General features: G+C 44.6%; 2 protein-coding genes across 7 annotated transcripts; one reads left to right on the plus strand and one right to left on the minus strand.

Moving 5' to 3' along the window:
- Window positions 1–13,715: 13,715 nt before the first annotated feature.
- Window positions 13,716–70,443, minus strand: LOC110488840 (protein FAM110B). 6 transcript variants are annotated; one of them, XM_036947382.1, is made up of 2 exons: window positions 70,315–70,443; window positions 13,716–16,634 (listed from the first exon to the last, which is right to left on the minus strand). In XM_036947382.1, the coding sequence occupies exon 2, from the start codon at window positions 15,856–15,858 to the stop codon at window positions 14,473–14,475; it is 1,386 nt and encodes a 461-aa protein (XP_036803277.1). In that variant the 5' UTR covers window positions 15,859–16,634; window positions 70,315–70,443; the 3' UTR covers window positions 13,716–14,472. The 6 variants fall into 6 exon arrangements, with proteins under 6 accessions (XP_036803277.1, XP_036803280.1, XP_036803290.1 ...); XM_036947385.1 differs by lacking the exon at window positions 70,315–70,443 and adding an exon at window positions 37,920–37,980; XM_036947395.1 differs by lacking the exon at window positions 70,315–70,443 and adding an exon at window positions 37,703–37,885.
- Window positions 69,536–119,963, plus strand: LOC110488849 (sodium/hydrogen exchanger 1). The gene is made up of 12 exons (XM_036947374.1): window positions 69,536–70,608; window positions 94,720–95,183; window positions 96,389–96,639; window positions 99,353–99,570; window positions 100,335–100,537; window positions 109,899–109,988; window positions 111,892–111,962; window positions 112,863–113,039; window positions 113,336–113,459; window positions 114,053–114,154; window positions 115,232–115,313; window positions 116,492–119,963. Exons 1-12 carry the CDS (start codon window positions 70,287–70,289, stop codon window positions 116,824–116,826), a joined length of 2,439 nt encoding a protein of 812 aa, XP_036803269.1. The 5' UTR covers window positions 69,536–70,286; the 3' UTR covers window positions 116,827–119,963.
- Window positions 119,964–128,919: the final 8,956 nt, after the last annotated feature.

Below are 128,919 nucleotides of genomic sequence, written 5' to 3' on the forward strand. Positions count from 1 at the left end.
CACACACACACACACACACACACACACACACACACACACACACAAAGCACTTAGGGAAAACAGATGTGAGGAGGACGGGGTATGTTATTGACCTGTTCACCTGGGTCTCCCCTGTGGACGTCTACCTGGCCTGCTGTTCACTCTCAGGGCCAATCAGGGGAATAATCCCATAACAGCTTGGAGAGGACAAAGCACTTCAGTTCACAAGAGGTCACCTTTGAATAGCTTTGCTTTTTCTTTTTAATTGAACTTTTATTAAACATTTACATCTCCAATGGTAACATGCACAGGCCAATCATTGGATTCACTCTTGGATTCACAGGTTTTCCTATTTGACAGTTTATAGTTCTAAAATATGATTGATGTCGTAGTTATTTCAGCTAAGGGGTAGATGACCTGCCAGATGGGCAGAATCAGCTCCTTGACGCTCTTATCAAAGAAAAACAGCATATAGCCAAAGTAGTGTGAGCCAGAACACTCATACTCCCAATCAAAGTGTTCTGCCGAGATACGAGAGAGGGTTTACTTGACTTTCCCTTTTCGTTTTGAGTTCTGGCCTCTGTCTCACTCAGAGGAACCCTGTCACGCACCCATAATCCAGAAGTGATAATGTGTTGATGATGATGTGTGTGTGTGTGTGTGTGTGTGTGTGTGTGTGTGTGTGTGTGTGTGTGTGTGTGTGTGTGTGTGTGTGTGTGTGTGTGTGTGTTAAATAATTGTGCAGTCATATGAAAAAACATAGAGTTGACAGCTATTGCTTTTCCTGTCTTCCTTTTAAACCCAGAGAGCTGATCTGAAATCTGTGGCCTGGCTGAGTGTGAAGAAGTCTCCAAGGTTTTGTCCCGGAAGAGAAAAATAAGGTGGAAAGGAGTTCAATTATTCACACACACCCTCTTCTGTTCCTTCTAACCCATTCTCGTTACCCTGGGATTCTCACCAGAACTGGAGTGGCAGAGTTTTCAGCTCTCAATTCGTAATCTGACAACTCAATCTCAGCCTCTGTAATCCCCCGGGCCTTTAGGGGTGGATTTGGGACACCCCCTACACCCCTTTTCTCTATCTACCCCACTATCTCCATCAGAGGGGTAATCTCGCCATTAAGTTCCCTTCCCCCATCATCTCATACCCCTCAACCCCCCCCAAAACTCCCACAACACACACAAGCCTTTAGACGCCCCCCAGCCTCTCCACCCTTCCGACCACCCCAACCCCCATCACCCACCTCTCTGTCTCTCTCTTTCCTCCTCCACTCTTTCACTGCAGGACATTTTATCCCACCTCCCAAACTTGGGACCGGTGCCTCAGTGCTCTGTAAACCGATTGATTTGTCTGTGGTGACTATTATTGGTCTGTAACAAGGGTCGAGGGGTCGAGGGACTGACTGTTAAATGTCCAGCGAGTCAATAAATTCTCAGTCAATTATGTACATGTTCATCTTTGCCGTCTTGAAGCCTGCTGCCTGCTTAACATGGATATATTGACTGTCCCTCGGCCATGATGTTTTTTTTGCATAAAGAGTTAGAGCAGAAAACTGCTATCCGTTAAGAAAATGAATGTACGGATTATTGCAAACTTGATTTAATCCACAGTGAAACCATCTTTGAACTGCAACTGACATCTTTCTCCGACAATTAATAAGGACGATTCATTTTATTCAATTCAATCATGCAATTAAAACCAAAACAGTGTCATGGTTGTTGTTGGACATACAAAAGTGACGTGAAGTGGTGTTATGAATTTTTGTCTTTGCTTTGTATATTTGGAACATGGTGGCTCTAGAATGCAGGATGAGTTCAAACCCCTCACAAAATCCCTGTCCGTGTCACATTTCTGTTTCTACAGCTGTTTGGGATGTTGCTCTTTGCTCTGCACCCGTGTTGCAGCTAGAACCCCCCCCCCCCCCCCCCCCCCCCCCCTTCCCCCACTCCCTTTCAAACCCAGCCCTCTCCCCTTCCTAAACCCCACAGGGAGAAGGAACCACCACAGCTAATAGAAATATGCTCAGTCCTAGCATAAAGATACGGCAGTATCAAACCAACAAGTCATCATCCTCAACATAGCGAGCCAAGAAGGAAATGTCATGTTAGTCTTCCGAATGGTAGAATCAGATGATAATATTCATACTTCAATATTTCATATCTTGTCTGAGATCAGTGCCTTGGAACAGCCTATGGATGGCGGGGACAGATAGGCCTATATATCCATGGGCTCGTCTTCCACCCCTTCTCCTCCTCACACTCCCCCTTGCTCCTGCGGTAGCCATGAATAACCCCCCGTCCGTCCCGCCTGTCATCAAGTTGTCATTAAAAGCCCTGGTCTGCGTGTCTGCTAGTCGTTCCTCCATGGGCCCTGACAGGAATTCCTCCTCATGCCACCTAGCTCCTCCGCCTCTATGTCGGACTGACCTGGGAACCTGGTGTGTCGCTGGGTATGGGGAGTTGATAGAGGTTGTCAGGAGGCAGAGCTATTGTGGTATAGTGAGGATTGGGGGGTGGGGAAGTGGGGTTTGGGCTATGACCTTGACCTGTATGGACTCTGGCCATAAAATTGAAAATGTAATATGCGACATCCAAAGAGGATTGTCATATCGGAGTTCTCTCTTTGTAGTGTGTATTATCCCGTTTGTGGGGAGGTACAAGAGCTATTGAATCATATTTGTGGTTTATTAGTGTATGAGATGGACCCCGTGGGCGGCAGGTTGCCTAGTGGTTAGAGTGTAGGGCCAGAACCGAAAGGTTGCATGATTGAATTTCCGAGTTGACAAGGTAAAAATCAGTCGTTCTGCCCCTGAACAAGGCAGTTAACCCACTGTTCCCCGGGCGCCAAAGACGTGGATGTTGATTTTGGCAGCCTCCGGCACCTCTCTGATCTCTCTGATTCAAAGGGGTTAGGTTAAATGCGAGAGACACATTTCAGTTGAACACAGTCAGTATCCCCCTTTCCATCATACACTGAACATACAAAACATTAAGAACAATAAAGTCTAAGCCGCAGGGGGGTTCTAAGCTGACATATGGAATTGTTTTAAGATGTTCACACTATGGATCATGATATTTGCTATTTGCTATGGAATTCTACGACCCCTTCAGGTAGACAATACAAATGTTGGGACAAAATATTGATTCAGGCCTTTAGAGAAACACATTGAATAACATATTCAGAAATGTCAAAAAAGACAGAAAAAAATAAATCAAACGGAACAAGGTTTTGAAGTGTTTGTCCTTCATCCTCACATTCATTTTTTGAAAAACAGGGTACCGGCTACCCTCAGATGAGTACCGTTATACTTGTGTGTGTGTGGGGGGGGCGCGGGGGTGGGGCAGAGCAGAACGGATACTACCGCCATTCGTGCTCGCGAGAGTCTCCCCTTTTCAGAGAGGGGAAGTGCGGATGCGGTGGATTGAGATGCCTCCATTGCAAAAAAAGAAAATATGGGGATGTTTGTATTATGTTACTTAGATTAACGCACTGCTCTTTCCATGACCTAGACTGACCAGGTGAATCCTGGTGAAAGCTATGATCCATTATTGATGTCACTTGTTAAATCCACTTCAATCAGTGTAGATGAAGGGGAGGAGACCGGTTAAAGAAGGCATTGAGACATGGATTGTGTATGTGTGCCATTCAGAGGGTGAATGGGCAAGACAAAAAATGTATGTGCCTTTGAACGGGGTATGGTAGTAGGTACCAGGCGCACCGGTTTGTGTCAAGAACTGCTGTATTTTTCACCCTCAACGGTTTCCTGTGTGTTTCAAGCATGGTCCACCAGCCAAAGGACATTCAGCCAACTTGACACAACTGTGGGAAGCAATGGAGTCAACATGGGCCAGCATCCTGTAAAGGCATCTTGTAGAGTTCATGCCCCGACCGACTTGAGGCTGTTCTGAGGGCAAATGAGGGGGTGCAACTCAATATTAGGAAGGTGCTCCAAATTTTTGGGTATTCTCATTGTATATTGTTCTAAACCAGACTTTGAGCCCAGATTGACTGCTCTCAGAGTCAAAAGGCTTGGAGTAGTGCTGTGCAAATCCCTTCAGTCAACATACTAAGGTGACGTCATGCAGGTGACTTGTTTTGAGGAAGGCCTAATTGAGTCACTCAAGAACTTTACACCTGTCTGAGTGACAGGTTAATTAACCAATTAGACACCTGGGTTAAACTCTGGCCCCTCGGGGCGGTCTCTAGCCCAGCCCTCCATGTAATTTGAGGACACCACATGACCACACAGAGCCCAGCCCGTCCGTACTGTGCCTGAGGGTCATTTGCAGAAAGGCATAGACAAAGCCATCTCCTGTCTGTAATTTGAAGAATTAAATGTCCTGTATTCATTTTAGAGGGAGTAATTATCTTTGGGCCACTTTGCACAGTTGTTGTTTGCTCATTTTGGTTTGCCTTGATGCACGAATATCACAGGCAATACGTTACTTTCGATTGAATGAACATTCATTCTCCAGTTCAAATGAGCGAATCTCCTGCAACAGGAATGTTTGTTGTTGTTTCCACGTTAATGAAGGATATTTCTCAGCCAAGCAAGCAAAATTGCTCAGAGCGTTGCATATAAATAGACTTCCCTGCAAAGCATTATGCATCTCTTCTTCCTGTCCTCTCTGTGCTGGTTTCTTCTCGTGAACTGGAGGTTCGGTGTATACAGTTACCCCACAGTGCATGTTCTCCCGCTGATCATTGTATAAGCACTGTATATAAATGTAGAAATAAAAATCATATTTTGTGGTTTACCCTGGAGAACTTGATACATATAGAGCTACCCTCTGTAGGACACCGTAGAGAAGTCTTCACTGGCCATCCAGGTAATTAAAAAGTCAAAGATGACGACTTCTAATCACAGACATACAGTAATTAGAGAGGAGGCTTGACTCCGCTCTATATCAGGGTCCTACTCCTCCCTGTCAGTGCCCGCAGATGTTCAGATTGTGCATCCCTATATATCACTCATTGACACGTCTCTTGGTCATCAGTGACTTATGATGGACAATTGGAGTTTTGCCTGAGAACTGATGACTTCCTACTATGGACGCCATACACTAACTCGAGCTCGTTTTCAACAGTGGACAGAGTGGTGAGCAGATATCCTCTAATATTATGGGGAGGTCCTGAGCAGCATGGCGCCGTGGTGGAGGGCCGTTCCGCTCCGTGCCAACCAGGCGGGCGTTAAATAAGGAACGGCGAAACCCCAGAGCAGTGGGAGACTGTGGGCGAGGTCACATACACACACAAACACTGGTCTGGTCTGGTCGGGTCTGTTTTGATGTTGGTCAGTCGGGGCTGGAGCACAGCAGGCAATCCCACAGGCGCCTAAGGAGAAACCCCATCGGGAGGAGTGACACCACACTCTGCTCTCCGGCTATACGCTCACTCTCTTACCCATGGGGATCGTACGCAGAGCCACCTCCACTACCTGTCTCTAAGTTAAGCTTAGACATCTTATTAAAGGGATACTTCGGGATTTTGGCAATGATGCCCTTTGTCTACCTCCCCAGAGTCGGAGGAGCTCGTGGATACCATTGTTATGCATCTGTGTTCAGTATGAAGGAAGTTAGAGGTCGTTTGGCGAGCCAATGCTAACTAGTTTTAGCGCAATGGCTGGAAGTCTATGGTATCTACTAGCATGCCCTTTAACACATAGCTTAGATTCCGAGGCTTCCTCACGTTCGTTTGCTCCAGAAACGGAGTAATTCACTTAAATTGGACAGTGGACAACAGACCTACTTCCCTGTAAAAAGCCTGGGAGTTTTGTGTTTTAAGTCGCACTCTCTACCCCCTATCCTGGGCCCTAACTTGGCCTAGCTTCCTGATCCGTGGGAATATGTGTCAACTCGTCCCATGCAGATAAACAGTCGGCAATTAGAGGGAGCGAAACAGAAGACAGTAAATTACTACCAAATCCTCCCTGCCGGCCAGTCCTCTAAGTCTGGCTGCTTTCTAATCAGGACATTTCAGAGTGGTTGGCCTCCTTTCTCTCTCACACACACTGCCCCAAGGTCACAGTCTTAAAGGGATATTTCAGGATTTCGGCAATGAGTCCCTTTATCTACTTCCCCAGAGTCAGAGGAACTTGTGGATACCATTTTTATGTCTCTGTGTGCCATTTGAAGGAAGTTGTTAACCAGCAGTAGTGCTAACTAGCATTAGCGCAATGACTGGAAGTCTATGGTATCTGCTAGCATGCATAACAAAACTACCTCTAACTTCCTTCATACTGGACGCAGAGGCATAAAAATAGTATCCACGAGTTAATTTGCCAAAATCCCAAAGTTACCTTGTAAGCCTAGACGGATTCTCCTCATACGAGCAGAAATATTGTTGTCCCCCCCCCCTTTTTTATAGGGAGACTTTATATTACAGTTTCTCAGTCAGACCCGTTTCATCTTTGTACATTTCACAAACAAATTGAACGGCTTGGGTAACACATCAAAGCTCAAACCAAGAAAAGGAGCAAGTCACTCACTAGTTATTGCGGGCCCATATTGTGAACATATGGGGATAAGTGACAGTTTAACCCGGCTCTGAGAAAACATCAAGAACTGGAAGTGAAATAGAGTAAACGAAAACAGCGGGGATATGATAAAATGGGCAATAAGTAAGATTGTATTGTGAGGGTTTTAGTATGAACTTTAAACTCCCTAGGAGTCGAATGTCAAAGCATGAAACATCTAGTTGAATGTTTCTACTAACACATCTACAGCAGCTGTCTGCCTGATGTTTTCTCCACGTTAGTTCCCACATGACTAGGAATAGATCAGAACATGTGATTAGCCAACTCTCCTCACCACAGATCCTGTTTAACGGACTATAGGTTTAAGAATGCTGCTGTATATTTTAGCAATATACTATATAGTAAACCCAAGTTGCAATGATTTTTTTTTGGTCTCGTAAATAAAATGTATATCATGACTGACAATTTAGGAGTGATGTAAGCCAAACATAGCAAGAATTAGTACATTTACATCATATTTTGTTTTCTTTCAGAAAATTCAGTTGTTCGTGTTTCATAAGTGTTGTCACATAAGTCTTAACAGATCCCTTTTGAGTTCACTGCACATTCACAGAGCCGATAAACCCAACACACCCAGGCTAACCCAGGTTAGTTCCACCGTTGGTTCCAGCATTGTGTTTCCCCTCCACTTTCACCCTGTCCTGTCATCAAAGCAGCCTGAACCTCTCAACTCCTGACCACACTGTCTCTCGCTCCTCTCTGCACCACCCGGACAAAACACAAGGGTTCACCGGCACAGTGTTGCTCATTACTTTCTCACCTCTCTCCTTTGGCACTCTATCCTCTGGTACTGTGTCTGGTAATGCCATTAGCGTATTGTGGTAGCTAGCCAGCGTATTACGATGTGGCTAGGGGTATTACACAGTAATAAGGCATTAGCTGGTCACCACCTACGCTTTAACCTCCCATGGTCCTTGGTCTTCTCAGTCACTGTAAAAACATCACTGAATCAACATGGAATTAGATGAAATTAGTCAATATCAGGCCACTTTTATATGACATGTTTTGGATGACTTAGTAAACTGTTTGTATTGTAATTTGCAACTTTGACTCCTGAGGCTTTGCAGCTGTCACTAATGACATGATCACATTTTCACAGCTGATGCAAAGCAGCGAGTGTGAGGGGGTGTTACTGAGTCTGAGTGGGACATTTTGACTAAGCCAACTAAAGTTCCAAAACTCCTGACCGCAACCAAGCCAACCCACCAGCATCTCAATAACCTTTGGTTTCGGTTCAACAAGAACTAGTCAACCTTTGACCTCACAACCACATACAGAAAATAAAACACCTAAAACTCTGCTCTTCCTGCAAGTTTCCCTACGAGCCAAACCCAAACCCCTTCCATCCCCCATCGTCGTTGTCTTTGCTGACGCCAATCCATCTTGTGGAGAGGAGCTAGCTGTGTGTGCTGGTGTCTCCTGGTCAGGTTTCCCACAGGGGCGCACTATACCTCCTCTCCCTGACCCCAGGGAGCGAAGGTCACATGAGAGAGGGGAGTGAAAAGGGCTGTCTTCTGATTTATGACCTGGTGGAGCCATTGGATCCTCCTGTGCTCCAGCATCCCATGTTTTTTGTTAGGGGGGGGGGCACACTGAAGCTGAACCACCACCCACCCCCACTCACACCCCATCTACAGGTTTAGGGTATAAGGTTTCAAACCTCCATATTGGGTATGGGTATGGGGAATGGCAGGGTGGGTGGAAGTGGTAGGTGTGTTCCTTACTCTCTCTGTAGGTAAACAATGTAAGTCATTTGGGGCATTGGAATCAATCTGATCAGGTTTTGGGAACTACATTACTTAACTCCAATATATAACCCTTGGAATATACCGTAGCCTACATCACAGCATGACTCATCAATCACATAAATCCAGATCTTTTCACTTGCTGGCTTGGCCAATGCGCTCATGCCAAAAGCCTCCCACTGGGTACAGACGTCAATCCAACGTCTACTCCACGTTGGCTTAGCGTCATTTCGTTGAAATGACGTGGAAACTACTTTGATTCAACCAGTGTTTGCCCACTGGGCTTTCTCTTTCTTGTAAACAATGTTCGCTCAATACGCCGATTTGGAAGTTTATAAAATATACATATATATATATATTTATTTTTTTACAGCAGACAGATTAGAGTCCTTTCTTTTCAGCAGGATCCATTTGCTTTCCAAACTGTGTTTCCCCTCAATTTTATTTGAAATATTGCGAAAAGCCTGTTTTGTCTCCGTGCTGTTCACTGACAGATATGCAGTGCGTTCCCGACTGGGCTATGACTTGTTATTGGGTTACTCACAATCCACAGCTAGGCAAAAGTATTGGCATCACAAGCCATGCATGTTTGGATACTGGGTATGCAGATTCTCCATACAGGGCAGACTGAGAAAAAGGCACAACCGGGTACACGTGAGCTCTGTACAGGGAAGACAAACGGACACAAACAGAGAGGGTGGGGGTGACGACATCACAACGACTTGGGGGCAGTGGGTTCAGAACAACAACAACAACAAAAACTGTATACACATTTTTTCTTAAATATACCACCACCCGAAAGGGCACTTAGTGACTGGGAGGTCAAAGGGCACGGGTAGATACTTATATGTGCACGTGCCAGCATAAATCACAGATAAATCATATGTTTGAGTCGTTTCTCCCCCTTGTTATGGACTTGTAGTTTTCAGTCGGTCGGAGGTTTGTCTACAGGTTTGTGTCACTGGGTCCTCGGGCCTGAGCTATAACAGACTGTGTGGTCATGTGTCGACCCCTCTGTTCCCAAGCTCTCTGACTGCCAGGACACACAGACACGCACACACCCATAACCATTTGAGGCCTCCAACTAACTTCCCCCATTAGTTTGTTGTTGTCACTGCCTAAGACATCCCTTAGGAAAACGTGCCTCAGGAATGCCTATCGTCTCTGTGCCATGTGCTAGTTCTATCATAGTGATCTTGTGACCCGATGTGTGTGTGTGTTTGTGATTGCATGCTCTGGTGTAAGTGTGTGTGTGTGTGTGTGTGTGTGTGTGTGTGTGTGTGTGTGTGTGTGTGTGTGTGTGTGTGTGTGCACATGCATGTGTGCATGCTCCGGTGTGTGTTCATCCCTCTCTCTCTATATATCTCTCTGTGAGTCATGAATTGGGCTTCTCTCAAGCGTGGACAGTTGCAGCACGCTGGAGCTGCTGGCCTAGAAGAACTAGGCCAGATTTGACACACTTCACAACCCCTGCTAAACCTGACACACATTGCTATTCAGAGTGCAAGGAGGAAAAACACAGAGCCCAAATCACTATCCAACAGTGCAAGAACGCACACTAATAACATCCCCAGCAGTAACATACCGTATGTCCTTCTGAGGGGGACTACTGTGTGATGTAAGCATGTCCGAGAAACATGTGACAATGCCTTGGCGCCCCCTCGGGTTCATGCCGTGGGGGAGATCTTTGTGGGCTACACTCAGCCTTGTCTCAAGGTAGTAAGTTGGTGGTTTGCGAATATCCCTCTAGTGGTGTGGGGGCTGTGCTTTGGCAAAGTGGGTGGGGTAATATCCTGCCTGGTTGGCCCTGTCCGGAGGTATCGTCGGACAGGGCCACAGTGTCTCCCGACCCCTCCTGTCCTCAACCTCCAGTATCTATGCTGCAATAGTTGTGTTGGGGGGCTAGGGTCAGTTTGTTATATCTGGTGTAATTCTCCTGTCTTATCCAGTGTCCTGTGTGAATTTAAGTATGCTCCCTCTAATTATCTCTCTCTCCCTCTCCCTCTCCCTCTCCCTCTCCCTCCCCTCTCCTAGGACCATGCCTCAGTACTACCTGGCCTGACTCCTTGCTGTCCCTAGTCCATCTGTTTGTGCTGCTTGCTACTCCAGTTTCAACTGTTCTGCCTGTGTCTATGGAACCCTGACCTGTTCACCGGACATGCTACCTTGTCCCAGACCTGCTGTTTTTGACTCTCTTTCTCTACCGGTCCTGCTGTCTCGAACTCTGAATGCTCACCTATGAAAAGCCAACTGACATTTACTCCTGAAGTGCTGACCTGTTGCACCCTCTACAATCACTGTGATTATTATTATTTGACCCTGCTGGTCATCTATGAACGTTTGAACATCTTGGCCATGCACTGTTATAATCTCAGAAGAGGACTGGCCACGCCTCATAGCCTGGTTCCTCTCTAGGTTTCTTCCTAGGTTCCTGCCTTTCTATGGAGTTGTTCCTAGCCACCGTGCTTCTACGTCTGCTGTTTGGGGTTTGAGGCTGGGTTTCTGTATAGCACTTTGTGACATCAGCTGATGTAAAAAGGGCTTAAATAATTAATTTGACTAAATTATTGATTAATACGGTGTCCATATTAGGACAGCCTCAGATAGATAGAGACGGGTGCTGGAGACTAGATGTGCATAAGGCTTTCACATTCATAAGGTATGTCTGGAGACTGCCTGTTAGCACATTTTTCGGCGGGTTCAAGAGTTCAGTGTTTCTTATTCTCAGTGATTTCTGATCTAGCCTAGTTCCAGATCTGCTTGTGCCATCTTACCAATTCCTATGGTCATTGGCATGACAATGACCAGAGAAGTTGGCAAGACAGCACAAACAGATCTGGGACCAGGTTACCGCTGAAGCAGTCCTCAAATTAAAATCAGGGCAGCTAACAGAAAGGATATGGTGGTGCTGGCTAAACACATGGTGTCGGAGGTCTGGTTTGGCTCTCTGCAAGGCCCCCTGAAGTTTAACGTTAGGAAAAACCCACATCAGCATCAAAGCCGTGGATGGTAGATCCCTGCCAGGTTATCACCTACTTCCCGCAGGCCAGTCACATTAGAAACCCTTTGATGTCTAACAGGTGGCAAACCTTTTATTTGTAGTATTGTACATTTGGAAAAGCAACATTTGGTGGCAATGCCTTTCCTTCAATGTAACTTGATGCCATCAAATTCAAACGGACTGCTGCAACTAGGTGTTTAGTCTGTTTATCCCAGAAGAACATGTGTTAAAAACCTGGTCCTACGAACCAATAACAGGATGTAACAGCAGGCTCTGTAGTCAGCCCTGACTGACACCAACAGACAGACAGGGTACCTATTGTTCTCCTCAGAGAGAGAGAGAGAGAGTATGTGTTGGATGGGAGAAGGTTTTGGAGGAAAGAGACCGTTTGGAGGAGAGAACCAGGGACCAGACAAAGATAGAAAGGCAGAGAGAAAGATAGTGAGAGGTGGAAGAAAGGTAGAGAGAGAGCGTGCAAGAGAGAGAGAAATAGAGAGAGTTGGATGGGAGAAGGATTTGGAGGAAAGAGAAAGTTTGGAGGAGAGAGCCAGACAAAGAGAGAAATACAGAGAGGGGGAAGAAAAGTAGAGAGAGGGGGAAGAAAGGTAGAGAGAGGGGGAAGAAAAGTAGAGAGAGAGGGAAGAAAGAGAGAGAGAGAGAGATACAGGCAGAGAGAGAGAGAAAAAGAGAGAGACAGAAACAGAGAAAAGGTAGCAGTTGTCCACGGACGTCTCAGCCTGACCACCTAGAAATAGCATCAGGCCACAGTCTCCTTTGTGTTGTCTGTAAACAGGACCTGTTGCAACTCACTCAAGGGTTCTATATGCCCAGAATGCTAAAAGGATTACCACAGGCAGCCTCTTGAGCTAATGTGAAAAATGAGATGTGAGGTGGTGGAAAGAGACAACAAAGATTCAAAGGGCCAGACAACATCAAAACACTGACTCACTCACTCTTTTCCATCAGACATTCCTAAAACAACTTACGCTATTTACAGAGGAGTTTCTTTCTTCTCAAAAGTAGTTATTAGCCTCCTGTAAACAACGGGTTGCCTGTACCCACAAAATGGTTAGACAAGTTTGTAAGACTTAAGACTAAAATTATGATTTGCAATGTTAAAGAGTGGATGAAGTCATCATGTACTGTTTCTGTCAGACAGAGTTTGTCCTGCTTCACTGTGGTGTTGATGTGGTATAAATATGTGCTGCTTCATGGTTTCTGTATACTTGTTTATGTCTACTGGAGCTGGAGCCAAAAAACAATAAAACAATGAAATGTTTTTCTCACACAAATATAACTTTATTCTTAAAAATGTCTGTGTACAACATCATACACACTTCTCTTTGGAGTAAAAACTAAAACCTCTCATATACACGGAAAATAAAACAGATCGAAAAATGTACAGAGACATTTTGTAAACATGCAAGAGAACAGTTTTCTCCGAAGAGTTTGCAACACAAATCCAGTTTAAAGGGGGGGGGGGGGGGGGGGGGGGGGGGGGGGGTCCAGTTGTTTTGGGGCACTATGCTACTTACAGAGAGAAAACACCATGGCTCTAAAAGGGGTTTGGTTGTTGATTTATTACATAGCCTATCATGTGACCCTCCTCAGGTCCTATATTACTCCACCCAATGACTGTCTCTCCGTGTCACATTCTAACCCGTACATACCACCCGCAGAACTTCAGTGAATTTTTCAGAGGTATCCCTGGGAGAACTCTGATCAAGGTGACGTTTTCATTTCGATAAAAAGGGGCATCACTGACAGATTGATGAAGTGAGGCAGGATCTACAGCTATTAAAAAGGTAGAGGGGGGAGAGAGGGAGTTCTCACCCCCTTACCGTCCTCCCCCAGGCCTAGGGTCTCCTGCGGGGGAGAACCAGATGACCATTGGCCCCAGAGGGGAAAGGAACCCCAACCCCCAAACCAGAGGGAGTCTGGGGGACTCTGTAAACGTCAGCTCTGAGAAGGTGACACCCTCAAATATTTGGCAACCTGATAGCTCATGGTCCCTTACACTTTGTAGCACTTTCTACTATGGTGAAATATGTTACATGACAACAGCAACAAAATAAATCTGTGTTTGTGAGGAATTTAAAATGCCCTTTTAAGTTAATATTTTGTGGTAGCGAAGTAAAAAGTCACTTTTTTTCCACAAGGAATTGACCAGTTATCCAGTAAAAATAACTTAGCACACTTTAATTTCTATCCTGCATTGGCAACAAGGTAGCTTACACAGTAGCAACAGATAAAAAGGCAATGCAGAGTTCGCTGCCAGCCAGTTACACAGCTGTAGCTGTCAAAATCAATCACAATTGCGTCACAACTAACGTATCAGTGGTCAGTAGTTGCTGTGTAAGAGTTAGCGCTCTTTGGGGTAAGGTTCAGAGGTGCTGTAGGATCAAAATAACCGACCCTGCATCCCTCCTTGTCTAATACGACTGTCGCGGTAGTACTGTCTCTAGAGTATTATGCTCAGTGTTTAATTGGAGGGGAGTCTCCTATAAAGCTGTTTCTCTTTCTCTCTCTCTCTCACTCGTTTCCTCTCTCTCTCACTCATTTCCTCCCTCTCTCTCTCACTCGTTTCCTCTCTCTCTCTCACTCGTTTCCTCTCTCTCTCTCACTCATTTCCTCCCTCTCTCACTTTTCGTCCAGTTCAGTGCATTAACGACCCCACAGGGGCCCTCGCGTGTTTGTTCCAACGCCCGCGTTTAAGAAAAAAAAAAGAGGCACCACACAAACTAAACTGGCACAGTTCGGAATGAGGTACTCACGGTTCACTCCAGTTTAGAAAAAAACTCTTGTGGTTTTCCATTCTAAATTATGAATTTGTTCGAGAGAAGAGTGTAGGGTTGTAAATACAGCCTCATCTGTGCCTGTTGTTTTCTCACTGATGCGCCTTATTGTGTGTTGTAGAGTCAGAGCGGAGCTTAGGGGAGGCTGTCAGTCACTATAGATCTGACAATACCTATTGGTTAGGATAGGGAGTGGGCGGGACAGCCATATCCAACACAACCGCACACACTCACTGACACTAACATCTTCAGGGGTAAATGATTCCACTCGAAAATAAGGTGTAGCCCATCCACACCCCTCACTTTCCATAGGACCTATAAATACAGCATATCAACCTGGGAGAAGACTAAGGATTACGGCACAATAACAAAGTCTCTGTCCTTCAGGGGAACATGTCTTCTTTTAGAGAAGTGGTGTCAAACAGTGGACTCTTTGGGCCCCTCCTGTGCTGCGTTCTTGCAGCTGTAGAGCCACTTGATGACACGGGCATTCCTCTCGATGATTGACACCCCCGTGGTCAGCTTCTCGGCCACCTCCTCCTGGAAAAGCCCCGCCTCTCCTGAGTGGCGGGAGAACTCGCTGGGCTCCGAGCCACCGCACCCTCCCCCTATGCTCCTCAGCACCAATGAGAGCGTGTCTACGTCGCTGGCCCCACCCAGGAAGTTCTCAGGCCCCAGCCGGTCCACCATGTCCAGGTCCAGCCCGCAGTAGTCAAAGAAATGCTCCTGGTCAGACAACGCCACTGAGCATCGCAGAAGCAGATCTGACTTGGAGCGTTGTAGTCCTGAACGCCGCCGCGGTGGTGGTGGTGGCGGCACCCGCTTCCAGATGTCCGCCGCGTTGTCAGTGTGGTCACTCACGTTGTTGCCCTTGGTGATGCCATTGCCATTTCTGGTACCATTGGTGGTGCCATTGCTAACACAGCTAACACCATTCTTAGTCCGCTCCAGTGTACAGCTGAAGCCAGGGCTGGGCACCGGTGAGCGCTCGTGGTCCGTCTTACTGGATCTCCGGCTACCCGGCCCTCCCTGTCCCCCGTCCACGGTGTCCTTGTCATTGGTCCAGGACATGCGTGAGTCACCATCCCGCGACAGAGCTTTCTCCTCGCTGATCACCATCTTCTGGGTGTCCCCCTCGCCCCCGCCACTCTTCTCCCGCATGGAGCCCTGGAAGAGGCGGCGGACAAAGTTGTACCCCTTTATCTCCATGTTGGAGTTCCCCAGTATGACGCCACCACTAGGCAGGCTTTTACACTCTTTCTTCTGCCGGTAGATGACCAGGGAGTCAGGCCGCAGCATGCGCTTACCGGTGCTCCTCCTCAGGATGGGGGCACTGTGAGGGGCTACCAGGGGTACGGAGGGTGGAGTCCTGGGGGTCCTGGGGCTGGGTGGGGTCACCTTGTTGGCGTTACTCCTGTTCCGTGCTTCCACATCCACCGACGTCCTCCGATTCTCCTTCCTCGAGTCATCATTCTCGTTCTCGTCTCGTACGTTGAGGGGGCCGGTCAGGGTGGGGAAAGGGGCAGAGGAACGGCGGGGTGGCAGCCGTGGGGTGAGACTCCCAGGCACGGTGAGGGGACGACGGTGTGGAGGAGGTGGTGTGCAGGGCACCAGGACGGGCTCCTGTTTGGTGTTAATGACCTGCTGGCTCTTAACGTACTTGGCCTTGTCTGCCTCTAGTCTCTCTACGGCGCTGATCGATCGGCCCTGGCCCCCACCCTCCATCTGCCTACGCAGGTAGTCCGGGCCCTTGTTGAGGAGCCTCAGAGGTGAGGGGGATCCAATGGGTGTTAGCGGTTTCATGGTGCTCCACCCTTTCGGGTAAAGACATCAAAACAGCAGCCCCAAAATGGCTGCCTTCTCCTGCAGCTAGTGGCGAAAGGTGTCCCCCTGGATTTATTGTTGTGCCTTTCAAGTCTAGTGTGAACTTTTTCAGTAAGCTTTCTGCTTCAGAACTAAAGACATAGCAGCTCCCATTCTCACTCACAGTTCCTGAATCTCTCTACTGAGGAAATAAATAGGTAGCAATTCTGTGACCACAGAGGCCAAGTTTGATGTGGAGCTTGCTATAGATAGCTTATAGCTATAGATAGTCTCTTTTTGGGCACTGTTGGAGCCCAGACAAATTGATATCTCTATCTAGTATTTACACAGGCATTTGGATAAATGGGCAGGGTGCAGGGAAATCCTGTTGCCACTGGCCAAAAGCACTCCCAAATGGGACGTTCTCCTGCCCACAGCGCAGCAGAAATAGCAGGCAGAGTTCACTTTGAAAGGGTTACTATTTTCCACCCTCCCCCTTTCTTTCTTTCTTTCTCTCTTTGTCCGTCTCTCTCTGAGCGATCACTCCTTTTCCGTTGATCTTTTCACCGAAGGTTAGCCCTGGGAAATGAGATATAATGGCTTCAAATGTTTGCTTTGCGAAGGCAGGCAGGCTGAGGGACGCTGGGTTCGAGAGACTCCTATTTGTTCGGCCGCCGTCGCGGTTGAGGTGACCTGAGAGTGGGCGGCACCGGGACACTCGGACGTTGACGGACGGATGAAGGACTTGTCCTCACCTCACCTGCACTCACAGTCCCCTGGGAGAAAAAGAAAAAAAAAGAAAAAAAGAGAGAGGTGTTAGCACGGCCTGCTTTTCTCCAGGGCAGCAGAGACAGAGAAACAGAGAGAGACGATATGGCAGAGAGTGACAGTAGTCCCTAAAGCTCACACTGAGCTCATGTCGCACTCTTTAGAGCTGGAATGAGTCCTGTGTCTGTCAGGAAAGAGCTGGGCCAAGCTCCCACGCATGCACTGAGCTGACTGCTATTGGGAATACACAAAACATGCCAATCCAAGTTTTTACGAGGAATTGAATATCTTGGAGGCTACGTTCATTTTAGCAATCATACTTCCGCACTGATATTCCTAACACCCTGTAGCTGTGAGAGAATGTGTCTGTGTGTCTACGTGCAGTAGGGGAAAGGAGCTCAACACATCTCCCTAAACGATTGCTCCTCAACATGCAAGGTTGACAGAAAAGAGGCATCGCACCTAATATACATTTGCATAATCAGCTGTGATGAGTTGAACAAAGCTTCTGCACACCACATTTGTCCTAAACAGCTGCACAGAATACTTCACTAACACAAGACCATCAATATTTAAAAACCCTGCATAAAAACCCTGCTAAGTCAACCAATACACTTCCAACGCAATAACTCTCTCACAGTTGCAGCGGGACAGCTTGCTCTCCAAATTAGCAAGCCCCAATGAAAGATAAGTTCAACTTGAAACCAAAAGTAGCTGGAGTTGTTTGAAAATGGTACATATCTCAATGGCATGTTGCATAGAAAGAGAAGACCGTTTTATTTTTAGGGGCACGCATTGCGCTGACTTGGGAGTAAGGAAGGGAGGGGACGAGGTTGTGTGTTTATAACGGGATAGGGAGCCTAAGCCAAGGCGCAGAGAAAGTATTTATATCTATAGAGAATCCCAACATGATTATCGTGTGTGTATGTGTGTGCTCTTGCATGCATGTGTGTATATATATATATGTATGTGTGTGTCAGCATGTGGCAATAAGGCCCTGCCCAGTAAATTCAGTTGTTTTTCTACAGAGTTGGTTTGCAGATTATCAGGCCTTTTGGAGAGCCCACATTCATTTTTGTTTTACCTTTATTTAAACTAGGCAAGTCAGTTAAGAACAAATTCTTAATTAACAATGATGGCCTACCCCGGCCAAACCCTCCCCGAACCCGTACAACGCTGGGCCAATTGTGTGCCGCCCTATAGGACTCCCAATTACGACCGGTTGTGATACAGCCCGGGATCGAGACCAGGGTCTGTAGTGACACCTCCAGCACTGAGATGCAGTGCCTTAGACCGCTGCGCCACTCTAGAGCCTACATAGGCTTCCATCTGTGGTATAGCAGTAGAAAGACCTTGTCTGTAAACCCCAAAACTGCTACAAAAACCTGAGAGCACAGGTGGTGGCTGTTTTTCATTTACTTTCCTTCCAAAAGTATTTAGAAACTGGCCCAGAAAACCAAATGTGCTCCTTCTGCTGTGTGACTGCTGGAGTGTCAGTGGTATTGTTCTCAGAGTGGCCTTACAAATAAGTCTATCTTGGCTCTTTGTTTTTATGAGGCAAAACAATGAGTGACCTCCTTCTGGCAGGAAAAGGATCTATGTCTGTGGTGTTTTTAAAGGGTTTTGTGTACATATTTCATAACAGTATAAGGTTAGTATGTTGGTACGGTTCAATAACAAAGAAACAGAGGCACTTTGCAAACAGCAAGTACTTTCCATAAGGATCCTAGCCCTAATGATCATGAAACAAACCCCCAAGACTTAACACAAAGTCCTATGAATTGGTGAAAAAGCTAATTACTGGCACCATGACATAAAAAGTGGACCGTTCAACCTCCACACCTCTCTCACATCAACCCCCCCTCTGCCCTGCTGTCAAAAGCCCTAGAAGGCCTACTACTATAAATTCCGTCTAGAGAGGAGGGGGGACGGCTACACTTTCCAGATGTCAAGCAGGCAAGGCCGGGAAAGGTACCCATTGTTTGGAATAAGTTCCGGAACAAAACCCAACAGGTGCCGGAGGAAAGAGCCTAGACAGGGATAAAAACAGGGATAAAAACAGGGATAAAAACAGAGATAAAAACAGGGATAAAAACAGAGATAAAAACAGAGATAAAAACAGGGATAAAAACAGGGATAAAAACAGAGATAAAAACAGGGATAAAAACAGGGATAAAAACAGAGATAAAAACAGGGATAAAAACAGAGATAAAAACAGGGATAAAAACAGAGATAAAAACAGGGATAAAAACAGGGATAAAAACAGGGATAAAAACAGAGATAAAAACAGGGATAAAAACAGAGATAAAAACAGGGATAAAAACAGGGATAAAAACAGGGATAAAAACAGGGATAAAAACAGGGATAAAAACAGGGATAAAAAGAGAGATAAAAACAGGGATAAAAACAGAGATAAAAACAGGGATAAAAACAGAGATAAAAACAGGGATGAAAACAGGGATAAAAACAGAAAGGGTAACACTTTATTTGAATGGTCCATCTGTAGATGCTCTAGATCTACAGACTATCAGTAACATTTCAACCAACAACTGTATCTACTAACCCTTAACCCTAACCTTAACCCTGGTCCTAACTCTAAATGTAACCCTTACCCTAAACCATATTCTAAACCTAACCCTAACCTTAACCCTGGTCCTAACTCTAAATGTAACCCTTACCCTAAACCATATTCTAACCCTTAACCCTAACCTTAACCCTGGTCCTAACTCTAAATGTAACCCTTACCCTAAACCATATTCTAAACTTAACCCTAACCTTAGCAAGCAGTTGCCTAGTTTGTTGATAGTATGACCATCTGCATCTACAGATGGACTATCCAGACCGTCCGATAAAGTGTAACTACAGAAAGAAACTGGGTAATGAAACAGCAGAACTAAGGGTAGCGGTGGTGGAGGTGGTGGGGCATCATATTTACCACACACCGTTCTTTCGGAGGGATATGTGCTCCATCAGACAGTAGGATTGCCGTTTCAAGTGGCAGGATTATGCCACTGGAGCGCAAAGCGAGATTAGTGCCTGCCTATGAAATCAAATATGGGGTACTGATGACAGGCAGCCTCTAACCCTCCATGGATGTGTCAGTTGTTCAATCCAATCTGAATAGGAGTTCTATAGAGTTTGTGGCATAGAGTAGATCCTGGTTTTAGTTCTGACCAATGGAAGACAAAACGGTTAACCGCAGGATGTTGGAGTCAAGTGTTACGCAAATATTAATAGAAACACGGTTTATGACAAAACAAGGGAGAATGTTTAGAATATGAAAGTATAACTCCATAGACCATACATCTTTTGAAAACCACTGCCTTTTTCCACTAAGGCCAAGTTCAAAAAACGTGCTCCCCTCTGAGATTGACTGTGTTCACAAGAATGCCTTTTGTTGTTTGACATGTAAACGTCTTCTGAAGGCATTGTATTCATTGGATGTGACAACGGCCGTTTGAAGAGAGCCAGCCAGTCTCTGATTAGAGGTTCTCTCTTGCTCTGAGCACTGTAAGTACTATCACTGAGAACAATGCATAGATCAGTGTGAATCACAATGCTAGCCGTTGGTTGTTTGGGACACTATTTATTACTTACAAACCAGAGAGTGGCCCAAATTCAAGTTTGCTCATATTTCTTCTGGACACACACGGTGATTGATAACCGAGAGAAGATTTAGAAATAGACAGGTTTCAAGCCACAGGGTAAGAAAACAGGTTGGATCTGAAAACACAGGGTGAGGTCAGTAGACCAGGTTGACGCGTACGTACGTGCACACACACACACACACACACACACACACACACACACACACACACACACACACAGTGAGAGCGAGGGGACCCAACCTGCATTTACACACAGACAACAGCCTCCATTAACTCCATTGACTCTAATGAGACTAATTAGTACCCAGCACCTTCTACTGTGATCCTCTCTCTTTTGAAAAGCGTGTGACAGCCACAGCAGAACGTTTCTCCTAATACACTGCATCGCCACCGCTCCCGCCCTGACTATTCAATTCAATTCAATTCAAGGGGCTTTATTGGCATGGGAAACACGTGTTAACATTGCCAAAGCAAGTGTGGTAGACTACCTCCTTCTCTCACAATGGGTAGTTATTAACCTCTCATCTCCCTGGCTTTTTATGCGTCACTGTCCATCTCTCATCTTTTTCTACCTCCTCTCGCGTTCTCTCTCTCTCTCTCTCTCTCTCTCTCTCTCGCTGTATTTGTCTCTCCCACCCCCCCTCTCTCTCCTGCTTTCTTTCTCTCTGTTTTTCCCGCCCACCCTGTCGTTCTCCCCCCCCACCCTGTCGTTTCCCCCCTCTGTCTGTCCCCTCTCTCTCTCCCTCTCTGTCTGTGAAGCTGCTAGCCCGCCTGCAGGGAAGGCTTAGCCAGGCACTCCACATAGCCCATAAGAAGAAGCAGATGTTTTGTGTCAGGCTACATCAGTACCTCTGGGCCGGACAGACAACTGGGGCCGAGAGAGTAGCGAGGGTCCGACGTTCCGTGGTCACCAGGGTCGCATTGCGATTGTGTGCACAACAAATGGATTCGGCTCACTCAATTTTGCTTTTAATCAATGGTATTATTTGGCCTACTTGGTTAATGAGTATGACCCAGGTTTGATAAACCAAAAGCAAAGGTCATGCCAATATGTTTCCCACTGCACAGCTCAGAGGGCAGGCCTAATTCAAAAACAACTGATTCAATTTATTGTTAACTTTGCTACTGTTTCAAATAGAAATGGTGCTAGAGGTAAGCTACACTGCTCAAAAGAAAATAAACACTAAAATAACACATCCTAGATCTGAATGAATGAAATATTCTTATTAAATACTTTTTTCTTTACATAGTTGAATGTGCTGACAACAAAATCACACAAAAATTATCAATGGAAATCAAATTTATCAACCCATGGAGGTCTGGATTTGGAGTCACACTCAAAATTAAAGTGGAAAACCACAATACGGGCTGATCCAACTTTGATGTAATGTCCTTAAAACAAGTCAAAATGAGGCTCAGTAGTGTGTGTGGCCTCCACGTGCCTGTATGACCTCCCTACAATGCCTGGGCATGCTCCTGATGAGGTGACGGATGGTCTCCTGAGGGATCTCCTCCCAGACCTGGACTAAAGCATCCGCCAACTCCTGGACAGTCTGTGGTGCAACGTGGCGTTGGTGGATGGAACGAGACATGATGTCCCAGATGTGCTCAATTGGATTCAGGTCTGGGGAACGGGCGGGCCAGTCCATAGCATCAATGCCTTCCTCTTGCAGGAACTGCTGACACACTCCAGCCACATGAGGTCTAGCATTGTCTTGCATTAGGAGGAACCCAGGGCCAACCACACCAGCATATGGTCTCACAAGGGGTCTCAGGATCTCATCTCAGTACCTAATGGCAGTCAGGCTACCTCTGGCGAGCACATGGAGGGCTGTGCGGGCCCCCAAAGAAATGTCACCCCATACCATGACTGACCCACCGCCAAACCGGTCATGCTGGAGGATGTTGCAGGCAGCAGAACGTTCTCCACGGCATCTCCAGACTCTGTCACGTCTGTCACATGTGCTCAGTGTGAACCTGCTTTCATCTGTGAAGAGCACAGGGTGCCAGTGGCGAATTTGCCAATCTTGGTGTTCTCTGGCAAATGCCAAACGTCCTGCACGGTGTTGGGCTGTAAGCACAACCCCCACCTGTGGACGTCGGGCCCTCATACCACCCTCATGGAGTCTGTTTCTGACCGTTTGAGCAGACACATGCACATTTGTGGCCTGCTGGAGGTCATTTTGCAGGGCTCTGGCAGTGCTCCTCCTTGCACAAAGGCGGAGGTAGCGGTCCTGCTGCTGGGTTGTTGCCCTCCTACGGCCTCCTCCACGTCTCCTGATGTACTGGCCTGTCTCCTGGTAGCGCCTCCATGCTCTGGACACTACGCTGATAGACACAGCAAACCTTCTTGCCAGAGCTCGCATTGATGTGCCATCCTGGATGAGCTGCACTACCTGAGCCACTTGTGTGGGTTGTAGACTCCGTCTCATGCTACCACTAGAGTGAAAGCACCGCCAGCATTCAAAAGTGACCAAAACATCAGCCAGGAAGCATAGGAACTGAGAAGTAGTCTGTGGTCACCACCTGCAGAACCACTCCTTTATTGGGGGTGTCTGCTAATTGCCTATAATTTCCACCTGTTGTCTATTCCATTTGCACAACAGCATGTGAAATGTATTGCTTCCTAAGTGGACAGTTTGATTTCACAGAAGTGTGATTGACTTGGAGTTACATTGTGTTGTTTAAGTGTTCCCTTTATTTTTTTGAGCAGTGTATATGAGTAAGCAAAGACATTTGACTAGGAAGAGTGCCAGTAGATTTCTGTTGATTACTCTGGTGGAGAAGAGAGATTTCAAACCCAGGAAGTGTTTGTTTGGTTCATGAGGACTTCATCATCTACCCACCAATGAACCAGCTAGAATCCAGAGCTAACATAGCATATCCAAAGGAAACCGGCTGTCCTCAGTTTAGAAGTTCCACTTTGAAATATGCATTCAGAGTGATAAACACAAGATAAGAAGTACATCAATTCTCGGAGAGACCACCTATGAAGCACTTTAAAGTGTGTTGACCCTCTTTTTTACCTGTCAAATAAACGAGGGGCATCTGCTGTGAACTATCTCTCAATCTTCACCTCTATATTTTCTCCTTTCTCGTTCCCCTGTCTTTTGAAACATCTGGCTCCTCTCTGTAGGATGAAACAGGCAGAAGATGGAAGACCATCACCATTGCACTCATTTTAACCAGGACCTATTCAGGGTTCTCTTGCGGAGTTTGTAGACTCTATGGATGCACAACATGCCCAGGTCGACAGCGCCATGTGTGAACATAAAGACTTTGACCATTAACGGCCTAAAATTAACGGTTCAAACCTCTTCGGTCGTTAACCAGCACTACAGAAACATCTCTAGAGGGTGTATTCTAAGGATGGACAGAGAATTGGCTCCTCTAGGGCCACAGACTAGGGCCACAGAAGTTACATTATTAACGGCTCTAAACAATGGCTCTCTCTGGGTCTAGTAGATAATAAGGGAAAGACCTGGACTACTCCATCTCATTAGCTGGGGGAGGACAAAAAAACAAAACATGACAATAAAAAAATAACAGAGACGGAGCCAGGGGGATAACACCCCTCCACTGGCCCAACAAACAAAGCCAGTGACACACCGTAAATCCCATCACAATTGTGAGGCTTCGAGTGCCATCAGGCCATTAGCTACTTGATGTATGGTTGGGGGGGGGGGGGGCAGGAGGTGGGGGATGTTGCGGGGTGGGGGGGTACCTCAGACCCTTCCACTGTCATGCAAGGGGGCATCAGGTCACAAGGGACCGCCACCTCACTAGACCTCCTCCAACCATAAAATAGATGAGATGCCCACTTAACTCACTGAATGTGGCTCTTTTGTCATTCAATGGTAATCACTGGAAGACGTGGAGATGAACACAATCTGTTCTGCTCCGTGTCATTACCACTTAACAGTCTATAAGTCAACTATTTATATTAGCCTAGTCCAAGTTTATTCAAGGTTGGGAAAGTCCGAGGCCAATCGCAAAAACCTGAAGTACGGATCGTCACTTAAAAAAAAAAGCACCCTTGATTAGCTACTCAAGAGACACGGACTACCTGATTGTGGCACTGGAGGTGCAAGACTGCCGGCCCTGGTCAACCTCTTATCAGCTCTCACACCCGTGGAAAGCTAATAAAGGTTGAAACGGTTGAGATAAGACGGCCAGACTTCCTCGACTATTCTAACTTTTATCAACAGATCAAACCGACTCCCTTTTTTTCCTGCCAGCAGGAGCAGGCACCCTCCTGGTTGAGCTGATAACCACAGCACAGTTGACCTACGGTATGTAACCCAATGACTCAATACTGACTGTTTGTGTGTTACACTTTTTAGGCCTAATGCACAGAAAAAATACAATTAAGCATGTGTTTTGCCCACATGGACAATTCTACAGATGCAGAAAAACATAGCTCTCTTCATTGGCCTTTCAGTATTACATTTGTATCGTTCCAATGGAGAACTACTCGTAACTTTCACTTGTTACACTTGCCCCCCCCCCCCCCCCGTCCCCGTCCCCGTCCCGTCCCACCCCGTCCCGTCCCACCCCACCCACCCCTGGCCCTAGTGGAAGCTAGTGCCATGGATGCAACCTGTGTTCCACTTTAGACCTCTGGAACCAGTCCCAGCCCCTGACTCCCTGGTAACCCGTGCCACAATATAGTGACACCTGATCCACTCTCTGTCTACAGCTCAGTGGTGGAATGTTAAGCCTCTACTATGATGCCTCACTGTCGACGAGTGAACTAACGTGCACTTGGAAGGGGAACCTATCAAGGAAATGTTGAAAAATGGTATTATATAAAGCCAATATAAAGACCTATAGTCCTTCTGGTCAGGATTTTGGGGAATGCAGCTGAGGTCAAAAGGGAGATGGAAGAGGTTGGTGGTGGACTGGGGTGTGTGTGTGTGTGTGTGTGTGTGTGTGCCTGCTTGGGGGGGGGGGGGGGGGGGGGGGGGGGGGGGCAGTAGGCTTCTCTGCAGGTATGTGGTGCCTCCAAACCAGGTGTGGATTTGTGTACATATTCTAAGCAATGACCACCACTGTTACACCTATAAACGCCAACATGTCTTTATGTGACTAAATACAACGAACCCTCTGTCAAATATACTGCTGAATGCTGTGTGTGTGAGAAAGAACCCTGTTGGGTACCAGAGACCCCCCCCCCCCCCTCCGAACCTCCCAAATACACCATCCTGGGGTTGTATACATAGTGCTATACACACACATAAATCTGGGCACATCACGAAAGCCCCTGGAGTGTTAAGTTATGAAGGCTGTTCTCCCAGAGTGAGCCCTCATTAAGCGCTCAGCTGGTGTGAAAGCTCTAGCTAGAGCTCTTGCTGGAGACGAGCCAGATGTTTGATTTCAATAAGTCGGAAGAATTCGCCCTCTCTGAAACAGCATATGCCGGTTTCTAGTGGTTTCATGGTGTTAAAAGAGAGTTTGAGGCATGCGGCCAATTTCCAGAGCCTGTACGGGAATGTCCAACAACATGAGATGGCTCATGTCTTTTCTCTTTCCACTTTGTGTTAGTACACAAAATACATTTAGTCAGTGCTGCAGTTTTTCATGTCACCATGTATCTACTTAATAAAAGGCAAACTATTTAGATGCTACACGTTTAGCACAGCTGGGCAACTTGTGTGTAAGATCTGTCTAAACATGAGGGTGTCTGCATTTACAACCTCTTAGCACTCTAAATAGAAAATAACGGGGACCACAAAACATTCTCACAGAAGTCTTACAACGTCGCTGGGATGTTCCAACCAGATATTTTGTCTGCTATAGCATCATCCAAGTGCTGGAGAGGCAGTAAAGGGTTATCATTTAGTCATGGGTGGTGGGGTGAGGCTCCTCCAGCTGTGCCTCCCTAGTGTCCTCTGACCAAACATGTCATCTCTCAACACACTGATACATCCTAGCCAATCACTGTGCCAGAGGACACCCACTGCCACCACTCACAGCCTCACACTTTCGATCGATTTGCTATCTGTCCCACTATGGATGAACCATGGCCTGAATGCAATGTACTGACCTACAATGTAGGCTACCAGTCACTTATCACCAACCCACCACCAATGTGACAGACACAGCTATCAACTGAACGGAAAAACCAATACGACTCGATTAGCTTACCTTTCAACTTACCCTGAGGAAAAGAGAGAATGTCAGCTAATGTGTTGTTCATATTTCCCTGTGAAAACATGCCACGTTTACAGAGGTCCACCAAGCACCGACCACTTACGACTTGCCCTATTTTTTTCTTTTTTGGGGGATATTTCCCGAACCGAATAAAGGAGTCAACCATGGGGAAAACTAGATGAGGGTAAAACCTCTCAAACACAGAACCAGAACAAGGCCCAGTGTTTTCCTTCCTGCCATATGTACTAGTGTGTCACCTCCACTGAACCTGCCAGCTGCCTTCACTCATTACCCAGTCGTCGGACCACGTCTCCACAAACAGGCCCCAAGTGCCACAGAAATAGACCCCCCGTTCCTGCTCCTTTCCCTGTCAGAGTCACCAAGACTCACCATAGTGAGTCGGATGGAGAGGTCGGATGGAATGGACGGCAGCCTCCCAGCACTGCCATGTCCTCTTAATTGAAGGGTCCAGACTGTCATGCGTCAGAGACTGAGAGGATATTACGGCTCTATGGGTGATTCTGATTGGATGTGGCAGAGCCACCGAGGTACCCAGCAGGGCTGTGAACAATTACAGGGATGTGAGAGGGAGAGTGAGAGGAGCTCCCACAGCTGTCACCACGACACAGGGGACCAGTAGGAGATGGAGGGGCGGACCACCTTTCATGATTTAGTTATCGATGATTAATTATTTATTGGGTTAGGGGCTGATAGAGATGGGTCTATGGATGCTACAGTGGGAGGACGGTTGCGAATCATGAAAAGGACTAGATTAATAGGGATAATGATCTGATTTGTTGTGACGCCGATAAGGAGATTCTGGAGGGGCACTTTAAAAAAAAAAATTGGGGGAATTTTATTATATTTACATTTTACCCCCTTTTTCTCCCCAATTTCGTAGTATCCTATTATTAGTAGTTACGATCTTGTCTCATCGCTACAACTCCCGTACGGGCTCGGGAGAGACGAAGGTTGAAAGTCACGCGTCCTCCGATACACAACCCAATCAAGCCGCACTGCTTCTTAACACAGCGGGCATCCAACCCGGAAGCCAGCCGCACCAATGTGTAGGAGGAAACATTGTGCACCTGGCGACCTTGGCTAGCGCGCACTGCACCCGGCCCGCCACAGGAGTCGCTGGTGTGCGATGAGACAAGGATATCCCTACCGGCCAAACCCACCCTAACCCGGACGACACTATGCCAATTGTGCGTCGCCCCACGGACCTCCCAGTCACGGCCGGCTGCGACAGAGCCTGGGTGCAAACCCAGAGTCTCTGGTGGCACAGCCCATCAGGGACTTCACAGTATGATATTATCATGATACTTAGGTGCTGAAAGGATATTTCCTGCGATTCTCATGATTCTATACGTATTGCAATTTGACACTGCGATTTTATTGCGATTCGATGATCCAAACATATTGCTCATCATATCTGCTTGTAGGGGGACAAGAGAGAAGCCACGAGGAAAAAGTTTTCATCAGTCATGGAAATAAAATAGCTGAAAACAAATTGCTCACTATTTAAAAAGAAGATGGAGAACAAGCTATGAAGGAATGATACAGGGGCAGGTACAGCCAACTAGCACAAACATAATATTGCGATATTGCGAAACAAAATATTGCGATATCGTAAAGAATGATATGGATGAGGCTAGGTATCTCAAAAGCACCTTCACAAACACAACTCATTTAAAGGCCGTCTCTTGACAAGTTCTTCTTTTTGAATATTTTTTTCCCCTGAACCACTGGTGAGGAAGTTCCCACAGACGGTGGTAACAATCGACCAAACCAGGCAACAGGAACAATAAAGTCAAATTATAAGCTCCGGTTCTGACAGTTTGTGGGAAGACTGAGGGTGTTTGAAGTTTCACACAGCAGTGATTGTCAAATGTCTCGCACCAGCTGCCTTTTATTCTCTCACACACACACACACACACAGGCACCCACACACTCATAGCGCCAGAGGGAAGGTGATGTCACTTACAGGACCCTTTACCCTCTAATTAGGAACCTGAGCTTCCCTCCGTAACTAGGGGGCTTCACCTTCTGTAACTAGGGGGCGGTACACGGCAACCACGCAACAGGAAAAGGATTAAGCAAAACAAAAGTTTGATTTTAATTTTGGAGAATACAATGTGACACACACAAACCAATGATTTTCATTTGGGGAAATGACTGATTACAAGACTGGTCTGTCAGAGAAAACATAAAGAGTTCAGTGAAATGTGACTGTGGGTTTCATGAAATTTAAGTGGTAAGAAACACACGAGGGGCCGATTGTGAACTAAAACCATGAAAGGCCCTGTGGCTTCCACTGTACTTCAGCAGTTCAGATTGATGTGGGTCAACACCAATGAGATTATACATGTGGAGAGTCTCAAAAAAAAGAGAGTGCAAACATAAATGATAGAGAGAAATGAAGAACGAGTCTGAAAGGACGATCTGTCCCATAGGTGGCTCAGCCCGGTCCTACACCAGGGCACACATGGGTCAATGGCATACCACGGGTAAATGTAAACTGCTATTTGTCAGTCTAGTATGCGATGTGTGTATGTCTATACAACGTTTGATGCTGGATGAACACGTGGCTATGTATTTACACACACAAACCTCCAGAAAACGTCACTGTGGGCAATGTGACATTTTTGACCCCGACTCGACCGCCGCTGTGAGTCCTCGCTTGGTCAGTCAGAGACCCGGATCCCACTGCTGCCACCAACACCGCGGAGGCCCGGCCCATGTTACATTTAATGTTAGTCATCCTAATGATGTCAGGGCTCCTGTCATCGCTCCATTCCGGACTGCTGTTGGAGGTTGGCTTTGCCTGCTCTCTGCTCTGTTTGTGCCGCTGGGTCTGCCGTAGCAGAGGGCATCTTCCTGCCTGCCTGCTCTGGTGGGATCAACTTCAAAGAAAGACAACAGCCTTTATTACAGCAGCTAAATTAGCAGTGTGTGAACCCACTGCCATAGGTAAAAAATACACTACAGACGTTAGCAACTGTTCCATGATGCCAGACTGTTCATTTGCAGGTAGTGTAAGTCAGATCACTGCTGGTTCCTGCAGACTGGGAGCCATGAGCATAGGAAGAGATGACGCATACTGCTGTTCCCATATATGGCAGATCTCAAAGCTAATTTCCTAAGGATGAACTTTAAAGGCCAAATACATCAAGGAAGTACACAATTATCTGTATGACGGGGCAAGGTTGTCTATGGGTTATAACCTTCCACAATACACTGGTCAATATCCTAAATCTGCCAGGCTCCTGTCCTCACAGCCAAAGATCACCCCTTCTCATCTCCAAAGAGCGACTAGGAATAGAGAATGCCACTGAATGTGAGGTTCTACTGCCGTGACTGTGCACACAAATGCTGAAGAATCACAATGAGCTTTATCTCTCAGTAATGTCATACAAAAAAATCAAACTAACTGCATTGTGGCGTGGGAGATCATGTCGGGTCCCTGGCTATGAAGTAAAAGTACATCAGCATCATCACTACTGCATGATATACTAGCACAGCTGTCCATGTCCGCATCTTAAAACATGCAACAGCCTGTCAAAATGGAACAACACCACAAAGTTACCACAGTGCATGATTAAAAAATACCACTGTTGCTCTCCTATATAATCGGAGGGGGAAACTGCTCTATGGACACACACACGCACCACAGCAAGTTTGTTTGTGGTTGCAAGACAAATGAGTGCCCTTTGTTTGGTCTAGTACTCCAGGTTATTTAGACTGGCCTTCAGTGGTATATGACTCCACACTAATAATCCCCACTCTGCAAGTCTGGATCTACTATCTCCAAATATCAGAAAGAGTTGGTGGGGGATGAATAAAACACACAATGCTCTGGCCCAACCCTAGTCTAAAGGAACTCGAGCAACACCCAATAATGACTGTGAGATACGAAAGACAAGTCAAAACCTATTGTGTGGTAAAATTGCATAAGAACCTTGTTGAAGAACCACTGATTTGAGCTCCTCTACCTGCTGGCTATGTCTTATTGTGAGATCTCAGGTAGCGCTGTCTTCCACCCATGTCTCGTGTTTTAGGGGACTTATTTGGCTCATCAGTGCCTAATATCTTCCCTATAGATCCATTGCCATTGGCCTAATGTCTAATCCAGGTTAGACTACAACCTGCATGAGGCCACATAAAATGTTGCCATTGCAGGTAAACAGATGCCACACAATGGCTACAAGGCAACATACACTGAACAAAAATAGAAATGCAACATGTAAAGTGTTGGTCCCATGTTTCATGAGCTGAAATAAAAGATTCCAGAAATGTTCCAAACACACAAAAAAAATCCCTCAAATTTTGTGCACAAATTTTTCTACATCCCTGTTAGTGAGCATTTCTCCTTTGCCAAGATAACCCATCCACAAGTCAGGTGTGGCATATCACCAGGCTAATTAAACAGCATGATCATTACACAGGTGCACCTTGTGCTGAGGACAATAAAAGGCCACTCTAAAATGTGCAGTTTTACAGAACACAATGCCACAGATGTCTCAAGTTTTGAGGGAGCGTGCAATTGGCATACTGACTGCAGAAATGTCCACCAGACGTGTTGCCAGAGAATTTAATGTTAATTTCTTTACCGTGTCATTTTAGAGAACGTCCAACTGGACTCACAACCACAGACCACGTGTATAGCGTTGTGTGGGCGAGCGGGTTGCTGATGTCAAAGTTGTGAACAGAGTTCCCCATGGTGGCGGTGGGGTTATGGTATGGGCATGCATAAGCTATGGACAACAAACACAATTGCATTTTATCAATAGTAATTTGAATGCACAAAAACACTGATGAGATCCCGACGCCCATTGTGAGGCCCATTTTTATTTTAAAGGTATCTGTGACCAACAGATGCATATCTGTATCCCCAGTCATGTGAAATCCATAGATCATGTGAAATCATAGGAACTGTAACTCAGTAAAACTCAATGAAACATTGCACTCACTCATGGAAAATGACAGAGCATTAGAACGAGATCAGATGGTTTGAAGCTCATCCATCATTTCTTCTCATGCCCTAGTTTTTACCCAGATAAAAATATTATGGTCCAAGGTGGTATGCCTCTTTTCCAATCAGCGCGCGGATGTTCAATCTTATCAGGAAGTAATTTCACCCGATCTCACTTTTATCGCGAACGTAGTCACAAGTAGTCGTGAAACCGCAGTCTAGAACAGTTCACGGTGAGTCAGACGAGGGGCCTTCGTGTATAGGTTACATGTCATGTGATGAATTATAGCACATGTCAACTTCTCCAACAGCGCTGGCCTCCAGGCTGACAGTTAACCTTTAAAATGCCATGTAGCACTACACAATCCACTTTATGCACAAAAATACATTACTTGTGCTTGCAGTTTATATAAGGCATGTTACATGTGAGGGTATAGCCTATTCATCTGGAATGACAAATTGACTGGCACACTGCCTAAAATAGATGCACAATTATGCGTATCCAAGAATACCAAGTCAGTGCACCCGGCTTGAAAGTAGCATACTTTGCGTTTAGTTATGGTGAGGACAACTCTAGCATGCGTGCATCATTTTGTATATTCCCGTTTCCAACATGATAAAACAGGCATAAATAAAATGTTCCTCTCAGTGAGGCATTTCTGACCCGTTAGCAAAATAACCTCTCATCCGAATAACGCACCGCCAAGAATCACTGAATTCACCTTGTTACATTGCCTAGGGACACGTGTCCAGCGTGCGCTCCAGCACCATTCAGTAAACCTCCTCTCGCAAATTCCCTTAATATTCAGTAACTTAATATAATAGCCTACAACAGAGTTATAAACAAGCTAAATTCGAATCTATTCTCCCATTTATCCACATATGATCAGGCATAATTTATTGCATTATGTACAGCTCAGATCATAGTTGATTAAACCGTAAATCACATGGAAGTAATTATTGTAAATTATTAAACCGTAAATAATATGGAAGTAATTATTGACAATGCTCAATGCTGAAGGCTATTCATTCACGATTGAATTTCGACGCTGAAGGAAAACACTCCTCAAAACGATGGAGCCTATTTTGTTTGTAATTGACCTAGTAATAAGATCTACAGTAGGCTAATAAACGGGCATTATAACTTTGTGCTACTCAATCCATTTAAAAATCCATTTCATGCTCACCTTGTGTTGTGTGTTGTTCTTCATGCATGTGAAGGTGTCCTCTCGTTTCTTTCTGTTCTTTCAACCACTGGGACGGGACATGGATCTGTCCGAGTGGTTATCTGCTCAGCTTCTTGTGTAGCCTATTTTATTCGGCAGATAGTCGGACTGACAGACCGCTAGTGCTCCACGCTTCTTGTCTGCTGTGCTGCGTCCGCTTCCTGCGCAGACTGCCAGAACACTGGGTAGTTTACGTTGTAGCAGCCGTGCAACTCCGTGCCACAATGGGGAGTGGGCAGGTAGGGCGTTGTGCAAACTGACTCCTGTTCAGCCTTTATGTCGGGGTGGGTGATTGACCTTGTTTTTATTTTCCAGGGCCAGGTAAGATTTAATCAGAATCAAGATGTTTAGTTAAAGCATTGTACATACATAATCACCGATTATGGACAGGAGGACGATGATAGGCTATGCCTTACCTAATGTACTTCAGAACAATATTGAAGACAAAACAGAACTTGGTATTAGACATTTTTAGATTTATATGGCTAAAATATATTTGCGTATGGATGGGCTACTCATCATACATTAAGTGTTATATTTTTAAGAAAGCTACATGATTCACAATTTGGTACTTTATATGTTTCACTCAATAGATTTTTGATTAAAGCCACATCCTTGAGTTTGCGTTGGCTGGGGAAACCAAATTCATAGATAATTGAAGTCATACAATTTAGGGCGGTAGCAGACTGTCTAGATGGCTACAGAAGATTATATGACATGAACAATAGTCACTTGGGACTGGGACATTTCATCAGCAAAGATATCAAGGGATGTCCTGAATCTCTTGCCTCACTATTGTTAATTTATTTGGGGTTTGGGGGAAGTCTCCTCTACGGACCCCTGTGGTGGATTATGGGGGTGAGTGGGGATTGGTGGGGCATAGCCTTATATCTATCATCCTCATGAGACATGATTTGTCTCAATTCTCTTTACACATCATCCCTATACTTGCGACTATTTCCGGTGTTTTGTCTATATCTGATGATGATTGGCTTATGATGTGATTAATTGTTGTTTAACACAAGGCTTGTTGGAACTTAACCCTGCACTGTTGTTCTGGACACTGTAGGGGAGAGTTAAGAGTTAATCCAGGGTGTGGGATAAGAGGTGAAGTTTGCCACAATCTGCAATCATCATTGTTGTTTTTTCACTCCTTCTGTGCTAGTCCTCCCTCCGTCTGTGCCTGTCCCCCTTCCCTCCCTTCCTCCCATAAAAAACAGCCAAAAGTGCCAGACTCCAAAAGGTTGGGTGACCGGGGGGAGGAAAGGAAAGAGATAAAGAAGGGATCCACACATTTCACACACACACACACCTGTTTTTCATTCCCGTGCTCTCATCACTCTTGACAGGGCGAGTGAGGTAGCACAGCACACTGTAACTTGAAATACTCTGCATGCAGAGGTGTCATGCCCATAGGGGGCACAGGGGCACAGGGGCACATGCCCCCTCAGATTTGTCCTGTTTTAATAAAAACATATATACACACACACACACATATATACAGTGGGGCAAAAAAGTATTTAGTCAGCCACCAATTGTGCAAGTTCTCCCACTTAAAACGATGAGAGAGGCCTGTAATTCTCATCATAGGTACACTTCAACTATGACAAAAAAAAATCCAGAAAATCACATTGTAGGATTTTTAATGAATTTATTTGCAAAATATGGAAGAAAATAAGTATTTGGTCACCAACAAACAAGCAAGATTTCTGGCTCTCACAGACCTGTAACTTCTTCTTTAAGAGGATCCTCTGTCCTCCACTCATTACCTGTATTAATGGCACCTGTTTGAACTTTTTATCAGTATAAAAGACACCTGTCCACAACCTCAAACAGTCACATTCCAAACTCCACTATGGCCAAGACCAAAGAACTGTCAAAGGACATCAGGAACAAAATTGTAGACCTGCACCAGGCTGGGAAGACTGAATCTGCAATAGGTAAGCAGCTTGGTTTGAAGAAATCAACTGTGGGAGAAATGATTAGGAAATGGAAGACATACAAGACCACTGATAATCTCCCTCGATCTGGGGCTCCACGCAAGATCTCCCCCCGTGGGGTCAAAATGATCACAAGAACGGTGAGCAAAAATCCCAGAACCACACGGGGGACCTAGTGAATGACCTGCAGAGAGCTGGGACCAAAGTAACAAAGCCTACCATCAGTAACACACTACGCCGCCAGGGACTCAAATCCTGCAGTGCCAGACGTGTCCCCCTGCTTAAGTCAGTACATGTCCAGGCCCGTCTAAAGTTTGCTAGAGAGCATTTGGATGATCCAGAAGAAGATTGGGAGAATGTCATATGGTCAGATGAAACCAAAATATAACTTTTTGGTAAAAACTCAACTCGTCGTGTTTGGAGGACAAAGAATGCTGAGTTGCATACAAAGAACACCATACCTACTATGAAGCATGGGGGTGGAAACATCATGCTTTGGGGCTGTTTTTCTGCAAAGGGACCAGGACGACTGATCTGTGTAAAGGAAAGAATGAATGGGGCCATGTATCGTGAGATTTTGAGTGAAAACCTCCTTCCATCAGCAAGGGCATTGAAGATGAAACGTGGCTGGGTCTTTCAGCATGACGGATACAGACAGCTCAAGAGTTATTATGCTCAGATATGCAGAAAAATAAACATACTTTAGACATAGAATGAAGCATAATGATTATGGTTCTAGATTGCAGGAAAGAGGTGTCTCAGGTGTTTGAAAAATGTTACATTTTCCATTTTAAGGACAAGCCCCTAGCCCCCTCCAGAACCCCCCCCCTCATCCTCACATACATTATGCCCCCTCAGATTTTGGGGCTGTATGACGCCCCTGCTCTGCAGAGAGTATAAACACACTCAAAGATACACACATGCACTCACATACAGAAAACAGAAACACTTATCTTCACTCGTTCTTCTTTAATATATTTATTTTAGAGTTAACCTCTATTTAACCTTTATTTAACTTCTCCAGTGTGTTAAGAAACTAATTCCGTTTTTCTCTAATCAGAGGTCAACCTGTCAGTCACACTGCATTTTGGCTACCTCCGGACCGGTGCCACTGCTCCTCTCTCACATCTGTGTGCTGTAACATGATCTGCTGATCCCATTGGCTGACCTATGGCCCCAAACCCTTGGTCAAGGAAGTCCCACTTCCTGCTGTGGGCACTAAGTGTGAGGTAGCAAAAGACCCCAACCTTGTTTGACGCCATTTTCCCCCACGAGGGAGCGAGTGCACATCCTGCGAAATGCAAATCACCCCTCATTGTTCCTCGCTATGCTCGCCACCTCAGTTGTGAGACGCCATCATAGCAGGTGGCTAAATCTTAGCACAATTCCTGGAGCCAGTCAGCTGTTTGAGCTCCTATTAACATATGGTGATAATCCCTGGAAAGCTGTGAACAATCACGTATCGAGGGGCAGGGGCGCCGGGGAGACAACAGGGTCGCCCTGGGGGTCCAACAAAGTTGTTCCAGATCCCACTGCTACCACCAGAAACGCCCAAATGTAAAGTCATCCGGCCTGGATCTGAGCTGTGGAGGCCACTATCTGACAGTGATTGGCTCACACAGACAGGATGTGAGTGCCCCAACTCAGACCTGTCTGCCCTACCTTTACCAACCTAAGCGCAGGGCTCACCCAGTGTTACATCCCCAATCTGTGCCTGTGGAAGGATATTTGACACATTGGCAATTAACAGGCTGGGCCTGAACTTTTACTGTGACCCAGTTTGGGAGAGTAAAGAATACTACATGTCTATGCACTTTCTCAGCTGTCAGTGTTGGCTCTTGATTCTGAATGTTCCAAAAAAGGAACCTACCGTATAGTCAGTATAGAGTCTACAGTGTCTTTAAGAAGTGCCTATTAGAGATAGCTATGACTTTCTCTTTGCATAGGTTTTATTTCACTAAGACACCGGATACACAGGAAAGAAGCAAAGATCAATGACTTAAACTATATGTCGGGTTTTATTTTAAACCTACCAGAAATGGTTTTTACCTCTGGTCCTTGCAACCCCCCCCCCCCCCCCCACACACACACACACTTTTAAAATGAATGACACCTTCACCTCCAGCCTCTTGCCCTGGGCTCTCAGATTCTCCAACCATTTACAGCTATCATCTCCCACCGCTTTTTAGACATACGGAAGCACAAAGGTAATCATGTAACGGCATGAGGCCTATTGATGTTTAGTTGGTTGGTTTGTCTTTCATAAGAAGTGAGATTGCACACTAATCAACAGAAAAGAGGCTCCGTGGCCCATGGATCAGTCTTTTGTGGCAGTTCTTGTCCAGTTGTTGTCCAGAATCAATCAATCTAACCAGCAAACCAAATCAAGGTTGCTGTATATTTTCATTGAGTTGTTGATGGTGAATATGGGCGAATTGAGGAGAAACAAAGTTGACTTTTACCTTCAGGGCATTTTCTGGATGCAGACCCTTTTCCTTTCACTGACACAGATATGATGTGAAAGGATAAATGGCTTGCCATCAGGACTTTCCTGATATGCGTCTGTCATGGTCTGTCTCCAATTGAAAATCTCCACCCTACCGTACAGTATATCCTCCCTCTTGAAACACAACTCTGATCTGCAAACCCATCACACTAAACAGAGAGTATACATCGTATCCAACCCATTGTTTTATGTATGGGAACTTTTCCCACTGTATACATCTAGGCCTAATGGTCATAACCACCATTCCCTCTGTGCCCTCTATTTTCCAGAACTTTGAATCGTTTGGTTACATCAGCATGACCTGCCGATTAATTCCTCTCACAGCTCACGGCATGTGTACATAGTCCAGGCAGCCAGGCTCCAGAGCCCAGACCTGGTGGCATTCTGTGCGACCCTAGCATGCCCCAGATACCTCCACTCTGTACTTATACTCTGACCTTTACTCCCTTCCCCTGCCCTCTCCTCCCAGTCACAACACCTTTTTTGTTTACATCTGCCGAAGAACACCATGCCTCCACGTTGCTTTGTTAAACACATGTAATCTCACCAAGAAAAAGAGCGAGGGAGAGAAAAAGAGACAAAAAAGGAGGGAGAAGAGGGTGAGAGTTCCCAGAGCCCTAAAGATGTCGGGAATTGTTGACGCTAGTGGCAAGGTTGTTTTGGCTCACCTGGATAGCGACTGGGGGTGGAGATCTGATTGATGGTTGGGGCTATGGCCGAGGCCTATCGAGATGCTAAGCTCTGTGTTGTGGGTCAGAGCCATACTCTCACTGACTCATCTCTAGACAGCTCACTGTTTCAGCCCCATTGTCACGATCGTCATAATGATTGGACCAAGGCACAGCGTAAGTACAGTTCCACATATTTTAATTAATAGAAACTCACCAAACAAGCACAAACGAAACGTGACGCTACTGGTGTGCACACAGGCAACTATCTGTAGACAAGATCCCACAAAGCACAATGAGGAAATGGCTACCTAAATATGATCCCCAATCAGAGACAACGATAAACAGCTATTTCTGATTGGGAACTATACCAGGCCAACATAAACCATTAATCACCTAGATGACCTACCCTAGTCACTATCACGCCCCAACTAACAGAGAATAAACAGCTCTCTATGGTCAGGGCGTGACACCCATTGCTCGTTGAGGAAAACAGTCACAAGGTGCTGGGAATCCCAAGTGTGCGATGAGAATGACATGAATGTGCCATGTGTAATATTTTATCTTATTAAAAAACAACATTATTGGAAGAAGTGAAGAAGAAAGGAGTCAAAGCATGGCAGAGGATGGAGGATAACATTCTCTGGAGGCCTAGGTATTTCCAGTTGGCTCAGGGAAGTGTAGCCTCTGGGTGAACAACTAAATGTCTTTGTCTCCTTAAAACAATGCCAGACATGCTGGGCTGAGCCAGAGGACATGCCATCTTAATGAAAAGTGCGTTGGAGTCAAGCAGCAGATGTCATTCGGCCTACACTTCAATACACAAACAATTGGAAGCAACACATTCAGGCGTTCTGCGAAAACAAACAGTGGAAACTTCAGGATAAGTGTCCGTATGTAGGTCAACGTGATAGCTGAATGGCAAGTCAAAGCTAGGTGTCAATACGGCCAACTTCAATAATATTGAGAACCGTCAAAGTGGGAGTGTTTGTGGGAACAGACATGAAAAGGAGGTCCGTGTGCTTTTGCTTTTACGGCCCCTCCCTCCATAGTTTACATTATCATAATGAAAGTGGATTTAACCCTCATGTTTTTTTATTGGCAACCAACATAGCCAGCTGCTACCTACTGCAAATATTCTCCTTTTCCATGGTTATGATATCATTTTTTCCTAAGTAGCTTTTGTAAAAGATGCCTTTCTCTGTCAAGGGAAGCTATGTTGGCTTTTGGTCGGAGGTTAGTACCTGTGGATTATACAGTCCAATGTGACCGACTTCTCCCTCAGATGGGCACACAATAACCCCAAACTTCGACTTAGTACCCTGGAATAGGTTATTCAGTGTATTCACTGAAGAGTGCTCAATTCAATAAACTCTTTTTGGAAATAACATCACTTTCCATATCTGCACTTTGTTCAGGCTGCAGTTATAGACTCGTGGAAGGAATCTTGAAGGCCTGTGGGTGTGTTTTTCTTCCTGCTTAAGCTACCTTTGCCAACGGAGGGTCTGGGGTGCTCTACAATGGAGGATGAAACTGGACGGAGCTTGTGGGTGTCAGCAGACATCAAAAGTGTCTTGATCACAAAGGGAAAGGCAGACAAGAATACTGCCCATGGACACGAGGAGGGATCTGTCAAATACCTGGCTCTGGATAGATGTGGAGAAAGATCCAGGCAAATTCACTCACACAGGGGAGGGAAGCCTCATCTAGGCCTGTATTAAGTCTACTGCTCTCCATTCACCAGTCCATACATTTCTCCCATTTCACCTTGGTTCTTCTAATTTTCACCATCAATTAGTCCATATGGTGGAGGTTTTCATGGCCCAGGCAAGCCACTTCTACTGTATATACCTTTTGGCAACATGCTTAGCCAAAATAGATTGCATAGTAGCCTATACAGGTTTATAGATGATATATGACCCTCTGTATACAATTTAACGACCATAGAAAGAGACTGAATAAAACATAATTCAAGCCAATGATGGCATAATGGGTGGACTGTCAGACATTGCGAGTGTACCCATAAGAGCAAAGCAGGAAGTAAAAGCAGGAAGTGTACCCATCAAAATGTGCTGTGATTTGTTGATTCAACTCAACTGACGTTACAAAATGACATTCCATTGCATGAGCAAGATGGGTTGGTTGCTTAGCAACAAAACTGAGGCATGCGCAACTATGGGTCAAAACAGACTGGGTTGGCTTGGATTGTTGATAAAAATGTAAGCTATATTTCGTCTCCACTGTTTATTGCACAATGAGCACTTATTGTCTCTCAAATACATTGTTACAGTTAACTAGCTAGTGAACTTTAGCCATATTAGCACTGAAATTAAATCAGTCAAAACACCTAAAAAAAGACATGATATCAATAACAAACTGAAACGAGCCACTTACAATTCCCCACATGGCAGTTTCTTGTCATTCTTGTTAGCAATCTGGCCATCCAGAATCACAACAACACGCTGACTTCTGCCCAATGGAAGCACGAACATCATTTCCGTGCAGTTCTATTCACTATATTTCTATGGTAATGACGTCACCAAGCATTGAAGTCATTTGGGTAAGATGCCTTGCTGACCGAGCCCACACTATCTGACGACACAAACAAAGCAACAACCACCTTGCTTTAAGAGGCTCCTCCTAGCTTTTCCTCTTTGAATTCACTCTCTACAGTACCTACAACAAAGTCGACAAAGAGAGGACACTGCGTGTCTGTCCGTGGTGCACCAGTTCCCCCTCCAACCCAGCCGCACCCTCATCCTCATCTCCTTGAGGAAGACGCCGGAAGGCAAAAGTGCGACGGCGCGTCACTTACCACCTGTCCCGCGACAGAGGTGTTGAGGACAGTGAGTGGCTCTCTGACATGCCCTATTGTCCTCACGCGGCCTGGGCGGTCTGGCTACAATTTGTCTGAGTCCTTCACCTGGAGACATGGGCCTCTAGCTCTCCATTACCCTCCACCACTTCCTACCTGCAGTAACATGCTTGGGTCTACGGTTCCTTTCTGTGGCGGTTTGCTTTGTTGTTATTTCTTGGACAGTGGGATGGTCGGATGTGGCTACACAGAGGTCTTGTCAGCACTTACCTTGTCCCACAACATGGAACTAAGTGGACATGGCTTGTAGGGACAGGAGATGTGGAGATATGTGTTTGCAGCTCGACTCAACCTTTCTTTCATTCTAACATGGGTAGTTTTGTGGAACCATTGTGTATTGAGATGGTAAAAAGTACAGATTTAAGAGTTGTAGTATGCTTTAAAAGATGTGCAGTTAATTAATTTAGTGCAGAGGCCAAAGTTCATAATCTTTAGCATTAATCGTTAACATTACGCAACTATTACAATTCTGGTATACCTACCTTAGGCTCAGAGCAAACATTTACTGTAGATCTCTCAGTGGAGGTATGCAGGCGCATAGTTAACATGTGCAGGGGAAACATTATCTTTAGCCTTTAATAATGATCGGAATAGCACAGAACTGTTAGGCCAGAGGTCGATCACAGATGACACCCAGGTGCCAAATCACTCCCTGTCTTTTTACAACAGCACTCAAAACACCCGAGTGGGAACCAACATCAGTGCCAAAACACCAGTTACAACCTGACCTGTGTTTAAACGACCATGAAATCACAAAGGAGAGAAGACATGGCATAATGCCAGGGGTAAGGATGTTGGCTTCTGGATTCGTTCAACTATGTTATTCTATTAGGCCATGTTTGATACACGCAGCCTTTTAATTCACAACACTGTATTTACTGTACCTTATTGAAATGTAATCGAGAAGTGCTTGATCGTTTCTAATGAGGTTGCTGATGTGGGGAAACTAATTCAAGGATGCTTGCGAGAAGTGTCCCCACCCTGAAAATCCTGAAAGGCCCAAATGTGTGGAGAGGGAGAGAGGGAAATGAGTCTTGTTTATTCTGTGCTTGAGCAAATGCTTCACTTCTGGGTAGCTGTTCAAAAGTAACCGTGTTCCCTGGCTAGCCTGTCAGTCACAGAGGTGGCCTTAGTTTAGAGCATTGTGTAGTTTCAAAAGTGCATAAACTCTCCCTGGTCCCTGACCGCCCAACCTAAATGAAAATCACATTGTCTGTAGTCCTCGCCCACGGCGATACCTGGAGGCTTTACCCTGAATTAAAAGTTGATTAGTCAGGCTCTTTTTAGATTGAGTTGCCCATATACCGCTTTGATCTGATTGTGATCCCATTGGAAACTATAATCCCCCATAAGCAGCAGTATGTGGAGCGGTCCAGAGCTTTCTTGAGGGGTGCTTGTTGCGAAATGACCCATATCGTGGAACATAGAGGGGGAGGTATAGGCTGAGGTAAATAGGGGTCACATAGGCAGCCAGACACACAGTCTCACTGGCTCCACTCTTGTATAACCCCAGGCTCCTCTAAAGTATAATGTCACATGGTCATTAAAAGAAGGAGCCTCAGTCCATCTTGCTTGCTTTCGATGCCGCAGTCCAAAACACTGACACCTTTTATGTGACCATTACAGGCACCGTTGACTAGAATATGGCTGTTGACATAAAGAGACCTTTTTAAAGTGCTAAAATGTACAAACCTCCCTGGTCCACTTGGTCTGACCACAGTCTGACCACTTGGGTTAATGGTACCAGACCATGCCACCATTTTATGTGGACCTTTCCTCGTAGCCCTTCCATTTCTGAACAGCCTGGATTGATCATCTACCTAGCCCTGAGCATGGCTTTTTAGAGCCAGGTTTAAGTTAGGCATTGGTAAAGAACTGTTGGTCTCTTTATGACCTTAAAACAATGTCAAATAGGCTTGACCCTGTCTTGACCGGATCTCCCAGTAACGTTGTTGTCCAGGGAAGAGGTGCCGCCACGCTAATGCTATGGTCAGTGTCTGCTGTCATTTTATGGGAGATAGTTGGTCAGGCTTCACCCATGTCAGCCATTGAGTTTGGCAGCCTGTAGGTATTGTTTTCCTCTGTTAGCGCATCTACTTCCTTTTCAGATACATTCCAAACGACAAATGATGTTATCAAGATGAATTGTCCGATGTTGCATATAGGAAATCTTAACATTTTACCCCATACTTTTACCCCATACTGTTTGTATTTTTTGTCATTGCGATAAACTTTTGGAAATACTTTGATATAACCAACAGAGCTCAGAAATCCAGTGACAATGTATACCAATGGTAACAGGTGGTCACCATTTTATTTATCATAACATTTGGTTGTGATCACTGTGGGAGATCCAGATAAGCAATTACCCCAAACTCACCTAAAATAGGCATTCAGAAACACCTGCTTTACAAGTGTCCCCATGTCTTTAGATATCAGAACAGGCCTAGTGTTAGTAACAGATTACCTCTTGTCTAATTATGCCACCCAAGCCTAAATTCGGTTTACCTCGGCCTGTCTATTTATCCTCAACCCATTTCTATCATCTCTCTGTGCTTTCTGTGTTTTTTGGGGGGTGAAGTGTTAACACGACGGATGCTATAAACAGGAAGAAGAGACCTTCTACAGTTTCCCCTCATTTCTCCCAGGAAGAAACAATCCGTTCTCAATGAGTGACACAAAACAGGACAGGCACGCTTGCACACACACACACACACACACACACACACACACACACACACACACACACACACACACACACACACACACACACACACACACACACACACACACACACACACACACACACACACACACACACACACACACACACACACACACACACACACACACACACACCAGGGTTTATTTACCTGTATCGCCCATTCTTGAATGTGTAAGGAGTTGGGAGTGGGACACTCTAGAAGATGGTATTTGTTTAATGCTGGGTATTTGATAGGAAAACAGTTCTGATTCTGATGCCAAAACTGGCCTTGAAAACAGACCATGTGGAAATCCAGTCCATTGATTCATGAATGGAGGAAAATAACACTAATACAGACAGACCCCACCCCTTGGTGAGCTAACTTCCTCCCTGCTATTCCCAATTTGTCAGTTACTGGGAATAACACTTTCATTCAATTCCCTAAATATGGTATCAACAGAGTGAGTTGCCAAACAATAACGGCAAATTCACTGAATGAATGTGAGTACCGGCAAGTGAACAAAGCACGTGAATCACTAGACAACATTCCCAGAGCATTCTGAGGAAGGATATGATGGAGTTCCACTGTAACTCCTACAGTAGTGTTAGGGAAGTTCATTTGACCTCACTGATGCGTTTTGCCTCCATTGACTGTTTGTACTGGCATATTGACAGTGCGGTTTTCATTGACGTGGAAATGAGTCAGTGAGTATCTGTGTTCAGAGGTTCACTATGTGCAAGAATGTTGCATTCCTCTTCCTCACCAACCTCTTGCACACAAACTCACGGACAGATGAAGTTTGAAGTTTGTCAGAGAGCGGGCCGAGTCTCATAGGCTTGCAGCTGTGTCAGCTAGCGAGGTGAAAAAATCTAGGAGAAAATGAGAGCGGCTTGAAAAGAGATAAGGAGGAGGGAAGAGGAAATGCCAGGTTCACGAGGGGGTCGTGTTTGTGTTAGACTGCCTCTTCTCTTCCTCCCCCTATCACCCCACCGTCCACACCCTGCTCCCCTGGGGCTTTATAGGCCATTTTTGAAGTATGTGTTTGTGTGTGTGAGACTGCGTTTCTGTGTGTGTATGTGTGTGTGTGTGTGTGTGTGTACATATGTGTGTGCATGTGATTTTTGTGTGTCTTTGCCATTTTGAAGTGTGTGTGGCTGTACCTGCATGTGATCCTGTGTGTGTGTGAGTGTGCACCCAACAAGCTCTCATAAAAGTCAAATTTCAAAGGTTAAGTTTAGGCATTAATTCCAAATTGTTATGTTTGGGATAGGGTTAAAACGAGTGCCTGGCACTGGGATTGAACATGCAACCCTCTGAGCCGGAGTTCACAGATTACATCCATTCGCCATCTCCGAGTGGCGCAGGGGTCTAAGGTACTACATCTCAGTGCTAGAAGCGTCACTACAGACCCTGGTTTGATTCCAGGCTGTATCACAACCGGCGGGGATTGGGAGTCCCATAGGGCGGCGCACAATTGGTTCCAGTGTCATCCGGGTTAGGGTTTGGCTGGGGTAGGCCATCTTTGTAAATAAGAATTTGTTCTTAACTGACTTGCCTAGTTACATAAAGCTTAATTTAAAAAACACCCTAGCTGGTAATAGCGATCACCGTTGTCCCTAGTGGCCAGCATTGAAGTCATCTTCCGACGTTCTGCTTACCTGGACGGATGTCAACTTTCGCAGTGGATATTGAGCGGCCTGGCTGGTGCAGGAATGTGATCACGTGTGTGTGACAGGCTCGTAGTCCTGGTTGGGGTTGCGGCCCACCCAGTGGGATCCAGGCCCACCCAACTAGATTGAGCAACAAAAAAAAAAAGATTTTCTTTGAATTCTCTCTACTTGTCAGTGTTCCAAACGGCACATTATTTGTCTTTTGACCTAAACATACGAACACCATCAGATAGAATTCAGAGCAAGCAGTTTACTGGAATGGCATTCAGACGAACTGGAATGACATTCACTCTCATGGGTTGGGTGGCCCAAAATAACTAACTGAAATCCACACCCCCAATAAGCCACAAATATGACTGCATTGAGGCATATATCACTGTGCTTCCATGGCTATATGCACCATGCCACTGCCTTCTTAATTTGTTCATTTAGCAAATAAGACAGCTCATAATGCAGAACCTTCTTCACCGTCAACACACCTATATGTTAGCTATAATTAGCTTTAAAACAGCAACATTTTCTCTCAGCCTCATGGCAAAATGTGTAGAATAGTATGAGATTAGCAATAAAACTATCTTTGACCTATGGTAAAATATGTAGCATTGCAGGAAGATAACTGCCCCACCCAAAAAATGCTTCCTACATATATTTATTTTTTGGCCACTAAAATTTCTGCAGGCCCACCCATAGAAATAGAATGAATAGAACGGGCGTCCCCATTGAAGTAAATGATGGCATAATGACTGACCTGCACAGAGCCCTGACCTCAACCCCATCGAACACCTTTGGGATGAATTAGAACGCCGACTGTGAGCCAGGCCTAATCACCCAACATCTCACTAATGCTTTTGAGGCTGAATGGAAGCAAGTCCCTGCAGCAATGTTCCAACAACTAGTGGAAAGCCTTCCCAGAAGAGTGGAGGCTGTTACACCAGCAAAAGGGGGACAACTCCATATTAACGCTTATGATTTTGGGAATGGGATGTCAGACAAGCAAGTGTCCACATACTTTTGGTCATGTAGTGTATTTTGTAGTGTGTCAAATTGCCAGGGTTAGAGGTTCCAAGCTAATTTTATTCCTTCTATTTATATGGGCCCAACCACCAATGAATTTCTGCCTACGCTACTGGTGTGTGATCATAGATGTGTGTGTGTTGATGTGAAGGATGAGTGATGGAGTGTGCTGCTCTGGCAGTTCCCCGATGGCCTATGATGTGAGCAGGAAAAGAGAACCATGTAAGCTTCAAAGAGCTGTGGGGTGAAGGAAGCTGATAGGCTCTATAGCTGTCTGAGCCTCTTTCTGTGCTCTCTCTGTCTCACTGACTTTATCCTAGCATTCAGCTATGGTGATGACTACAATGAGCCAGGGTATTTAGAGGAGGTGCTTGTGTATACCCCATATCATATGCCTGGATATACAGGTATCATTGAGATAAGTATCCTGTCCTATTCAGGACAAGTTCATTGCAATTCCTCCCGTCTGTGTCGTCACAGTAATAATCCACTTCTATCCATGTTAGCATTTATTCCAAACTCCACAATTACATGCCTCTGTGTACACTGGTCACATGACAATGACCATAGGAACAGGCAAGGTAGCACATACAGATCGGGGACCAGGCTGATGTCTGCCTGGCCAGGTGTTTGGCCTGCATGACCTAAGTCCGATGCCCTTCAGCCATTCAAGCCTGTTGCGTCAGTCCCCAAACTCCTCCACTGTGAATGACTGGCACAGGCACACCAGTAGAGTTAGTTTACACTATGGGAGGAGGAGAAGCTTTGGCATGGAGTCAAGGTGGGTGCTACAGAGAGTGGAAGAGGAGAAGTCTAGAGGATCATCAGCATCACCATCATCTCCCATCCTCTGACCTGCTCCCTCTGCTCAAGCCATGAACTGCCCCTCTCCATCTTCTATTGGTTAACCTGTTGTGAAATATTGCTTGTTTGTTTTTTGCTATTGAAGTGCTTTAAGGTTCTATTAAAAGTGCTATAGAAGTTTAATAACTAATACAGTAATTATTATCATTTATGTGCCTATTAACTCACACTTGTGGCAGCATCACACCAGGTCAACAGTAATCCACTATGTGTAGAGATTTCCTCACATGTTCAATGTTCATGGAAATCTCAAAACAAACAAAAACTCTACTCGTTGAAGGGTGAGTAAAGTCCACAATAATGAGCAATATATATTTACTTTAATTAATGGCTATGTCTAGGCTGATAAAGGCTTTTCATTACATTAAAACCTCAGCCCCAGGTAAAGACCAAACATTTCCCTGTAATGGTTTTCTATATGAGAAGGAGAGTCGGACCAAAATGCAGCGTGTAGATTGCGATCCATGTTTTAATGAACAAACGTAAAACACGAATCAATACAAACACTACAAAATAAAGAACGTGATGAACGTAACGAAAACCTAAACAGCCCTATCTGGTGAAAACACATAGACAGGAACAATCACCCACAAACACACAGTGAAACCCAGGCTACCTAAATATGGTTCCCAATCAGAGACAATGACGAACACCTGCCTCTGATTGAGAACCATATCAGGCCGAACATAGAACTGGACAAACTAGACATGTAACATAGAATGCCCACTCAGATCACACCCTGACCAACCAAAACATAGAAACATACAAAGTAAACTATGGTCAGGGTGTGACAGTACCCCCCCCCCCCCCCCCAAGGTGCGGACTCCGGCCGCAAAACCTGAACCTATAGGGGAGGGTCTGGGTGGGCATCTGTCCGCGGTGGCTTCTCTGGCGCTGGACGTGGACCCCACTCCATAATAGTTTTAGTCCACCTCCTTAGCGTACCTAGATAGGTTACCCTCCTTAATGACCGCTCGGGACAGAGGGGCAGCTCGGGACAGAGGTAGCTCGGGACTGATGGGTAGCTCAGCACTGAGAGGAAGCTCAGCACTGAGAGGAAGCTCAGCACTGAGAGGAAGCCCAGGCAGGTAGTCTGGTCGACTGGCAGATCTGGAAGAGTCTGGTCGACTGGCAGATCTGGAAGAGTCTGGTCGACTGGCAGATCTGGAAGAGTCTGGTCGACTGGCAGATCTGGAAGAGTCTGGTCGACTGGCAGATCTGGAAGAGTCTGGCCGACTGGCAGATCTGGAAGAGTCTGGCCGACTGGCAGATCTGGAAGAGTCTGGTCGACTGGCAGATCTGGAAGAGTCTGGTCGACTGGCAGATCTGGAAGAGTCTGGTCGACTGGCAGATCTGGAAGAGTCTGGTCGACTGGCAGATCTGGAAGAGTCTGGCTGACTGGCAGATCTGAAAGAATCTGGTCGATTCTCTGGTCGAGCATGGCTGCTCCATGCTGACTGGCTGCTCCATGCTGACTGGCTGCTCCATGCTGACTGGCAGCTCTGGCTGCTCCATGCTGACTGGCTGCTCCATGCTGACTGGCAGCTCTGGCTGCTCCATGCTGACTGGCTGCTCCATGCTGACTGACAGCTCTGGCTGTACTAACACATAGACAGGAACAATCACCCACAAACACACAGTGAAACCCAGGCTACCTAAATATGGTTCCCAATCAGAGACAATGACGAACACCTGCCTCTGATTGAGAACCATATCAGGCCGAACATAGAACTGGACAAACTAGACATGTAACATAGAATGCCCACTCAGATCACACCCTGTCCAACCAAAACATAGAAACATACAAAGTAAACTATGGTCAGGGTGTGACATTCCCCAAAATGCTACCTTTTCTTAAAGCAGCATTCAGCAGTTGAAACCATACAAAAGCATTTTCCCTGCCCATTTCGATTAAAAGCTGAGGGATGGGAATGGAGAAATGTAACCAATCTCAATTTCATAGACAGGGCTATGGATGCAAGGACGGACCATGATCATCCATACAAATATCAGAGTAAAACAAGCTTATATTTTGGGTTCTAATGGGGTACGACAGTTGAACTGAGATTATGAGGCATTTATAAATTACAGTACCGTCAGAAAGTAATTACACTCCTTGACTTTTTTCACAATTTGCTGTGTTACAGCCTGAATTTAAAATGTATTAAATTGAGATGTTTTGTCACTGGCCGACACACAATACTCCATAATGTCAAAGCGGAACTTTGTTTTTCCTAATGTTTACAAATTAATTCAAATAAAAAGCCGAGTCAATAAGTATTCAACCCATTTGTTATGGCAATCATGGTGGTGGCTGCATCATATTATGGGTATGCTTGTAGTCATTAAGTACTTGGGAGTTTTTCAGGATAAAAAATGAATGGAATCGAGCTAAGCACAGGTAAAATCCTAGAGGAAAACCTGGTTCAGTCTGCTGGGAGATGAATTGCCATGGACGTTTCCCAGTTGATTTGAATGTTCAAAATCATAGTGTAAGATCACTTTGAAAGCCTCAAAGAATAAGATGATCCAACTTTCAAAACAAGTACATTTTGGCTAGCCACAGAAATCAACTAGCTAGCTGTTAGCTATAGCATATCCACTTATTTGTTTGTAAACAATTAACAAGCTAGTTAGCTACCACATGTTCTTGTCAAACTATCGACAGAGTAGCTAGCAAGCAAGAATATATGCCAAATAACAGTCTAAAAACCACTTGAGGGAAAATAAGTTGCATGGCCAGGAATCAGATTAGTATCTTTCTTCAAACCACTTACGAAGGTGGTTTAAAATGTGTCTTGAAATATCCGATTCCATGTGCTTTTTGACTGTTCAGACTGCAGGAAAAGGAACAGATTTGATTCGGATTTGCAAAGAAAATGTGATTTGAGTCAATTCAAACTGCCAATCAAGGCTTTAGAGACATACCAAGAAAGACTCACAGCTCTAATCACTTCCAATGGTGCATCTACAAAGTATTGTAGGGTGTGAATACTTAAGTAAATTAGATATTTCTGTATTTCATATTTAATACATTTGCTAAAATGTCTAAAAACATGTTTTAACTTTGCCATTATGGGGTATTGTGTGTAGAGGGGAAAAAAAAAGATTTTATACATTTTGAATTCAGGCTGTAACATAACAAAATGTGGACTAAGTCAAGGGGAGTGCATACTTTCTGAAGGCACTTTATATTCTTCAAGAATCAATGGGTACACATTATTCATTTATAAGTCCAAAAAATGGATGTAGCTCATCCGTCTTAAAGGGACGAGCACCAGAAATGGCTTTGGCAGCCATCTTCGAATTGCAGTGCAAATAATGCAGTCAGAACTGGCAGATACAGTCAATTACAGTATGGCATTGGTTGACCTGTCATGATATATTGCTTGTTTGTTATTTTCTCTTGAAACGCTTTGAGATTATATGAAAAGCACTATAGAAGTTTAATAACGTTATCATTAGAATTTAAACCTGTCATAAGTATGTTTGTATGTGCCTATCAACCCACACTTGTGGCAGCATCACACCAGGTCAACAGTAATCCACAGTCTGGTGTGGAGTATAATCCCAAAAATCATGAAATACTTAATTCATTAAGTAAAAGTATTACCCACACTCTAGATAAAACTGCACTGAATGTTTCAAAAGCCATGGTGAAGGAATAAGTTCATATCGAATGGGAGGTTGGAATTACATCAGTCACTAATAAGAGACAGAGCTGGCACGAAGACAAGTTCTTTAACATTTCTACGAGTAGACAGACTCATCAATCATTTTGATCTGTCTGACTGGTTGAGATCCGGTTCTGATTTCACTGTATTGTACATCCACCAGAGTGAGTGTCCCCATCACCGTTGGACTGATGACACCTGTCACAATGGAAACTACCCAGAACTTTATCTAACACTTTATAGCCTGGTCCCAAATCTGTTTGTGTTGTATTTCCAACTCCAATGGTCGTCGTGCATGACAATGATCATAGTAGTTGGCTATATAGCACAAACAAATCTGGGAACAGGCTAGGAAAGTTAATGTTTAGCACAGTAGACTGTGTTAGCCTCACATTACATAAATTATGGTTATTATTAGTAGCAATATACATAAAAATATACAACGAGTCATGATAGTTGATAGCATGATAAAATGGTATGGTAGGCCGTCATTGTAAACAAGAATTTGTTCTGTTCTTAACTTACTTGCTTAGTTAGATAAAGGTGAAATAAAATAAAACTATGTTTGTCTTATGCCAAAGACATGTAGAATACTACACAGATACAGACTAGAGCACAGCTAGACGTTCTACCATATGTTTCATACTATACTGTACATGAATGGTTCTGTACATGTGATATTCAGTTACATTACAACCTCGCCAGCTTTTAATGTATTCTGTAGTGTAGGATACTGTAACGGTCGTCGTATGAAGGAGAAGAGGAGGACCAATGCGCAGCGTGGTAAGTGTCCATATTTAATAGAACAAACTGAACACGACAAAATACAAAAATAACCAAGTGAAATAACAAACCGAAACAGTTCCGTGTGGAACACACAGACACAGGAAACAATCACCCACAACTCAAAAGTGAAACCAGGATACCTAAGTATGGTTCTCAATCAGAGACAACGATTGACAGCTGCCTCTGATTGAGAACCATACCAGGCCAAACACAGAATCCCAAATGATAGAAAAAGGAACATAGACTGCCCACCCCAACTCACGCCCTGACCATACTAAAACAAAGACAAAACAAAGGAACTAAGGTCAGAACGTGACAGCTACTGTCCGAGTATATACAGACTTCTGGTTGCCAAAGGACCCTAAATGTGGTTCATTTAAATAAATCATCATGAAGAGAGAGCTCTATTCTTGGCTGGCCTTGACTCCACACTAACATGCAACATTCCCATGATGTAGTCTGCTGGCTAAGTTTTTTCTCTCTCTCTCTCTCTCTCTCTCTCTCTCTCTCTCTCTCTCTCTCTCGCTCTCTCTCTCTCTCTCTCTCCCTCTCTCTCTCTCTCTCGCTCCCTCTCTCTCTCTCTTTCTCTTCCCCGTCTCTCTCTCTCCTCTCTCTCCTGATTATGTCACACAAACTGGTACATACTCTTTCTCCCTCTCTCTCAATCCAATCAAATTAAATTCAAGGGGCTTTATTGGCATGGGAAACATGTGTTAACATTGCCAAAGCAAGTGGAGTAGATAATATACAAAAGTGAAATAAATAATAAAAATGAACAGTAAACATTACACTCACAGAAGTTCCAAAAGAATAAAGACATTACAAATGTCATATTATGTATATATACAGTGTTCTAACGATGTACAAATGGTTAAAGTACAAAAGGGAAAATAAATACGAATAAATATAGTTTGTATTTACAATGGTGTTTGTTCCTCACTGGTTGACCTTTTCTTGTGGCAACAGGTCACAAATCTTGCTGCTGTGATGGCACACTGTGGTATTTCACCCAGTAGATATGAGAGTTTATCAAAATCGGGTTTGTTTTCAAATTCTTTGTGGATCTGTGTAATCTGAGGGAAATATGTGTCTCTAATATGGTCATACATTTGGCAGGAGGTTAGGAAGTGCAGATCAGTTTCCACCTCATTTTGTGGGCAGTGTCTTGAGAGCCAGAGCTGCCTTTCTCATTAGCAAGGCTATGCTCACTGAGTCTGTACATTGTCAAAAATGTCCTTAAGTTTGGGTCAGTTACCGTGGTTAGGTATTTTGCCACTGTGTACTCTCTGTTTAGGGCCAAATAGCAATCTAGTTTGCTCTGTTTTTTAGTTAATTCTTTCCAATGTGTCAATTAATTATCTTTTTGTTTTCTCATGATTTGGTTGGGTCTAATTGTGATGCTGTCCTGGCGCTCTATTGGGTGTGTTTGTGTTTGTGAACACAAACTTGCTTAGGGGACTCTTCTCCAGGTTCATCTCTCTGTAGGTGATGGTTTTGTTATGGAAGGTTTGGGAATAATTTCCTTTTAGGTGGTTGTAGAATTTAACGTCTCTTTTCTGGATTTTGATAATTAGTGGGTATCAGCCTAATTCTGCTCTGCATGCATTATTTGGTGTTCTATATTTGGATATTTTTGCAGAATTCTGCATGCAGAGTCCCAATTTGGTGTTTGTCCCACAGACCTCACAACCATAAGGGCAAAGGGTTCTATAACTGATTCAAGTATTTTTAGCCAGATCCTAATTGTTATGTAGAATTGTATGTTCCTTTTGATGGCATAGAATGCCCTTCTTGCCTTGTCTCTCAGATCGTTCACAGCTTTGTGGAAGTTACCTGTGGTGCTGATGTTTAGGTCAAGGTATGTAGAGTTTTTTTGTGTGCTCTAGGGAAACGGTGTCTAGATGGAATTTTTATTTGTGGTCCTGGCGACTGGACCTTTTTTGGAACACCATAAATTTGGTCTTACTGAGATTTACTTTCAGGGCCCAGGTCTGGCAGAATCTGTGCAGAAGATCTAGGTGCTGCTGTAGGCCCTCCTTGATTGGTGACAGAAGCACCAGATCATCAGCAAACAGTAGACATTTAACTTCAGATTCTAGTAGGGTGAGGCCGGGTGCTGCAGACTTTTCTAGTGCCCTCGCCAATTTGTTGATATATATGTTGAAGAGGGTGGGGCTTAAGCTGCATCCATGTCTCACCCAACGGCCATGTGGAGAAAAATGTGTGTTTTTGTCTATTTTAACCGCACACTTGTTGTTTGTGTACATAGATTTTATAATGTCGTATGTTTTCCCCCCAACACCCCTTTCCATCAATTTGTATAGCAGACCCTCATGCCAAATTGAGTCGAAGGCTTTTTTTTAAATCAACAAAGCATGAGAAGACTTTGCCTTTGTTTTGGTTTGTTTGTTTGTCAATTAGGGTGTGCAGGGTGAATACGTGGTCTGTCGTACGATAATTTGGTAAAAAGCCAATTTGACATTTGCTCTGTACATTGTTTTCACTGAGGAAATGTACGAGTCACTGTTAATGATAATGCAGAGGATTTTCCCAAGGTTGCTGTTGACGCATATCCCACGGTAGTTATTGGGGTCAAATTTGTCTCTCTCTCTCTCTCTCTCTCTCACTCTCTGTCTCTACCTCCTCCTTCTCTCTCTTTCTGATTTACTTCAGGCAAACTGGTGCACAGAGGTCCTGAGCAACTAGCCACTGTGCTGAGATCAAATTCCTACATTAACACAATGGGTAGAAAGGTCATGGAATACAATCATTAGAAGAAACACACTGTATTAGGATTGCTTTAGTTGTCTAAACATTGATATCACTGTCCAAGTAGATACATAATGCAAATTGAGATGAATTAGAAACTGGAATTGTTATGGAGCTTCAAAGGGATACTGTGTACTTAGAGCTACACAAATGCACACAGACACACACACACACACACACACACACACACACACACACACACTCCTCTCTCAGATATGAGGGGAGGTGGTCCAACCCGCTCTCCTAAAAAAACAAGCATCATCACTAGTGTCTTTGTTTCTTCCCATCCCACTCCTCCCCTTATGATCGCTGACGTGGTCACTTTTTCCTTCCATCCTAAAAAACTAGTACAATTGTTATTTGTTTTGCTCATCTTTCCTGGTGATGTTTTTTTATTGTTGAGATTCAGGCAAAGGCTTATTGAGATGAGGCCTTATGAGCGCATTCTCTTGGAAGACGTCTGTTACAAATGCCAATGTCCACAACCACCCATAGAGGAGGAATGGTCTATGCTGTGTGCACTCCCAACAGAGAGTCAGTCTGGTGCGGAGCTTCACCCTAAATTACCCTTTGGGTCCACTTCTATACCCAGCCATACCATAACCTTCTCATGATTCACTCAATAGTCTCTCTTATAGTAGAACTCAATAGTCATCTTGAAACAGCCTGTTTCAAACATTGTTATCTATAGATTCTATGACGAGTGCAGTCTACCACAGAGATTTGCATGTTTTGCACTGGAGAGGCTGATAGTGGTGAACCAATCCCTTCTTGATTAGTTCCTTTGTTAGTTAAACAGAATGTGTCTTGGTTTAGCTACCAAATAACAGACTGGGGTCAGTGTATTATCGGTGAGGGCAAATCTACTGTACAATGAGTACACAGCTTGGTATTGTTTCACATGAGTCCTGCTTAGCCTGTCTGTATGGGTGTGTAGGCAGGTCTCTTACTCAGCCCACTGTTGTTCTAACACAGTTCACTGTAGTCTAGTTAGAGCTCTGCTCTAGTGGAAACAGGGCTAGTGACTCATGCCCTTTGTGTCCATTCAGATAAAGTGCGGCCGCAACTCAACCAGGAAGCCAGATGTGCCTTATGCGTTAATTTCAGTTCACTTCTCGTTTACCTTTTCAGAGTCGGTCAGGCCTGCACAACACCACATGTTATGCCTAACTCTCTCTCTCTCTTGTCCTTTTTCTCTGTCACACACTGACATGCATTTCTACTGTACTTTCTCAATGGCTCATTATGCACTTTCTAAAATCATTGTCCTACTATCTCTCTTTTGGCCCGTGCATTTTCCCCTTCTCTCTGTAATACAGTTTACATTTCCAATGGACTTTTTTAAAGGCTCAGTTTATTTTCTTCTTGGACAATCCTTCTAAACTCCCACTTTCTCTTTGGTGCTAATTCCATTTTCCCCAACTCCTTCGGTAGTCTGCATTTATCTCCTGCTTGTGCTTGCCCCAACATCCCTACACCGGCCCTGTGGTTTTGGGTCCGGAATGAGTGTTTGTGGTCAGGCTCACCTCAGTCAGCCATAGAACAGTGGGAGTCCAGTTTCTTCAACCCTGCGGTAGCAGCTAGTTAATCCTGTCATCAAGTTTACACCGACACACACTGCCTGTGGTTAGCAGCCCTTAGTCATGGGAAAAGATGAATCATCTGATGGTTAGAATAATAAACGGCGTGTTAGAATCGTTATGACTACTCTCCGGCATCAACTCCAAGCTCCCTCCACAAGCTCCAAATGGTTCAAAGCTCTGCAGCCTGACTCACACACACTAAGTCCTGGGAGCACATTACCCCTGTCCTCCGAGTACTCCATTGGCAATAAAGCAATAAACTCTTCGAAAAAAAGGTGCTCACAAGAACCAAAAAGGTTTATTCGGTTGTCCCCATAAGAAGGTTCTAAATGGAAGCCAAAAGAGCTCTACCTGAAACCAAAAGGGGTTCTTCAAAGGTTCTCCTATGGGGACAGCCGCAGAACACATTTGGAAACCTTTTTTGTGAACACTACAAAGACGCTATACTGAGCACCGCCTGACACAAACCCTTATCCTACCCCTTACCCTAAACCAGGTTCGTATCCTAACCCCAATCCCACCCTTACCCTAAACAGGGTTCGTATCCAAACCCCAACCCTACCCTCCCCATACACTGATACATCACACTCTTTCCCTTCCTTGAACCCACCCCTCTCTTTGTTCATGTTTTTGTTTAGTCTGATGTCGTTTTGTTTTGATTCCTTTTTTATGCTTAATTTCTACAATTGTAAAACGACTTTGGGTCCTTGAAAAGCGCCATATAAGTCCCATGTATTATAATTATTATTACGTTACATGTTACACATTTTTAATACCGGTATATCGTTTTACCAAACACATTTTACAGGACATGATTTTGTGGTTACATTGTTTCAAAATAAACATTCTGGTTTTGGTAGGCTGGAGACGAGGGCAACAAGAGAATGGCCATAACCTAGTCTCAACAAGTCAAACCATTGTTTCTGAAATAGTACCTATACCTACAACTATGTGAAAAACTGGAAATTGAGGCTAGTCATAACCCAGATGGTGTCTATTCTCTCCCTGAGCTCCACAGATTCCAGGCTCAGGCTGCACCACACGGTGTCTTCCCCCGGTGAGAGAGAGGGGTTGGGTTGGGCAGGGCAGGGCAGGAGCTCTGCTGCAGAGCCTGCAGGGTCCTGGATGTTCTAATGCAATATTCAAATGTTGCCTTGGTCTGATGCTGCAGTGCCCTGCTGGCTGTCGTAAACCTGTCCGCTCTCATATCCATCCATATTGACTCACACATTCTCAACTCTGCTCGGGCACTTTGGAAAGAACTATGAATATCCACGCGCACGTGTGTGTGTGTGTAAGTTCTGACATATGGATATGTGTGTGGAGTGTACAAATATACACTGAGTGTACAAAACATTAGGAACACCTGCTCTTTCCTTGACAGGCTGACCAGGTGAATCCAGGTGAAAGCTATGATCCCTTATTCATGTCACCTGTTAAAGCCACTTCAATAAGTGTAGATGAAGGGGAGGAGACAGGTTAAATAAAGATTTACATCTTGAGAGACAATTGATACATGGATTGTGTATGTGTGCCATTCAGACAGTGGATAGGCAAGACAAAATATTTAAGTGCCTTTGAACAGGGTATGGTAGTAGGTGCCAGGCACAACCAGTTTAAGTATGTCAAGAACTGCATCCCTCTCGGTTTTTCACACTCAATCAACAGTTTCTCACGTGTATCAAGAATGGTCCACCACCAAAAAGGACATCCAGCCAACTTGACACAACTGTGGGAAGCATTGGAGTCAACATGGGCCAGCATCCCTGTGGAATGATTTCAACACCTTGTAGAGTCCATGCGCCGATGAATTGAGGCTGTTCTGAGGGCGAAAGGGGGTGCAACTCAATATAAGGAAGGTGTTCCTAATGTTTTGTACACTCAGTGTGTGTGTGTGTGTGTGTGTGTGTGTGTGTGTGTGTGTGTGTGTGTGTGTGTTCTTGAGACTGTGATAGACTTTCTAATTGGTGATATCAGAAGCTCATGTTTTCTGAAAATAAATATCCAGAGGAATGGTGATATACAGCTCATATCAAAACTGACCTTGGAGCAGGCGCGACTGAGGTAAGCTGTCTCCCCCCCATCCTTGGCCTTGAGGATGAAGTCATAACTCCAGCAAAGGTTCCTCAGCGTGCCCATCATGACAACAAGGGGGGTCAACGAGGCCCTCTAGTGGATATTAGTATAATTCAACGTCTCAACATCAAGTTGGATGGAAAACTATGCCCTTAGAGACCACTGACTGAAATCATCTCTATTTTATTCTCCAAATCCTTGGGGGCAGAAACAATACACACCCATATATACCAAGATTTAGAGTGAGAGTCCAATACTTTCAAGTGCCAAATTACTCTCACTACTTCTTAACCTTCCTTTAAACTTCAAAGCCTAAGCTCTCTCTCTCATCTCTGTAGGTATACCAGATGTGGCATTATAGCATAATCCCTGAGCACACCTCTCACGGTACTGAGGAAAGAGTTATGGGTCAACCCAGCAGCCAGAGGTCAGCCCGGTGGAACACCTTGGAACCCTCTGCTTTACGGTCTCCAAATTAGGACCTTCCTCAATTGTCAGACCAAACTCCATCAGTTTCCAGACCAAACGCTTATATGGTCTTCCTCAGCAAACGGAGTCCGCCACTGTCAGGTCCTCAGTTTGAGCTTTTGAGAATGAGCTGTAAATACTTCATTTGATCTCTTGCAAGGGACAGATATGATGATCATGTAATATCACTTACACACCATATAGCTCACAATATAACTTAACTAGAAAGCTTTCAGTCTTTGTTATTCTATGAGTTCATGCAGAGATGTAAACGCTAGTAAAAAGGCAGTTCTGAAGTCACCGCTGAGAAATGTAGCCTGCTTGGGCAGGTAGTGCCATCTTCAGGTAGAAATATGCCAGTGCACCTATTCACATTGACATTTATTGGATTTAGGGAGGCAGTGTTAACAAACCAGTAACAACCATTGGCATTTGAACTGTGTTAGATTAGAACATGACCTTTTGGGGCCTTATTTGAGAAACCACACCACAATCCTTCTTGCTTAATTGTGTGCATGATGTGTGGTGGTGAATAAATGTTTGTGTATATGTGTGCGTGTCTGTGAGATAGAGAGAGTGAATAGATGTGTATGAGATTAGAAATGGGGTGTTGAATAGAGTCTAATAGCTGTAATACATGCTGCATTGGAGAGCAGAGCAAGTGGGCGTGAGACACACCTCTCATTCTGCAAACAAATGAATGCCAGAATGCATCATAATCTGTCTCATTCAGTTAGGGGCTTATGCAAATGAAATGTTCTTTCTATCTGTTGCCATTGTCTTATGTAACCTGCATTTCCAGTTACCCAGTCAGTACAGTGCAGTATTGAGACAGCTCTTGCTATAAAGCACAAGGAGACAATAATTAATTAATAATTGACATTCTTGGTTTCCGTGAAAGGAAAAAGGTGGGCAAAACATACAGAGATTTCCCCAAGCTGTCCCAATTTGTGATCTGTTGACAGACAATGATCCCTCCTTGTACACTTTAGCGCTAATGCTAACCTGAGGCTAACATAGTATCACGCAACTCTTGTTATAATACAGTAGCTTAGCTGCTGGCACAGAGCCATAATATAAGCCATACTGTATATGTATACTGAACAAAAATATAAACGCAACATGCAACAATTTCAACGATTTTACTGAGTTACAGTTCACATAAGGAAATCTGTCAATTTAAATAAATTCATTAGGCCCTAATCTATGCATTTCACATGACTGGGCAGGGGCGCAACCGTGGCTGGGCCTGGGAGGGCATAGGTCCACTCACTTGAGAGCCAGGCCCATTCACTGGGGAACCAGTGCCAGCCAATCAGAATGAGTTTTTCACCACAAACGGGCTTTATTACAGACAGAAATACACCTCAGTTTCATCAGCTGTCCGGGTGGCTGGTCTCAGATGATCCAGCAGGTGAAGAAGTCGGATGTGGAGGTCCTTGGCTGGCGTGGTTACACGTGGTTTGTGGTTGCGAGGCTGGTTGGACGTACTGCCAAATTCACTAAAACGACATTGAAGGTGGCTGATGGTAAATGAACATTCAATTCTCTGGCAACACCTCTGGTGGACATTCCTGCAGTCAGCATGCCAATTGCACGCTCCCTCAAAACTTGAGATATCTGCGGCATTGTGTTGTGTGGCAAAACTGTTCATTTTATAGTGGCCTTTTATTGTCCCCAGCACAAGTTGCACCTGTGTAATGATCATGCTTCTTGATATGCCACACATGTCAGGTGGATGGATTATCTTGGCAAGGGAATATTTCTGGGATATTTTATTTATTTTCATGAAACCAACACTTTACATGTTGTGTTTATATGTCTGTTGAGTATACATTAACTAGGCTCTGTGGTCATGGGATAAATACCAGGAGGCCTCTATTACTCTCTAAGAACCATCCCTGTGAACGTTAATGGGAAATTATATTAATTGGTATGCTAATGGTTATATAACTGAACATATATAATAGGTTAATGGGAAATGTATTCTACATTGGAAGAACAACTCTGACTATTAAGTAGGGTTGCAAAGGGTCGGAAACTTTCTGGGAAATTTCCGAGAAATGTTACATGGGAAGCTAAGCCTGGGAATTTGAGGATTTTTGCTTAAATTCATCAAAAAAAGTTAGCTTATAACAGGGAACCTTTTTTTGAGGGATACAGGTAAGGCAATTCTAGGTCTTGTGGCATATTTTGGTTAAACTATCCCCAATTCAATGGAATTGCAACCCTCTGCATGCACAGTGCATTCTTCCATCACATGTACAGCTGATTCTCAAGATCTTGCACACTAATGAGATGCTATTGAGCCCACACTACTACACTGTCTGAGCCAAGGACTACATGCTTTCTGGTTTTGATTACAATACAGTGTGGGGTGAATATATTTTATATTACTTAAATGATTTTATGTTAACTAGTAAATAGTAGCCTAGAGCAAAGTGTGTTTAAATGATTTCTAACTTGTTAACAACTTTTGCTAGATAGTTTTTGCTACCATTGGGGTTTTAGCTTGCTTGAGCCTGCTATCTGAGGAGTGTTAATTCACCTGTTTCCATACATGTTTCATTTTAAAACATTTATCTTACAAAGGAGTTGTTTAATCTAACTGCTTAACTATTTATCTGTACATGGAGTTGTATTTGTTAGTTTTTTACTCATTGTTTTCTAATCTTTACAGGAAAATTCCACGGGCACTATCTGATGTGTGGGGACATTTCACTGCAGCTAATATAGAAAAGCTGTGTACATTTGTAAATACTGTGCCAAATCATATGTAAAGAATGAAACAAAGATGCAGAATCATCTGGTCAAGTGCATAAAGTTCCCTCAGCGCTCACAACAGCAACCTCTGACAAAAGTCCCTCTACTTCTATTCGAGGTGAAAATAATGAATCAGACACCTTATCAATAGCAACAGCTCATGGCCTTCCTGGAATCAGACGTTTTTTTTGACTCAATGGAGGAATGTAGTCAGAGAAATGCTGATGAATGTCTTGCTCGAGCTGTGTATGCAACTTGTTCACCTCTGATGCTCACAGGCAATGTGTATTGGAAGATATTTCTGAATGTTCTTCGCCCAGCATACACCTCTCCAACCAGACATGCTTTATTTACTCATTTGCTGGATGCAGAGTTCAACAGAGTTCAAGTGAAGGTCAAGCAAATCATAGAGAAAGCAGACTGTATTGCAATCATCTCTGATGGGTGGTTGAATGTTTGTGGGCAAGGAATAATTAACTACATCATCTCCACCCCTAAACCAGTATTCTACAAGATCACAGACACAAAGGACAACAAACACACTGGTCTCTACATTGCAGATGAGCTGGAGGCAGTCATCAATGACCTTGGACCACAGAAGGTATTTGCACTGATGACAGACAATGCTACGAACATGAAGGCTGCTTGGTCTAAAGTGGAGGAGTCCTACCCTCACATCACAGCCATTGGCTGTAATGCTCATGCATCTGCTCCTCAATGATATTATGGCACTAAAAACAATGGATACACTCTACAATAGAACCAAGGAAATGGTTAGGTATGTGAAGGGTCATCAAGTTATAGCAGCAATCTACCTCACAAAGCACAAAGTGAGAAGAATAAGAACACCACATTGAAGCATCCCAGCAACACCCGTTGCGGTGGTGTTGTCATCATGTTTGACAGTCTCCTGGAGGGGAAGGAGTCTCTCCAATAAATTGCCATATCACAGTCTGACGATATGGACAGCCCCATCAAGAGGATCCTCCTGGATTATGTATTTTGGGAGAGAGTGGTAAGCAGCCTGAAACTCCTGATGTTCAGACTCTGCTTGTAGATGTAAGAGAAAAATCCATACTGCCCTGCCCACTTCACTGTTGCTCCAAGCAGAGGAAACTGCAGTTCTGAAATACATCAAAAAACATGAAGAATTCTGCCCGAAGCCCATGCATGCCTCAGCGTACATGTTGGACCCCAAGTATGCTGGCAAGAGCATCCTGTCTGGTGCAGAGATCAACAAGGCCTATGGTGTCATCACTACCGTGTCTCGCCACCTTGGCCTGGATGAGGGCAAGGTTCTTGGCAGTCTGGTGAAGTACACTTCCAAGCAAGGGCTTTGTGATGGAGATGCAATATGGCAGTTGTGCCAACATATCTCATCAACCACCCGGTGGAAGGGACTTTGTGGATCTGAGGCTCTTTCCCCTGTTACTTCCATCATCCTCCAAATCCCACCAACATCAGCCGCCTCAGAGCGTAACTGGTCCTTGTTTGGGACATACACACCAAAGCAACCAATACAAGGGTTGAAAAATTGGTGGCCATCCAGGGCAAATTTGAAGCTTTTGAGCCTGACAACGAGCCATCCGCAACAGGTTGGAAAGGGACAGTAAAGCTGAGGCCTCAGAGTCTGATGTTCAAGAGGTGGACATTGAGGAGTTACAGGGAGAATACATGGAAGCCTGAGAGGAAGACAACCAAAGCTTTTGTTTCTAGACTATAATTTTACAGATGTATGTTGAAAACATTTTTGGGAGATGCGATGGATCTCTGGGGATCATTCAATATTCCCTTTCTATTGCTGTTCAGTGAAATCTTCCCATGTGAAGAGTCAACTCATTTAATTAAAGTTCAATACGTATCTAAATTGTTTTTTAAATTTCTATTGGAAGGATTTAATCATTTGCAATTATAAAATGTTTATGTTTCTGTCTTCATATGATATGGTAAATATATCCAATGCAAAAAAACATCTACATTTTAATGGTTTTAATATTAATTTCCATATATTGCCGTTAATTCTCATATATTCCCGTTAATTCCCATATATTCTTGTTAATTCCCACAGAAAGTTCCCACCTCTGAATATTCCCCAAAATGTGCAACCCTACTCGTAAGAGATAATTCGAACTTCCAAAATGTTCCCTTAGTAGGCATCGATGTCAATGGGAGACTAAGTGAACATACAACTTAAGTGGAACTTAGGATACATTACTCTGAAATGCACTGAAGTGTAGACTGTTGTTTGAGCATCTCTACAAACCAACATTGTTATCTCCACAGCTTATTTTAGTTTCATGTTGTCACAATATTATTGTGACTGACATTCTATTAGACATGGTGTCAGGGCTTGTCAGTGAGCACAGTGCTTACATCAGGAGACAATGACAACGTGGCATTACATGACAGCATTTGTTTTCAAATTGAACACAGTCAGAGGGGTCATGATCACTAGGCTGCATGTTGTGGATAGGATGAGATGGTACCAGTCTGCTAGCCTGGTTAAACCAGTTTGAATACTGCGCTCACCATTGTTTAACTTGAGCACAGCGTTCAGTCTGGTTTTACCAGGCTAGCAGTTTGCCAGGGATCTTGTGGTTAGTAAGAGTGTCCATGATTGAGTCTCCGATTGAAGAGATTGAGATAAAACTGTCCAGTTTGAGTGTTTGTTGCAGCTCGTTCCAGTTGCTCATGAGTGTGTGAGCATGGTCCTACAGTGCTGTTTAGAATGAATGTTTAATATATAGAGACCACATACACCGTGGGGGGTATACAAACAGTGGCTTTGGTAGCTACAAAAATATGGTCTGAACATAGAGATAGATAGAGGACTCCAGTGCCCAAAAGCCCGTTTTAACATGGGCAGTGCTGCAGGTTGACATAAAGTGTAGTCAACTTTGTTCCAACGGCAAAAATATTGTGATTGGTTTAGCGCAAAACAAATCCGATTGGTTTCTAAAAGGTCAATGGGTGGAGTTTAACAGATGCACTACTTTTAAAAACATGGCGGAGGTTTGAGAATAAGAGAATCTTGTAAATAAAACTTTGAGTTAAAAGTTGTACTGTTTTGAAATCATTATTGTGTTACAGTAGTCAGACAAATTTGACAATATCTCTAAGATTACAACTGGCCTCCTGACTTGAAGCAAAGCGGAAAATGTAGCACGCTAGCTAAACATTTAGCAACTTCTTAGCTACTAAGTTGAATTAATAGAGCTACCTAGCTGGGTGTCAAATATACAAGTAAGCCAGCTAACATTTGCTTTATTGAAATGTTAAGTTGAATAAGTTATATGAAAAAGAAAATTGGATGGACAGTTATGCTGTCCGGGGGGCACCAATGTAAAATGCTAAGCTAAACAGAGCTAGTTGGCTAGCAGATAGCTATACTAATGTTGAGTCATAAAATAGAGCTAGCTAGCTAGGTCTCAAATATACCAGTAAGCCAGCTCCCATGTACTTTATCAAAATATTTAGTTGAATAAGCCCCCCACACCCCACGCCAATCCCACCCCAACAACAAGTACATGGTATCAGTTCTCTATGTCTGACAAGTAGTATGTAGCTGCATCTCTGAGCATTGTTTCTTCATCTATGTAATGTATGTCATGTATTCCAGTGAATTTGGTGATGTTTTTTTTCCCGTTCAGAGAAATTTGTCATTAAAGTTGTAAGGTTTATGTCCCACCATACGTCCTGATATTACCAGGTTCTGACCAATATATAGAAACCAATTAAATTGTTCTGCCCCCTAAACCAATCAGATTCTTTCTTCCCTTAGAACGAAGTCGACGACTAAACTTTATATCAATCTGCGGCAGCGCCATTGAGGAATTTCCCCATTTTGAAGTAGTCAACTGGGTGGGATTTACTATGGGTTAAGGAAGGATCACATAATTCCATCTAGGTCACCAAGAGGGATGAGACAATTCGTTATACTCGTGAGCAAACATTCCTTAACTGCGGGTGGCAGTTAATTGCCAACCTTGGCTTTATACCTGTTCAAACAACACTTTCCAGGTGGCAGTTTGCACCCTTTCAGTTTATTTGCTAACTCATAGAAGTAGTAGTAGGAGAAAACGGACTACTTCAAAATGGAGAGAGCCTCAATTATGATGCCCATCCTCCCACGGACACCATAATGGGTCACTCTATGAAGAGACAGGCAGAAAATAGACATTTCAAAGCTATCAGGTGACCCCAAAAAGGGTTCTGCTAAACTGGCTAAAATGACAACCCAAAAACTATGACTCCTTAATTTTATTCCATTCTATTATAAATTGGGTTCAAGTATGATGGCACAAGGGAAGGGAATGCTTTCTTTTAGTGAAGTTTTTTTGCAATTTTGGAGTCACTGGGTTTCTAAATTAATCATGTGATGTTTGTGACAAAATTTTGTTTATTGGGTTAGGGAAGGCTCAAAGGAACAACATTTCTTCCGAACAGACATCAAACAATCCTATTTTTCTTGGGGTTATCTTGGTTCCAATGCACATTAGATTTCAGAATTGAGTCCTGAGACCTTTGGGTTTATGTGCCCTTTGAAACACATGGAGTACATATCTGCACTAACCAAGCTGAAAAGAAAAACATAAGATAAACCAAACGTGTATTTAACTTAAGCGTCCTGGGTAATTTGGTTCATATCCACGGACCACAACGACATGTCTCTTTTTATTTCCTGAAAGTGTTTGATGTAGTTTGGAGTCATGTTGTAGCAATTTGAGTCCTTGAAGCAAACACTGGCATCATGACCTTAGCCACAATAGAGAGGAAAGAATAAATGTACACACTTATGTGTCCAAATATAGACCAGACTTGCCAAAATGTTGGCTTCGCTCTCCATGATTGAAATGAGGGCAAACTTAATGAACTTTCCAAACCATACAAATGAGAGCATCATGCCATGACTGAAGCGCGTTGCATAAGAGTCGTTCCATTTGATTTCAATCACTTTTTGACCGCACCCCTTTTGATTTTAATGAAACTTTCCATACATATTTGCCCATGATGAAGTGGTCAGAAAGTTACATTTTGGACCTGACCTAAAAGATTTTTATTTTATTTTTATTTATTTCACTTTTGTTTAACCAGGTGGGCAAGTTGAGAACAAGTTCTCATTTACAATTGCGACCTGGCAAAGATAAAGCAAAGCAGTTCGACACATACAACGACACAGAGTTACACATGGAGTAAAACAAACATACAGTCAATAATACAGTATAAACAAGTCTATATACGATGTGAGCAAATGAGGTGAGATAAGGGAAGTAAAGGCAAAAAAAGGCCATGGTGGCGAAGTAAATAGAATATAGCAAGTAAAACACTGGAATGGTAGATTTGCAGTGGAAGAAGTAGAAATAAAAATAATGGGGTGCAAAGGAGCAAAATAAATAAATAAATAAATAAATGGAATACAGTAGGGAAAGAGGTAGTTGTTTGGGCTAAATTATAGGTGGGCTATGTACAGGTGCAGTAATCTGTGAGCTGCTCTGACAGTTGGTGCTTAAAGCTAGTGAGGGAGATAAGTGTTTCCAGTTTCAGAGATTTTTGTAGTTCGTTCCAGTCATTGGCAGCAGAGAACTGGAAGGAGAGGCGGCCAAAGAAAGAATTGGTTTTGGGGGTGACTAGAGAGATATACCTGCTGGAGCGTGTGCTACAGGTGGGAGATGCTATGGTGACCAGCGAGCTGAGATAAGGGGGGACTTTACCTAGCAGGGTCTTGTAGATGACATGGAGCCAGTGGGTTTGGCGACGAGTATGAAGCGAGGGCCAGCCAACGAGAGCGTACAGGTCGCAATGGTGGGTAGCATATGGGGCTTTGGTGACAAAACAGATTGCACTGTGATAGACTGCATCCAATTTGTTGAGTAGGGTATTGGAGGCTATTTTGTAAATGCCATCGCCGAAGTCGAGGATTGGTAGGATGGTCAGTTTTACAAGTGTATGTTTGGCAGCATGAGTGAAGGATGCTTTGTTGCAAAAAAGGAAGCCAATTCTAGATTTAACTTTGGATTGGAGATGTTTGATATGGTTCTGGAAGGAGACTTTACAGTCTAACCAGACACCTAAGTATTTGTAGTTGTCCACGTATTCTAAGTCAGAGCCGTCCAGAGTAGTGATGTTGGACAGGCGGGCAGGTGCAGGTAGCGATCGGTTGAAGAGCATGCATTTAGTTTTACTTGTATTTAAGAGCAATTGGAGGCCACGGAAGGAGAGTTGTATGGCATTGAAGCTTGCCTGGAGGGTTGTTAACACAGTGTCCAAAGAAGGGCCGGAAGTATACAGAATGGTGTCGTCTGCGTAGAGGTGGATCAGAGACTCACCAGCAGCAAGAGCGACATCATTGATGTATACAGAGAAGAGAGTCGGTCCAAGAATTTAACCCTGTGGCACCCCCATAGAGACTGCCAGAGGTCCGGACAGCAGACCCTCCGATTTGACACACTGAACTCTATCAGAGAAGTAGTTGGTGAACCAGGCGAGGCAATCATTTGAGAAACCAAGGCTGTCGAGTCTGCCGAATTTAGGAGACGGAGGTGCTCAAAGTTGACCCATTTTACATACTGTACCCCATCCTACTATGAGACATCCATGTCCTCATCACTGGAAAAGATAAATGGTTGAGTTTAATATCAAGCTTACAAACAGGACTGTCAAACTATTTTATAATTTCTTTCTTTACATTTAATGTAAAATATCTAAAAACGCAAATGATAAACAATCGAAATAAAATATATTTTAAAACATTCTTCAAGAAATGATAAAATAGTTTGACAACTCTGTTCGTAAGCTTTGAAATATAATATCAAACTCAATTGTTGATCTTTTCCAGAGATGAAGACATGGATGTCTCACGGTAGGATGGGGTATGCAAAATGGGTCAATTTTGAGGACCTCTATCTCCTAATGTTTTGGCATTCAGGTCCAAAAAGTTACTTTCTGAACACTTCTTCCATTGGAAAAATGTATAGAACGTTTTGTTCAAATCAAAATGGGGTGTAGTCGAACAGTGATTGAAATCGAATGGAACATCCCATAAAAGTACGCTGGGCCACTTATACAATTGTTCATATCCAGACAAATAGATTTTGGATGGGGAAATCATTTTCAATGAACTTTGTCCTGGCCTTAAAATGTGTGTGTTTCCTGACTTTTATCATACGCTTTATCTCAAGTAAATTAGAAAAATCTATTATGCAATATTCCTTGAAGAACTATTTTAAAAATAGGCACAGCAAACCTCTGTGTGTGTATGTGTGTGTGTCTCACTATCGTGCTGCACTTCAATCTTTTATGGCATTGCAGGAACCGAGTGCAAGGGTGCATACAGGGACACTTGGTTCCCCATGAGTACAAGGCTGCATACAGGGACACTTGGTTCCCCATGCCAATGTGTGTACCCAAGCCCCAGGGGCATGAAGTGCAGCAACACAGGCATTTGATTGGTATTCATCATAACTTATTCATGCAGCTATTATCTCTGTGGTAAATTGCATACAGGTGCTGGCAGGTCAGACAGAGGCTAAACTACCTAATCCCCTTTGATTAATTACAACTTTTACAGTACAATATACAATACTGTAAATTAATAAGAATGTTAACATTGCATGAATGGTCATTGTGTGCTTCAAAATCCTTCATATAAAGAGCACTTTTTCAATAAAGTTCACCTCCTTTAAATATTTTATGACACCCAACATGATAATCATCAGCAGCACCCGATCTACTCATTCTCGTATGTGTTATTACACTAATTGTTATGAGCATTTCATTTTTTTTAAAGAAGCAAACAGCTCTCAATGACCATACCATTTCCCACCACAGTAATTACAAGCCAGACACCTTCAGTGGTATGGTACTAATGTATCTGGCAAGCTGTGGGGGTTAAAGTGTTACTGGGAGACACTAAACACAATTTCAGACTATTAAGGTCAAAGTAAACAAGCACAAATAGGTTGTGTACAGTATGCTATTCGTGACATGGTGTCAGCACCCAAGACATTACGAAATTATAATTATGAAATTGATGACAAAATGTTTTGTCTGTACTCGCAAAAAAACACACCCATTTCCATAACACACATTCGATGTTGAAGGGATGGTGAAATGTTTTTGGTTGGACTGACAAAAACACACCCATTTCCATAACACAATTTTGATATTGAATTGAAAATAATTTTAAAGAGAACATTCCAGTTGGATATCTTGTCAATCAATGCATTTACAACAATATATTCTCACCCTAGAGGTACATTTTGAATTAGCCTACAATGAAGACTTAAATAACATGGAGTTTATGGTGCAATTAATTCCAACAGATGCCAGATACTAGGCTAGCCATACTGTAGCGTTGTTCTGCCCTGCAATCCAGGTAGATCAAGTCTCCTGAGACAGAATGTGAAGCTTGCGACTACCCATTGGGCCTAGACAGAATATTGAACATGAACTTAGCAACAAAAAAAAAAGAACAAATAAATGTATGGCTTTTCCATATATGAACATTTAAGATACATCTCTCACGTCCTCTCGCGCACCTCCTCCCCAATAGATGTCAGTGTGGTCGAAAATAAAAAGGGCTCCCTCCTCATTCTCCCCCCTCCGCGAAAGGGTGTGCGTTTTGAAAGGTTGTATTTATCTCACTAACGTCACTTTACAGGAGTACATTGGCGGAGTGATAACATCAGAAGTCACTGTCGGAGCCACGCATCCTCATACTGACTGAGTTCAAAGAAGGTCGTGTTCTGTCCGGGACAGGGTACGGCGGCATACACCCGATGCATGGAATGGAGTTCATATATCTCGGATCCCCCACAAATGCAACGTGACAGTTCTAAACGTTTAATTCAAGGTCAATATTGGACTTCGATCAGCTGTAACCGCGGACATTGTTGAGGATATTTATCTTCTTGTGGAACCGGAATTGTATGAGCAGCATCTTTTTCCCGGTCGGCGGTGAGCAATGACATATTTCACCGAAGAGGTTAACCTACGCTCCCAGTATCTAAAAAAACATTTCGGACCAAGTGTTCAATTAAAAAATGTGCTATTTAGGAGAGGATATGTAACTAGCTAACTAACATAGCACTGTAGCCGTGTCTTGAGCTCTCCAGGTCCGGTGTACCTTCGACGTTTCCTGATTTCACGAAAGGTGTTAGCCAGCTTGCCACAGTACCTGGAACTGCTGCATCCATCTCAAATAGCTCACTAAAGTTTCCTAGCTAGCCAGCCAATTGTCGAACATGGATATTTTGTGGGTCATTTGGAAAACCACTTGCTAGTGAGGAAAGTGTGTTCATTACACAAATTATTTAAGTTTAAAAAAACGAATTTCAACATGTCTGTTCGCGTAGTTTTACACTCACCCAGTGGCTCCAGAAGTTTTCTGGAGCGGGGACTCCTACTTCTGGTGATGTTGATCTTTCTGGAGGGTACCGCACTGACGCTTGGAGCTGCCAGCTCACCGGACATCAGCGCGCAGGACAACACTGGAGGACACGAACACCTCGACGACCACCAAGGGATAGCAGGCAGCAACGACCGTACTAACTACACATACACAAAAAAGGCCTTCCCTGTCCTGTCTCTAGATTACCATCACATACAGGTGCCTTTCGAGATCTCTTTATGGGTGCTGCTGGCCTCTTTAATGAAATTAGGTGAGTTGCACTGTTAGTCTGGTTAATTTGGTTTGAGGTTCAGCTTGAGTTGTGTTCTCATAGCCTATACAGAGAAAAAGTAAAGCACCCATGTTTCTCTTACCAGTTCATTGAGGTGAGCAGGCAATCTAGGTGTTTGAAGAATGCCACCGATTGCAATTTCAATTCAGCATTATCAAGAGAAATGATGTCTTTCTGATACTCAGAGTTCATACCCTTTGAACCCCAATCAAATGTAAAAATTCTAAGAAAACACTGTTTGTTCCCTAGCAGGAATTATGCCATGTGAGATGGGAAAATACTACACATTGACTGGGCAGAGTAAAGTCAATAGGTGATTATGGAGTGATAGTCCTTAATGTGACATTCCCTTGTGCACTGTATAAAGATGTCACAGATTAACTGACTCAACAAGCCAGGAGACACTCATTGTTACAGGCTTAGGTGACTCGTGTATTGGTTGGACTTGTTTTCCTTTATTCTGCATAGTAAGTGATCTTCCTGGGAATGATGAGCATACACTTAGGTCATGTTTTGAAGTGAAGGGTGCAATCAGTGCTACTTGACACAATGATGTGATGCGTGACTAAGCACATTGTTTTTGTTGCACTTTTGGGCATAGGCTAGACTGAAATCATTGCAAGTTCTCATAAGGGGACATCTTTGACCACACTGTTCCTAATTAAAAGCTGTTTTGTTGACACAGGATGTTTGGCAATGGAAACATGAGAGACACACACACACACACACAATTGTAGCCTAACTTCTATCCTTTTCCCTGTCGCTGGTTGTGGTCCCCTCGCCGCTCCCTGTCTTCTCCTTACTGCAATCATTTCATCTCGCACTGCTACTTCTCAGCTCCTTTACATGTTTATTGCTCTTCTTGCATTGCTCGTCCCATCTCCACTCCCTCCCTATTCTTCTCCTCTTCCTGTGTGCAGTGTGCTCTCCTCATGCCCCTGCAGTGTTCCCTGCTGCATCCCCTACTGCCATTTGCTAAGAGCCAGCAGCCTGCTATTTCTACACAACATAATAATGAGCCTGGGTGTGTCAGCCTGTGGCCAGGCCAGAGAGGGTCTGTCTCACTTACTCAGGGGGAGGCCCACTGTCCTGGGGGAAGATGGGGAGAGCGCCCGGCAGCTGGGTGCAGTGGTTTGGAGGGAGTGAGGATGAGACGAGGTGAAGGTCGAGAGGGAGAAAGAAGACTGAGAGGGACAGGGAGGAAAGAGGGAGGGTGATGATGAAAGTGGGAGAAATAAAGACTGTGGGAAATAGGTAAAAGGGAGTATGCAGTAGAGCAAGGAAAGGAGGAGAGGGGCAGATGTGAAAGATTGAGTGAGCGTGAGCGAAACAAACAGGAACAGCAGTGACCTTCAGCTTCTGATTATGCTAAAACCCCTGTGTTTATAATCTGGTTTGACAGCTGCACTGCTCAGCTCCAGCATCCTGCCTGTGTTCTGTTCAGAGTTCTCATTCTTTTTTTTTAAGCTTAAAGCTGCATCCATGACCTATTTTTAATGTTATTTTGCTGCCATGTCAGACTGGCTTTGCTTGCTCTGGTAATTTTCCTCAATACAAAACATGGTTCACATGCGTTGTGGCCCAACATTCAGGACTAGCCTATGCTTTTACCTCAGCAGTCTGTACTAGAGGTCGACCGACTATGATTTTTCAACGCCAATACCGATTTATTGGAGGACCAAAAAAGCCGATACTAATTAATCGGACGATTTATAAAAAAAAGTAATAATAATAATAAATAAATAAAAAATTGTAATAATGACAATTACAACAATACTGAATTAACACTTATTTTAACTTAATATAAAACATCAATAAAATCAATTTAGCCTCAAATAAATAATGAAACATGTTCAATTTGGTTTAAATAATGCAAAAACAAAGTGTTGGAGAAGAAAGTTATATGTGCCATGTAAAATATGTGCCATGTAAAAAAGCTAACATTTAAGTTCCTTGCTCAGAACATGAGAACATATGAAAGCTGGTGGTTCCTTTTAACATGAGACTTCAATATTCCTAGGTAAGAGGTTTTAGGTTGTAGTTAATATAGTATTTATAGGACTATTTCTCTCTATACCATTTGTATTTCATATACCTTTGACTATTGGATGTGCTTATAGGCGCTATAGTATTGCCAGTGTAACAGTATAGCTTCCGTCCCTCTCCTCGCCTCTACCTGGGCTCGAACCAGGAACACATCGGCAACAGCAACACTCAAAGCATCGTTACCCATCGCCCCACAAAAGCCGCAGCCCTTGCAGTGCAAGGGGAATAACTACTCCAAATCTAAAAGTGAGTGACGTTTGAAACAGTATTAGCGCACACCCAGCTAACTAGCTAGCCATTTCACATTGGTTACACCAGCCATTAGGCTGATAGCCTTGAAGTCATTAACAGCGCGGTGCTTGCGAAGAGCTGCTGGCAAAACGCACAAAAGTGCTGTTTGAATGAATTATTATGGGCCTGCTGCTGCTCAGTCAGACTGCTCTATCATTTCGAAAACAAAACGTTTATTATTTCGGTGAAATACGTAACTGTTCGGTATTTTATCTAACGGGTGGCATCCCTAAGTCTAAATATTCTTGTTACATTGCACAAACTGCAATGTATGTCATAATTACGTAAAATTCTGACAAAGTAGTTCGCAATGAGCCAGGCAGCCCAAAATGTTGCATATACCCTGACTCTGCGTGCAATGAACGCAAGAGAAATGACACAATTTCACCTGGTTAATATTGCCTGCTAAACGTGATTAGTAGTTATAACTAGTGATTATGATTGATTGTTTTTTATAAGATAAGTTTAATGCTAGCTAGCAATTTACCTTGGCTTCTACTGCATTCGCGTAACAGGCAGGCTACTTGTGGAGTGCAATGGTTAGAGTGTTGGACTAGTTAACTCTGCGGTTGCAAGATTGAAACCCCTGAGCTGACAAGGTGAAAATCTGTCGTTCTGCCCCTGGACAAAGCAGTTAACCCACAGTTCCTAGGCAGTCATTGAAAATAAGAATGTGTTCTTAACTGACTTGCCTAGTTAAATAAAAAAAAAAATATATATATATATATATATATATATATATATATATATATATATATATATATATATATATATATATATAAAAATAAATAATCGGAAATCGGCGCCCAAAAATACCGATTTCCGATTGTTATGAATACTTGAAATCGTCCCTAATTAATCGGCCATTCCGATTAATCGGTTGACCTCTAGTCTGTACTGTACATTGGAAGACATGTATTGGACTTGACCTAGATCTTGGTCTCTCGTAAACGCTGTCTAAACATTAAAAGAGGGAATGTGTGTTAACACGCTATTAACAACACGCTGCTATAAATGACCCTTTTTCACATTTGAATGTGTAATGCATCAAAGCACATGTAGTTTGGCGTTCAGTTCAACTACTAGACAATTGATATGCTAGGTAGAACCCCGCTTCTCCGAAGGGTCATGATGGTAGTAGTATACAACACTAATAAAGAGAGCCTAGATAGCCTAATCAAAGCCAGGAATGTAGGTTAACATTTTACATACAGTAGTGTTGATATGATTAGGCCTATATCTGAAGAGTTAGGCTGAAGACTAGACTACATTGGTAGGCCTACATTGCTTTGCAGCTCTATTAGATCTACTCCTACAGTATTTTTAGGCAACAGGTGACCAGGCAGGTACAATTACCTCTGATATATGCCTGGCGACTCAAGTTTGTCACACCTCCCATTTGTAATGCAAACATGGCAATTCAAATTAAAATGGAACGTGGCAGTTCCCTGTTCTGTTCTCCTGAGAGCCCAAGTCCTACTCACCCACATTGTGGGCCGTTGGTCTAATCTGTGGCCAATATTTGTCTGGGGTGAACCAACTGCCACCTGGAACAGAGGAGCTTGAATGGAAATGGAAGGAAAATAGATGGAGAGAGTCAGTGCTAAGCTCTTTTCCACTCTGCTCACTCTTACAGCACTGCACAAGATTGCATAGTTGGCCCTTCAATGCACCTTTGACTTAATATATCCATTCACATCACACAATGACATGCAGATGCTACTGTGTTAATACATTTGCATAGGCAATTGTACTGCAATAAATAAAGCCAAGGACACCGTTGTTGATTAAATAATAGGCCCTAGTCAAATGTTCCATTGATTAACGCCCCAAAATATCTCTCCTTTCCCCATCTCAAGTCATGGCACAGGGTTGTTTTCTATTTTAGTATTGTCCTATTATACATTGTTCAGCTTCCACTGTGGCTCTGCACCCACTGTCAACCAGAGGAACAACTGCAGCAAGAGTAGCAGGGGAATGTTTCAGGCTCTGTTCATTATTGATACACAGGCCGTACTAAGCTCACATTGAGGGCACGTACATCGAGGGGGAGTTTCCCAAGGATATTATTGGATGTTGTAAGTCATCAACAATGCTTAAACTAAAGACCACTTTCAAGGTCTTTCAAAAAAATCTATCTAGCTAGTCTGTGCCTTCAGAAAATATTTATACCCCTTGTCTACACACAATACCCCATAATGGCAAAGTGAAAACATGTTTTTTGAAATCTGCTAATTTTATTGAAAATGAAATACAGAAATATATCTCCTTTACACAAGTATTCACACCCCTGAGTCAATACACGTTAGAATCACCTTTGGCAGCGATTACAGCTTTGGGTCTTTCTGGGTAAGTCTCTAAGAAAGAGCTTTGCACACCTGGATTGTACAGTATTTGCACATTTATTCTTTAAAATTTTATTCAAGCTCTGTCTAGTTGGTTGTTGATCATTGCTAAACAGCCATTTTCAAGTCTTGCTATGAATTTTCAAGCAGATTTTTAAGTCAACTGAGTACAAATACCTAGGTGTCTGGCTAGACTCTAAACTCTCCTTCCAGACTCGCATGAAGCATCTCCAATCCAAAATTAAATCTAGAATCGGCTTCCTATTTCGCAACAAAGGCTCCTTCACTCATGCTTCCAAACATACCCACGTAAAACTGACCATCCTACCAATCATCGACTTCGGCGATATTATTTATAAAATAGCCTCCAACACTCTACTCAACAAATTGGATGCAGTCTATCTCAGTGCCATCCGTTTTATCACCAAAGCCGCATATACTACCCACCACAGCGACCTGTACGCTCTTGTTGGCTGGCCCTCGCTTCATACTCATCTCCAAACCCACTGGCTCCAGGTCATCTACAAGTCTCAGCTAGGTAAAGCCCCGCCTTATCTCAGCTCATTGGTCACCATAGCAGCACCCACCTGTAGCACGCGCTCCAGAAGGTATATCTTACTGGTCACCCCCAAAGCTAATTCTTTCTTTGGCCGCCTTTCCTTCCAGTTCTCTGCTGCCAATGACTGGAACGAACTGCAAAAATCACTGAAGCTGGAGACTCATATCTCCCTCACTAGCTTTAAGCATCAGCTGTCAGAGCAGTTCACAGATCACTTAGCCCACCTGTAAACAGCCCTTCCAACTACCTCATCCCCATACTGTATTTATTTATTTATCTTGCTCCTTTGCACCCCAGTCTCTCTACTTGCACATTCGTCTTCTGCACATCTACCATTCCAGTGTTTAATTGCAATATTGTAATTACTTCCCCACCATGGCCTATTTATTGCCTTACCTCCATTATCTTACCTCATTTGCACTCACTGTATATATACTTATTTTTTCTACTCTATTATTGACTGTACAGTCGTGGCCAAAAGTTTTGAGAATGACACAAATATTAATTTTCACAAAGTCTGCTGCCTCAGTGTCTTTATATATTTTTGTCAGATGTTACCTTGAAATACTGAAGTATATTTACAAGCATTTCATAAGTGTCAAAGGCTTTTATTGACAATTACATGAAGCTGATGCAAAGAGTCAGTATTTGCAATGTTGACCCTTCTTTTTCAAGACCTCTGCAATTAACTCCTGGGCCACATCCTGACTGATGGCAGCCCATTCTTGCATAATCAATGCTTGGAGTTTGTCAGAGTTTGTGGGTTTTTGTTTGTCCACCCGCCTCTTGTGGATTGACCACAAGTTCTCAATGGGATTAAGGTCTAAGTTTCCTGGCCATGGACCCAAAATATCGATATTTTGTTCTCCGAGCCACTTAGTTATCACTTTTGCCTTATGACAAGGTGCTCCATCATGCTGGAAAAGGCACTGTTCATCACCAAACTGTTCCTGGATGGTTGGGAGAAGTTGCTGTCGGAGGATGTGTTTGTATCATTCTTTGTTCATGGCTGTGTTCTTAGGTAAAATTGTGAGTGAGCCCACTCCCTTGGCTGAGAAGCAACACCACACATGAACAAGCTTTTTTCCGGATGCCCCAAACAATCAGAAAGGGGATTCATCAGAGAGAATTACTTTACCCCAGTCCCCAGCAGTCCAATCCCTGTACCTTTTGCAGAATATCAGTCTGTCCCTGATGTTTTTCCTGGAGAGAAGTGGCTTCTTTGCTGCCCTTTTTGACACCAGGCTATCATCCAAAATTCTTTGCCTCACCGTGCGTGCAGATGCGCTCACACCTGCCTGCTGCCATTCCTGAGCAAGCTCTGTACTGGTGGTGCCCCGATCCCGCAGCTGAATCAACTTTAGGAGACGGTCTTGGAGCTTGCTGGACTTTCTTGGGCGCCCTGAAGCCTTCTTCACAACAATTGAACCGCTCTCCTTGAAGTTGTTGATTTAGGTGCAATCTTACTGGCAGCAGTATCCTTGCCCGTGAAGCTCTTTTTGTACAAAGCAATGATGACGGCGTGTGTTTCCTTGCAGGTAACCATGATTGACAGAGGAAGAGCAATAATTTCAAGCACCACCCTACTTTTGAAGCTTCCAGTCTGTTATTTGAACTCAATGAGCGTGACAGAGTGATCTCCAGCTTTGTCCTCGTCAACACTCACACTTGTGTTAACGAGAGAATCACTGACATGATGTCAGCTGGTCCTTTTGTGGCAGAGCTGAAATGCAGTGGAAATGTTTTGGGAGGATTTAGTTCATTTGCATGGCAAAGAGGGACATTGCAATTAATTGCAATTCATCTGATCACTCTTCATAACATTCTGGAGTATATGCAAATTGCCATCATACAAACTGAGGCAGCAGACTTTGTGAAAATGAACATTGTGTCATTCTCAACTTTTGGCCACGACTGTATATTTGTTTATTCCATGTGTAACTCTGTTGTTGTATGTATCGAACTGCTGTGCTTTATCTTGGCCAGGTTGCAGTTGTAAATGAGAACGTGCATTTTTTTGCCACATTTCTTTACATTTTGCTTTCGTGCCTTATTGCAAACAGGATGCATGTTTTGGGATATTTTTTTATTCGGTTCAGGCTTCCTTCTTTTCATCTTGTCATTTAGGTTAGTATTGTGGCGCAATTACAATGTTGTTGATCCATCCTCAGTTTTCTCCTATCACAGCCATTTAACTCTGTAACTGTTTTAAAGTCATCATTGGCCTCCTTGTCAAATCCCTGAGCAGTTTCCTTCCTCCCCGGAAACTGAGTTAGGAAGGACGCCTGTATCTTTGTTGTGACTAAGTGTCTTGATACACCATCCAAAGTGTAATTAATATAGTCACCATGCTCAAAGGGATATTCAATGTCTTTCTTTTTTTAATCATCTACCAATAGGTGCCCTTCTTCGTGAGGCATTGGAAAACCTCCCTGGTCTTTGTGGTTGAATTTGTTTGAAATTCACTGCTCCACTGAATGACCTTACAGATAATTGTACGTGTGGGGTACAGAGATGAGGTAGTCATACAAAAATAATGTTAAACACTATTGTTGCACACAGAGTGAGTCCATGCAACTTATTATGTGACTTGTTAAGCAAATGTTCACTCCTGAACTTATTTAGGCTTGTCATAACATATGGGCTGAATAATTACTGACTCAAGACATTTCAGTTTTTCATTTTTTAAATTTATTTGTAAAAATGTCAAAACATAATTCCAGTTTGACATTATGGGGTGTAGGCCAGTGACAATCTTAATTGAATCCATTTTAAATTTGGGCTGTAACACAACAAAATGTGGAAAATGAATGTGAATACTTTCAAATGGCACTATTGGCTACTCCATGCAAGAACCAGTTGTTTGAGAGCTGCGCGTTGTTTCTGCCCAACAGATTGTATTTTGCTCAAGCTAGGCTATTTGTGTGGCGTGCGTGTGTGGTAAATAATCTACATAACAAACTAACAGCTTCTGGAGTTTGTCTTGATTGGAAAAAAACAAAACAGATTCCCTCTTCAATCCATACTGACTGGATATAGATATACAGTGCTTTTGGAAAGTATTCAGACCCGTTGACTTTTTCCACATTTTCTTACTTTATGGCCTTATTCTAAAATGGATGAACATTTTTTTTACCATTTTCAATCTACACATAATACCCCATAATGACAAAGCAAAAACAGGTTTGGACATTTTTTGCAAATGTATTCAAAATAATATCTGAAATATCACATTTACATAAGTATTCAGACCCTTTACTCAGTACTTTGAAGCACCTTTTGGCAGCGATTACAGCCTTCTAGTCTTGTATTTGGGGAGTTAATCCCATTATTCTCTGCAGATCCTCTCAAGCTCTATCAGGTTGGATGGGGAGCGTCGCTGCAAAGCTATTTGTCACCCGATTCAGGATACTAGGCAAATGTCGCAAGTCACGACTTCACAGGAGAGCTGTTTGAACGTAAACATAAAAAAAAAAAAATCATAATACGTTTTTTTGGCAGAAATACCTTCTCAAACGTGAACTTTCATGTGCCTTTTTTTTTGTAGTGTTAGCTGGATGACTCGCTAGCTAACGTTATGTGTATGATCTTATTCTTCGTATCTCAGACACATTTGCTTGACTAGTTATAGCCAAAGAACCTGGTTGGTTAGCTACCTGCAGATTAATGCAGGGTAGTAACGTCAAGAGTTGTGATTATTGTCCATTGATGTCTCAAAAAAAGACTCCACTCTAATTTTGTCGAAGTATTTTCATTTCAAGTTAGTGTACTGTTAGCTAGCTAGCTAACATTAGCTCTCTCTCTCGCTACCTAGTGTTACGTCGTGTTGGGATTCATCGTTTACCTAGCTAGCTATCTAGCTAAATTTCTTAACAAAACACTGTCCTCTTAGTGTGCCAACGTCGGCAACAAAGCTGCTGGCAACAACTGAATTACGCACTGTTACAGTCACCAATGCTCTGGATAACATGAAAACTGCCTAAACAGCTCTGCTAGGGGGAGTAAAATGGTCAATGTGGGGTGTTCCCTCATTATGTGTCTGGAAGTAGCTAGCCAATGTTGGCCAGTTTGCTTGGGTGCTTGACTGTTATTGTGAGGTCAGAGCTTTCGTAACAACCTTCTTATTGGCCAGAGTGTCCAGTGTGCACTGAACGCGAAACGCTCTGAATTTACGAACGGACAATCTGACAGCACAGTTGCAGTCCCCAACGCTCTGGATAACATACAGTAACAGCCTAACCAGCTCTGCTAGGGAGAGTAATGTTCAGTGAGCTGTTCTCTCTCTCTCGGATGTCTGGAAGTAGCTGACAAGTTAGTCCCGAACGCACAGATCAACCCTTAGAGATGGGTGGGGCTAAGGCTTAAGAGGGTGTGAACAATCACCTGGAATCTCAAGTCTGCGGTCCTGAGCACTCTGGAGCAGGTCAATCCTGACTAGTCTCCCAGTCCCTGCTGCTGAAAAACATCCCCACAGCACGATGCTGCCGCCACCATGCTTCACCGTAAGGATGGTGCCAGGTTTCCTCCAGACGTGACGTTGGCATTTAGGCCAAAGAGTTCAATATTGGTTTCATCAGACCATATAATCTTGTTTCTCATGTCTGAGAGTCCTTTAGGTGTCTCTTGGCAAACTCCAAGCAAGCTGTCGTGTCATTTTACTGAGGCGTGGCTTCCGTCTGACCACTACCATAAAGGCCTGATTGGTGGAGTGCTGCAGAGACGGTAGTCCTTCTGGAAGGTTCTCTCCACAGAGGAACTCTTGAGCTCTGTCAGTGACCATCGGGTTCTTGGTCACTTCCCTGACCAAGGCCCTTCTCCCCCGATTGCTCAGTTTGGCCGTGCGGCCAACTCTAGGAAGAGTCTTGGTGGTTCCAAACTTCTTCCATTTCTTGGTACCCTTCCCCAGATCTGTGCCTCGACACTCCTGTCTCGGAGCTCTACGGACAATTCGTTCAACTTCATGGCTTGATTTTTGCTCTGCGATGTACTGTCAACTGTGGGACCTTACATGGACAGTTGTGTTCCTTTCCAAATCATGTCCAATCCACTGAATTTACCACAGGTGGACTCCAATCAAGTTGTAGAAACATCTCAAGGATGATCAAAGGAAACAGGATGGCTTTTAGCTCAATTTCCAGTCTCATAGCTAAGGTTCTGAATACTTTTTAAAGTACTAGTCAAAAGTTTGGACACACCTACTCATTCAAATGTATTTTTTATATATATTTTTACTATTTTTTACATTGTAGAGTAATAGTGAACTATGAAATAACACATGGAATCATGTAGTAACCAAAAAAGTGTTAAACAAATCAAAATATATTTTAGATTCTTCAAAGTAGCCACCCTTTGCCTTGATGACAGCTTTGCACAGTCTTGGCATTCTCTCAACCAGCTTCATGAGGAATGCTTTTTCAACAGTCTTGAAGGAGTTCCCACATGCTGAGCACTTGTTGGCTGCTTTTCCTTTACTCTGCGGTTCCACTCATCCCACACCGTCTCAATTGGGTTATGGTCGGGGGATTGTGGAGGCCAGGTCATCTGATGAAGCACTCAATCACTATCCTTCTTTGTTCAAATAGCCCTTACACAGCCTGGAGGTGCAAACAAGTGCAAACAAGATGTATCACTGCAGAATGCTGTGGTAGCCATGCTGGTTAAGTGTGCCTTGAATTCTAAATAAATCACCAACAGTGTCACTATCAAAGGACCCCCATACCATCACACTTCCTCCTCCATGCTTCACGGTGGGAACCAAACATGCGGAGATCATCCGTTCACCTGCACTGTGTATCACAAAGTTTGAACCAAAAATCTCAAATTTGGACTCATTAAACTTGCTTGTGTTTCTTGGCCCAAGCAAGTCTCTTCTTAGTGTCCTTTTTAGTAGTGGTTTCTTTGAAGCAATTCGTCCATGAAGGCCTGATTCACGCAGTCTCCTCTGAACAGGTAATGTTGAGATTTCTGTTACTTAAACTCTGAAGCATTTATTTGGGCTGCAATCTGAGTCTGGTAACTCTAATGCATTTATCCTCTGCAGCAGAGGTAACTCTGTCTTCCTTTCTTGTGGTGGTCCTCAGAGCCAGTTTCATCATGTTTTTTGCGACTTCACTTAAAGATACTTTCAAAGTTCTTTACATTTTCCATTGACTGAACTTCTTGTCTTAAAGTAATGATGGACTGTCATTTCTCTTTGCTTATTTGAGCTGTTCTTGCCATAATATGGACTTGGTATTTTATCAAACAGGGCTATCTTCTGTATACCACCCCTACCGTGTCACAACACAAATGAGTGGCTCAAACTCATTATGAAGGAAAGAAATTCCACAAATTAACTTTTAACAAGGCACACCTGTTAATTGAAATGCATTCCAGGTGACTACCTCATGAAGCTGGTTGAGTGTGCAAAGCTGTCATCAAGGCAAGGTTGGCTACTTTGTTCAACATATCCACATTTATTTTATGTTTCAGATTCTTCACTTTTTTTTAGTTACTATATGATTCTGTGTGTTATTTCATTCGTTTTTGTGTCTTCACTTTTTGTGTCTTCACTTCACTTTTGACTGGTACTGTGTGTGTGTGTACATACACATACAGTGCATTTGGAAATGATTGACACCCCTTGAACTTTCACTATATTTATATATATATATATATATATATATTTATATATATATATATATTTATTTATTTTAATCACTGGCCTACTGATGTAGATTGACTGGCATGGAGGATTTCCAAAACCTCCCCGGGTCAGCGGGCAGCCCTGTCAGTCGAGCGCTGTTTGTTTCTTTTCAAGAGTTTTTATATTTAGACCCTGTGTGTCTCCCATTTTTAGATTTGGTTTCTACCACAATTGGTTCACTAAAAGATCAAGGCACTCCTTCAGAAGGTTTAAGAGGCCGTTATCTACAGTAGACATACAACGAAGATGGATGATAACCTGAGAGGCGGATAGCACAACTGTCAGTGGGTGCACTGCTCCGCATACTGTAGCAGTACACAATGGAAATATTGTACGTCACAAAGAAATATAATTTATTACTACTGGAATCGTGGCCTGCCTATGGAAACCATAATTAGATTAGGCCTAATAATTTTACAACATCAAACCCAGTCACCTGTTACAATCACCTTGAGTTGTCAGGAACAGGGTGTGGCCTAAAAGTATAGTAGGATAATTGGCTCCAGTGGGCTCAAATCTCAGGTTTGTAATTTTATCTCAGTTTGCTCAAGGTTGGTTTTCTGGGTAAACTTACAAATGAGTAGGATATAATGAGAGATCTGTCCTACATAATCCGTTTATCTAAGCACTGCTTCTAGCATGAGTATTTCAAATGTAATTACAGGACACGACTCCAGTGTGCGAAGAGTAAAAGCTTGCGCATTAGGTGGTCTTTAGCACACAGTTGAGTAATGTGACAGTGAAATGAGGAGATGCAACTGTTGGCTTATTTGTCAGTGGCCTTCAGGCCTAATATTTAATGACTGTGTGGATGTCTGGGAGAGATAACAGGTAGGCCTATGTCATTAGCTAAAACGACACTTCCCTTTCCTGCCGACGTGTTAACGACTCAAGCTTTTCCCATTATTTGCTTTAATGGCTCTTTTTTTACTTTTCTCATCCCATCGACATAGTTAGAACTTGAAATCGATTTCAGTTCAGAAGTATGAGGCAGAGGTGGGCTACATCAAAGGGTTCAAAAATAATGCTGAGTAAAGAGAGAAACATGAAGGGAGGTGGAGTAGCAGCTACGTAGGAAAATCTATGTGGGGAAAATAACACCTGAGCAGAACGTGATCCAGAGCCGTGGCTTTGAGAAGAATTTCCAGAGGGGCAGGGGTGAGAACTCTGTATTCATGGTCTATTAAAACGTTTATTTTTTTTATCCCAACATGGTGTCAGTTTGAGGCACAGTAATGATACAGACAAAATATGATGAGCACCAGAAAGGAAGTAAGGTTTAGAAGGGACATTCCATTGACCCCCACCATGGCTTATCAGTACCATGCCTCTCACTGAAGTGCGCTTTATCCATAACATCCATCCATATGGCGAGCCTCTGTTATCAGTGTCAACGGTGGGATGATACCTGATCCCAATGTTCCCCCATGTACCACCTTATCTCCAGCTGTTATATGTACTTGCCACTGACGAGTGTGAATACTGGAGGCCATGATTGGAGTATTCCGCTATGGTAGGGGTGTCAAACTCATTTTTCCCTGGGGACCACATTCGGTCTTCAACTTGTTCCAGAGGGCCGCACTGAAAAATAGTCCTGTCAATTTTGGAATTTTCAGTGCTGTCTAGCTTTAATTTGGTATGTTTGACACCATCGTGCTAGAGAATGTGTCAGCTGTCTGCAAGTTGGTTAGGAGCTTCAGGCACATCAACAGTGCCTCCCAAAGTTTAGGCCTAACCATTGGCGGAAATGCTAAATAAATGATCATTTTCTGAAAGGAGCTCAACCATACAGTGCCTTGCGAAAGTATTCGGCCCCCTTGAACTTTGCGACCTTTTGCCACATTTCAGGCTTTAAACATAAAGATATAAAACTGTATTTTTTTGTGAAGAATCAACAACAAGTGGGACACAATCATGAAGTGGAACGACATTTATTGGATATTTCAAACTTTTTTAACAAATCAAAAACTAAAAAATTGGGCGTGCAAAATTATTCAGCCCCCTTAAGTTAATACTTTGTAGTGCCACCTTTTGCTGCGATTACAGCTGTAAGTCGCTTGGGGTATGTCTCTATCAGTTTTGCACATCGAGAGACTGAAATTTTTTCCCATTCCTCCTTGCAAAACAGCTCGAGCTCAGTGAGGTTGGATGGAGAGCATTTGTGAACAGCAGTTTTCAGTTCTTTCCACAGATTCTCGATTGGATTCAGGTCTGGACTTTGACTTGGCCATTCTAACACCTGTATATGTTTATTTTTGAACCATTCCATTGTAAATTTTGCTTTATGTTTTGGATCATTGTCTTGTTGGAAGACAAATCTCCGTCCCAGTCTCAGGTCTTTTGCAGACTCCATCAGGTTTTCTTCCAGAATGGTCCTGTATTTGGCTCCATCCATCTTCCCATCAATTTTAACCATCTTCCCTGTCCCTGCTGAAGAAAAGCAGGCCCAAACCATGATGCTGCCACCACAATGTTTGACAGTGGGGATGGTGTGTTCAGCTGTGTTGCTTTTACGCCAAACATAACGTTTTGCATTGTTGCCAAAAAGTTCAATTTTGGTTTCATCTGACCAGAGCACCTTCTTCCACATGTTTGGTGTGTCTCCCAGGTGGCTTGTGGCAAACTTTAAACAACACTTTTTATGGATATCTTTAAGAAATGGCTTTCTTGCCACTCTTCCATAAAGGCCAGATTTGTGCAATATACGACTGATTGTTGTCCTATGGACAGAGTCTCCCACCTCAGCTGTAGATCTCTGCAGTTCATCCAGAGTGATCATGGGCCTCTTGGCTGCATCTCTGATCAGTCTTCTCCTTGTATGAGCTGAAAGTTTAGAGGGACGGCCAGGTTTTGGTAGATTTGCAGTGGTCTGATACTCCTTCCATTTCAATATTATCGCTTGCACAGTGCTCCTTGGGATGTTTAAAGCTTGGGAAATCTTTTTGTATCCAAATCCGGCTTTAAACTTCTTCACAACAGTATCTCGGACCTGCCTGGTGTGTTCCTTGTTCTTCATGATGCTCTCTGCGCTTTTAACGGACCTCTGAGACTATCACAGTGCAGGTGCATTTATACGGAGACTTGATTACACACAGGTGGATTGTATTTATCATCATTAGTCATTTAGGTCAACATTGGATCATTCAGAGATCCTCACTGAACTTCTGGAGAGAGTTTGCTGCACTGAAAGTAAAGGGGCTGAATAATTTTGCACGCCCAATTTTTCAGTTTTTGATTTGTTAAAAAAGTTTGAAATATCCAATAAATGTCGTTCCACTTCATGATTGTGTCCCACTTGTTGTTGATTCTTCACAAAAAAATACAGTTTTATATCTTTATGTTTGAAGCCTGAAATGTGGCAAAAGGTTGCAAAGTTCAAGGGGGCCGAATACTTTCGCAAGGCACTGTATATTGTAATACAGTATGTCCTGACGGACAGGAGCCAAGAGAGAGGGCCTTTTTCTAACTACATTTCTTTCAGCGCTGCTTGCTACCTGTCCTCTCTTGTTTGTATTGTCTTAAGCCTTTGGGTGTGACCTAGCTAGGAGGCCTAACACAGACTATTGGAGGTGAACGAGCTCCTTGTCCAGGGGCGATGAGTCATTCACTTCCTGGAGTGCCCGTCTTCACACAAACTGGGGTAATTTAGCATTCCAGTCCTGAATTGACGGTTTGGTCTCTGGCTGTTAGCTGTTAGCGGTTGCAGTCGTAATCACTCCAGTCCATCCAAATATGACCGGTCTGCCCTTTTTCCTGCAGGCCTCGTCTTATTTACTCAAAATTATCTGTAATGAAATTGATCTGAAGACTGGAGTTTTTCCTTGAGATACACTACGTTCAAAAGTTTGGGATCACTTAGCAATGTCCTTGTTTTTGAAAATGAAAATAACATCAAATTGAACAGAAATACAGTGTAGACATTGTTAATGTAAATTACTATTGTAGCTAAAAATATATATTTGATTTTGTATTTTTTCATGGAGTATCTACATAGGCGTACAGAGGCCTATTATCAGCAACCAACACTCCTGTGTTCCAATGGCACGTTGTTTAATTGACTAGTTTAATTGCCCAAAAATTAGCTTTTCTTTCAAAAACAAGGACATTTCTAAGTGACCCCACACATTTGAATGGTAGTGTAGATGCTTTATGAAGTCATTGCAACAGGTTGTAATAGCCTGGAAACAGGAACCTGCTAATTTTTATAGTAATGTGTGTATATACCTGTTTTTAGGGCCACACAATTCATCGAATTCACATCAAAATCACAATATTGACTTGTGCAATATCATGTCTTCGACATAGGAACCACTCGGATTGCCTGCTTCTGGAGTCTGGAGGATATTTCCTCCCTCAACTTGAGCTGAGGCCTCGGGAACAGTCGACGTGATGATGCTGCAGAAGCATGGGGGGGACGCACAACAAACTGTAGCTTGTGCCCTGATGTCACTGTTTGCATGATCCAGGACGACACTACGCATGCGCACCATTGGTCGGAGCAGACATCAAGCCTTCCGTGAAGTAACATATGGAAGGGGCGGGATGCCACGTTGGAGATTTGGTTCTTTTATCATTTCCACCAGTCTTTAGAAATGTGTGTCTGAATGTGGGGAAGGGACACTTTTCATCAAACTCCTATGAGGGACACCCGTAAACACTTGGGGTTGAAGAAAAACTGTCTTAAGTCAAGGTTTGCCTAGTGGGCCGGCGATCAGTGGCGTACACCGATTGGCAGTGCCACCTGGGGGTACTATTGTCACAACAAGCCTCACTCGGTTTAGGCAGTAAGATGTGTTCTGGTAACCGGCTGGCCGCATGCAATAAATAAAAATAGACCCAGGGAAAATGTTTTATCATGAAGGTTACACTTCCGACCAGTCATGGTTACTGGCGACAAAGCACCTTGTAACCTAGCTGGGAATGGGACAGACAGCTCTGAAAAACAGACCCCTTTTGTGGTAAGACAGATGATTCATAATTGAATCTAATTCTCAGGAAAGAAAAGCGCTGAGCTGGAGAAAGACCACTCATTTCGGGATTCATATGAACCACAAACTGTGTGTTGGATAATCGTGTCCAACCTTGCTTGTTCCCTCGACTACGCTACCCATCACCAATCGCCTACAGAGCCCATAACCTGTATCACAAGACACCTCATAGGGACTAGTGAACTACAGGCAGGAATCTGTAATGAATCCCAGTAATGAGCCACCCATGGGGAGAGGTGCCCCCTTGTGGACAGAGTGATATACCCCATGAACATCATAGAACAAGAGTACCAGAGGGCCATTAAACATGGGACAAGCTTCTAACACATGTTGTGCTTCTGTTAGACTGAATAGCCTGCATGAAACCCGGCCCCCTTATGGGTTATGGCAATGGCTGATGTAGTAAGTACCCTGTTTGCCGTAACAAAATGTAGAAGCACCGTCATCACAGCGATGTTTAGTGTTTTGAGGAAGCGTGTACTTGGCATGCTGTCTGCAGGAATATCCACCTGAGTTGTTGCCAGAGAATGAATGTTCATTTCTCTACCATAAGCCACCTCCAACTTACGTCCACCCGGCCTCGTAACCACAGACCACATGTAGCCATGCCAACCCAGGACCTCCACATCCGGTTAATTCGCCTGCAGGATCGTCTGAGACAGCTGATGAAACTGGGTTTGCACAACCAAAGAATTTCTGCACAAACTGTCAGAAACCGTCACAGGGAAGCTCATCTGTGTGCTTGTCGTCCTTACCAGGGTCTTGACCTGACTGCAGTTTGGCGTTGTAACCGTCTTCAGTGGGCAAATGCCAACCTTCGATGGCCACTGGTGCTCTGAAGAAGTGAGTGTTTTCAACTGTACCGGGGAGATGGTAGACTGCGTGTATGGTGTCTTAAGGGTGAGCAATTTGCTGATGTCAACTTTTTGAACAGTGCACCATGGTGGCGGTTGAGTTATGGTATGGGTAGGCATATGGTAATGACAGGACAACAAACACAATTGCGTTATATCGATGGCAATTTGAATGCACAGATACAATGACAACATCCTGAGGCCCATTGTCGTGCCATTCATCCGCCGCCATCACCTCATGTTTCAGCATGATAATGTATTGCCTCAGGTTGCAAGGATCTGTACACAATCCCTGGAAGGTGAAAATGTTCCAGTTCCGTGGCCTGTATACTCACCAAACACGTCACCTATTGAGCATGTTTGGATGCTCTGGGTCGACATGAACGACAGCGTGCTCCAGTTCCCACCAATATCCAGCAACTTCACACAGCCATTGAAGAGGAGTGGGACAACATTCCACAGGCCACAATCAACAGCCTGATCAGCTCTATCTGAAGAAGATGTCGCACTGCGTGAGGCAAATGGTGGTCACACCAGATACAGAGGCATATCTATATTCCCAGTCATGAGACATCAATAGATTAGGGTCTAATGAATTTATTTCAATTGACTGATTTCCTTATATTAACTAACTCAGAAAAAACTTTTTTGAAGTTGTTGCATTTTACGTTTATAGTTTTGTTCTGTGTGGATTGATGCACCGGTGCGTAAATAGACTAGGGGTTTAATTCATTGGGGTATGGTCGTAAACACGAATCCTGCTTGTCAGCCTTCGTCGTTTCGGTCAGGTTCGCCATCTAACTTCTTGCTATAGCCAGGCCAAGCAATTAGAGGAATAACTAATTCCTGATTAGGAAACCATACCAACTTCAGCACACAACGTCCAGGGGGTGAGCACGCTCTGCCACTAACGGACAGTTTAGTTGGCACAACGTAAGTCTCGTTTTCCAATTGTTTATTTTAGTAGCGTGATTAATTCCTGTTCAAACTGAGGTGAAGAACGGAATAATTGAAGGAATGAATCTGAGCCTCACGTTTCAGGCGCAGATTTCATTTGGCCTTGTCAGCCGTGATTCTAGAGCCTTAAACCGAAATCGCGAGTGTGACTCCCCATGGTATGTTGTACCGAAGTCGACTGACAGGGAAGTCTTTTGACTGACATGAGACTGAAATGAACAACACATTGAGGAATGTCATAACATGGAGTGACAACCTTAGACATCAGAAAATGCATTGCGGAGATGCGGCAGACCTAGTGCTGACAGCTCAGACCTTTCCAATACACACAGTCACTGACACACATACAACTTGGTATCCGGTTCCCTGTTGAATCTCTGGAATTTGACCTGTTACTGCTGCCAGGTTATTTATGGATCGTTGGGAGTCCTTGAACCAAATTTTCCTCCGGATCAGAGTCACTTCTCAGAGGAAATAGAAGGCACATAACTATGTTTTGCAGGCTATGTATCAGAGTTGGGGTCAATTCCTTTTCAAATCAGGAAGAACACTGAAAATCCTATTTGCTTTTCATTGAGGAACAATTGGTATAGGAATTTGGTATACTTTCTGAATTTAAATGGAATTGACTCCAACCCTGCTATGCATCTACTACTAATAACCTTTGCCATGAGCACTGGGATTAAATATGAGTCTCTTTATATTAGGCTCAAGTAACTTGAGTTTGAGTTCTGCTTTCATAAATTAGTATTGTTGACTATTGACAGTGTTGATTCTGAAATTACTAAAAAACAAAATCTGGATAAACCGGAGACTTATGTTGTTTATCTAAACACTATATGCTACATTCTGTGTATGATAGTGTTTATTTATGGTCATCCACTGTTGGATCCACTATCAAAAAGACCCCTTGGCTATGTAGACTTTTGAATGTGTTTTATACACACAAAGGGTGTTTATTTTCACTGAGTCAGTGGCAGCATGCTAAAACAGACATAACTGTTTGTGATGGGCTTAAGTGTATTATTCCTTCCTCCCCTCAGAAATCTAGATCATTAGTCCCTAGAGGCCTAATTTGTAACAAGCATGCCTCGCTTGATAGCAAAGATATTCTTGTTAGTCAGCTCTAACTCCAAAGTTACAATATTGTTTGTATTTCTCTTTCAGCTAGCAACACGTCCAACAAGCTCTAATGTACTAGTGCTGGATTTTTCCACTGGTTGGGGCTGCTCTCATGTTGAAGGGTGTGATACAAGATGGCTCCGACAGACATGGCCACCCAGTTTCTAGCTCCTAGCCAACTTTGCAGTATTTTTGTTGGTATTATTTCTTACAGTATTTGCTCAGAACATTTCTAGTACTATTACCTACTGTCATTCACCAGACATTCAACCTGGATCCTTTGTTTGAACTGCCAGAGGCAGCCCCATTCATCCCAGGTGAAACTCCTAAATGTCACCACCAGAGAAGTGTGATCCTAGTCAATCTCAGGAGGTGGGCATGCCACCCACCGCTTCTGAGTATATTACTCACTAACGTTCAGTCCCTGGACAATAAAGTAGATGAGCTCATGGGTGAGGATCTCCTTCCAGAGAGACATAAGGGACTGTAACATACTGTTTTACCGAATCGCGGCTCTCTGAATAAATTGTCCCTGTCCATACAACCAGAGGGGTTCATCGCGAGGACAGGAACAAAGAACTCTCCGGGAAACAGAGGTGGAGGAGTATGATTGGGCTAACTTACAGGAACTCAAGTCCTTTTGTTCTCCCGATCTGGAATACCTCGCCAGCAAATGTCGACTGCATTACCTCCAGAGAGTTTTTAACACAATAGTGCCCTCCAAGCTCATCACTAAGCTCAGGGCCTTGGGTCTGAACCCCTCCTTGTGTAACTGGGTTGTAAGACTTCCTGACTGTAGGCAATAAAATCTCTGTCACGCTGAATCTCAACATGGGGGCCCCAAAGGGGTGCGTGCTCAGTCCCCTCCTGTATACCCTGTTCATCCATGACTGTGTGGCCATGCACGTCTCCAACTCAATCATCAAGTTTGCTGATGACACAACAGCCTGATTACCAACAATGAGACAGCCTAAAGGGAGGAGGTGAGTGCCTTGGCGGAGTGGTGCCAGGAAAATAAACTCTCACTCAACGTCAACAAAATGAAGGAGCGATCATGGACTGCAGAGAAAGCATGCATCGACAGGGCCACAGTGGAGAGGGTTCCTTGCACACCACACTTCCTTGGACCTTTAATGTTCCCTTCACATGACAGTGTGGTGAAGAAGGCACAACGGTACCTCAGGAGGCTGAAAAATGTGGCTTGGGCCCCTAATACCCTTCTACAAATGCACCATTGAGACTTTCCCGTCGGGTTGTATCACCGCCTGGTATGGCGATTGCACGGTTTGCAACCGCAGGGCTCTTCAGAGGGTGATGCGGTCAGTCCAACGCATCATCGGCAGGAAATAATAGCCTGGAAGTGACTAAGGCATTCTGACAGCTCCTCAGAAGTAGTTTGGCACAAATCACTGTTGTGGGTTTCCTAGGCAACCTTGTTCTATGTTATCTATTATATTGAGTGGGTGGAATAATTAGCCTTTCAGAGGAGTACAATTGACCCTTTACTGTGCAACCAATCGCAGTGCTCCGATGGATAGCAACTGTTGTCGAGTCCAACACTTTCGGACAAACTCACACTTGAATTGCATGATAGCCAGTGAGTTTTCTTTAAAAAATGAACAGTTTAAATGACTTAATAATTGAAAGGTGCATCAAGAGCACTTTCTACTGTGATTCCTGAAATGCTGAGCCTGATGATGGAGGATTTTTCAAATCGAAAATTATACTTTCGTTACATTGCTTGTTAGCTCAGCTGGTTAACTAGCTCCCTCATTGAACAACAAATGTTGCTAACACTTGCTAGCTAGCAAGCTAATTAGCCACTTAATATAACTTTTCCCGAAATGTATGGTAGCTAGCCAAATCAGCAATGTTTTGAATACACCTCCAATCTGCTGTTGACATCAGGATATGATTTGAGAGCACTAGTTGGCTCCAAAAGATCATGCTTAAACACAGGTCTCGGAGTGAGAATGGTACACGTCGAGCTCTCAAACGAGTGATGCTCAAATCTAGCCTGAGCTTTTTGTAGTATCCTCCAAGCAGTCAGTGTTATCTTAACTCCTTTGTTTTGCCCACATGGTGAAGATGCTTCCTCTGAATTGTGGAAGGGTGCCAGTTGAAAGGAGAAGAGTGCCCCAAGCACCACGCATCTCTTTCTGGGAAGATTAGGCATCTCTTGGCAGTTTGTCAATGGAATTCCTCGGAGCTAGCACTGTGGTACTTTAAAAGCAGCAGCTTTGTGTGGCAGTGTTCTGGACTCCATAGAGATGGCCTTGTTTAGCCCGTGAAAGAGTGAGTGTCCAAAACTTTAAAATGTTGCCTTCCAGCTGACGGAGTTGATGAAAAACATCAGATGCCCTTTAAACCCAGGAGATTGCAGTTTGCCGAGCACGTTCAAGCTAAGTGAAGGCATCATCTGCTCAGACATTGCCGATGTTCATTATTTTATCATTCACAGACTCTGTTTCCCACCGTAAACGCTTGCTCTTTTTCTCACATTCCTCTCCTGACCACTTATTCTTGAAAACCTCTGACAGCGATAAGGATCCTGATCATTATGTAACTGTCTGATTTGCTAATGATGACATGCTAATTTACTATGCTCAGTGTGTGAGGTGTGAGTGTTGGAGAAGGGAAGTTTACCTGCCTTCAAGCCTGCCTCTCATCTCCTTTCCCTGCCCTAGCCTGACCAGATGGTGCTGCCATTGTGCCACCGCTACCCTCGCTGAAGGGCTGCCAACGTGCCACCCCACACTTTAATATCAGGGATTTTTCTTCTAATGAAATTAGGGATGCACCATATATCGACAGTCGTGAAGAGGGCACGTACCTGGTTCCTACCTGGAACCAAAAAGGGTTCTCTTATGGGGACAGCCGAGGAACCATTGTAGGTTCTAGAAATCACTTTTTTTCCCTAAGAGTGTAGTTTTGAAGCCGAAAATCTGAATTATCTCGATCCCACTGGAAGGTTGGATTCACTGTGGATTTAGAAAGGTGAAAGGCCCTACAACCAAGAAAAAGAAGAAAACAAATCTTACATCTGAAAACCAAAGGTTCATTATGTTAAATTGACTGCAGTGTTCAGTGCCTTCAGAAAGTATTCACACCTCCTTGACTTTTTCCACATGTTGTTGTGTTACAGCTTGAATATAAAAAGGATTCAATTGAGGTTGTGTCAATGGCCTACACACAATACCCCATAATGCCAAAGTTGAATTATGTTTTAGGATTTTTTTAATTCTCATCAAGATACAACGTTTTGAAACACTGGGCCCTAGGACTAGGCTAGCCTACCTGAGCATGCATTATGTTGAGACAAGCAAACTGTTGCCTTGAGCCATGGAAGCTAATTGCGATAGTTTACTTGAAATGAATCCCAAAGACATGGGATTAGAAAATAAACCATCAGAAAAAGTATTATTGGCACATCCTGTATAATTTTCTGTTACATTTAGGCCTAGTTAACGTCAAGTTGAAGTGAACCTTTTTCAGTCAACTTTTCCTTGGTGATGATGTCCTATGATCACTATGGAAGTGGATGTGGCCTATTGTCTGTGTATGGTTTCTCTTTGAATGGAGTCACGAGATTAACATTGTGAGGAATTTGTTTTGCATATCCATTTCCACTTTTGAGGAAATGCATGTGATTTACTGTGGGTGTGTGTTATGTGACATTGCCAGGATGCAGCAGACCCTTCTCGTGTTCTGTTCCTGGTTCTTTGGCCCTTTTTATTTGTCACTTCCTGTGTTTTATGTCCAGGGTTATTTTGACTTGCAGATTCTGGCCAGCTATCAAGTTTGTTTCCCCTGTGCATTCTCACCCACCAGCCTTATCTACGAGGCCTAGACGTATTCTGGACTGTTGAAATTGCATATGTGAAATCAAGTACTGCCATGTTAAATTAGCTTCTGTTCCACTTATAAACTAAGCCTATTCTGAATACTGATTTCTTTTTTTCAGAGGTAATTAATACAACTAGTTGATCCATTTGAATTTGGCAGTATCTGGACCTTACTAAGCACTATGAATGTGGTGGCTCACTTAGAAACGGAATATGCATTTGGTGGGGCTTTTAACTCAAACAGGTTCAGTGAGTCACTGGTGATTCTTTTCTGGTTCTTATCTTCAATGAGTTGGAAGTTTCATGTGACTGGTACATTGGAGATGCCGCCTAGAAAGTGTAAACCATGAGAACAATTAACGAGAACAATGCATCTAATCACCCTCTCCCTCCCTCAGGGTTCCACCTGATCCCACGGCTGTCCAGCATCGTGCCCGAGTCCTGTCTGCTCATTGTGGTGGGCCTCCTGGTCGGTGGCCTCATCAAGCTGGCGGGCGAGGAGGTACCACCCGTGCTGGACTCCAACCTCTTCTTCCTGTGCCTCCTCCCCCCGATCATCCTGGATGCGGGCTACTTCCTGCCCATCCGGCCCTTCATGGAGAACATCGGCACCATCCTGATGTTTGCCGTGGTCGGCACCCTGTGGAACGCGTTCTTTGTAGGGGGTCTCCTCTACGCCGTGTGCCAGATCGAGGGAACATACCTGAGCCAGGTGGAGCTGCTGCCCTGCCTGCTGTTCGGGAGCATCATCTCGGCCGTGGACCCGGTGGCCGTGCTGGCTGTGTTTGAGGAGATCCACATCAACGAGCTGCTGCACATTCTGGTATTCGGAGAGTCGCTGCTCAATGATGCCGTCACTGTGGTGAGTGGATGGTGGATAGGGTGGTATTTAGTGTTATGCAGGGCAATACAGTACAATGCAATTCTAGTCAATCAATGAATGAATTACAGTACAATCATGTCAGGGTCACCCCCCCCCCCACCCAAAGATAATGCCATGCAGTACAATACTATACAGCACTATGCTATGCAGTACAATATAATTAAACCAAACTATATTTTCAAAAGTAGGCTACATTCGTCCTCCATATGAAGAGGACTCAGGTGTTAGTTGGCCTGTGATTGTGTTCTTATTTCTGTGGACAGGATATTGGTTTGGACTGGCACAAGAAATCAGAATAGCCTAGTACCAAATTAGCCCAATTTGAATTAGGCCTAGTCTTTTAGGAAAATCCCACCATACTTCTGTCACTGGATATTGACTTCATACCTTCTAGCTAACATTTAGCTCCTCGCCAGGGTCTGGTTGGTTAGGTTTTGGTGATTTGTGACCTTTGTACGAAAGCTGACCCAGTTTAGTAGGCCCCCAGTGCCCTAATCTATTTTCAATTATCTTCTCTCACGGCTTCCTTCTCTTTCCTCTGTTGAAACAGTTGTGAGATGGACCATCTCTCTCTCTTATGGGTTGGTCATTGAAAATATAAAGTCGATTTTTGAGTTTTTTTATTTTGCTGGTTGCGTCCTTGCGTGAAGGAGGCATCACATAAGCCTATTAAAAATACACTGCTGTAAGTTGCTTTGTATAAAGTCGTGTGCTGTGTGGCATATATTACGAGGCACAACGGTTCCTGTTGCTATATCGATGCTCTGCTGATTATACCCACACACGGGCTCTCTTGTTGATGGGACCAGTTCACTTAAAATAGTTTGGCCAAATTATCAGTGCCGAAAAAATCAGGGCCCCGGGAAAAATTTCCCTGTTAGTTGTCGCATCCCACAGCCTGACAGACGCTATGATACCATTTATTACGTGCGTCTGTCCACGAGAGATTATGCAAAGTTCATCTTTTCGTTAGCGACTATACCAGAACGTTAGACCACAAAATGTCACTGGTTTATATGCCACTCAGCAGACACTTTTATCCACAGTACAGGGAGTGTATGCATTGTATTGTGGCCCCAGCGGGTATCAAACCCATGACCCTGGGGTGCTAGCACCATGCTTTTACCAACGGAATCCAAACAGGTTTATTTTCGATTGTCAAACCCCCCCCCCCCCCCCTCTAGGTCTTATACCACCTGTTTGAGGAGTACTCTGGTGCAGGTGAGGTAACGCCGATGGACGTGGTCCTCGGGGTCATCTGCTTCCTGATTGTGTCGCTGGGCGGCATCGCCGTGGGTGCCATCTACGGTATCCTGGCGGCCTTCACCTCCCGGTTCACCTCGCACACCCGCGTCATCGAGCCCCTCTTCATGTTCGTTTACAGCTACATGGCTTACCTCTCGGCGGAGATGTTCCACCTGTCTGGAATTATGGCGTAAGTAAGGGGTGAGGGGTGCGCACAGACAAGCAGGACCAGACAGACAGACAGACAGACGCACTCTCTCACACTCTCTCTCACTCACACACACACACACAATCTTCCTAGTGGCCAAGGTTTTTTGAGTTTCTCTCTGTCATAAATCATAGATATTGTTGATAATAAAAAAAGCTTTCCATGAGAGTAATAGTTAGGCTGAGGCTAAGTGGAGGTTTAGTGTTTACAATGCATTGACAGAGTGGCTGTGATACATGACCTTTTGAACCTGTCCGGCTGGTCCAGCAACACCATTGACTCTGTGTCTTATTCGTGCGTTATCTTCTACATTTCCTTGGAAAAAGATCTCTCTCATAAGTGTACACTGAATTAGATTCTTAGCTTATTTTCATGACTAAATGGTCAAATACATGCAATGTAACCGGGTCTGTCCCAGCCAAGGACAGTTCTACGAGTTCTATCAAAATGGCAGTAACTCACCTACATGTCGTGACAGGCCAACGGATGTGCAGCCCAGAGCAGGGATACACAACGCTCAATATACAGCCCCCTGTCACACCTCTGGCCCATCGCCCTTCCTCTCCTCTCTTCCGCTTTCGTCTCCTGCTTTTTATAAAAGGTGGTGAATTATGGAATATGGATCATAAACATCGGTGCTGCTGATGAGTTGAGTTTCCCGTCGGCGGGTTTTACAGGAGCAATGGTAGGACAGTCTGTTCCCAGGCCTGTTGGCACTCCGTCCGTGCCAACCATCGTAAAGAGGAGTTGGATTAGTACATAGTGCTTTTTGTCCACTGCTTGTATATGAGATCTCTCCCCGGAGTGAAATTGGGCGGAAATGATGGACAAACAGACGTGTGTTATGTAAGGGAATGACGTAGATGGCTGCCCTTAAAGTCACTGAGGAGGGTTGACTCACGCTAGACACTCGGGATCCATACGTCCAATCACAGTGAGTCAGTGGTTAACTCATGGAGCAAGATGAGGAAATGGAGCCCTTGTTTCATAAGCTCTTACAGTATAGTTTCCAAAACAAACTATATCATTGTTGCAATGGGTCTACTGTATGTCAAATACTTTTTCTCTTATATACAGTATAGTTTTTGTTGACCTGTTTAGTTGATGTGACTACTTTCTATGCCATGTCAATGAAGTACTAGGCTATAACTTTGTCATTAGCGTTAACCTGCATATAATGTAGCCTATAGTTACACTGTAGGTAGTTGGATTCATGTAGTAACACGGGCCTCATTTATCAAAAGTGTGTGTGCGCACAAAAAAAATACACTTAACCTTTTTTGCGCAGAGTTTTCCCTTTGTGGGAAAGTGTGCGTTTCAAATAGTAGACTACCGTTTATCAGTTGCTCATTCAATAGCCAAGCGTGCTCGAAAGTAAATAGACCGGTAGCCTATTTGACAGTGTGTAGGCTACAGTGCTGTGGAACTTCATAGCCTATATAATCTGAGCCTATACCAAGGCAGGAGATCGAAACACAGTCATGTGTTGATAAACCAAATATTGAACAACAAGTCGTCTTGTGCATAGAAGTGTGGGATATAGCATTTAGGCTACTTTTAATTAGTTTGATTGTCCTTGCAATCTTGCCGAATGCGTGGCCAGTGTTTGGCACTGGCTGTAGGCGGCACTGCAAAAGATTCAAACATTCTGCCCACACCTCTACAGAAATGTGATCACATTTGCCATTGTGCTTTCTTTTAGAAACTATCATGGCCCAGTTCCAACATTTTCAAATCATACCGCAAATGAGGGTGTTTTTGTTACCATAAAAGGTGAATGGAGGGCGCTTTCCGGGCGGGGTTGTAGGGCTCATTCACGCTCTGATTTATCAATAATAACATGCTTATAAATGTTGTCCCTGGAAAAGTTATGTTAAGTATTATGTTTACCAATAGGTGGCAGGATTGTATTAGGGCTGGAAATTGCCGGGGACCTCACGATACGATATTATACTTAAGTGCCGATAAGATTTGTATTGCGATTCTCACGATTCGATATGTATTGCGTTTCGATACGGCAATTGGATGTTCCAAACCTATTGCTCACTAAATGTCTGCTGCACAGAGACAAGACTGGTCATCTCTGTATACCCGTCACATGACCCTCTGGTCGATGCTTATTTATAAAAACCCTCTTAGGCCTCACTCCCCCCTATCTGAGATATCTACTGCAGCCCTCATCCTCCACATACAACACCCGTTCTGTCTTTTCAGTTCGCTACGGCTAGCGACTGAAACGAGTTGCAACAAACACTCAAACTGGACAGTTTTATCTCACTCTTCCTTCGAAGACTCAATCATGGACACTCTTACTGACAGTTGTGGCTGCTTTGTGTGATGTATTGCTGTATCTACCTTCTTGCCCTTTGTGCTGTTGTCTGTGCCCAATAACGTTTGTACCACATTTTGTGCTGCTACCATGTTGTTATGTTGCATTGCTACCATGCTGTTGTCATGTGTTGCTGCCTTGTTAAGTTGTCTTAGGTCTCTCTTTATGTAGTGTGTTGTCTCTCTTGTTGTGATATGCGTTTTGTCCTATATTTATTTTGTATAATTTTTTAAATCCCAGGCCCCTGTCCCTGTACGAGGCCTTTTGGTAGGCAGTCATTGTAAATAAGAATTTGTTCTTAACTGACTTGCCTAGTTAAATAAAGGTTAAATCACTCACTCACTCACTCACACTCTCTCTCTCCAGGCTGATTGCGTGTGGCGCGGTGATGCGTCCCTACGTGGAGGCCAACATATCCCACAAGTCCCACACCACCGTCAAGTACTTCCTGAAGATGTGGAGCAGCGTGAGCGAGACCCTCATCTTCATCTTCCTGGGCGTGGCCACGGTGGCCGGGCCGCACGCCTGGAACTGGACCTTTGTCTCCGTCACCGTCATCCTTTGTCTGGTGTCACGTGTCATTGGTGAGTCGGACACGGACACCTTCTTCACGGTACTGTACCAGTCTCTACAAAAACGATAGTGAGAGAAGTGACGTGACATTGCCTACCTTTCTCATAGTTTGTCATAATTTGATCAAGTTGTTTCAGTAGATGATGCGATACAGATTTTTTTTTACATTTTCAATTTGACAAGGGATAGTTATTCTTGGAGCCAGACTGAAATTCCAGTCACTACATTTCAGTTAGGTAATGAGGCAACTGTTAGAGGAAGTGCCCCTTGTGACTTCCACTTGGTCCTCACATCGAGGAAGCCCCAGATGTCAACAGACTCGTCAGATACACGTCCCTAAAAAAGGATATCATGAATATTTCCTCCAAGCATTATGTCATTTCTGCAGTTATAGATAGATTCAAAGCAGACCTCCATCTGACTTCACTTGCTAGTTTGAAACCTAGTGACTTGACATTGCACTTTTGGGATGACCATTTTCTATTCTCACCAAACATCCTGTAGTTTCTGATTCTTATAATCTGCTAGTTTCACAATGTGTGTTCCAATGTAGTTTGTGGGCTCTACTCCTCTTTCTCAGAAGCTTTTGATCAATTTGGAAAGTGGATCCTTAACCTTTCTTAGGTTCTAATGAGGCTGGTATTGGCTGTGTGTAAGGAGGGAGCAAACATGGAGTCAATCAGATAAAAGGCCTTGAAGGTTGACTCACTTCTGTGCCCTCTCTCTCTCGCTCTCTCTCTCTCTCGCTCTCTCGCTCTCTCGCTCTCTCTCTCAGGCGTGGTGGGCCTTACCTTTATCATCAACAAGTTCCGCATCGTCAAGCTGACCACCAAGGACCAGTTCATTGTGGCCTACGGTGGCCTGCGAGGGGCCATCGCCTTCTCCCTGGGCTACCTGCTAGACAAGGACCTCTTCCCCATGAGGACCATGTTCCTCACCGCCATCATTACCGAAATCTTCTTCACCGTGTTTGTACAGGTGGGTACTGGGCCAGTCCATTAGTCTGGTCCCAGATCTGATTCGTGCTATCTAGGCACCTTGTCACGCCAATCACCGTAGGAGTTGGCAAGACGTTGCTCTCTTGTCCCTATTATATTTTAAGGCCTAAAGTGTTCAATTGTTTTCATGGTTTGTTTGAACCCATTGCTATGCTGGTGTGACAAAATGTCACTGCAGCTACTACTTTAAAGCGCGCGCAAACACACACACACACACACACACACACACACACACACACACACACACACACACTGGAACGGACACACACACACAGTCCGTTTGAAGCTCCATGCGTCAGATATTCCCCAGTCCTGCTGAGCAAACTCATTTTACAGTGAAGATGTTGATGCATGCTGAAGTTCTAGGATGCTCGTCATCTGGCAGAGTATCCCCAAAATGGCAGCTACTAAAATAAAGCCTTCTATTAAATAAATGTCCTTAGTAAATTACTTACTCATTTAAAAAAAATCAGTGCTGGCAGTCTGGGATGTTCTTAGCTGTAGACTAGGGGTTTCACCTGCAGTGGTGCGATTGCTGCAATAGGAAGGTGTGTTGTGAGTGGTGTTAGAATGTGTAAGTGCATGCATGTGTGTGTTTTGGAGTGTGTGCGTGCTAGCTAGCGTCCATATGTTTTTCTATGCATGTGTTTGGATTGGGTGTGTGCGTGCATGATGCTGGCAGGGGTATTATTTAAGGGCCAGAATATGTTGTCATTCACTCAGGGTCTAATAGTTAACCAGATAACGTATCGTTCTCGCTCATAAGGAGATTAAGTCTAAAGCCTGGGGACACACACGGACGGACAGACACACACACACACGGACGGACAGACACACACACACACGGACGGACAGACACACACACACGGACGGACAGACACACACACACTGGAACGGACACACACGCACACACACGCACGCACACACGCACACACACGCGCACACACACACACACACGGACGGACGGACGGACAGACACACACGGACGGACGGACGGACAGACACACACGGACGGACGGACGGACAGACACACACGGACGGACGGACGGACAGACACACACGGACGGACGGACGGACAGACACACACGGACGGACGGACGGACAGACACACACGGACGGACGGACGGACAGACACACACGGACGGACGGACAGACACACACGGACGGACGGACAGACACACGGACGGACGGACGGACAGACACACGGACGGACGGACGGACAGACACACGGACGGACGGACGGACAGACACACACACACGGACGGACAGACACACACACACACGGACGGACAGACACACACACACACGGACGGACAGACACACACACACGGACGGACAGACACACACACACTGGAACGGACACACACGCACACACACGCACACACACGCGCACACACACACACACACACGGACGGACGGACGGACGGACAGACACACACGGACGGACGGACGGACAGACACACACGGACGGACGGACGGACAGACACACACGGACGGACGGACAGACACGGACGGACGGACGGACAGACACACGGACGGACGGACGGACAGACACACACACACGGACGGACAGACACACACACGGACGGACAGACACACACACACGGACGGACAGACACACACACACGGACGGACAGACACACACACACGGACGGACAGACACACACACGGACGGACAGACACACACACACACTGGAGCGGACAGGCACACACACACTGGAGCGGACAGGCACACACACACTGGAGCGGACAGACACACACACACACACACTGGAGCGGACAGACACACACACACACTGGAGCGGACAGATACACACACACTGGAGCGGACAGACACACACACACTGGAGCGGACAGACACACACACTGGAGCGGACAGACACACACACACACTGGAGCGGACAGACACACACACACTGGAACGGACAGACACACACACACTGGAACGGACAGACACACACACACACTGGAACGGACAGACACACACACACACTGGAACGGACAGACACACACACACACTGGAACGGACAGACACACACACACACTGGAACGGACAGACACACAGACACTGGAACGGACAGACACGCACACACGCTGGAACGGACAGACACACACACACGCTGGAACGGACAGACACACACACACACACACACTGGAACGGACAGACACACACACACACACTGGAACGGACAGACACACACACACACACTGGAACGGACAGACACACACACACACACTGGAACGGACAGACACACACACACACTGGAACGGACAGACACACACACACACACTGGATTGGACAGACACACACACTGGAACGGACAGACACACACACGCTGGAACGGACAGACACACACACGCTGGAACGGACAGACACACACACGCTGGAACGGACAGACACACACACGCTGGAACGGACAGACACACACACGCTGGAACGGACAGACACACACACGCTGGAACGGACAGACACACACACGTTGGAACGGACAGACACACACACGCTGGAACGGACAGACACACACACGCTGGAACGGACAGACACACACACGCTGGAACGGACAGACACACACACGCTGGAACGGACAGACACACACACGCTGGAACGGACAGACACACACACGCTGGAACGGACAGACACACACACGCTGGAACGGACAGACACACACACGCTGGAACGGACAGACACACACACACACGCTGGAACGGACAGACACACACACACACGCTGGAACGGACAGACACACACACACACGCTGGAACGGACAGACACACACACACACGCTGGAACGGACAGACACACACACACACGCTGGAACGGACAGACACACACACACACGCTGGAACGGACAGACACACACACACACGCTGGAACGGACAGACACACACACACACGCTGGAACGGACAGACACACACACACACGCTGGAACGGACAGACACACACACACACGCTGGAACGGACAGACACACACACGCTGGAACGGACAGACACACACACGCTGGAACGGACAGACACACACACGCTGGAACGGACAGACACACACACGCTGGAACGGACAGACACACACACGCTGGAACGGACAGACATACACACACACGCTGGAACGGACAGACATACACACACACGCTGGAACGGACAGACATACACACACACGCTGGAACGGACAGACATACACACACACGCTGGAACGGACAGACATACACACACACGCTGGAACGGACAGACATACACACACACGCTGGAACGGACAGACATACACACACACTGGAACGGACAGACACACACACACTGGAACGGACAGACACACACACACTGGAACGGACAGACACACACACACACTGGAACGGACAGACACACACACACACTGGAACGGACAGACACACACACACACTGGAACGGACAGACACACACACACACTGGAACGGACAGATATACACACACACACTGGAACGGACAGATACACACACACACACTGGAACGGACAGATACACACACACACACTGGAACGGACAGATACACACACACACACTGGAACGGACAGATACACACACACACACTGGAACGGACAGATACACACACACACACTGGAACGGACAGATACACACACACACACTGGAACGGACAGATACACACACACACACTGGAACGGACAGATACACACACACACACTGGAACGGACAGACACACACACACACACTGGAACGGACAGACACACACACACACACTGGAACGGACAGACACACACACACACACTGGAACGGACAGACACACACACACACTGGAACGGACAGACACACACACACACACTGGATTGGACAGACACACACACTGGAACGGACAGACACACACACGCTGGAACGGACAGACACACACACGCTGGAACGGACAGACACACACACGCTGGAACGGACAGACACACACACGCTGGAACGGACAGACACAAAACACGCTGGAACGGACAGACACACACACGCTGGAACGGACAGACACACACACGCTGGAACGGACAGACACACACACGCTGGAACGGACAGACACACACACGCTGGAACGGACAGACACACACACGCTGGAACGGACAGACACACACACGCTGGAACGGACAGACACACACACACACGCTGGAACGGACAGACACACACACACACGCTGGAACGGACAGACACACACACACACGCTGGAACGGACAGACACACACACACACGCTGGAACGGACAGACACACACACACACGCTGGAACGGACAGACACACACACACACGCTGGAACGGACAGACACACACACACACGCTGGAACGGACAGACACACACACACACGCTGGAACGGACAGACACACACACACACGCTGGAACGGACAGACACACACACACACGCTGGAACGGACAGACACACACACACACGCTGGAACGGACAGACACACACACACACGCTGGAACGGACAGACACACACACGCTGGAACGGACAGACACACACACGCTGGAACGGACAGACACACACACGCTGGAACGGACAGACACACACACGCTGGAACGGACAGACATACACACACACGCTGGAACGGACAGACATACACACACACGCTGGAACGGACAGACATACACACACACGCTGGAACGGACAGACATACACACACACGCTGGAACGGACAGACACACACACACTGGAACGGACAGACACACACACACTGGAACGGACAGACACACACACACTGGAACGGACAGACACACACACACTGGAACGGACAGACACACACACACTGGAACGGACAGACACACACACACACTGGAACGGACAGACACACACACACACTGGAACGGACAGACACACACACACACACTGGAACGGACAGACACACACACACACTGGAACGGACAGATATACACACACACACTGGAACGGACAGATACACACACACACACTGGAACGGACAGATACACACACACACACTGGAACGGACAGATACACACACACACACTGGAACGGACAGATACACACACACACACTGGAACGGACAGATACACACACACACACTGGAACGGACAGATACACACACACACACTGGAACGGACAGATACACACACACACACTGGAACGGACAGATACACACACACACACTGGAACGGACAGATACACACACACACACTGGAACGGACAGATACACACACACACACTGGAACGGACAGATACACACACACACACTGGAACGGACAGATACACACACACACACTGGAACGGACAGATACACACACACACACTGGAACGGACAGATACACACACACACACTGGAACGGACAGATACACACACACACTGGAACGGACAGATACACACACACACACACTGGAACGGACAGATACACACACACACACTGGAACGGACAGATACACACACACACACTGGAACGGACAGATACACACACACACACTGGAACGGACAGATACACACACACACTGGAACGGACAGATACACACACACACTGGAACGGACAGATACACACACACACTGGAACGGACAGATACACACACACACTGGAACGGACAGATACACACACATTGGAACGGACAGACAGACACACACACTGGAACGGAAACACACACACACACACTGGAACGGACAGACACACACACACACTGGAACGGACAGACACACACACACACACACTGGAACGGACAGACACACACACACACACACACACTGGAACGGACAGACACACACGCACTGGATCGGACACACACACACTGGATCGGACAAACACACACACACACACACACACTGGATCGGACACACACACACACACACACTGGATCAGACACACACACACACACACACTGGATCGGACACACACACACACACACACTGGATCGGACACACACACACACACACACACACTGGATCGGACACACACACACACACACACACACACACACACACACACACACACACACACTGGATCGGACACACACACACACACACTGGATCGGACACACACACACACACACTGGATCGGACACACACACACACACACTGGATCGGACACACACACACACACACACACTGGATCGGACACACACACACACACACACTGGATCGGACACACACACACACACACACACTGGATCGGACACACACACACACACACACACTGGATCGGACACACACACACACACACACTGGATCGGACACACACACACACACACACACTGGATCGGACACACACACACACACACACACTGGATCGGACACACACACACACACACACACACTGGATCGGACACACACACACACACACACACTGGATCGGACACACACACACACACACACACACTGGATCGGACACACACACACACACACACACACACACACTGGATCGGACACACACACACACACACTGGATCGGACACACACACACACACACACACACACACTGGATCGGACACACACACACACACACTGGATCGGACACACACACACACACACACACTGGATCGGACACACACACACACACACACACACACACACACACACACTGGATCGGACACACACACACACACACTGGATCGGACACACACACACACACACACACACACACACACTGGATCGGACACACACACACACACACACACACACACTGGATCGGACACACACACACACACACACACTGGATCGGACACACACACTGGATCGGACACACACACACACACACTGGAACGGACAGACACACACACACACACACACACACACTGGAACGGACAGACACACACACACACTGGAACGGACAGACACACACACTGGAACGGACAGACACACACACACTGGAACGGACAGACACACACACACTGGAACTGACAGACACGCACACACACACACTGGAACTGACAGACACACACACACACACACACACACACTGGAACTGACAGACACACACACACACACACACACACACACTGGAAATGACAGACACACACACACACACACACACACTGGAACTGACAGACACACACACACACACACTGGAACTGACAGACACACACACACTGGAACTGACAGACACACACACACACACACACACACTGGAACGGACAGACACACACACACTGGAACGGACAGACACACACACACTGGAACGGACAGACACACACACACTGGAACGGACAGACACACACACACACACACACACTGGAACGGACAGACACACACACACACACACACTGGAACTGACAGACACACACACACACACACTGGAACTGACACACACACACACACACACTGGAACTGACAGACACACACACACACACACTGGAACTGACAGACACACACACACACACACACACACACACTGGAACTGACAGACACACACACACACACACTGGATCGGACACACACACACACACACACACTGGATCGGACACACACACACACACACACACTGGATCGGACACACACACACACACACACTGGATCGGACACACACACACACACACACACTGGATCGGACACACACACACACACACACACTGGATCGGACACACACACACACACACACACACTGGATCGGACACACACACACACACACACACTGGATCGGACACACACACACACACACACACACTGGATCGGACACACACACACACACACACACACACACACTGGATCGGACACACACACACACACACACTGGATCGGACACACACACACACACACACACACACACTGGATCGGACACACACACACACACACTGGATCGGACACACACACACACACACACACTGGATCGGACACACACACACACACACACACACACACACACACACACTGGATCGGACACACACACACACACACTGGATCGGACACACACACACACACACACACACACACACACTGGATCGGACACACACACACACACACACACACACACTGGATCGGACACACACACACACACACACACTGGATCGGACACACACACTGGATCGGACACACACACACACACACTGGAACGGACAGACACACACACACACACACACACACACTGGAACGGACAGACACACACACACACTGGAACGGACAGACACACACACTGGAACGGACAGACACACACACACTGGAACGGACAGACACACACACACTGGAACTGACAGACACGCACACACACACACTGGAACTGACAGACACACACACACACACACACACACACTGGAACTGACAGACACACACACACACACACACACACACACTGGAAATGACAGACACACACACACACACACACACACTGGAACTGACAGACACACACACACACACACTGGAACTGACAGACACACACACACTGGAACTGACAGACACACACACACACACACACACACTGGAACGGACAGACACACACACACTGGAACGGACAGACACACACACACTGGAACGGACAGACACACACACACTGGAACGGACAGACACACACACACACACACACACTGGAACGGACAGACACACACACACACACACACTGGAACTGACAGACACACACACACACACACTGGAACTGACACACACACACACACACACTGGAACTGACAGACACACACACACACACACTGGAACTGACAGACACACACACACACACACACACACACACTGGAACTGACAGACACACACACACACACACTGGAACTGACAGACACACACACACACACTGGAACTGACATACACACACACACACACACTGGAACTGACAGACACACACACTGGAACTGACAGACACACACACACACACACACTGGAACGGACAGACACACACACACTGGAACGGACAGACACACACACACACACTGGAACAGGATACAAGAAATAGCTTGAACCAGTATGCCAAGTGGTATATTAACCAGCACTGATAATACCGTTTCCCAGCACGTCTCATTTAAATGCAAATGTCGCTTGACTGCTAAATTGTTTGAGAGGACATTGGATGCATTTTAGCATTTTATTTCCACCTGAGCTGCTGCATCGATCCAAGAGGAAAGTTTTTTTTAGCAACTCCTGACAAACTCGGGGCGACCCTGATGTGTGGTGTGTGTGTGTGTGTGTGTGTGCGCGCGGCATGTTTTGGTACAACCTAATCAATATGCATTAGATCGCAAATCGCCTCAGTGTGAATGTGTGCATCTGCCCATAGCCAGTGCTTCTCTGTGCAGTGACTGAGGAAACGAACATGCACACGAATGAAAGGTATTGAAATGGACATCTACAGGCTTCTCTCGGGTCGCTGGTGTCGCGTAGTATTTAAAGATGGACATTTATCACTTGTTCTTTTGGATCTCAAATGGTACCTTTCTTCTCCTCCTCCCCTTCTCAGGGCATGACTATCAAACCCCTGGTGGACCTGTTGGCTGTGAAGAAGAAGCAGGAGGCCAAGCGCTCCATCAATGAGGAGATCCACACCCAGGTAACCTTTTAACCACCATCAACCCCCTCACATCCTGGCCTCTCCTTCTCTATCCCCTCCTCTGTAGCTGGACCACCCATCAGACAAGTCAATTTCCTGCTGGGGATATACGAGCTCTGGGCCCGTATTCGTAAAGCGTCTCATGGTAAGAGTGCTGATATTTTATGATCTAAATGGCAAAACTGATCCTAGATCTGCACTGCTACTCTGAGACACTTTATAAATACAGGCCCAACAGGCCCTGGTCAGGTTATGAAATTCGCAGCACAAGAGCAAGAAACTCAATGAAGCTACACTGCAAGGCTGTCCTTGTTCACCGTAATTATCGAGCCAGCTTGCCGTTTTTAAAATGGGCTATTGCATTAATGGATTTGGTTATTTCAATCTGCGGGATGTCCATTTTGACTTTCAAATGCAGTATCTGTCCAGACTACAGTACTGTCATTACATGTTGAGTGCCAAATATTGCTCTGCCCTTCCCCCGTACTGGCCATTAATGGAATTATCTTCTGCTAATGTATTTTGTCTTGCTGACATTGCCTTGCTGAGGTTTTAATATTGGAAAGCAGCATTCCCCTGCTTCCTCTTAACTCGGACTAATTAAACTTCCTGCATTGTTCTATGGCTCCCAATGGACCATCCTCTCATTCTCCACTGTCTCCACCCACTCATCCACCCTGGTTGCCAGATTGGCAAGTAAAAACCCCTGCTTAGGCCTGGCTTCCTCTGATGCTACTGGTCATTCTCTCTCTGCCCTGGAGTGACCACTGAGCAGCACGGCACACCGTCTCTCGGTAGCTACTGTTGCTAATAATAGCCACAGAATAATGGCACGTACTGTACACACACACACACACACACACACACACACACACACACACACACACACACACACAGAGTGTCTCTCTACGGGGCTCTGTTGGCTCTCTGGTGCACCGAAAGAGCGATGAGTCACCGGCGCTCTAGGCTAGATTGCCCGGTTACCAGCTTATAGCATCTTCCCCGCTGTAAATGGCAGTGATATAAAGTCAACCGAGCTGTTTTAGGACTCCTGGTGCATTCCAGGAGTGGAGGAGTGCATCTTAGAGCCAGGTAGAGCCATGAGTCCCTCATGGTTTTAGTGTCAGCACCATTAGGTTTGTGGTCTCACAAATTGGTCAGTAGGTTGTTCGATGAATGGATATTTGAGGCTGCAGTTGTTTTACTCAATAATCTTTTGACTAATTGGCACCTGGGGCTGACCCTGACCTGTTGTGTGTCACCTTGCCTGAGGCTTTCATTATAAAGTACTATTGCGAGAAATGGGAACGTTTTCTTCGACCAGTTATAGAACTGATGCAGAAACTAATGTCAAGAAAATCCCTTCGCTGCACAAGAACATTGTTATGCGTGTCGATTTCGATGCAAATTTAAAATAAATTCAGTGGCGCGACCAAAACTGCTTGTTCCCATAGCAACTCCGCATGTCAAACTGTCCCTGTGCAGAACTGTCACAGCGGTGGCCATAATCAAAATACAGGAACAGAATTGACCACCGACCGAACGTCATCTGCCAGTGCCTATTTCTCTGCTTCAATCTGTGAGTGTGATGGACATCACCTAGGCCTAATGCTCTCTCTATTGGCCAGATTGTGGCCAATTCATGTTGCAAGTGGGAGAATCTCCATGGAGAAAAGGCTATTTAGGGGAAAATCCCCAAAATGACAAAATGGTGGTCTGTATGATGGGAAAATATACCTCTCTGTACTATTTACATGTAATCGAGACAGGAAAAAGTAGTAACAGTTTAGGCTTGGTTACACTTTTAAAGTTTAAAAAAAAAAAAAGCATTTCAAATATCTGTCCCTCTTGTTGGTTAGCGTAGATACAATATTTAGACGTAAACGTTGTTTTCTCCCCCTAGTTCCTGGACCACCTGCTGACTGGCATTGAGGACATCTGTGGACACTACGGCCATCACCACTGGAAAGACAAGTAGGTAGCAAAGGAAGGACTAAAGGGTCACGGTGACGAGCGCTGTGTATTTTATTTTCACTGTATAAAAACATTTGATTACCTCTTCAAGTTAAGACCCTTAACCTTTCCACTACACAGTCCAGTCATCTCGGCTTGTTGCCGATTTTCCTTCGGTTTGACTTGTGTTTTAACAGGGTTAACAAAGATTCTAAGGCTGACTCCGTAAACGTGGCGGTTATGCTGCGATCCCTCGGGCGCTGGCAGTGACAGCTAAGCACCTTAAGTGGATTATCTTTCAGAACAGATGGCTTTCTCCTTCAATGAAACCTTACCGAATCCAAGAATGTGATGGCAATCGTATAGCATCGCCATTCCTAACCGAGTGAACCTGAATCGTTTTGTGCATTTTCCTTCCCTATGCAGGATTTACCCACAACAGTATGGTGTTTGAACAGCCCTTGGGTATTCTATGTGGCAGTTATTCTCTCAAGAGAACCATGTATAAGATTTGCTCAGACGTCTCTGTATGCCGATTTATCACCTGGCAGTTGTCATATAGTTCAGATTCTGTTCCGGACAGACTAGAGCGTGGCGAGAACACCACGTCTAACTGGATCGATCTCTCTGGTGTAGAGTCCCTCCTTTTTAGAGCGTTATGATGAAAACACTGGGCTCATCCTACAGCGGTCCGTTTTCACAGTGTGTGTTCCTGCCAGAGGCAACACGGTCTCCCAGTGTTTTGCGTGTGTGTGTGTGTGTGTGTGTGTTCTACTCATATTCAAGAACTTTTCATCAATGAACCTTTATAAGGTTTTAATGAGGCTGGTTATGGCTGTGTACTATGGAGGGAACAAGACATGGAGGCAATTGGATAAAAGGACTCGAAGGTTGACTTGTTTTCTCGTCTCTCCCCTTCAGGCTAAACCGCTTCAACAAGAAGTACATAAAGAAGTGCCTGATAGCGGGCGAGCGCTACAAGGAGCCGCAGCTCATCGCCTTCTACCACAAGATGGAGTTCAAGCAGGCCATCGAGCTGGTGGAGAGCGGCGGGGGCGTCAAGCTGCCCTCCGCCGTGCCCTCGCAGGTCTCCATGCAGTAAGTGCTCCGCCCTCGTTCCTCCTCCAGCTCCCTTTTAAGCTCACCTGCGCTACACTTAATAGCCGTTTCCACATTGTCTGCGAGCGCCAGAGAGGTTTGAAAGTCAAGAGGCTGAACGATAAATGACTTCCTGTAAATAACTGGTATGGGAGAATGTGCCTGACTATTTCTCGTGGATGTTACAGGAAGTAATTGCCAAGTGAGTTAGAGCTTGGTAATGGCCAACAGCAACCATAGTTATCCATAGAGCCGCAGTCAATGTGTCTCTTGTTTTTCTCCGTCCTCTCTCCCAGGAACATCCAGCCCAAGAAGCTGCCGCCCCCTGTAGCAGAGCGGGCCCTGCCTCAGTTCACCAAGGGCCGTGAGGAGGAGATCAGGAAGATCCTCAGGAGTAACCTGCAGAAGACCCGCCAGAGGGTGAGCGCTGATCCAGGATCAGATTTACCCTCTTGCGGGGTAAGGGGTAGCATTAACATCTGAGGGGTAACATTAGGAGAGCAACTGCAAAGCTGATCTCAGATCTGTTTTTTTTTTTTGGGGGGGGGGTGTATGCTCTCGGCTAGTAATGTAGGAATTCAGATGCTCACTCTGTTTGCAAAGAGAAGACAATTTGACGTGATATAATATATGCCATTTAGCAGAACCTTTTATCCATAGCGACTTAGTCATGCTTGCATACATTTTACATACATTGCTTCGTTTGTCATGTCCTCATTAGTATTGTCAAACGTAAAATCTCTTAAGATATTATAGTACTGAAGTAGTCGTGAGCCTGTATCGTTATGAACACAAGTGTGCATTGTTGCTGTGTGGTCCTAGACGAGACCTCCCTGTCCCGTGGTGTGAGTTGAATGAATGTGCTTTGTCTCTCCTTCCTCCCAGCTGCGCTCCTATAACAGATCCACTCTGGTGCCTGGAAAGTGTATTATCATTATTATTATGTGGTCCTAGCTCAATAGCATTCCTGTCCCATAGTGTGAGTTGAGTGTGTGTGTTGTCACTCCCTCCAGCTGCGCTCCTACAACAGACACACTCTGGTGGCCGATCCCTTCGAGGACGGATGGAACGACTTCCTCCTGAAGAAGCAGAGGTTGATCGAGCTAGAGAAGAAGGTAAGACCTGCAGACTCTCCTAGCCTGGTTAAACCAGGTTGAACGCTGTGTTCACCATTGTTGTGCTCACTTAGTCTGGAATTCTACCAATTCAATAGAACTACATTTATCACCTCATGGGCAAACGATACATGAAATAGATTGATACATGCAATCCTCCCAAAAGTTACTGGTCCAAACAGCCTACTCTCTGAAACAGGGTGGATTAAGGATGGAAGCCCACGTGGCCAAACGCTGCTCCTTCGATCTGGTCAAAACATCTGTTCTTCTGGGTGAAACGATGAAATGTGGCAAAATCAGTTTTGGAAGCCATGCTAAGACTCCCCCAGACATAGAGAGAACTTCAACAGACAACCAGACACAAAGTTCTCTCACTACTCGCAGGAGTAAACTTTCTTTCTTTCTTCACATTAATTTAGCCTCTGATGGATTTAGTCAGTGTCCCACCCCCTCCATTCAATTAATTTGCCTGACACAATCAGTTCCTGATTCATTCATGCAGCCTTGTGGCCCGACGGCCAACTTGCAATGAATCAGTCTCTAATTATGTAATGAAAATGGAAGTAACATCTTGATTAAATAGAACTGATTTTAAAAAGGGCACTGTAGACTGAGGACTCTGCCGATCCCAGCAGAATGGTTCTATTTAGGAAATGAAGTAACATCTTGATTGAATAGAACTTTTTAAAGGGCACCGTAGAGTTGAGGAAAACGCTGATCCCGACACACCGGTAGACACAATTTAGTGACCTGTCAAACTTGAATGGCACTTTTGTCTTCAGGATGTGTCTTGGTTGGGCTTTATGATATTGTCAGTCATATTGTGTTGTATTGATTTGGTGTAGGCCTATTTAGTGTTTGGATGTATTGCTGTAATGCATTTCTTTCTGTATAGTAGACCTCACTAAAATAACGTATCATATTGTATCGTCAGTAATATGGATGTGTGGCACTATGCTTTAATCTAGAGTGACTGGCAGTCGCCGACATACAGTATCCACTACACGTGTCTGATGTGGGAATCGAACCCACAACCCTTGTATATTGAAACGGTTGCTTGTGTGTGCCTGTGAACAGATGACAGAGATGAGTAACTACCTCACAGTCCCTGGCGCAATTCCCGACTCCCCCACCATGTGCAGAGCCAGACTGGCCTCAGGTGAGTCCATCCTACACCCACATCACACTCTGACGCTCCCCTCTTACACTATTTTGCCAACCCTCTACCGTTACTGGTCTGGCACTGACATTTCTATTCAAATGGTCCTTTCCCGCATGGTTCCAGCAACTATGGTGGATGTGTAGCCAAGTTAGCGTGGCTTAGTAGTGTGAATCAACAGTTGTTGCAAGGTTCCTTTTGAAGCAACAGGAAAGATGATGGAAGCAAACTTGTTCCGTCACAGACCTTTTGGGCACCGTTGCACTTTATCACTTGAAAAATATATTTTGATGTCGTTTTGAGTCGAAAGGAATCCGTTTACTTCACACGTAGTATACTTAGTTTGGCAAGATTGTACAGTTTGTAATGTTTAAGGGCTGTCAACGACGCTATCTGCAGAATGCACTATTATATTACGCTGTTATGCAGTAGGCTACTCCACTTTTTTATGGTATTTCGACTGGAAATATGTTTGCATGTGTAAGCTGGCATGTAAAGCAGCATTGCGCTTGGTTTCATTGTAGGCAGTGGTTTCAAAGCTGAGAAGGGAGGGGCCAAAGTCATTCCAGGTATGTAGTACAGCTCTAGTGAGTGTAGAAGGCGGCTGTGGCGACCAATGGCCTCGGCTACAAACTTACTTGTATATGCATGTAAATGTTGCCCGCTTCCATTTGTCAATGCGATACCCATGATTCTAGCATACATTTGATTGACATGATCAGGTTACGGCACGATGCAGCTCCACAGTTGTGGTGTAATTGTCTGTTCATAATTGTGCATAAAAAAAAAGAATAATGTGAGTCTTTTTGTGAATGTGTATTGTATGTCTATTTTTGTTCGGGGAACAGTTTAAGTATTTGTTCTAGTCAGGGTTGGCCAACCCTAGTCGTAGAGAGGCACAGTGTGTGAGCCTGCTGTTCTAGCCCAGCTCAGCACTAGCACACCTGCTTCGACTAAACAAGCCATGCCATGACGCGGTGGAACGTTCAGAAATGAAAGGTATTATATGGAACAAACATACACTTAACGTGTAGAATGGGAATGAGGTAAGCTCTATTCGTGACATTTCTATCTGCGACATTACACAGCGTTTGCCTCCTCAACGTGCGCTCGGGTTGGCCTCCCCTGTTTGGAGTAATGTACCGTGCGCTAACCCTTTCCTTGCCTGCCCCGCGCAGACCCCAACGCCTTCTACAACATCAAGGCGTCTTCAGACGGCGTCCCCACCATCCAGGTGGACCTGGCCTCCCCCCAGTCCCCGGACTCTGTCAACATGCTGAACGAGTTCTCCAAGGAGGGTGCCACGGGCCAGAGCCTGGGTCAGAGGGAGGGTGCCACGGGCCTGGGTCAGAGGGAGGGGGCTGACCGGGATGAGGACCAAGGCCTGATGATGAAGCCGGCCGGGAAAGGGGAGAAGGGAGAGGGGGGCAACAAGAACCCAGGGCTGATGAGGTGTCTGAGTGACCCGGGACCCAGTAATGAGGACGAGGAGGATGAACCATTCCTTCCCTAAAAAAAACAACTAGCTCCTCCCATTGTGAGGAATAGGGAGGGGCCTGGTTGTAGCGGCTCCTCCCCATGAGTGGGGCACTACAGGGGAAAGGTCCACCTCCTCTCACTCCACCACCACCTCATTTGAGTTTGCTATCCCATTGGTTGAGGAACCAATAAAGCCAAAACTGTTAAGAAAGGACTTGGGACATAACTTGATTTATGAACCAAAAGAAAAAAGGAGATTAAATAGCCATCTTTTTTCAATAGTTGTCATTGCTCTTTTTTCGTTGTTTAAGTGATAGGAAGGCAGTCGCCACCTTGGGTGATCTTGGGCTTGGTGGGAATTATCCCGAGAGACAGGGGAACATAATTATGCGTTACCAAAGGGTTGGACTGGTTTAGTCACAGACAATGTTCCACATTTTGTCTTCATAACGTTTACGATCGTTCTTCTACTTTCAAGAAAAATTGGCCTCATTTTTTTTTTTTGTCAGACAGAGTAAACCCCTTTTCACTAGGTGCATTGTATCACACAATTAACCTCTTAAACGGCATTTTTTTAATTTCAGGGTTGATACGAGGCTGTTGTTTATGTGGTTGTCTTTTGTCATCGTTTGTCCTTCAGTTGGTCAGGGTTCTACGTGGTGTACTCGGTGCTGTACACTGGATGTACTTCACACTGGATGTTTTCACTGTGCTAAACTCGACAGACCTCTTCACCAACTCGCCTATGGAGACCCTAAGTCTAAGGAATGTGTCAATGCGCCACACTTGGAAATGTTGCATCGCCGTTTCAAGCGTCGCCTCTCTATTTTAAACGAACATACAAAATCGGCAGCATGGCTGAGATGTGTATGCTGTGCAGTAGAAGATCATTTACATAAAAGAAGGATTGTGATGCAACACCAAGAGATTTGTTGATCTTGAATGGAAATCCCCTATATAAGCCAATCCCTAAAATCACACCAAATACTGTAATACTCCTGACACCCAGCCAAAAAAAACTGTTTTGGGTTCAAATAATTTACAAAGACAAATTTGTATGTGCACTGTAGTGGACATAAAAAAAAAAGTTGATAGTAAATATGAAAAATGTATATTACAGTAAATGGGTACAGTAGGTAAACATATTTGCCACATTCTGATGTCTACTACAGAGGGCATTTATAAACGAGCTCTTATTTAGCTCGTATTGAATTTGGAAAAGAATGGTTACACTGCTCTGAAAACCATCCACATTCTTTAAGATATTTACTAGAAGGAATTTGAATTCAAACTCACAAAAATTACAATTACACAAATACATACACTTACCTTCTTACCACAGCATATGCGAATTGTGTTGGCAGCCATTTTGAAAATCCAGGAAGAGAACGTTATCTAGGCCACACCCCCACTCATGTGATATCATTGGATAAACCCAGAATGTCCTACAACAGGACTTAACGCAGTGGCATGTCAAAGAGTGACGAAAAATTAATTGTTGGGTCTCAGGAGGATATTTTACAAGTTTCCTTTAAGAAAAGGCTCTAGTATGGGCCATTTCAGAACCATTTTGTGGTGTTTTCTCCATATTCTCTTGTTGGTAGTCGCATCTTACAATTCATGTTGCATCTTATGGCTCTGATCTATTGTTCTTTTCTCACTTTGCACCTTATTCACATCAAGTATTTTAGACATTTTTAAAAGACCCTGTTGCCGGTTTAACGTTCCTCATTTGGTTTTTAGCGCTCCCCTTTTGAAAATGTAGTGTTCCATAGCCATTTTGGAGTTTTAGGCATCACTGTGAAGGATATGAGGTGTGGGTGGACTGAACGGTTCTTTGTCGTCTAACCACCTCAATGACCCAGAATATATATTTACGCGTCCACCATCACAGGTATGTTGACTTTGTCAATCCACAACAGACACAATCATGACACGCGGGTTAACATTCACATGAAACACTTATAGACATTTAGCCAGCTAGCTTTTGCTAGCTAGTTTATCCTAGGAGATGGACATCGGGTTGTTATTTTACCTGACATGCATACGGTCCGATTATTAGCTGGTTCTTTGTAGAATTTTGACCCGGAGTCATACAAAATCGTGCCTCTCTACTCCGATTAATCCACAGGTAAAAAGGGAAACCTAGTTCATTTTTTAGTTCGTTATCTCTAGTTAATCTCTCCTCGTTTAGTCTTTCAAGCGTTCGCGTGGGTTTGTATCTTCCTGATATCCAATAAGGAGGGGACTTGCAGTGCGACCAATGGAACCAAGTTCCATTTTAGCGCTTGGCTACGCAGACACTTGGTCACATACGCAAGCACCAAATGCCCGATGAGGTTTGCATGTTATTTAAAATGCTGGCCTGGAGATACAGGCATGTGCAGAAGTAGCAGTTCAATGCAGTATATTGGTGTAAAATGCGTATAGCGATATATTGATTATAACCATTTAATTGAAAAATGCCCTTTTAAAGCATATGCCATGATGTGATCTTGTCAATGCAAACGAAGAAGTCATCACGGGCTAGCTAGTTGTAAGTAAATTCACATCTGAACGCAAGAGCCATCACCTATTCTGCTCGCACAACAGCGTAAGGCTAATCTAGGGTTTGTATAAAACTATGAAAACCTTGTCATGTACAGTATATGGTTGTATAGGTATTATGTATACAGTGCATTGCTTCTCTTTTCTACACCAAGCCTTAGGATCAATAGGAACAATTGAATAATTGATTTGAAAAGGCTGTTAGCTATATTGTCAATGTGATTACTGTTGTTCATCGATCTGAACATCTCAACGGGACATTCAACCACTTTTAGGTGCAAAGTAAAATGCACCTAACATTGATTCAATAGCGTAGCAACCCCTCATCCCACCTACTGTACAACCAACTTTAGCTGGAGTCTGTAACTGTCTCAACTAGAGAAGCCTAAGATGTCCAAGACCGTGGCCTAGTTTGCTGGCTGTCACCTTGGTGTTAGAATGACCCTTGTCCCTCTCTGACCTCTGTGTGCTATCACTTTATGCCCAGATAGTGAGAGAGGGGTCTCCTTACAGCTTAGGAGAGAGAGGTCTCCTTACAGTTTAGGGGAGGAGAGAGAGAGAGAGAGGTCTCCTTACAGCTTAGAGGAGGAGGGAGGAGAGAGAGAGGTCACCTTACAGCTTAGAGAAGGGAGGAGAGAGAGGTCTCCTTACAGCTTAGATGAGGAGGGAGGAGAGAGAGAGGTCACCTTACAGCTTAGAGGAGAGGGAGGGTCTCCTTACAGCTTAGGGAGGAGAGAGAGAGGGGTCTCCTTACAGCTCAGGGGAGGAGGGATGAGAGAGAGAGGTCTCCTTACAGCTTAGAGGAGGAGGGAGGAGAAAGAGGGAGAGAGAGAGGTCTCATTATAGCTTAGATGAGGAGGGACGAGAGAGAGAGAGGTCTCCTTACAGCTTAGAGGAGGAGGGAGGAGAGAGAGGGGTCTCCTTACAGCTTAGAGGAGGAGGGAGGAGAGAGAGAGAGGTCTCCTTACAGCTTAGAGGAGGAGGGAGGAGAGAGAGAGGTCTCCTTACAGCTTAGATGATGAGGGAGGAGAGAGAGAGGTCTCCTTACAGCTTAGAGGAGGAGGGAGGAGAGAGAGAGAGGTCTCCTTACAGCTTAGATGAGGGAGGAGAGAGAGAGAGAGGTCTCCTTACAGCTTGGAGGAGGGAAGAGAAAGAGAGAGAGAGGTCTCCTTACAGCTTGGAGGAGGGAGGAGAAAGAGAGAGAGAGGTCTCCTTACAGCTTAGAGGAGGGAGGAGAAAGAGAGAGAGAGGTCTCCTTACAGCTTAGAGGAGGGAGGAGAGAGAGAGAGAGAGGTCTCCTTACAGCTTAGAGGAGGAGAAAGAGAGAGAGAGAGAGGTCTCCTTACAGCTTAGAGGAGGAGGGAGGAGAAAGAGAGAGAGAGAGAGGTCTCCTTAGAGGAGGAGGGAGGAGAAAGAGAGAGAGTGAGGTCTCCTTACAGCTTTGAGGAGGAGGGAGGAGAAAGAGAGAGAGAGGTCTCCTTATAGCTTAGATAGGGAGGAGAGAGAGAGAGAGGTCTCCTTACAGGTTAGATGAGGAGGGAGGAGAGAGAGGTCACCTTACAGCTTAGAGGAGGAGGGAGGAGAGAGGGGTCTCCTTACAGCTTAGAGGAGGAGGTAGGAGAGAGGGGTCACCTTACAGCTTAGAGGAGAAGGGAGGAGAAAGAGAGAGAGAGAGGTCTCCTTACAGCTTAGAGGAGGAGGGAGGAGAGAGAGGTCACCTTACAGCTTAGAGGAGGAGGAAGGAGAGAGGGGTCTCCTTACAGCTTAGAGGAGGAGGAGGGAGGAGAGAGAGGGGTCTCCATACAGCTTAGAGGAGGAGGAGGAGGGAGGAGAGAGAGGGGTCTCCATACAGCTTAGAGGAGTGAGGAGAGCGAGAGGTCTCCTTACACCTTAGAGGAGAGGGAGGGTCTCCTTATTTTTTTTTTTTTCCTTTATTTAACCAGGCAAGTCAGTTAAGAACAAATTCTTATTTTCAATGACGGCCTGGGAACAGTGGGTTAACTGCCTGTTCAGGGGCAGAACGACAGATTTGTACCTTGTCAGCTCGGGGGTTTGAACTTGCAACCTTCCGGTTACTAGTCCAACACTCTAACCACTAGGCTACCCTGCTTACACCTTAGAGGAGAGAGTGGGGTCTCCTTACAGCTTAGGGGAGGGGAGAGGAGAGAGAGAAGGGTCTCCTTACAGCTTAGAGGAGGAGGGAGGAGAGCGAGGGGTCTCCTTACAGCTCAGGAGAGGAGAGAGAGAGGTCTCCTTACAGCTTAGAGGAGGAGAGGGAGAGAGGTCTCCTTACAGCTTAGAGGAGGAGGAGGGAGGAGAGAGAGAGGGGTCTCCTTACAGCTTAGAGGAGGAGGGAGGAGAGAGAGAGGGGTCTCCTTACAGCTTAGAGGAGGAGGAGGGAGGAGAGAGAGAGGGGTCTCCTTACAGCTCAGGGGAGGAGGGAGGAGAGAGAGGCCTCCTTACAGCTTAGAGGAGGAGGGAGGAGAGAGAGGTCTCTTTACAGCTTAGAGGAGAGAGAGGTCTCCTTACAGTTTAGAGGAGAAGGGAGGAGAGAGAGAGAGGTCTCCTTACAGCTTAGAGGAGGAAGGAGGAGAGAGAGGTCTCCTTACAGCTTAGAGGAGAAGGGAGGAGAGAGAGGTTTCCTTACAGCTTAGAGGAGAAGGGAGGAAAGAGAGGCCTCCTTACAGCTTAGAGGAGGGAGAAGAGAGAGAGATGTCTCCTTACAGCTTAGAGGAGGGAGGAGAGCGAGGGGTCTCCTTACAGCTCAGGAGAGGAGAGAGAGAGGTCGTCTTACAGCTTAGGGGAGGAGAGAGAGAGGTCTCCTTACAGCTTAGGCGAGGAGGGAGCAGAGAGAGGTCTCCTTACAGCTTAGGGGAGGAGAGAGAGGGGTATCCTTACAGCTTAGGCGAGGAGAGAGGAGAGAGAGAGAGGTCTCCTTACAGCTTAGGCGAGGAGAGAGGAGAGAGAGAGGTCTCCTTGCAGCTTAGGCGAGGAGGGAGGAGAGAGAGAGGTCTCCTTACAGCTTAGGGGAGGAGAGAGAGATGTCTCCTTACAGCTTAGGCGAGGAGAGAGGAGAGAGAGAGGTCTCCTTGCAGCTTATGCGAGGAGGGAGGAGAGAGAGAGGTCTCCTTACAGCTTAGGGGAGGAGAGAGAGGGTCTCCTTACAGCTTAGGGGAGGAGAGAGCGGGAGGTGAGGAAGAGGTGCTTAGTGTATTTGTTTACTTTCATCTCCTGTTTTCTCAGCAGAGAGAGGTCTCCTTACAGCTTAGAGGAGAAGGGAGGAGAGAGAGGTTTCCTTACAGCTTAGAGGAGAAGGGAGGAAAGAGAGGCCTCCTTACAGCTTAGAGGAGGGAGAAGAGAGAGAGATGTCTCCTTACAGCTTAGAGGAGGGAGGAGAGCGAGGGGTCTCCTTACAGCTCAGGAGAGGAGAGAGAGAGGTCGTCTTACAGCTTAGGGGAGGAGAGAGAGAGGTCTCCTTACAGCTTAGGCGAGGAGGGAGCAGAGAGAGGTCTCCTTACAGCTTAGGGGAGGAGAGAGAGGGGTATCCTTACAGCTTAGGCGAGGAGAGAGGAGAGAGAGAGAGGTCTCCTTACAGCTTAGGCGAGGAGAGAGGAGAGAGAGAGGTCTCCTTGCAGCTTAGGCGAGGAGGGAGGAGAGAGAGAGGTCTCCTTACAGCTTAGGGGAGGAGAGAGAGATGTCTCCTTACAGCTTAGGCGAGGAGAGAGGAGAGAGAGAGGTCTCCTTGCAGCTTATGCGAGGAGGGAGGAGAGAGAGAGGTCTCCTTACAGCTTAGGGGAGGAGAGAGAGGGTCTCCTTACAGCTTAGGGGAGGAGAGAGCGGGAGGTGAGGAAGAGGTGCTTAGTGTATTTGTTTACTTTCATCTCCTGTTTTCTCAGCACCTATTACTGTCAGCACGGTGGTTACTGAGGTTACAGTAGAGAGGGAAACATGAGGACCGGGTGACAATGTAATGGCGTGCTACTAATAAACCGTCACCTCACCTCCTTCACTAAAACAAATTGAATTAGGTGTTGAAATGTCAGAGCTTGTTGTGAAGGACAGGCTGCTTCAGCTGTGAGAGTTCGACGAGGACAAGGTCTTAGTGATGAGATAGGGGTTTAAAATGAAGCGTTACGGAATGATTGACATTTGATACTTCCCTGGCTGATTTCTGTCCATTGTGTTGTTATTGAAACGACACAGAAATGTAGTATAGTTTAAACATGACATTTACAAGGTTATATAAGGGAAACCAGAGAAAGTCAACTTTAGCTTGGGAAACGATCCTTGGAAACTGTTTCTGAGCCTTGTACTGTAGTGCTAGCGGAAGAGCAGTTGACTTCGAGGCTTCCCCCATCACTCTTTTATTTGGCCACCACTTAAAGACCATCAATGGTTTCCTGCTAGAAAGCAGGGACTACTGTTATCATTAGTGTTTAGAAGACCGATCTTTACATTTCTACAGAACAAAAAATATAAACGCAACATGCAACAATTTCAAAGATTTTTCTGAATTGCAGTTCATATGAGGAAATAGGTTAATTGAAATCAATCCATCAGGCCGTTTTATCTATGGATTTCACGACTGGGAATACTGATATGCATCTGTTGGTCGCAGATACCTTTAAAAAAAAAAAAATGGGCCTCACAATGTGCCTCAGGAATTTGTCACGGTATTTTTGAGCATTCAAATTGCCATTGATAAAAAAGCAATTGTGTTCGTTGTCTGTAGCTTATGCCTGCCTATATCTTAACCCCACCAAAACCATGGGGCACTCTGTTCACACCGTTGACATCAGCAAATCACTCGCCCACACAACGCCATACACATGATGTGCGGTTGTCAGGCTGGTTGGATGTACTGACAACAAATTCTCTAAAACGACATTGGAAGTGGGTTATTGTAGAGAAATGAACATTCAATTCTCTGGCAACAGCTCTGGTGGACATTCCTGCAGTCAGCATGACAATTGCACACTCCCTCAACTTGAGACATCTGTGGCATTGTGTTCTGCACATTTTAGTGGCTTTTTATTGTCCCCAGCACAAGGTGCACCTGATCATGCTGTTTAATCACCTTTTTGATATGGCACACCTGTCAGGTGGATGGATTATCTTGGCGAAGGAGAAATGCTCACTAACATGGATGTAAACTAATTTGCACACAACATTTGAGGCGAAATAACCTTTTTGTGAGCATATAACATTTCTGGGATCTTTTATTTCAGCTCATAAGACGGTGGACCAATACTTTACATGTTGCGTTTATCTTTTGGTTCAGTGTAGTTGCCCAGTACATGTAGGCTGTCTTAAAATCAAAGTCTGAGTGTTTCTCACCAACCATACTGTGCATCAATAGTTTAAACACAGATTTTTTTCCCATCCAAACAGATGTTTTCGTATCGAAACAACCCCTGGTTGGTGTGTCTGAAAATCATGCCGTGTGTTTTGTAACACTCTCGGTGTCGTTGTGTTATGGTCCCATGCAGACAACTATATCACAAGCCATACAATCTGTCTCGGGACTCTGAGATGAATTGGTGTATGACAATGCTATCTATGTCTGTCACGTTGCAGCAGCCTTTGTTCAATATTTCCTGTAGGGAAGGAAAGGTCCTGCTCAAAGCAGAGGAAGGTGAACATTTAGAAGTGGCTTCAATGTCTTGTTTCACTCATTTTCTTAATTGTTCAAATGCAAATGAATGTTTGTGTCTTTTCTCGGCTCCACGCTGAATTATTTTTCACATTTGATGGATTGTTGAAGCTATGTCTGTATAAATTCTCTTGCCTCGTTTTGAAGTGTGCTTATGGAATCCTAACGAGCAGGGGTATTATGTTCTACAGGACTAAGTTTGGCCACGCTTGTGGTTTCTGTCTGCGTTCTGTGTGCTTTACATCGGTTCGTGTGTTTATTTGCGTTTTGCATAATTGTTGCTACATGTGATTTTACCATTCGGTTCACATGCTTTATTTGGGTTCATTTGCTTTATATTTCTTCATGTGTTAATGTGCTTCATTTGGGTTCATTTACTTTATCTTTCTTCATTTACTTTATATTCGGTTCACATGCTTTATTTGGGTTAATTTACTTTATATTCGGTTCACATGCTTCATTTGGGTTCATTTACTTTATATTCGGTTCACATGCTTTATTTGGGTTAATTTACTTTATATTCGGTTCACATGCTTTATTTGGGTTCATTTGCTTTATATTTCTTCATGTGTTAATGTGCTTCATTTGGGTTCATTTACTTTATATTCGGTTCACATGCTTTAATTGGGTTCATACACTATTTACATTGGGTCTATGTGCTTTATTTGTTAATTTTGCTTTATATTGCTTCATGTGCTTTTACATGGGTCTATATGCTTTTTAAAGTGGTTGGTTACCAAACTGGAACCGAACTAGACTGACATTAGAGACCAAATGCTTCTTTCATCCAAACTAGTGTCATTTAAAAAAAAATGATTGTTCTCCTTACATGGGTAGGTCGGAGCAGTAGATCACGGGTATAAAAACAACCTTGATAGGACTATGACAGTTGACAACATGTCAGATGTTTATTATGGCCTGACCCAGTACTGGCTGTAGGGTAAAATAGCTTGTTTTATTTTCCCCTGCTGAGAATCGACAGGTGGCTGGACTTGAGTAATTATCCCACAGTCATCATTTTTATGTGTCCAAAGGGATTTGCTTGTCTAAAAAAAAAAAACTTCTCAGAGTTATCTCACTCTTGAGGTGTACATGTGGATATAACTCCTTACTCAAAACATACTGCAGCCTGGTACGTAAATGATAAACAACACAGGACAATGTATGTGGACATCCTTTCCCTACCTCTTGAGACTAACAATTTGCCGCACCATATTGATAAAAGCACTTTAAACAATACCTTTTTTAAGCGATACCTTTAACTCAAAAACTCACGTTAAAGCAAGAGCAATAAGTACGTGGGTTTTTGGTCACACAGGCTTTGCATGGCAAGTGTAACAGGGGATGTATGTGTGGCACAATAGTTTAACTGTTGTCTTTTTTTTTCTGTTTTAATGTCAGCTAATTGATCTCCAGTGATTTGCAAATGTGTACTTTGCAATAATAAAAATATTTTATTTTCTATACAAGTGAATTCAAATATATACGTTGATATGTTATATAAATATATAATGTTACTGTACAAACATCAAACTGTATGAAAAGTGACACTAGTGACAACTGTGCACTGTGTTGTTGGTTAGCCTAGCTTAAGTATTCCATCCTTATATTACGAAAACAAACTAATGCAGTAATGTTGAAATGAAACGATATACCAAATTAAAGTTGTAATTTATTTTAAAAAATGTATATATGTTTCTCTGATACAATGGTTTTTTTTCTGCAATACAATTATTGATTCTCCAGTAAAAGTAGACATAATTTGCTTCAAAGGTCGGCTATAAAGAAAAAGTCTGGGATTCAGTGCAGGAGGTGCTATAGCGTGCAGCACTATACAGCCAACAATGGCCTTTTCAAGTCATTTCCATAGCATTTGCGGAGATCACATTTAGGGTAAACGCTGCTCATGTCCTCTCAAGCGTAAATTGCGGACTAAAGTCGTTGTAGTGTGCAGCGCCTTGCATTGAATCCCCGGCTAAAGTATGCTACAACTACAGTACCAGGCAAAGGTTTGGGACACACCTACTCATTTAATTTATTTTTTATTTTTTGTATTATTTTCTACATTGTAGAATAATAGTGAAGACATCAACACTATAAAACACATGGAATCATGTAGTGACCAAAAAAAGTGTTAAACAAATCAAAATATATTTGAGGTTCAAAGTAGCCACCCTTTTGCCTTGATGACAGCTTTGCACGCTCTTGGCATTCTCAAATATGAAATATATTTTGCTTTAACACTTTTTTTGGTTACTACATGACTCCGTCCATATATGTTACTTCGTAGTTGTGATGTCTTCACTGTTATTCTACAAAGTAGAAAATGGTAAAAAATAAAGGAAGAATCCTTGAATGAGTAGGTGTCCAAACGTTTGACTGGTACTGTATGTACGTCTGTGTACTTTCCCCAGTACATTACTAACATGTCATTCTTAATCTTTGCAGAAGGGGGAGTGGTGTACCATCATATTACAGCAAACCTGTACAATAACTAGACAAAGTAAACATTGCACTTGGATGCATTTTCTCTCTAGGGTTTTGACGATTTTTGTGAATCATGTCTTACTTTTGGTACACAATACATTACTGTGGATGCTTGGCCTACTCTAATTGGATGTGCTCCAGTTGTTGTTTTTTTGACCCTCCTAAGAATTAATTGACAAGATTTTAATTTGCCTACATTCTCTGGGGCAGCAGGTATCGAGACTGCTAAATATGCGAGACTTGGCAACACATTTTGACTCTATTTCTCCTGTCTATTTGGTTTTCTGCTTGCCAAACGGCTTGCGTGAGGACCCGCAATACTGTCCCGAATATGGTGGGACAGGACAAATGTGATCTTACCGTAAATACACCCTTTGTCCTTTGACCACCTTTTTTAGTGTTGGAGTCGGTGGAATAATACATTTGACTGTTTGTCATATATTTGATCATTTTTACATTCAGCAGTTTCAGGGCAGGGTTTTATCTGTCCTTCCTGAGAACAGCCAGAAGATGGTGCTGTGCAACCAAAAAATGGACTTGGGTTCTGCTGATGGGTGAGCCCTATCTTTAGTATCACAGAGCAGGCTTTACAATTTTAGATTTGTATCCCATTTCTTTTTATAACTACCTAGGAAACATGGACATTTAATCACTGCAGTTGATAGGGAATACGGTTTACAGTGTTCAAATTCCATGGGCTAAATGGTTTATTGCATTCTATTTTCATTTCCATATACCCACTGTAAAACTGTTTTGGCCATTCAAAAGCCATTGCTTTAATGTTCCTATCAAGAGAGTGTTTTTGAAATTGAATCTAGTAAACCGAACAGGCTCTAGAGGTCCACTATGAGAGGATTATTTCCTCAATTATCTTAATCCAACGCATGAGGACTTCACATTTGAGAAGGCTGAGAGAAACCTGTGGGGGACTGTTAGCCCATGGTCAATAACCATCCCTCTGTCAAAATACTTTTCTTGCGTCTGTCCTTGGTCGGTTGTGCATCCGAAATGAAGAGCAAGCTAGCTAATTTGCCTGACTATTCTGAAATAACTTTTTTGAAGTCGATTCATCAACCAAAAACAAATACCGATGTTTACCTTTTTAAATTAACCAGAAAATCAACTGTTATTTCTGGTTGTTTATCGAAGTTAGCTGACTAACTAATTGATCCTGCTTTATAGTGTACCTTTCTGGTTCTAACAATGACCCTAATTAAATTGGACTGGGGTAGACACCAATGTCAATGATGGATTTATTGATTTGCTGTGGATGACATTTACAAACATGCAATTATCACACACAAGCCACACAGCTAAACAATGGGATTCAGAATCCCCCAACTCCCCCTGCTAAATAGATTTATTGCCAGAAGGTTCACCATCCCTTTTGGAAAGCTCGACATTCTTAAATTAAATAGAAATGGATTCCATTGAAAAATA

This window comes from Oncorhynchus mykiss, chromosome 2 (assembly GCF_013265735.2).
Source record: "Oncorhynchus mykiss isolate Arlee chromosome 2, USDA_OmykA_1.1, whole genome shotgun sequence".
NCBI lineage: Eukaryota > Metazoa > Chordata > Actinopteri > Salmoniformes > Salmonidae > Oncorhynchus > Oncorhynchus mykiss.

What these genes read in the sequence shown, in the direction of transcription:
- LOC110488840 (XM_036947382.1), bottom strand. Translation starts at nt 15,858, where the DNA reads ATGAAACCGCTAACACCCATTGGATCCCCCTCACCTCTGAGGCTCCTC.
- LOC110488849 (XM_036947374.1), top strand. Translation starts at nt 70,287, where the DNA reads ATGTCTGTTCGCGTAGTTTTACACTCACCCAGTGGCTCCAGAAGTTTT. An exon ending in TCTTCACCGTGTTTGTACAG is followed by an intron (nt 100,538 to 109,898) that starts GTGGGTACTGGG and finishes TCCCCTTCTCAG; the next exon opens with GGCATGACTATCAAACCCCT. An exon ending in CCCTCGCAGGTCTCCATGCA is followed by an intron (nt 113,040 to 113,335) that starts GTAAGTGCTCCG and finishes CCTCTCTCCCAG; the next exon opens with GAACATCCAGCCCAAGAAGC.